The sequence below is a fragment of the Silene latifolia genome, chromosome 3, assembly GCF_048544455.1.
Source record: "Silene latifolia isolate original U9 population chromosome 3, ASM4854445v1, whole genome shotgun sequence".
NCBI lineage: Eukaryota > Viridiplantae > Streptophyta > Magnoliopsida > Caryophyllales > Caryophyllaceae > Silene > Silene latifolia.
Genome location: NC_133528.1, coordinates 144,407,056 through 144,551,234, shown reverse-complemented (window position 1 = coordinate 144,551,234; position 144,179 = coordinate 144,407,056). Strand labels below are relative to the sequence as shown.

At 39.6% G+C, this 144,179-nt stretch overlaps 5 protein-coding genes and 4 long non-coding RNA genes across 11 annotated transcripts in view; all 9 read right to left on the bottom strand.

The window, feature by feature from the left end:
- Nucleotides 1–56,555: 56,555 nt before the first annotated feature.
- Nucleotides 56,556–58,233, bottom strand: LOC141646398 (uncharacterized). Its single transcript, XM_074454299.1, has 2 exons — nt 58,119–58,233; nt 56,556–57,538 (listed from the first exon to the last, which is right to left on the bottom strand). Exons 1-2 carry the CDS (start codon nt 58,119–58,121, stop codon nt 56,870–56,872), a joined length of 672 nt encoding a protein of 223 aa, XP_074310400.1. The 5' UTR covers nt 58,122–58,233; the 3' UTR covers nt 56,556–56,869.
- Nucleotides 58,234–78,961: 20,728 nt separating this feature from the next.
- LOC141646397 (uncharacterized) lies at nt 78,962–82,323 on the bottom strand. 2 transcript variants are annotated; one of them, XM_074454298.1, is made up of 2 exons: nt 82,163–82,323; nt 78,962–80,057 (listed from the first exon to the last, which is right to left on the bottom strand). In XM_074454298.1, exon 2 carries the CDS (start codon nt 80,016–80,018, stop codon nt 79,215–79,217), a length of 804 nt encoding a protein of 267 aa, XP_074310399.1. In that variant the 5' UTR covers nt 80,019–80,057; nt 82,163–82,323; the 3' UTR covers nt 78,962–79,214. The 2 variants fall into 2 exon arrangements, with proteins under 2 accessions (XP_074310399.1, XP_074310398.1); XM_074454297.1 differs by lacking the exon at nt 82,163–82,323 and adding an exon at nt 81,167–81,487.
- A 10,037-nt stretch (nt 82,324–92,360) lies between these two features.
- LOC141646396 (uncharacterized) lies at nt 92,361–95,123 on the bottom strand. Its single transcript, XR_012545539.1, has 3 exons — nt 95,039–95,123; nt 93,800–93,885; nt 92,361–92,463 (listed from the first exon to the last, which is right to left on the bottom strand). It is a non-coding gene; the product is annotated as an uncharacterized LOC141646396 (long non-coding RNA).
- A 3,390-nt stretch (nt 95,124–98,513) lies between these two features.
- Nucleotides 98,514–101,301, bottom strand: LOC141646395 (uncharacterized). Its single transcript, XR_012545538.1, has 3 exons — nt 101,217–101,301; nt 99,955–100,040; nt 98,514–98,616 (listed from the first exon to the last, which is right to left on the bottom strand). It is a non-coding gene; the product is annotated as an uncharacterized LOC141646395 (long non-coding RNA).
- Nucleotides 101,302–120,749: 19,448 nt separating this feature from the next.
- LOC141646394 (uncharacterized) lies at nt 120,750–122,159 on the bottom strand. The gene is made up of 2 exons (XR_012545537.1): nt 122,076–122,159; nt 120,750–121,428 (listed from the first exon to the last, which is right to left on the bottom strand). It is a non-coding gene; the product is annotated as an uncharacterized LOC141646394 (long non-coding RNA).
- Nucleotides 122,160–130,718: 8,559 nt separating this feature from the next.
- Nucleotides 130,719–132,823, bottom strand: LOC141646393 (uncharacterized). The gene is made up of 2 exons (XM_074454296.1): nt 132,556–132,823; nt 130,719–132,041 (listed from the first exon to the last, which is right to left on the bottom strand). Exons 1-2 carry the CDS (start codon nt 132,733–132,735, stop codon nt 130,956–130,958), a joined length of 1,266 nt encoding a protein of 421 aa, XP_074310397.1. The 5' UTR covers nt 132,736–132,823; the 3' UTR covers nt 130,719–130,955.
- Nucleotides 132,824–133,706: 883 nt separating this feature from the next.
- On the bottom strand, nt 133,707–136,517 carry LOC141649871 (uncharacterized). The gene is made up of 2 exons (XM_074458543.1): nt 136,086–136,517; nt 133,707–135,764 (listed from the first exon to the last, which is right to left on the bottom strand). Exons 1-2 carry the CDS (start codon nt 136,515–136,517, stop codon nt 133,707–133,709), a joined length of 2,490 nt encoding a protein of 829 aa, XP_074314644.1.
- Nucleotides 136,518–137,906: 1,389 nt separating this feature from the next.
- LOC141649870 (uncharacterized) lies at nt 137,907–138,464 on the bottom strand. The gene has a single exon (XM_074458542.1). It carries the CDS (start codon nt 138,462–138,464, stop codon nt 137,907–137,909), a length of 558 nt encoding a protein of 185 aa, XP_074314643.1.
- Nucleotides 138,465–140,398: 1,934 nt separating this feature from the next.
- LOC141648274 (uncharacterized) overlaps nt 140,399–144,179 on the bottom strand; it is a 3,801-nt gene continuing 20 nt past the window's right edge. The window contains exons 1-3 of one of the 2 annotated variants that reach the window (XR_012545981.1): nt 144,055–144,179; nt 141,970–143,522; nt 140,399–140,783 (exon numbers count right to left, since the gene is read on the bottom strand). The exon at nt 144,055–144,179 is cut by the window's right edge and continues 20 nt beyond it. This is a non-coding gene — a long non-coding RNA (uncharacterized LOC141648274). The other variant, XR_012545980.1, reaches the window with a different exon arrangement.

Here is a 144,179-nt window from a genome sequence, read left to right as displayed (position 1 = left end):
TTCTTGTTGGATTTTGATTTTCGAAAATTGCGACGAAAGATCATCGATTAACGAGAGCCATTTGTCTTTGGAGGAGGTTGAGGCGGCGGGCATCGAGCCCCCGGAGTACCCCGAGACCCTCGAGTACACCGACGCTCTTTTGGAGGACGACGATCTCGAGCTGCGTGACTTTGACGTGGCGTGACGGACGCCGGCCTAGATGATCGGCGATCATCGATTCGGAGGGTGAGTTCTTATCTTACGCGATTTTAGTGTAAGAACACATTTGATTGAACTTGTTCGATTTCGAAAATTCTTTTGAAATGCAGGTCGCGCCATCTCGGTTTGTGGCACTCTGGAGGGTGGCCAACCGGCTACGAGCTACAGCCATCGAGGCACTCGTCGGCGGTCGAGGTCGTCAGGTATGAACCTCATTTGTTTTTCATTGATCTTTGGTTTTTTTCAGTTTTGTCTGAATTGATTGACATGAGCCAATTTCTTGTTGTCCACAGGCCGATCGTGAGCTGGAGCGAGAGTTGACCCAGTCTCGGGAGGAGACGGCTCGTTTGTCGAGGGAGCTCGAGTTTCGGGATGCCGAGATCGCCGCTCTTATGGCGAGGGTTGCCGAGTTGGAGGGCGCCCAGCAGTAGTCTGCTTGGTTTTGATTTTGAACATCTTTTTTGGATTTGTTTGGGGCGCAAGCCCCCGATTGTTTGGACTTGTTTGGGGCGAAGCCCCCAGTTGCACATTTGAACTTGCTTGGGGCGAAGCCCCCAGTTTGCTTGTATATTTGCTTCTTTGTATATACAATGGCCTGAGTGCCTTTTGTTGCTGGGTTGCGTTATCTGTACCTGCAGGTTAGCTTTTGAACAGGTTTGGTAGACAACGGTTTACACCGTCATGCTGCCGAAATTTACATAGACAAATCACGTACATTTTTATATACACGTAAGGCCTTTGATTAGTGCAAAATGAGACTCGAAGGGATGCGAAAATGCAAAAATTTTGTCGGAAATGACCGTACGGTAGGGAGGGTTACCCCCAAAAAAAAAGAAAAAAAGAAATCTATAAGTTAGAAATTAGAATTAAGAAAATATTAAGAAAATGAAATGACTAAAAAAAGAATTAGAATAAAAAAACAAATATGAAAGTGTGAGAAAAAATGGCGGAAAATGTCGATATCGCCTCGAAATGCGCGCTTGCGGATCAAGGAAACCTGAAGCATGGTAAATTACTCGGATTTACCAAAATAAAATCCCGTAGGAATAGGAAATTATTCGCTTATAGAATTAGGAAAGATCTAAACGCGGAAATCACGAGAGATAAGGTCTTGGGAAGAGGCGCGGCATGAGTCGCGTCTCTTTGAAGAGGCGCAAGAGTGCCGCGCTTTCCCAAGCAGGTCGGTTCTGACGGATTTTTGGAAACAACAAATAGTATAAATAGAAGCGTCGACGAAGCTTTAAATCATATAATTCTTCCGTCTCCTCTTCGTCGATTTACACATAAAAATTCCCAATAAATTTTCAAGAGAAAATTATCATCATGAATACCCTAGAGATTCGCTTGAAGGAATGGACTAATGAGTTTTCGAATATTGAGAAACATGACATGGGTGCTTATAACCTTGGATCTTTGCTGAGTTTGAAACTCATTAAGGTTGTAAAACCGTTCTTGGACGCTTGCCTTGATTATTGGGACCCGAATTACCATGTTTTTGCGTTCCCAGGAGGTGACATTTGTCCTTTTCCGGAGGAGATTGCTGCTATTGGCGGGTGGGACCCTGAATATTTACCTGCCATCCCTTCTACTGCTCAGGGGTATAAGGGCAAGTTTAGAGATTTGCTTGGACTTACTAGACTTGAGGTAGATCGCCTTGTTACTCCAAAGGGCGTGAGGATGCTAGACTTTATAGATCGTTTTATCAACAGGGCCGACCCTACTGTCTCTTATGTTGCTAGGAGGAGAGCATTTGGCTTCTGTTTGCTTCATGTTTATGTCTTTCAGGGACATGTTGACGAAGATTTGAGAGGTGATCCTCGTCTATTGGGTCTTATTGAGCAAATGGAGCTGCGCAGGAGCCCAGCTTGTCTATGTTTGGGGGAGATCATCTTGGGCTTGGATAATAGGAAATCCAACCGCGATCTTCCATTTTTGGGGAGTCCCGTTATCCTACAGGTAAAAGACACCCTTCTTTGTTTTTTCTCTTTTTTTTTTTTTTTTTTTTTTTTTTTTTTTTTTTTTTTTTTTTTTTTTTTTTTTTTTTTTGGTGTCTAATACCTGTTTTTTGGTAGGTTTGGCTCATGGAACGGCTCCGGTTGCTCGAGCCCCCAGTTCATGCACTTTCCTATCATGCCCGTATGATTTCGATGAGGACACGGCTGTACATGGTGGACTTCACCCGGGTCTGCGATTATTGGAAGAACAAGTCAAGAATGATGATGGCCCGCTGATCAGATGGGTCGTTCCGTGGTGGCACCTCAAGTCTGTCACTGGAGTGTCTTCTTTGGATCCTACTAGGTCCGTCCGCATTCCTGGATTGGAGTTTATGGTGTGCATCTTTCCTGAGAGATTGATGAGGCAAGTCGGGTTGAAGCAGATGATCCCTAGGCTTGACACCGTTCCATGTTGCTATGGCGCTTACTACAGAGAGCCGAAGAGAGTGGGCTATGAAGTGGGCCCAAAGAAACATGTGGTTCTTGAACTTCTCCTCCAATGCCTTGTGGGTGTCGGACTCTTATCTGATGTGGAGGAAGGCTTCAACTTCGGAAGAGCGCGAAAGACTGAGGAAGCGCGAGCCTGTTGACTACAAGGTGCGCGAGGGAGAAAAAGAGAAAGAGAAGCATCTGACTGAAGGAGAAGAAGAAGCCGGGTTCCAAGTCATTCATCCTTCGAAGAAATCGAAGACTACTCCTGTCGCAGAGGTGGTGTTTGGCAAGAATGGAAAAGTCAGGCCTCGAGAAAGACCGTTGGTGATTAGGTCTGAAGTGGTGCAAGAGCGCCCGGCTCGAGGTCGTGACAAGAAATATGACAAGAACGACAAGGGCAAAGGAAAGATGGAAGAATAGCCCAAGTCTTATTTATTATTTGATTATTATTACTATTGTTGTAATAAAAGGGAGGGATTTTTAGAATCCTAGCCTATTCTATTTTTTATATTATGTAACGTATTATTATTATTAGAAATTGAATGAAATAAAAGAGGTTAAGTGGTTACGAAACCGTTGTGATTTTCCTTAATTATTCTTGTCGAATTTCAAATGCAATGCAAATGTCCTTCTATTTACATTTTAAATATAATGGTGGGTTGAATCCTGTGAAGGATTGCCTACGTATTCACTTTAAGAAAGCGAAATCAAACCCTTGCGCGTAGTTCAAGTAAATGTAAAAGAATAATTGTTCGAAGCAAGAGCTTGTTAATGAACATGGAAAATAGGCATGAGCCTTTGCTTACTCGGGAGGTGCGAATTTAGTTTGTTTGATGATATGAGGATGACAAGTTTGCCAAGATGCACGAGCATAGTGACATTCAAATGGGCCAGGGGCCGTTTATTTAGTGCCACAGGAGCGACACGTTGTGGACAGCGGGCCGCCCACGGGGGCGCTTGGTTGAGAAACGAGGGATAAGCGTTTGCATTTTGTATGGAGTCGCCACCAATTTTTATGGGAAATTGGAACCGTTCGAATACCTCATGTCATGTCAAGACACAAAGTAGTGACATGAACACTAAGCAATCGTTACCCTTAGCATTCTATGTCTAGAATGACTCTCGTGGATGCCAATGAACACGGGTGCTCACGGAGATCTGGAGTAAGGGGTGAGGGTACGTATTAGGAAGCTCTTTTGATCGAACACCTAATCCCGCCCGCCTCGATAGCGGCCTCTACTAATGATTAGGGAGTTTATTTGTACTTGATATACTGTCGGCTATATGCATGCAATGCAACATCCATAAATTAATCCTAACATGTGAGAATTAGACTAAGTCGGTGAGACAATTAATTTAGCATCCAATTAATGTCGAAGTCGGATTTAATGCTCATTTACATGTGAAAGCATACAAGTGATAGAAGAAATACAATAAAAGAAAATTACAATAATGGGAATTACATTAATTACAATGGAACAGGCGATTTATGTCGAAAATACCTCTAAAACGGATTATTTGATAAAACGAATAAAAGAAATAAAGGAAATAAAAGAAAATAAAAGAAATTAATTAACGAATTGAAATTAACGATATTACGAACATTAGTCGAATTAATACGTAAACTAACTAAACTACGTCAAGGCAGAAAGGAGTTCAGAGACAGAAATCACCCTGGAACAGGCGCAGCAGACACTGCGCCCTTTGGAAGAGGCGCAGCAGGTGCTGCGTCTGTTCCAAGGGGGAGTTCTGGCTGTGAAGCCGGAACTGCAAACCGTTAATGTTAATTGGTGATTTTAATGGATGATTAAATTATTTGCTCGGATGAAAGTGATTAATGGATTAATTACATGCGATTAAAGTCATAAAAACAGTAAAACATGAATGAGACGGAAATAAACAGATTAATTATGTGAAGGGACGATGTTAATGAATGATTAATTAGTGACATCGGTGAATGGAACAAACTAAACAATTAATTAGACTAAACATGACGAATGATGACGAACATGGATGCAAATATATCAATGACGAACCTCAGAAACCCAATATGAACAGATTGAACTTCTAAAATCCGGGTTAGAATATTAATGACGAAAACCCGTAAATATTGATTATTTAGGATTTAAGTTGGATCAATGATGAATTAAACATGTTAATGATGAATGAATTATATACATATGAAATTATATACATGTGAATTATTAATGTTGACAATTATACGAACGAATTAAAGAACAAACAAAAGAAAACAAAACAAAAGACGAATTACAGAGGACGAGGAAGAAGAAAAGAAGCAGGAACTGCGGCAGCCTCACAAAGAGGCGCAGCAGGTGCTGCGCTCCTTTGAAGAGGCGCAGCAGTTGCTGCGTCTTTTCTCGACGTCTGTCTACTGGAAATCCGCAAGAAAGGTTTTGAAGACGGTTTTAGAAATCGGTTTTAAGGAGGTACTTTCGACGTGAATCTTACAATGATGATTACGATAAAATAAAATATAATAAATAAAATAAGGATTATTACACCCTCAGACTTACATGTTGACGGAACGAGATGAACTAAGAAAATCGATTAGTGATTGCTCGACGCGAATGCAAGGAAAGAATGCCCTCTAAAGAGGAAAACGATTTAACAAATTGATTAATTAGATTGATTGAGTGTAGTGGTCAAATTGGTCGGTCATGCAACGGAGAGGCTGGTACCCGGAAGGATCCGAGCTTACGTGGTCGAAGGTTCAAGCACGTAGGCGCCAATTAGTAAGAACGAAGTCTAGAATGCAAAGGGAGAAGAGAAGGGCGGACACTCGCGTGAGAAATATGAGGAACGAAAGCTCCTATTTATACTAATCACGCGGAGGTTTAGGGTTTCGGAGACTCTTTGGAAGTGAATCTCGGAAAGATAAAAAAAAGATACGTAAATCATGCAAGGAAGGGCCTGGGAAGAGGCGCAGCAGCCACTGCGTCTCTTGGAAGAGGCGCAAAGACACTGCTTGCGTCTTCCCCCGGAGGTTTCCTCCTGTTTAAGAAAGATTTCCGTGTTTAAGTTATGGTAGGACGGATTTGATTCGATTATCTTTTGAATATTGCGGGATATTATTTGCCAAAAGATAAAATTTGGGAAATATGGAATAGAATTATCCGGAACATTCCAGAACATTCTGACTCGGGATTTAACAATTATCAGAAAATGGAGACGGTTTTTGACCCGGACTCCGAATGCACTCTAATTACTGTCAAAACGACCGTATCAGGACGTAGATGACAATTAAGAGGTTGATATTAATATTTGAGCAATCACTTGACGATAATCTTACGAATTGTCACAAATCGTTCCGCGAATCAAACATGCGGCCCAATCATCACCGGGTGGTTTGCGAGAGGTGCGAAAACGAGGTGTCTCTGAGCCCCCACTTTGACTGAGGCTTGGACAAGGCGAAAGTCAAAGTATAGCCATCAGGTCAATCGAAGATTACAACCTGACGACTATGGCGACGCGAGGCGGCTCAAGGGGTCTGAGCCAAGGACCTATCGTCGGGAACATTTTAGAGTCTGTCGACTATCGGGGAGGGTCGTTTAAAGTCCATTAGACTACGTAAGGAAGCTCGCCAGCCATAAGAAGAGATCATACCTGAGACACCCCTGGGTGAAGCGGGACTGAAGACGCTTCGAAAAACAAAAAAAATTCATTGGTCTGAAGATAACTTGGTGTCTGAAGGCATTAGGGGGTCACAGGGAACTTTGGTCGAACTCTGCGGGGAAAAAAAAAAAAAATAGCAGCAGGACGTCGGTAGAAACTGCTGGGGAAGTCTGCCTGCGTCGGTCTCAAGCGAACTTTGGCGAAATTTATTTGCTTGCGTTGGTCTCAAACAAACTCTTGTTGGGGAATATACTGATGATTTTGGGGGGAATCTGCTTGTCTCTGTCCTCAAGCAAACTCTCGTTGGGTGATTATTTTGACGACTAGGAGCATCTTGATCGTCATGGGAGAAACTTCAAGTGAGCAGTACTGCAAAATACCACTGCGCTGGATAAAATAAATTGAGCAATACTGCGAAATACTGCTGCGCGGGGTAGAATGGGTTTGGACAATACTGCAAAATACTGTCGCGCTGGGATAAACATGGGCCGGAACGAAAGAAAAATCGCCGAAACGGACCAAAATGACAAAATAGCATCGAGGAAGAGGCGCACCAAAGATGGGCCCACAAATAACGAACTCATAACGAACTTTTGAAAATTCGTATGGAGGGAACAAAAAGAAGAGGCGCAGCAAGAGCTGCGTCTCTTGGAAGAGGCGCAGCACCTGCTGCGTCTGTTCCCCAATTTGGCAATTCTGCGTAAAAACGCGAAATCAGAAAGGTTTATGTTCATTATTTTCGAAACATATTTTCTTCAATTTCTCTCTCAAATCTTCACCATTTCCGCCAAGGTTGGATTCAAAAGCTTGCTTGAAATATGACTAATCGAGGTATGCGTTTTAATCTTGCTTTAATCATCCATTTTTGTCGAATTTTGAGCATGATAATTAGGGTTTTCGACCCTTTTGATCGAAAATTTGGGGCTTTTCCCCAAATGGATTTGTCTTGCCAAATTGATGCTAGGAATGGATAATAGGTAATGTTAGGAACATAACCATGTATTTGCTTTGAATTTTCATCGAGTTTTGAGCCCTTGAGCGAATTTTGAGACGGTTTCACAGCTAAACCGCTAATTGCTTCGAAAATGGCCTTAGGATTGCCCATTTGTGATGAAATTTGATATTTGGGACCCTTGGGTGATGGGTAAACTTCCTGTCATCTTGGAATCTTGGTTTGTGACGACTTTTGCAGGACACTCTTCTAGGGCATAACCGCCATTGTAGCGAAATGCTGCCGAATTTTCGACTTGAACCCGGAACTAGGCTTTGACTCGGACTTGACTTGACCCAGTTTGTCACATCAGTGATTGGGTTGGCGAGAACATGGCCAAGGATGGCCAGAAATGGGGAATTCTCGGGCCTTGGAGGCTCGAAAATTTCTTAATAGAGGCTTGTCGTCCCGTGACGCGGCCCTGAATTCACTTTAATCTTTGCGGTGATGATGCTTCTACTTACGGGAGGACCCCCATGGATATAGACGCTGCTGCTGTTGAGGAGGCTTTGGAGCGGGCCTTCACCGCCGCGATGATGTCAGCTGCTGCGGACGAGGTTCCCGAGGAGGAGGTGCGACGAGGAGGAGATTCCGAGACGGGCCCACCTCGGACGAGGGGGTCGTCAGCTGAGGGGAGCTCCCGCGTGGGCTGAGACCTGGGAGAGTAGGCACCTTGTGTGGGCTGCAGAGGGTCACTTGTCCTACAGGACGGTGAAGAGTTTGGTAAATAGGAATTCCCTAACTCATTACCTACCCCTTTCTTCTTTTGCTTAATCTACTTTCAAATTTACTCAAAACTAAAGATAGCTTTATTTTGAATCATAATAGGAGGCTGGGAACATCCGGTCGTTCTCGGGGTACACGACGGCGATGGAGCACTACGAGCGGCTGTCGGCAGAGGAGAGAGCCATGATCGAACGTGGAGCGTTCGGTCCTCTGGTTCAGGTCTGGAGGGATATCGTGAAGAGGAAGTTGCGGGCCAACCTTAGCCTGGTTCGTGCTTTCTTGGATCGATTTTGGGATACGACTTCCACGTTTCACCTGCCTTTTGGTGAGGTGGGAGTCACCTTGGAGGATTACGGCATGATTTCTGGTCTGCCGTGCGGGACTGAGGAGATGGTGTGGCCGGAGGCCGGCATGAGGGCGGATTCGGCCGAGGCGAGGAGGTTGATCGGCTGGAACTTGTCGCCGAAGGCTGTTGCGGTGCCGGGCTTGGTACCCAGTACCTATGTTCGAGATTACTTTGCGGGAAGACCCGGCATCGGTGGTGATTGATGGGAGGGAGACTCCTCCTCCTCCTTGTCAAATGGTGAAAGCAGGGCTCGTCTTTGGCTTTGGTGGTTCTTGTCTTCGATTTACCTCGGAGACAAGGGTGAGAGGTCAAGCTGTCGGCAAGCTTCTCCCCTTTCTTTCTGACTTGAGTTCCCTAGGGCGTTGGGACTGGGTCACTGCTGGTTTTGCGGTCCTCATCCGCTTTATGAGGGCCATGGTTCGTCCGGAGTTGATGGAGAAGGGGACTTCTCCTGGCGCCGTCGGACCTGGGCTACTGTTGGAGGTATGAACCTTCTTTAGACCAAAGTAAATTCTTTTCCTTCATTGAATCACAAAAGATCATTATGGATATTTATGCTTTGCAGGCGTGGGTGTACTCTTACTTTCCGGGCCTCGCGCCCAAGAGGACGGAGCCGCTGGAGAGGGCCTACCCCGTGGTGAGGGACTGGGTCATGTGCCGGACGAAGAGCAAACGCTCTTCTCACAATGTCTACCGGCGAGATGTGACGGCTCTTCAGCCGAGCAGCGTGAGTATCCTATTTGCATTTATTCTTCGCATACTTTGTTTTGAATTGATCATAGGAATGACTTTTGCCTTCATATTATCGTAGTGGGTGCCCTGACCTTGGGCGGAGTATGCTGGAGCGCCTCCTTTTGTCGCTGAGGTCCTTCGACCTAGGAGCTCGAGTCGGCTGTTGTTGTGGACGTCGATGGGTCCTGTGTGGTATCTGGGCGAGCGGTTAGCTCGTCAGTGCTTTCGGGGCGCGTTGACGGTTCCCGTCGATCCTCCTAGGACGATGTTTAGGGAGCCTTCTGAGGCTGAGAGGGAGGCAGACTTGGCTGGTGCCAGTGGCGACGACCTTCTTCTCCCTGACGAGGATTACTCGGCGTTCCTTTACGGGAGGTTGGGGTATTGGCCGGTAGTGGTGAGTATCTTTTGGATTTTGATTTTCGAAAATTGCGACGAAAGATCATCGATTAACGAGAGCCATTTGTCTTTGTAGGAGGTTGAGGTGGCGGGCATCGAGCCCCCGGAGTACCCCGAGACCCTCGAGTACACTGACGCTACTGGGAGGACGACGATCTCTGAGCTGCGTGACTTTGACGTGGCTGTGACGGACGGCCCTAGATGACCGGCGACAGATCGATTCGGAGGGTGAGTTTTTATCTTACGCGATTTTCGTGTAAGAACACATTTGATTGAACTTGTTCGATTCTGAAAAATTCTTTTGAAATGCGGTCGCGCCATCTCGGTTTGTGGCACTCGGAGGGTGGCCAACCGGCTCGAGCTACTGACCATCGAGGCACTCGTCGGCGGCCGAGGTCGTCAGGTATGAACCTCATTTGTTTTTCATTGATCCTTGGTTTTTCGATTTTATGCGAATTGATTGACATGAGCCAATTTCTTGTTGTCCACGGCCGATCGTGAGTGGAGCGAGAGTTGACCCGATCTCGGGAGAGACGGCTCGTTTGTCGAGGGAGCTCGAGTTTCGGGATGCCGAGATCGCCGCTCTTATGGCGAGGGTTGCCGAGTTGGAGGGCGCCCAGCAGTAGTCTGCTTGGTTTTGATTTTGAACATCTTTTTTTTTTTTGGATTTGTTTGGGGCGCAAGCCCCCAGTTTACATTTGGACTTGTTTGGGGCGAAGCCCCCAGTTTGCTTGTATATTTGCTTCTTTGTATATACAATGGCCTGAGTGCCTTTTGTTGCTGGGTCGCGTTATCTGTACCTGCAGGTTAGCTTTTGAACAGGTTTGGTAGACAACGGTTTACACCGTATGCTGCCGAAATTTACGTAGACAAATCACGTAAAACATACATTTTTATATACACGTAAGGCTTTTGATTAGTGCAAAATGAGACTCGAAGGGATGCGAAAATGCAAAAATTTTGTCGGAAATGACCGTACGGTAGGGAGGGTTACCCCCAAAAAAAAGAAAAAAAAAAGAAATCTATAAGTTAGAAATTAGAATTAAAAATTAAGAAAATGAAATGACTAAAAAAAGAATTAGAATAAAAAAACAAATATAAAAGTGTGAGAAAAAATGGCGGAAAATGTCGATATCGCCTCGAAATGCGCGCTTGCGGATCAAGGAAACCTGAAGCATGGTAAATTACTCGGATTTACCAAAATAAAATCCCGTAGGAATAGGAAATTATTCGCTTATAGAATTAGGAAAGATCTAAACGCGAAATCACGAGAGATAAGGTCAGGGAAGAGGCGCGAGTCATGAGCTGCGTCCCTTTGAAGAGGCGCGGCAGGTGCCGCGCCTGTTCCCAAGCAGGTCGGTTCTGACGGATTTTTGGAAACAGCAAATAGTATAAATAGAAGCGTCGACGAAGCTTTAAATCATATAATTCTTCCGTCTCCTCTTCGTCGATTTACACATAAAAATTCCCAATAAATTTTCAAGAGAAAATTATCATCATGAATACCCTTGAGATTCGCTTGAAGGAATGGACTAATGAGTTTTCGAATATTGAGAAACATGACATGGGTGCTTATAACCTTGGATCTTTGCTGAGTTTGAAACTCATTAAGGTTGTAAAACCGTTCTTGGACGCTTGCCTTGATTATTGGGACCCGAATTACCATGTTTTTGCGTTCCCGGAGGTGACATTTGTCCTTTTCCTGGAGGAGATTGTCTATTGGCGGGTGGGACCCGGAATATTTACCTGCCATCCCTTCTACTGCTCAGGGGTATAAGGGCAAGTTTAGAGATTTGCTTGGACTTACTAGACTTGAGGTAGATCGCCTTGTTACTCCAAAGGGCGTGAGGATGCTAGACTTTATAGATCGTTTTATCAACAGGGCCGACCCTACTGTCTCTTATGTTGCTAGGAGGAGAGCATTTGGCTTCTGTTTGCTTCATGTTTATGTCTTTCAGGGACATGTTGACGAAGATTTGAGAGGTGATCCTCGTCTATTGGGTCTTGTTGAGCAAATGGAGCTGCGCAGGAGCCCAGCTTGTCTATGTTTGGGGGAGATCATCTTGGGCTTGGATAATAGGAAATCCAACCGCGATCTTCCATTTTTGGGGAGTCCCGTTATCCTACAGGTAAAAGACACCCTTCTTTGTTTTTCTTCTTTTTGTTTTTTTTTTTTTTTTTTTTTTTTTTTTTTTTTTTTTTTTTTTTTTTTTGTGTCTAATACCTGTTTTTGGTAGGTTTGGCTCATGGAGCGCTCCGGTTGCTCGAGCCCCCGTTCATGCACTTTCCTATCATGCCCGTATGATTTCGATGAGGACACGGCTGTACATGGTGGACTTCACCCGGTCTGCGATTATTGGAAGAACAAGTGAAGAATGAATGATGGGCCCGCCGATCGGATGGGTCGTTCCGTGGTGGCACCTCAAGTCTCCTTTGGAGTGTCTTCTTTGGATCCTACTAGGTCCGTCCGCATTCTGGATTGGAGTTTATGGTGTGCATCTTTCCGAGAGATTGATGAGGCAAGTCGGGTTGAAGCGGATGATCCCTAGGCTTGACACCGTTCCATGATTGCTATGGCGCTTACTACAGAGAGCCGAAGAGAGTGGGCTATGAAGTGGGCCCAAAGAAACATGTGGTTCTTGAACTTCTCCTCCAATGCCTTGTGGGTGTCGGACTCTTATCTGATGTGGAGGAAGACTTCAACTTCGGAAGAGCGCGAAAGACTGAGGAAGCGCGAGCCTGTTGACTACAAGGTGCGCGAGGGAGAGAAAGAGAAAGAGAAGCATCTGACTGAAGGAGAAGAGGAAGCCGGGTTCCAAGTCATTCATCCTTCGAAGAAATCGAAGACTACTCCTGTCGCAGAGGTGGTGTTTGGCAAGAATGGAAAAGTCAGGCCTCGAGAAAGACCGTTGGTGATTAGGTCTGAAGTGGTGCAAGAGCGCCCGGCTCGAGGTCGTGACAAGAAGTATGACAAGAACGACAAGGGCAAAGGAAAGATGGAAGAATAGCCCAAGTCTTATTTATTATTTGATTATTATTATTATTGTTGTAATAAAAGGGAGGGATTTTTAGAATCCTAGCCTATTCTATTTTTTATATTATGTAACGTATTATTATTATTTAGAAATTGAATGAAATAAAAGAGGTTAAGTGGTTACGAAACCGTTGTGATTTTCCTTAATTATTCTTGTCGAATTTCAAATGCAATGCAAATGTCCTTCTATTTACATTTTAAATATAATGGTGGGTTGAATCCTGTGAAGGATTGCCTACGTATTCACTTTAAGAAAGCGAAATCAAACCCTTGCGCGTAGTTCAAGTAAATGTAAAAGAATAATTGTTCGAAGCAAGAGCTTGTTAATGAACATGGAAAATAGGCATGAGCCTTTGCTTACTCGGGAGGTGCGAATTTAGTTTGTTTGATGATATGAGGATGACAAGTTTGCCAAGATGCACGAGCATAGTGACATTCAAATGGGCCAGGGGCCGTTTATTTAGTGCCACAGGAGCGACACGTAGGTTTACGCGAGGCGCGTTTTTGTCCCTATTCTAGGCATAGTATCGTTTCAGCTGGTCGAGATTTGTGGGGTTTGAGAACTCATTCCCATCTAGGTCTGTGATTCTAACCGCACCCCCAGGGAGTATGGATTTGACTAGGTATGGTCCGGCCCGATTAGGTTTGAATTTTCCCCTTGGGTCGACCGGTAAAAGAGCTCTGACCGATTTGAGGACTAAATCTCCTTCTTTGATGTTTCTTGGCCTAACCCTTTTGTTGAAAGCTCGTTTGATACGTGCTTGATATGTTTGGACATTATGTAAGGCACGAAGCCTACGTTCATCCAAGAGGATGAGTTCTTCGTATCTATCCCTCTTCCAATCGGCCTCTGGGATTTGACTCTCTAGTAGGATGCGCAGGGATGGTATTTCTAGCTCGACTGGTTGTATGGCTTCCATGCCGTAAGTCAAATAGAAAGGAGTAGCCCCAGTGGGCGTCCTGACGGATGTTCGATATCCCCACAAAGCGAAGGGTATTTTGCTTGGCCAATCTCTATAGTTGTCAGTCATTTTCTTGAGGATTGTGACGACATTTTTGTTAGCTGCTTCTACCGCGCCGTTAGTCTGTGGTCTATAGGGCGAAGAGTGGTGATGCTTGATCTTGTATTTGGCTAGCAATTGTTCGGTTTCGGCCTGGAAGTGGGACCCATTATCACTGATTATCTCATGTGGGCAACCATATCGACAGATGATGTTATTTTGGATGAATTTGGCTACATTTTTGGCTGTAAGAGCGGTGTAGGAAGCCGCTTCTACCCACTTGGTGAAGTAGTCAATTGCTACTAGAATGAAACAGTGACCTCCTGTTCCTGCTGGGGTTATTTTCCCAATTATGTCAATTCCCCATGCGGAGAATGGCCAAGGAGATGTCATCGTATAGAGTAACGAAGGAGGGACATGTTGTACATTCCCGAAGATTTGGCAATTGTGGCAATGTCTCACATATTTGATGCAATCGGATTCCATTGTGGTCCAATAGTACCCTAGACGCGTGATTTTCTTTGCCATCATAGGTCCACTCATGTGAGGACCGCATTCTCCGTCGTGGACTTCTTCCATCACCTTTCGTGCCTGTGAATGATCAAGGCAACGTAGGATTACACCAAGAGGTGTTCTTTTGTATAATTCTCCTTGCATGAGAACGTATTGTGAAGACAATAGGCGTATAGCTCGTTGTCCCCTCTTATCCATGTCCGGTGGATAGGTACCATTAAGCTTGAAGTTCAAGATTGCTTGGAACCAGGGCTCCTGTGCGATTTCTTCTTCATTGGTAATTTGATGGACATAAGCCGGCTCCGACCGTCGTTCGATACACAAAGGCATTTCCATCATGTAATCCGGCATGTTTATCAAAGATGCAAGTTTCGCAAGAGCGTCTGCAAATTGATTTTCCTCTCGAGGTAGGTGTAAGTAGGTTACGTGATCAAAGAATTGAGCGACTTGGTCTATCCTAGCCTGATAGGGTGCTAGGCTTTCACTTCGGATTTTCCAGGATCCAGTGACTTGGTTGATGATTAGCGACGAATCTCCATGCACTCGGAGGTTTTTGATGCCTAAGCTTGCTGCCGCTTGTAGTCCAATTAGACAAGCCTCATACTCTGCGGCGGCGTTGTTTGTCACCTCGAAGTCGAGTTTGACAAAGAATCGGTGTATGCTCACCTTCAGGAGAAATGAGCAACACTCCTATTCCAAATCCTCTTAGGTTGGATGCTCCATCAAAGTATAGGTCCCAGGAGTCTACATTTGTTTGAAGTATATCCTCGTCGGGAAACGACCAAGTATCTATGGTTTGTGCGTCGTCGATGGGATTTTCTGCGAAAAATTCGGCGACGGCGCGACCCTTTATTACTTTCAGTGGTACATATTTGAGGTCAAATTCCGAGAGCATCATGGTCCATCTTGCCAGGCGTCCGTTGAGGACGGGTTTCTCGAAGAGGTATTTGACTGGATCCATTTTGGAAAATATCTTAACGGAGTAGCTAAGCATGTAGTGACGTAGCTTCTTTGTTGCCCACACAAGAGCGAGGCATGTCTTTTCGAGTTGTGAGTATTTGCACTCGTACCCTAAGAACTTCTTACTTAGATAGTAAATAGCTCTTTCTTCACTTCCTACGGTTTGAGCTAGCATAGCGCCCATGGCGGTTTCAGTTACTGTGAGATACAAACCAAGAGGTTGATCTTGTTGTGGTGGCATGAGCACTGGCGGTTTAGCCAATATCTCCTTGATTCGGTCGAATGCTTTTTGACAATCATCATCCCACATGGTGTGGTCTGTTTTCTTGAGTTTCTTGAAGATAGGCTCGCAAATCATTGTAAGTTTCGATATGAATCGACTTATGTATTGAACTTTTCCCAGGAATCCTCTGACTTCTTTTTCTTTTGAGGTTGTGGCATTTCAATCAGAGCTTTGATTTTGGAAGGATCTATCTCTATACCTCGTTGGCTAACGACGTATCCTAGGAGTTTACCAGATGTTACCCCAAATGTGCATTTCTGAGGGTTTAGTCTCATGTTGTACTTCCGTAGCCTTGCGAAGAACTTGCGAAGGTTCGCAATATGTCCCTCTCGCTCCTTGGACTTGACGATCATATCATCTACGTATACCTCAACTTCTTTGTGCATCATGTCGTGTAAGAGCGTAGTTGCGGTGCGTTGGTATGTAGCTCCGGCGTTGATCAATCCGAACGGCATTACTGTGTAGCAATAGGTTCCCCATTGGGTGACGAACGCGGTCTTATGCATATCTTCCATGGCCATCTTGATTTGGTTATAACCCGCATACCCATCCATGAAGGATAGTAATGCGTGGTCCAGTGATATTGTCCACCAATATGTCGATGTGAGGCAGAGGGAAGTCATCTTTTGGACTTGCTTTGTTCAAATCCCTAAAGTCAACACAAACTCGGATTCTCCCATCCTTTTTGGGTACGGGTACTATGTTAGCTACCCAGTCAGAATACTCGGAAACTTTGATAAACCCGGCTTTGAATTGCTTATCCACTTCTTCCTTAATCTTTAGAGCCCATTCTGTTCTCATTCGTCGGAGCTTCTGTTTCACAGGCTTGAAACCTGGCTTAATCGGAATCCTATGTTCGGCAATATCCCTGTCGATCCCTGGCATGTCTTTGTAGGACCAAGCGAAGACGTCTTTGAATTCATTCAGGAGGTTTATGAGGTCGGCCCGTTCGGTAGAGCTCAAGGTAGTCCCTATCCTAAGTTCTTTGGGTTCTAGTTCAGTTCCTACATTGATGGGTTCGGTATCTTCAATTACTGGTCCCCCTTCCCTTTCCTGTAGTATTTCTTTGGCTACGTAGGGGGGTATTTCGGTCAAGTCTGGGTCTTGGTCATCCTCAGTATCATCATAAACAGAATTGCACTCAAGATAACGCAAAGAGTAAGCAGAACCTGATTTATTCATATTAAAATTTGAGTAAAGTTGAAACAAAGAAGCCAACTGATCCATGGTCAGTGGTGGTAAAGGAATAGTAATTGGGGCATTTCCCGAACTACCGTGACTACTCGACGCTAGGCTAGGAGAAACGAAGGGAGTGGGGGTGACAACGGGAGTAGACTCTCTAATGACTTCTCTAGACTCCGACTCTGACTCCGTCTCCGACTCGAACTCGTCGTCTTCTGGTTCTCCTTTGAACATCTCTCCTTCTCCAGTAGTGAGTTTGAAGAGTCTTCCCTGATTGTTGGTCCATTTGATGGATTTCCTCCACCCTTTCTGCTGTTTTGTGTCAAATTCTGTGATCAACGCGGTGGGGTTGAAGCGATCGTCCTGAAGTATCATAGTAATGATCTCATCCTGCGCGGTCCTAATGAATCGGTCCTCTCCAAACAATAGGCTAACGGCTTGTTCGTCAAAGCAAGGTGCTTGACGGGTTTTGACGGTAGGAACCGTTTCGGGAGGGATGAAGTAGCAATCGTGAAAGATCTCGATTCCGGCTAACTTCCTCTCAAGGTAATGCCAAGGTTCGGGAAACCCATGAAAGAGTTCTGAACTTCCTTCTTGAACGAAGTATCCATTTAAGGTGGGGAGATATGGCCTCATTTGGACTCCTACATACTTGCGATTTTGGACTTGAGCGAGCATTTCGAGAACTTCTTCTATTGTGGGTTTGTACCCTAGTCCAAGTGGTATTCTCGATGAGTTGCCTTTCTTGTATGGCGCGAAGGTGTTCTTCCGAATCGGGTTCAAAGGCATTCCAGGGAAGTATCCCTGATTTTTGAGTATGTGGTTGACCACCAAGTTAGAGTAAGGATTATAGTATAAAGGTGCCAACTCACTTTCTATGACATTTACACTTTGGAAGCCCCCAAGTTCATATATGGGATCCGTAAGGACTTGATTGTTTGATTGCTTCTCAATTATTGCCTTGATGGGCGACGAAGTGATCGTCACAACTTTGCCATTGAGTGGGATCTTGATCTTTTGGTGAAGGGTGGACGTTACTGCTTTGGAAGCATGAATCCAAGGCCTTCCCAGAAGTATGTTGAATGAAGCTTCGATGTCCACTATTTGGAAGTTGACTTTTCGCTCGATTGGTCCTGTGGCTATGGTTAGGCTAGTAAGTCCAACCACTTTTCGTCGTGTACCGTCGTATGCACGTACACCTTGATTGGTGGGAGTCCAATCCGACTCTTTCATGCCCAATTTGTACGCCGTTTTGAGGGGTATGACGTTGACCGCGGAGCCATCATCTACCAAGGTCATTGGCACATTCTTCTTTAGACAAACGACGGTGATGTATAAAGCGAGGTTGTGACTAGCGCCAAAAGGTGGCAAGTCTTCATCTGAGAATGTAATAGGATTACTTAACCTCGGTGATTCTTGGAAGACCAAGTTGACTACATCTTCGGGAGTAGAGTTATGCGCTACATTCAGTTTGGCCAACGCTTGCAGTAAAGCTTGGCGATGCGGGAATGAGCTTGCCACTAGTTGCCAGACTGAAAGATCAGCCTTGGTTTTCTGTAATTGCTTGAGCAAATGATCAGTGGGGTCGTCTTCGTTGTCATTTGGCGTGATGACATTGGTTGGACCGCTTTGAGTGGTGCCTTGGTATGGACGACCCGAGCGAGTTAGGTGGTCCACATCTTGGTCTTCGCCATTTTGGACTATTTCTTTGACTAAGGAGTTTTCAATGAGATACTCGTCCTCGTCGTCATCGGCCCAAACCCCATTGATTGCAGCTAGTTCCTTCATCCTCATGATGTCACTTTCTAGTTGTATGATTTGATTGACTAGCTTGTCGACCACGGCGACTACTTCTTGCATGGTGGCGTTTTGAGAGAAGGTTAATGGTGTGCGTTCTTTAGGCGTTGCCCTAGGATCACGTAAGTTTGTTACCATATTCTCTAGTTCCCACACTTGTCTATCTACACTCCTTGCCCATGCGATGAAGTCGGAAATGGTAGGGGAGATGGTAGAGTAGAGTCTTTCTTTCTCAATTGCATGAATTTCATTTCCGGTGGGAGAAATGAGATGTGAGCAATCTAAGGTAGATTCGTCACTTGTAATCACTAGAACTCCAAGAGGATTCTGAGTGTTGTTGGGTTTACCTCCTGGTCGAATTGGAAGTCGACCGTCTTCAATCATATCCTGAAGCACGTGTTTCAACTTGTAGCATTTTTCTGTATCGTGCCCCTTGCCCCTATGGTATTCACAGTAGGAATTTTCGTCCCAGAATTTGGACTTCCTCTCAGGTTCGGGAGTAGGCCCAATGGGCTGGAGTTTACCTTGCTTCATTAGTCTTTTTAGAGCGTTGGAGTATGTATCTCCAAGGTTTGTGAACTTCCTTGGTGGGCTAGTTTTCTTGGATGGCTCGAGAAGGTTAACTTCGTCGGTCTTGCTAGTAGAGCCGTATGAACGACTTGTGGACCCTTGGTATCCTCGACCCACCGTTTTGGACAAGAGTCCTTTACGGATGTCGTCTTCAATTCGTGTCCCTAGTACAGTTAAGTCTTTGAAGGTTTTGATGTTTTGATATCTCAAATGGTTGGCATATATGGGATTGAGATTGTCCACGAACTTTTCCACAAGGGTGGCCTCATCCGGCGTTCAACTAGTTGGGTACTAGTCTTCCTCCACCTACTTAGGAAGTCGGTGAATCCTTCTTTGTCATTTTGGGTAAGAACCTCTAGAGTACGCATGTTGACTTGGATCTCGGCATTATCCGCGTATTGTTTCGAGAACTCGATGGCGGCGTCCTCCCAAGTAGCGACCTTTTTGTGATCTAAAGTGTAGAACCATTGTTTTGGGATGGTGTCGAGAGATGAAGGAAAGATCCTTAAGAACATCTCAGGTTTGATGCCTTTGATAGACATGTAGTCCTTGAATGCGCGGATGTGGTTCAAAGGATTCTCTTGTCCTTTAAACTTAGGGATATCCGTCATGCTAAAGTTAGTGGGCAATTTGGAATTGACGGCTTCATACTTACGATTGTTCTCCCTGTAAATGTCATTCCCCTTAAGGTACATCAATTGCTCCTCTAGGTATTGGAGCCTTTTCTCACCAAAGCGGTCGTCCCTTGGAAGGGGTTCTCATCTTTAGACTCATCATCGGAAAATTGTAGTACTTCTTTTTCAGGAGAAGGTAACTTTCCCTCTACATCAAAGATGCGGCCTTCAATAAGTTCGAGGCGGTCATAGGTTTGTTCTTGAGTGATTTGCATTTGGGCTATCGGGGCTAGGATTCGATCACTATTTTCTTGAAGTTGCTGGAGGTTCGTTTCATCACTTGACCCAGGCATCTTGGAAACTGGATAAGAGATCGACGACGAATCAAAACACGATCGACCATTCTACCACACTTGCTAAAAGAGGAAAAGTTTTGACTCGTGAAGTGGGTGTGTGCCACTTGTGTTGAGTGAGTTTTGAAGAAAGGCAAGGTCTTTGAAAATGTGTGTCTTAGCCAACTGTAGTGTAGTTGTAGGAGTGGACTCGAGGTGAAGTTTGAAATGGGCTTTGTGGCCCGAATTTTGACGCGACAAACGGACAGAGTTTTGACCGGATTTTGTGCTAATTAAAGGCCTAATTTTCGAAATTCTTGATTGAAAGTGGGTTTTGATTTTTTTTGAAAAATTCGTTATGATTTGTTTTGAAACGGTGATCACATAAGGTTTACACATTTATACAAGCATTATAACGGGATGCTGAGTGCATTTAGAAGGGTTTTGGTTTAAAGGGTGGGTTGCCATACCGAACCATCAAACCCGAAGTCTGTGGAGAGGCTCGTGCCAAACAGGAGTAAGGCCGATTCCTAGTCCATTTCCTCAAGTAGTGAAGGCCCTTGATACAAACAAGAGTAAGCATCATGGTATGGATGACGTCAATCGCTATCCATCCTTAGGCCCAAATAAGAATTAGGACCGTTTAGACGGGACGATTGGTCGAATGGGTTGGGTTGGGCCTAGGAAGGCCGAATTAAACGGTCTAGGAAGACCGAGTTATGAAAACCGACAATTGTCTTGTACAAACTTATTCCCTAACCTTGTTCAAGTTTCACCCTAGCTACACGTAAGTGTATGTCCCCAGCGGAGTCGCCAAACTGTGGACAGCGGGCCGCCCACGGGGGCGCTTGGTTGAGAAACGAGGGACAAGCGTTTGCATTTTGTATGGAGTCACCACCAATTTTTATGGGAAATTGGAACCGTTCGAATACCTCATGTCATGTCAAGACACAAAGTAGTGACATGAACACTAAGCAATCGTTACCCTTAGCATTCTATGTCTAGAATGACTCTCGTGGATGCCAATGAACACGGGTGCTCACGGAGATCTGGAGTAAGGGGTGAGGGTACGTATTAGGAAGCTCTTTTGATCGAACACCTAATCCCGCCCGCCTCGATAGCGGCCTCTACTAATGATTAGGGAGTTTATTTGTACTTGATATACTGTCGGCTATATGCATGCAATGCAACATCCATAAATTAATCCTAACATGTGAGAATTAGACTAAGTCGGTGAGACAATTAATTTAGCATCCAATTAATGTCGAAGTCGGATTTAATGCTCATTTACATGTGAAAGCATACAAGTGATAGAAGAAATACAATAAAAGAAAATTACAATAATGGGAAATACATTAATTACAATGGAACAGGCAATTTATGTCGAAAATACCTCTAAAACGGATTATTTGATAAAACGAATAAAAGAAATAAAGGAAATAAAAGAAATTAATTAACGAATTGAAATTAACGATATTACGAACATTAGTCGAATTAATACGTAAACTAACTAAACTACGTCAAGGCAGAAAGGAGTTCAGAGACAGAAATCACCCTGGAACAGGCGCAGCAGACACTGCGCCCTTTGGAAGAGGCGCAGCAGGTGCTGCGTCTGTTCCAAGGGTGAGTTCTGGCTGTGAAGCCGGAACTGCAAACCGTTAATGTTAATTGGTGATTTTAATGGATGATTAAATTATTTGCTCGGATGAAAGTGATTAATGGATTAATTACATGCGATTAAAGTCATAAAAACAGTAAAACATGAATGAGACGGAAATAAACAGATTAATTATGTGAAGGGACGATGTTAATGAATGATTAATTAGTGACATCGGTGAATGGAACAAACTAAACAATTAATTAGACTAAACATGACGAATGATGACGAACATGGATGCAAATATATCAATGACGAACCTCAGAAACCCAATATGAACAGATTGAACTTCTAAAATCCGGGTTAGAATATTAATGACGAAAACCCGTAAATATTGATTATTTAGGATTTAAGTTGGATCAATGATGAATTAAACATGTTAATGATGAATGAATTATATACATATGAAATTATATACATGTGAATTATTAATGTCGACAATTATACGAACGAATTAAAGAACAAACAAAAGAAAACAAAACAAAAGGCGAATTACAGAGGACGAGGAAGAAGAAAAGAAGCAGGAACTGCGGCAGCCTCACAAAGAGGCGCAGCAGGTGCTGCGCTCCTTTGAAGAGGCGCAGCAGTTGCTGCGTCTTTTCTCGACGTCTGTCTACTGGAAATCCGCAAGAAAGGTTTTGAAGACGGTTTTAGAAATCGGTTTTAAGGAGGTACTTTCGACGTGAATCTTACAATGATGATTACGATAAAATAAAATATAATAAATAAAATAAGGATTATTACACCCTCAGACTTACATGTTGACGGAACGAGATGAACTAAGAAAATCGATTAGTGATTGCTCGACGCGAATGCAAGGAAAGAATGCCCTCTAAAGAGGAAAACGATTTAACAAATTGATTAATTAGATTGATTGAGTGTAGTGGTCAAATTGGTCGGTCATGCAACAGAGAGGCTGGTACCCGGAAGGATCCGAGCTTACGTGGTCGAAGGTTCAAGCACGTAGGCGCCAATTAGTAAGAACGAAGTCTAGAATGCAAAGGGAGAAGAGAAGGGCGGACACTCGCGTGAGAAATATGAGGAACGAAAGCTCCTATTTATACTAATCACGCGGAGGTTTAGGGTTTCGGAGACTCTTTGGAAGTGAATCTCGGAAAGATAAAAAAAAGATACGTAAATCATGCAAGGAAGGGCCTGGGAAGAGGCGCAGCAGCCACTGCGTCTCTTGGAAGAGGCGCAGCACCTGCTGCGTCTGTTCCCAGGAGGTTTCCTCCTGTTTAAGAAAGATTTCCGTGTTTAAGTTATGGTAGGACGGATTTGATTCGATTATCTTTTGAATATTGCGGGATATTATTTGCCAAAAGATAAAATTTGGGAAATATGGAATAGAATTATCCGGAACATTCCAGAACATTCTGACTCGGGATTTAACAATTATCAGAAAATGGAGACGGTTTTTGACCCGGACTCCGAATGCACTCTAATTACTGTCAAAACGACCGTATCAGGACGTAGATGACAATTAAGAGGTTGATATTAATATTTGAGCAATCACTTGACGATAATCTTACGAATTGTCACAAATCGTTCCGCGAATCAAACATGCGGCCCAATCATCACCGGGTGGTTTGCGAGAGGTGCAGAAACGAGGTGTCTACACACGTAGGTTTACGCGAGGCGCGTTTTTGTCCCTATTCTAGGCATAGTATCGTTTCAGCTGGTCGAGATTTGTGGGGTTTGAGAACTCATTCCCATCTAGGTCTGTGATTCTAACCGCACCCCCTGGGAGTATTGATTTGACTAGATATGGTCCGGCCCAGTTAGGTTTGAATTTTCCCCTTGGGTCGACCGGTAAAAGAGCTCTGACCGATTTGAGGACTAAATCTCCTTCTTTGATGTTTCTTGGCCTAACCCTTTTGTTGAAAGCTCGTTTGATACGTGCTTGATATGTTTGGACATTATGTAAGGCACGAAGCCTACGTTCATCCAAGAGGATGAGTTCTTCGTATCTATCCCTCTTCCAATCGGCCTCTGGGATTTGACTCTCTAGTAGGATGCGCAGGGATGGTATTTCTAGCTCGACTGGTTGTATGGCTTCCATGCCGTAAGTCAAATAGAAAGGAGTAGCCCCGATGGGCGTCCCCGACGGATGTTCGATATCCCCACAAAGCGAAGGGTATCTTGCTTGGCCAATCTCTATAGTTGTCGATCATTTTCTTGAGGATTGTGACGACGTTCTTGTTAGTTGCTTCTACCGCGCCGTTAGTCTGTGGTCTATAGGGCGAAGAGTGGTGATGCTTGATCTTGTATTTGGCTAGCAATTGTTCGGTTTCGGCCTGGAAGTGGGACCCATTATCACTGATTATCTCATGTGGGCAACCATATCGACAGATGATGTTATTTTGGATGAATTTGGCTACATTTTTGGCTGTAAGAGCGGTGTAGGAAGCCGCTTCTACCCACTTGGTGAAGTAGTCAATTGCTACTAGAATGAAACAGTGACCTCCTGTTCCTGCTGGGGTTATTTTCCCAATTATGTCAATTCCCCATGCGGAGAATGGCCAAGGAGATGTCATCGTATAGAGTAACGAAGGAGGGACATGTTGTACATTCCCGAAGATTTGGCAATTGTGGCAATGTCTCACATATTTGATGCAATCGGATTCCATTGTGGTCCAATAGTACCCTAGACGCGTGATTTTCTTTGCCATCATAGGTCCACTCATGTGAGGACCGCATTCTCCGTCGTGGACTTCTTCCATCACCTTTCGTGCCTGTGAATGATCAAGGCAACGTAGGATTACACCAAGAGGTGTTCTTTTGTATAATTCTCCTTGCATGAGAACGTATTGTGAAGACAATAGGCGTATAGCTCGTTGTCCCCTCTTATCCATGTCCGGTGGATAGGTACCATTAAGCTTGAAGTTCAAGATTGCTTGGAACCAGGGCTCCTGTGCGATTTCTTCTTCATTGGTAATTTGATGGACATAAGCCGGCTCCGACCGTCGTTCGATACACAAAGGCATTTCCATCATGTAATCCGGCATGTTTATCAAAGATGCAAGTTTCGCAAGAGCGTCTGCAAATTGATTTTCCTCTCGAGGTAGGTGTAAGTAGGTTACGTGATCAAAGAATTGAGCGACTTGGTCTATCCTAGCCTGATAGGGTGCTAGGCTTTCACTTCGGATTTTCCAGGATCCAGTGACTTGGTTGATGATTAGCGACGAATCTCCATGCACTCGGAGGTTTTTGATGCCTAAGCTTGCTGCCGCTTGTAGTCCAATTAGACAAGCCTCATACTCTGCGGCGTTGTTTGTCACCTCGAAGTCGAGTTTGACAGCAATCGGTGTATGCTCACCTTCAGGAGAAATGAGCAACACTCCTATTCCAAATCCTCTTAGGTTGGATGCTCCATCAAAGTATAGGTCCCAGGAGTCTACATTTGTTTGAAGTATATCCTCGTCGGGAAACGACCAAGTATCTATGGTTTGTGCGTCGTCGATGGGATTTTCTGCGAAAAATTCGGCGACGGCGCGACCCTTTATTACTTTCAGTGGTACATATTTGAGGTCAAATTCCGAGAGCATCATGGTCCATCTTGCCAGGCGTCCGTTGAGGACGGGTTTCTCGAAGAGGTATTTGACTGGATCCATTTTGGAAAATATCTTAACGGAGTAGCTAAGCATGTAGTGACGTAGCTTCTTTGTTGCCCACACAAGAGCGAGGCATGTCTTTTCGAGTTGTGAGTATTTGCACTCGTACCCTAAGAACTTCTTACTTAGATAGTAAATAGCTCTTTCTTCACTTCCTACGGTTTGAGCTAGCATTGCGCCCATGGCGGTTTCGGTTACCGTGAGATACAAACCAAGAGGTTGATCTTGTTGTGGTGGCATGAGCACTGGCGGTTTAGCCAATATCTCCTTGATTCGGTCGAATGCTTTTTGACAATCATCATCCCACATGGTGTGGTCTGTTTTCTTGAGTTTCTTGAAGATAGGCTCGCAAATCATTGTAAGTTTCGATATGAATCGACTTATGTATTGAACTTTTCCCAGGAATCCTCTGACTTCTTTTTCTGTTTGAGGTTGTGGCATTTCAATCAGAGTTTTGATTTTGGAAGGATCTATCTCTATACCTCGTTGGCTAACGACGTATCCTAGGAGTTTACCAGATGTTACCCCAAATGTGCATTTCTGAGGGTTTAGTCTCATGTTGTACTTCCGTAGCCTTGCGAAGAACTTGCGAAGGTTCGCAATATGTCCCTCTCGCTCCTTGGACTTGACGATCATATCATCTACGTATACCTCAACTTCTTTGTGCATCATGTCGTGTAAGAGCGTAGTTGCGGTGCGTTGGTATGTAGCTCCGGCGTTGATCAATCCGAACGGCATTACTGTGTAGCAATAGGTTCCCCATTGGGTGACGAACGCGGTCTTATGCATATCTTCCATGGCCATCTTGATTTGGTTATAACCCGCATACCCATCCATGAAGGATAGTAATGCGTGGTCTGCAGTATTGTCCACCAATATGTCGATGTGAGGCAGAGGGAAGTCATCTTTTGGACTTGCTTTGTTCAAATCCCTAAAGTCAACACAAACTCGGATTCTCCCATCCTTTTTGGGTACGGGTACTATGTTAGCTACCCGATCGAAATACTCGGAAACTTTGATAAACCCGGCTTTGAATTGCTTATCCACTTCTTCCTTAATCTTTAGAGCCCATTCTGTTCTCATTCGTCGAGCTTCGTTTCACGGGCTTGAAACCTGGCTTAATCGGAATCCTATGTTCGGCAATATCCCTGTCGATCCCTGGCATGTCTTTGTAGGACCAAGCGAAGACGTCTTTGAATTCATTCAGGAGGTTTATGAGGTCGGCCCGTTCGGTAGAGCTCAAGGTAGTCCCTATCCTAAGTTCTTTGGGTTCTAGTTCAGTTCCTACATTGATGGGTTCGGTATCTTCAATTACTGGTCCCCCTTCCCTTTCCTGTAGTATTTCTTTGGCTACGTAGGGGGGTATTTCGGTCAAGTCTGGGTCTTGGTCATCCTCAGTATCATCATAAACAGAATTGCACTCAAGATAACGCAAAGAGTAAGCAGAACCTGATTTATTCATATTAAAATTTGAGTAAAGTTGAAACAAAGAAGCCAACTGATCCATGGTCAGTGGTGGTAAAGGAATAGTAATTGGGGCATTTCCCGAACTACCGTGACTACTCGACGCTAGGCTAGGAGAAACGAAGGGAGTGGGGGTGACAACGGGAGTAGACTCTCTAATGACTTCTCTAGACTCCGACTCTGACTCCGTCTCCGACTCGAACTCGTCGTCTTCTGGTTCTCCTTTGAACATCTCTCCTTCTCCAGTAGTGAGTTTGAAGAGTCTTCCCTGATTGTTGGTCCATTTGATGGATTTCCTCCACCCTTTCTGCTGTTTTGTGTCAAATTCTGTGATCAACGCGGTGGGGTTGAAGCGATCGTCCTGAAGTATCATAGTAATGATCTCATCCTGCGCGGTCCTAATGAATCGGTCCTCTCCAAACAATAGGCTAACGGCTTGTTCGTCAAAGCAAGGTGCTTGACGGGTTTTGACGGTAGGAACCGTTTCGGGAGGGATGAAGTAGCAATCGTGAAAGATCTCGATTCCGGCTAACTTCCTCTCAAGGTAATGCCAAGGTTCGGGAAACCCATGAAAGAGTTCTGAACTTCCTTCTTGAACGAAGTATCCATTTAAGGTGGGGAGATATGGCCTCATTTGGACTCCTACATACTTGCGATTTTGGACTTGAGCGAGCATTTCGAGAACTTCTTCAGCTGTGGGTTTGTACCCTAGTCCAAGTGGTATTCTCGATGAGTTGCCTTTCTTGTATGGCGCGAAGGTGTTCTTCCGAATCGGGTTCAAAGGCATTCCAGGGAAGTATCCCTGATTTTTGAGTATGTGGTTGACCACCAAGTTAGAGTAAGGATTATAGTATAAAGGTGCCAACTCACTTTCTATGACATTTACACTTTGGAAGCCCCCAAGTTCATATATGGGATCCGTAAGGACTTGATTGTTTGATTGCTTCTCAATTATTGCCTTGATGGGCGACGAAGTGATCGTCACAACTTTGCCATTGAGTGGGATCTTGATCTTTTGGTGAAGGGTGGACGTTCTCGCTTTGGAAGCATGAATCCAAGGCCTTCCCAGAAGTATGTTGAATGAAGCTTCGATGTCCACTATTTGGAAGTTGACTTTTCGCTCGATTGGTCCTGTGGCTATGGTTAGGCTAGTAAGTCCAACCACTTTTCGTCGTGTACCGTCGTATGCACGTACACCTTGATTGGTGGGAGTCCAATCCGACTCTTTCATGCCCAATTTGTACGCCGTTTTGAGGGGTATGACGTTGACCGCGGAGCCATCATCTACCAAGGTCATTGGCACATTCTTCTTTAGACAAACGACGGTGATGTATAAAGCGAGGTTGTGACTAGCGCCAAAAGGTGGCAAGTCTTCATCTGAGAATGTAATAGGATTACTTAACCTCGGTGATTCTTGGAAGACCAAGTTGACTACATCTTCGGGAGTAGAGTTATGTGCTACATTCAGTTTGGCCAACGCTTGCAGTAAAGCTTGGCGATGCGGGAATGAGCTTGCCACTAGTTGCCAGACTGAAAGATCAGCCTTGGTTTTCTGTAATTGCTTGAGCAAATGATCAGTGGGGTCGTCTTCGTTGTCATTTGGCGTGATGACATTGGTTGGACCGCTTTGAGTGGTGCCTTGGTATGGACGACCCGAGCGAGTTAGGTGGTCCACATCTTGGTCTTCGCCATTTTGGACTATTTCTTTGACTAAGGAGTTTTCAATGAGATACTCGTCCTCGTCGTCATCGGCCCAAACCCCATTGATTGCAGCTAGTTCCTTCATCCTCATGATGTCACTTTCTAGTTGTATGATTTGATTGACTAGCTTGTCGACCACGGCGACTACTTCTTGCATGGTGGCGTTTTGAGAGAAGGTTAATGGTGTGCGTTCTTTAGGCGTTGCCCTAGGATCACGTAAGTTTGTTACCATATTCTCTAGTTCCCACACTTGTCTATCTACACTCCTTGCCCATGCGATGAAGTCGGAAATGGTAGGGGAGATGGTAGAGTAGAGTCTTTCTTTCTCAATTGCATGAATTTCATTTCCGGTGGGAGAAATGAGATGTGAGCAATCTAAGGTAGATTCGTCACTTGTAATCACTAGAACTCCAAGAGGATTCTGAGTGTTGTTGGGTTTACCTCCTGGTCGAATTGGAAGTCGACCGTCTTCAATCATATCCTGAAGCACGTGTTTCAACTTGTAGCATTTTTCTGTATCGTGCCCCTTGCCCCTATGGTATTCACAGTAGGAATTTTCGTCCCAGAATTTGGACTTCCTCTCAGGTTCGGGAGTAGGCCCAATGGGCTGGAGTTTACCTTGCTTCATTAGTCTTTTTAGAGCGTTGGAGTATGTATCTCCAAGGTTTGTGAACTTCCTTGGTGGGCTAGTTTTCTTGGATGGCTCGAGAAGGTTAACTTCGTCGGTCTTGCTAGTAGAGCCGTATGAACGACTTGTGGACCCTTGGTATCCTCGACCCACCGTTTTGGACAAGAGTCCTTTACGGATGTCGTCTTCAATTCGTGTCCCTAGTACAGTTAAGTCTTTGAAGGTTTTGATGTTTTGATATCTCAAATGGTTGGCATATATGGGATTGAGATTGTCCACGAACTTTTCCACAAGAGTGGCCTCATCCGGGCGTTCAACTAGTTGGGTACTAGTCTTCCTCCACCTACTTAGGAAGTCGGTGAATCCTTCTTTGTCATTTTGGGTAAGAACCTCTAGAGTACGCATGTTGACTTGGATCTCGGCATTATCCGCGTATTGTTTCGAGAACTCGATGGCGGCGTCCTCCCAAGTAGCGACCTTTTTGTGATCTAAAGTGTAGAACCATTGTTTTGGGATGGTGTCGAGAGATGAAGGAAAGATCCTTAAGAACATCTCAGGTTTGATGCCTTTGATAGACATGTAGTCCTTGAATGCGCGGATGTGGTTCAAAGGATTCTCTTGTCCTTTAAACTTAGGGATATCCGTCATGCTAAAGTTAGTGGGCAATTTGGAATTGACGGCTTCATACTTACGATTGTTCTCCCTGTAAATGTCATTCCCCTTAAGGTACATCAATTGCTCCTCTAGGTATTGGAGCCTTTTCTCAGCTGCGGTCGTCCCTTGGAAGGGGTTCTCATCTTTAGACTCATCATCGGAAAATTGTAGTACTTCTTTTTCAGGAGAAGGTAACTTTCCCTCTACATCAAAGATGCGGCCTTCAATAAGTTCGAGGCGGTCATAGGTTTGTTCTTGAGTGATTTGCATTTGGGCTATCGGGGCTAGGATTCGATCACTATTTTCTTGAAGTTGCTGGAGGTTCGTTTCATCACTTGACCCAGGCATCTTGGAAACTGGATAAGAGATCGACGACGAATCAAAACACGATCGACCATTCTACCACACTTGCTAAAAGAGGAAAAGTTTTGACTCGTGAAGTGGGTGTGTGCCACTTGTGTTGAGTGAGTTTTGAAGAAAGGCAAGGTCTTTGAAAATGTGTGTCTTAGCCAACTGTAGTGTAGTTGTAGGAGTGGACTCGAGGTGAAGTTTGAAATGGGCTTTGTGGCCCGAATTTTGACGCGACAAACGGACAGAGTTTTGACCGGATTTTGTGCTAATTAAAGGCCTAATTTTCGAAATTCTTGATTGAAAGTGGGTTTTGATTTTTTTTGAAAAATTCGTTATGATTTGTTTTGAAACGGTGATCACATAAGGTTTACACATTTATACAAGCATTATAACGGGATGCTGAGTGCATTTAGAAGGGTTTTGGTTTAAAGGGTGGGTTGCCATACCGAACCATCAAACCCGAAGTCTGTGGAGAGGCTCGTGCCAAACAGGAGTAAGGCCGATTCCTAGTCCATTTCCTCAAGTAGTGAAGGCCCTTGATACAAACAAGAGTAAGCATCATGGTATGGATGACGTCAATCGCTATCCATCCTTAGGCCCAAATAAGAATTAGGACCGTTTAGACGGGACGATTGGTCGAATGGGTTGGGTTGGGCCTAGGAAGGCCGAATTAAACGGTCTAGGAAGACCGAGTTATGAAAACCGACAATTGTCTTGTACAAACTTATTCCCTAACCTTGTTCAAGTTTCACCCTAGCTACACGTAAGTGTATGTCCCAATGAGTCGCCAAATCGTGGACAGCGGGCCGCCCAGGGGGCGCTTGGTTGAGAAACGAGGGACAAGCGTTTGCATTTTGTATGGAGTCGCCACCAATTTTTATGGGAAATTGGAACCGTTCGAATACCTCATGTCATGTCAAGACACAAAGTAGTGACATGAACACTAAGCAATCGTTACCCTTAGCATTCTATGTCTAGAATGACTCTCGTGGATGCCAATGAACACGGGTGCTCACGGAGATCCGGAGTAAGGGGTGAGGGTACGTATTAGGAAGCTCTTTTGATCGAACACCTAATCCCGCCCGCCTCGATAGCGGCCTCTACTAATGATTAGGGAGTTTATTTGTACTTGATATACTGTCGGCTATATGCATGCAATGCAACATCCATAAATTAATCCTAACATGTGAGAATTAGACTAAGTCGGTGAGACAATTAATTTAGCATCCAATTAATGTCGAAGTCGGATTTAATGCTCATTTACATGTGAAAGCATACAAGTGATAGAAGAAATACAATAAAAGAAAATTACAATAATGGGAAATACATTAATTACAATGGAACAGGCAATTTATGTCGAAAATACCTCTAAAACGGATTATTTGATAAAACGAATAAAAGAAATAAAGGAAATAAAAGAAATTAATTAACGAATTGAAATTAACGATATTACGAACATTAGTCGAATTAATACGTAAACTAACTAAACTACGTCAAGGCAGAAAGGAGTTCGAGAGACAAAATCACCCTGAACAGCGCGTGAGACATCGCCCTTTGGAAGAGGCGCGGCCAGTCTTTGCGTCTGTTCCAAGGGTGAGTTCTCGGCTGTGGCGAATCGCAAAACCGTTAATGTTAATTGGTGATTTTAATGGATGATTAAATTATTTGCTCGGATGAAAGTGATTAATGGATTAATTACATGCGATTAAAGTCATAAAAACATAAAACATGAATGAGACGGAATAATAAGCATTAATTATGTGAAGGGACGATGTTAATGAATGATTAATTAGTGACATCGGTGAATGGAACAAACTAAACAATTAATTAGACTAAACATGACGAATGATGACGAACATGGATGCAAATATATCAATGACGAACCTCAGAAACCCAATATGAACAGATTGAACTTCTAAAATCCGGGTTAGAATATTAATGACGAAAACCCGTAAATATTGATTATTTAGGATTTAAGTTGGATCAATGATGAATTAAACATGTTAATGATGAATGAATTATATACATATGAAATTATATACATGTGAATTATTAATGTCGACAATTATACGAACGAATTAAAGAACAAACAAAAGAAAACAAAACAAAAGACGAATTACAGAGGACGAGGAAGAAGAAAAGAAGCGAGAATCTGGCGGCCTCACAAAGAGGCGCAGCAGTGCTGCGCTCCTTGAAGAGGCGCAGCGATTCTTTGCGTCTTTTCTCGACGTCTGTCTACTGGAAATCCGCAAGAAAGGTTTTGAAGACGGTTTTAGAAATCGGTTTTAAGGAGGTACTTTCGACGTGAATCTTACAATGATGATTACGATAAAATAAAATATAATAAATAAAATAAGGATTATTACACCCTCAGACTTACATGTTGACGGAACGAGATGAACTAAGAAAATCGATTAGTGATTGCTCGACGCGAATGCAAGGAAAGAATGCCCTCTAAAGAGGAAAACGATTTAACAAATTGATTAATTAGATTGATTGAGTGTAGTGGTCAAATTGGTCGGTCATGCAACAGAGAGGCTGGTACCCGGAAGGATCCGAGCTTACGTGGTCGAAGGTTCAAGCACGTAGGCGCCAATTAGTAAGAACGAAGTCTAGAATGCAAAGGGAGAAGAGAAGGGCGGACACTCGCGTGAGAAATATGAGGAACGAAAGCTCCTATTTATACTAATCACGCGGAGGTTTAGGGTTTCGGAGACTCTTTGGAAGTGAATCTCGGAAAGATAAAAAAAAGATACGTAAATCATGCAAGGAAGGGCCTGGGAAGAGGCGCAGCAGCCACTGCGTCTCTTGGAAGAGGCGCAGACACTGCTTGCGTCTTCCCGGAGGTTTCCTCCTCTGTTTAAGAAAGATTTCCGTGTTTAAGTTATGGTAGGACGGATTTGATTCGATTATCTTTTGAATATTGCGGGATATTATTTGCCAAAAGATAAAATTTGGGAAATATGGAATAGAATTATCCGGAACATTCCAGAACATTCTGACTCGGGATTTAACAATTATCAGAAAATGGAGACGGTTTTTGACCGGACTCAAATGCACTCTAATTCTTGTCAAAAAACGACCGTATCAGGACGTAGATGACAATTAAGAGGTTGATATTAATATTTGAGCAATCACTTGACGATAATCTTACGAATTGTCACAAATCGTTCCGCGAATCAAACATGCGGCCCAATCATCACCGGGTGGTTTGCGAGAGGTGCAGAAACGAGGTGTCTACACACGTAGGTTTACGCGAGGCGCGTTTTTGTCCCTATTCTAGGCATAGTATCGTTTCAGCTGGTCGAGATTTGTGGGGTTTGAGAACTCATTCCCATCTAGGTCTGTGATTCTAACCGCACCCCCTGGGAGTATTGATTTGACTAGATATGGTCCGGCCCAGTTAGGTTTGAATTTTCCCCTTGGGTCGACCGGTAAAAGAGCTCTGACCGATTTGAGGACTAAATCTCCTTCTTTGATGTTTCTTGGCCTAACCCTTTTGTTGAAAGCTCGTTTGATACGTGCTTGATATGTTTGGACATTATGTAAGGCACGAAGCCTACGTTCATCCAAGAGGATGAGTTCTTCGTATCTATCCCTCTTCCAATCGGCCTCTGGGATTTGACTCTCTAGCAGGATGCGCAGGGATGGTATTTCTAGCTCGACTGGTTGTACGGCTTCCATGCCGTAAGTCAAATAGAAAGGAGTAGCCCCAGTGGGCGTCCTGACGGATGTTCGATATCCCCACAAAGCGAAGGGTATTTTGCTTGGCCAATCTCTATAGTTGTCAGTCATTTTCTTGAGGATTGTGACGACATTTTTGTTAGCCGCTTCTACCGCGCCGTTAGTCTGTGGTCTATAGGGCGAAGAGTGGTGATGCTTGATCTTGTATTTGGCTAGCAATTGTTCGGTTTCGGCCTGGAAGTGGGACCCATTATCACCGATGATCTCATGTGGGCAACCATATCGACGATGAGGTTATTTTGGATGAATTTGGCTACATTTTTCTTTGTAAGAGCGGTGTAGGAAGCCGCTTCTACCCACTTGGTGAAGTAGTCAATTGCTACTAGAATGAAACAGTGACCTCCTGTTCCTGCTGGGGTTATTTTCCCAATTATGTCAATTCCCCATGCGGAGAATGGCCAAGGAGATGTCATCGTATAGAGTAACGAAGGAGGGACATGTTGTACATTCCCGAAGATTTGGCAATTGTGGCAATGTCTCACATATTTGATGCAATCGGATTCCATTGTGGTCCAATAGTACCCTAGACGTGTGATTTTCTTTGCCATCATAGGTCCACTCATGTGAGGACCGCATTCTCCGTCGTGGACTTCTTCCATCACCTTTCGTGCCTGTGAATGATCAAGGCAACGTAGGATTACACCAAGAGGTGTTCTTTTGTATAATTCTCCTTGCATGAGAACGTATTGTGAAGACAATAGGCGTATAGCTCGTTGTCCCCTCTTATCCATATCTGGTGGATAGGTACCATTAAGCTTGAAGTTCAAGATTGCTTGGAACCAGGGCTCCTGTGCGATTTCTTCTTCATTGGTAATTTGATGGACATAAGCCGGCTCCGACCGTCGTTCGATACACAAAGGCATTTCCATCATGTAATCCGGCATGTTTATCAAAGATGCAAGTTTCGCAAGAGCGTCTGCAAATTGATTTTCCTCTCGAGGTAGGTGTAAGTAGGTTACGTGATCAAAGAATTGAGCGACTTGGTCTATCCTAGCCTGATAGGGTGCTAGGCTTTCACTTCGGATTTTCCAGGATCCCGTGACTTGGTTGATGATTAGCGACGAATCTCCATGCACTCGGAGGTTTTTGATGCCTAAGCTTACTGCCGCTTGTAGTCCAATTAGACAAGCCTCATACTCTGCGGCGTTGTTTGTCACCTCGAGTCGAGTTTGACAAAGAATCGGTGTATGCTCACCTTCAGGAGAAATGAGCAACACTCCTATTCCAAATCCTCTTAGGTTGGATGCTCCATCAAAGTATAGGTCCCAGGAGTCTACATTTGTTTGAAGTATATCCTCGTCGGGAAACGACCAAGTATCTATGGTTTGTGCGTCGTCGATGGGATTTTCTGCGAAAAATTCGGCGACGGCGCGACCCTTTATTACTTTCAGTGGTACATATTTGAGGTCAAATTCCGAGAGCATCATGGTCCATCTTGCCAGGCGTCCGTTGAGGACGGGTTTCTCGAAGAGGTATTTGACTGGATCCATTTTGGAAAATATCTTAACGGAGTAGCTAAGCATGTAGTGACGTAGCTTCTTTGTTGCCCACACAAGAGCGAGGCATGTCTTTTCGAGTTGTGAGTATTTGCACTCGTACTCTAAGAACTTCTTACTTAGATAGTAAATAGCTCTTTCTTCACTTCCTACGGTTTGAGCTAGCATTGCGCCCATGGCGGTTTCGGTTACCGTGAGATACAAACCAAGAGGTTGATCTTGTTGTGGTGGCATGAGCACTGGTGGTTTAGCCAATATCTCCTTGATTCGGTCGAATGCCTTTTGACAGTCATCATCCCACATGGTGTGGTCTGTTTTCTTGAGTTTCTTGAAGATAGGCTCGCAAATTATTGTAAGTTTCGATATGAATCGACTTATGTATTGAACTTTTCCCAGGAATCCTCTGACTTCTTTTTCTGTTTGAGGTTGTGGCATTTCAATCAGAGCTTTGATTTTGGAAGGATCTATCTCTATACCTCGTTGGCTAACGACGTATCCTAGGAGTTTACCGGATGTTACCCCAAATGTGCATTTACGAGGGTTGAGTCTCATGTTGTACTTCCGTAGCCTTGCGAAGAACTTGCGAAGGTTCGCAATATGTCCCTCTCGCTCCTTGGACTTGACGATCATATCATCTACGTATACCTCAACTTCTTTGTGCATCATGTCGTGTAAGAGCGTAGTTGCGGTGCGTTGGTATGTAGCTCCGGCGTTGATCAATCCGAACGGCATTACTGTGTAGCAATAGGTTCCCCATTGGGTGACGAACGCGGTCTTATGCATATCTTCCATTGCCATCTTGATTTGGTTATAACCCGCATACCCATCCATGAAGGATAGTAATGCGTGGTCTGCAGTATTGTCCACCAATATGTCGATGTGAGGCAGAGGGAAGTCATCTTTTGGACTTGCTTTGTTCAAATCCCTAAAGTCAACACAAACTCGGATTCTCCCATCCTTTTTGGGTACGGGTACTATGTTAGCTACCCAGTCAGAATACTCGGAAACTTTGATAAACCCGGCTTTGAATTGCTTATCCACTTCTTCCTTAATCTTTAGAGCCCATTCTTTCTCATTCGTCGAGCTTCGTTTCACGGCTTGAAACCTGGCTTAATCGGAATTCTATGTTCGGCAATATCCCTGTCGATCCCTGGCATGTCTTTGTAGGACCAAGCGAAGACGTCTTTGAATTCATTCAGGAGGTCTATGAGGTCGGCCCGTTCGGTAGATCTCAAGGTAGTCCCTATCCTAAGTTCTTTGGGTTCTAGTTCAGTTCCTACATTGATGGGTTCGGTATCTTCAATTACTGGTCCCCCTTCCCTTTCCTGTAATATTTCTTTGGCTACGTAGGGAGGTATTTCGGTCAAGCCTGGGTCTTGGTCATCCTCAGTATCATCATAAACAGAATTGCACTCAAGATAACGCAAAGAGTAAGCAGAACCTGATTTATTCATATTAAAATTTGAGTAAAGTTGAAACAAAGAAGCCAACTGATCCATGGTCAGTGGTGGTAAAGGAACGGTAATTGGGGCATTTCCCGGACTACCGTGACTACTCGACGCTAGGCTAGGAGAAACGAAGGGAGTGGGGATGACAACGACAGTAGACTCTCTAATGACTTCTCTAGACTCCGACTCTGACTCCGACTCCGACTCGAACTCGTCGTCTTCTGGTTCTCCTTTGAACATCTCTCCTTCTCCAGTAGTGAGCTTGAAGAGTCTTCCCTGATTGTTGGTCCATTTGATGGATTTCCTCCACCCTTTCTGCTGTTTTGTGTCAAATTCTGTGATCAACGCGGTGGGGTTGAAGCGATCGTCCTGAAGTATCATAGTAATGATCTCATCCTGCGCGGCCCTAATGAATCGGTCCTCTCCAAACAATAGGCTAACGGCTTGTTTGTCAAAGCAAGGTGCTTGACGGGTTTTGACGGTAGGAACCGTTTCGGGAGGCATGAAGTAGCAATCGTGAAAGATCTCGATTCCGGCTAACTTCCTCTCAAGGTAATGCCAAGGTTCGGGAAACCCATGAAAGAGTTCTGAACTTCCTTCTTGAACGAAGTATCCATTTAAGGTGGGGAGATATGGCCTCATTTGGACTCCTACATACTTGCGATTTTGGACTTGGGCAAGCATTTCGAGAACTTCTTCTATTGTGGGTTTGTACCCTAGTCCAAGTGGTATTCTCGATGAGTTGCCTTTCTTGTATGGCGCGAAGGTGTTCTTCCGAATCGGGTTCAAAGGCATTCCAGGGAAGTATCCCTGATTTTTGAGTATGTGGTTGACCACCAAGTTAGAGTAGGGATTATAGTATAAAGGTGCCAACTCACTTTCTATGACATTTACACTTTGGAAGCCCCCAAGTTCATATATGGGATCCGTAAGGACTTGATTGTTTGATTGCTTCTCAATTATTGCCTTGATGGGCGACGAAGTGATCGTCACAACTTTGCCATTGAGTGGGATCTTGATCTTTTGGTGAAGGGTGGACGTTCTCGCTTTGGAAGCATGAATCCAAGGCCTTCCCAGAAGTATGTTGAATGAAGCTTCGATGTCCACTATTTGGAAGTTGACTTTTCGCTCGATTGGTCCTGTGGCTATGGTTAGGCTAGTAAGTCCAACCACTTTTCGTCGTGTACCGTCGTATGCACGTACACCTTGATTGGTGGGAGTCCAATCCGACTCTTTCATGCCTAATTTGTATGCCGTTTTGAGGGGTATGACGCTGACCGCGGAGCCATCATCTACCAAGGTCATTGGCACATTCTTCTTTAGACAAACGACGGTGATGTATAAAGCGAGGTTGTGACTAGCGCCAAAAGGTGGCAAGTCTTCATCTGAGAAAGTAATAGGATTATTTAACCTCGGTGATTCTTGGAAGACCAAGTTGACTACATCTTCGGGAGTAGAGTTATGCGCTACATTCAGTTTGGCCAACGCTTGCAGTAAAGCTTGGCGATGCGGGAATGAGCTTGCCACTAGTTGCCAGACTGAAAGATCAGCCTTGGTTTTCTGTAATTGCTTGAGCAAATGATCAGTGGGGTCATCTTCGTTGTCATTTGGCGTGATGACATTGGTTGGACCGTTTTGAGTGGTGCTTTGGTATGGACGACCCGAGCGAGTTAGGTGATCCACATCTTGGTCTTCGCCATTTTGGACTATTTCTTTGACTAAGGAGTTTTCAATGAGATACTCGTCCTCGTCGTCATCGGCCCAAACCCCATTGATTGCAGCTAGTTCCTTCATCCTCATGATGTTACTTTCTAGTTGTATGATTTGATTGACTAGCTTGTCGACCACGGCGACTACTTCTTGCATGGTGGCGCTTTGAGAGAAGGTTAATGGTGCGCGTTCTTTAGGCGTTGCATTGGGATCGCGTAAGGTCGTTACCATATTCTCTAGTTCCCACACTTGTCTATCTACACTCCTTGCCCATGCGATGAAGTCGGAAATGGTAGGGGAGATGGTAGAGTAGAGTCTTTCTTTCTCAATTGCATGAATTTCATTTCCGGTGGGAGAAATGAGATGTGAGCAATCTAAGGTAGATTCGTCACTTGTAATCACTAGAACTCCAAGAGGATTCTGAGTGTTGTTGGGTTTACCTCCTGGTGGAATTGGAAGTCGACCGTCTTCAATCATATCCTGAAGCACGTGTTTCAACTTGTAGCATTTTTCTGTATCGTGCCCCTTGCCCCTATGGTATTCACAGTAGGAGTTTTCGTCCCAGAATTTGGACTTCCTCTCAGGTTCGGGAGTAGGCCCAATGGGTTGGAGTTTACCTTGCTTCATTAGTCTTTTTAGAGCGTTGGAGTATGCATCTCCAAGGTTTGTGAACTTCCTTGGTGGGCTAGTTTTCTTGGATGGCTCGAGAAGGTTAACTTCGTCGGTCTTGCTAGTAGAGCCGTATGAACGACTTGTGGACCCTTGGTATCCTCGACCCACCGTTTTGGACAAGAGTCCTTTACGGATGTCGTCTTCAATTCGTGTCCCCAGTACAGTTAAGTCTTTGAAGGTTTTGATGTTTTGATATCTCAAATGCTTGGCATATATGGGCTTGAGATTGTCCACGAACTTTTCCACAAGAGTGGCCTCATCCGGGCGTTCAACTAGTTGGGTACTAGTCTTCCTCCACCTACTTAGGAAGTCGGTGAATCCTTCTTTGTCATTTTGGGTAAGAACCTCTGCATGTTGACTTGGATCTCGGCATTATCCGCGTATTGTTTCGAGAACTCGATGGCGGCGTCCTCCCAAGTAGCGACCTTTTTGTGATCTAAAGTGTAGAACCATTGCTTTGGGATGGTGTCGAGAGATGAAGGAAAGATCCTTAAGAACATCTCAGGTTTGATGCCTTTGATAGACATGTAGTCCTTGAATGCGCGGATGTGGTTCAAAGGATTCTCTTGTCCTTTAAACTTAGGGATATCCGTCATGCTAAAGTTAGTGGGCAATTTGGAATTGACGGCTTCATACTTACGATTGTTCTCCCTGTAAATGTCATTCCCCTTAAGGTACATCAATTGCTCCTCTAGGTATTGGAGCCTTTTCTCAGCTGCGGTCGTCCCTTGGAAGGGGTTCTCATCTTTAGACTCATCATCGGAAAATTGTAGTACTTCTTTTTCAGGAGAAGGTAACTTTCCCTCTACATCAAAGATGCGGCCTTCAATAAGTTCGAGGCGGTCATAGGTTTGTTCTTGAGTGATTTGCATTTGGGCTATCGCGGCTAGGATTCGATCACTATTTTCTTGAAGTTGCTGGAGGTTCGTTTCATCACTTGACCCAGGCATCTTGGAAACTGGATAAGAGATCGACGACGAATCAAAACACGATCGACCATTCTATCACACTTGCTAAAAGAGGAAAAGTTTTGACTCGTGAAGTGGGTGTGTGCCACTTGTGTTGAGTGAGTTTTGAAGAAAGACAAGGTCTTTGAAAATGTGTGTCCTAGCCAACTGTAGTGTAGTTGTAGGAGTGGACTCGAGGTGAAGTTTGAAATGGGCGTTGTGGCCCGAATTTTGACGCGACAAACGGACAGAGTTTTGACCGGATTTTGTGCTAATTAAAGGCCTAATTTTCGAAATTCTTGATTGAAAGTGGGTTTTGATTTTTGAAAATTCGTCATGATTTGTTTTGAAATGGTGATCACGTAAGGTTTACACATTTATACAAGCATTATAACGGGATGCTGAGTGCATTTAGAAGGGTTTTGGTTTAAAGGGTGGGTTGCCATACCGAACCATCAAACCCGAAGTCTGTGGAGAGGCTCGTGCCAAACAGGAGTAAGGCCGATTCCTAGTCCATTTCCTCAAGTAGTGAAGGCCCTTGATACAAACAAGAGTAAGCATCATGGTATGGATGACGTCAATCGCTATCCATCCTTAGGCCCAAATAAGAATTAGGACCGTTTAGACGGGACGATTGGTCGAATGGGTTGGGTTGGGCCTAGGAAGGCCGAATTAAACGGTCTAGGAAGACCGAGTTATGAAAACCGACAATTGTCTTGTACAAACTTATTCCCTAACCTTGTTCAAGTTTCACCCTAGCTACACGTAAGTGTATGTCCCAGTGAGTCGCCAAACTGTGGACAGCGGGCCGCCCACGGGGGCGCTTGGTTGAGAAACGAGGGACAAGCGTTTGCATTTTGTATGGAGTCGCCACCAATTTTTATGGGAAATTGGAACCGTTCGAATACCTCATGTCATGTCAAGACACAAAGTAGTGACATGAACACTAAGCAATCGTTACCCTTAGCATTCTATGTCTAGAATGACTCTCGTGGATGTCAATGAACACGGGTGCTCACGGAGATCTGGAGTAAGGGGTGAGGGTACGTATTAGGAAGCTCTTTTGATCGAACACCTAATCCCGCCCGCCTCGATAGCGGCCTCTACTAATGATTAGGGAGTTTATTCGTACTTGATATATCGTCGGCTATATGCATGCAACGCAACATCCATAGATTAATCCTAACATGTGAGAATTAACTAAGTCGGTGAACAATTAGTTTATCATGCAATTTGGTCGAAGTAGGATTTAATGCTCATTTACATGTGAAAACATACAAACAATGAAAGAAATAATTATAAATTGCAATAATGAAAATTACATTAATTACAATGGAATAGGCGATTTACGTCGAAAATACCTTTAAAACGGATTATTTGAGAAAAAGGGAATAAAAGAAATAAAAGAAATAAAAGAAATAAATTAACGAATTGAAATTAGCGATATTACGAATATTAGTTGATTAATACGTAAACTAACTAAACTACGTCAAGGCAGAAAGGAGTTCAGGGACAGAAATCACCCTGGAACAGGCGCAGCAGGCACTGCGCCCTTTGGAAGAGGCGCGGCGATTCTTTGCGTCTGTTCCAAGGGTGAGTTCTGGCTGTGAAGCCGAATCGCAAAACCGTTAATGTTAATTGGTGATTTTAATGGTTGATTAAATTATTTGCTCGGATGAAAGTGATTAATGGATTAATTACATGCGATTAAAGTCATAAAAACAAGAAAACATGGATGAGACTAAATAAACAGATTAATTATGTGAAGGGACGATGTTAATGAATGATTAATTAAACTAACTAACTAAACGAATTATTAACTAAACATGATGAATGATGACGAACATGGATGCAAATATATCAATGACGAACCTCAGAAACCCAATATGAACAGATTGAACTTCTAAAACTCGAATTGAATTTAATGACGAAAACCCGTAAATATTGATTATTTAGGATTTAAGTTGGATCAATGATGAATTAAACATGTTAATGATGAATGAATTATATACATATGAAATTATATACATGTGAATTATTAATGTCGACAATTATACGAACGAATTAAAGAACAAACAAAAGAAAACAAAACAAAAGATGAATTACAGAGGACGAGGAAGAAGAAAAGAAGTAGGAACTGCGGCAGCCTCACAAAGAGGCGCAGCAGGTGCTGCGCTCCTTTGAAGAGGCGCAGCAGTTGCTGCGTCTTTTCTCGACGTCTGTCTACTGGAAATCCGCAAAAACAGGGTTTTAAAGACGGTTTTAGAAATCGGTTTTAATGAGGTACTTTCGACGTGAATCTTACAATGATGATTACGATAAAATAAAATACAATAAATAAATAAGGATTATTACACCCTCAGACTTACATGTTGACGGAACGAGATGAACTAAGAAAATCGATTAGTGATTGCTCGACGCGAATGCAAGGAAAGAATGCCCTCTAAAGAGGAAAACGATTTAACAAATTGATTAATTAGATTGATTGAGTGTAGTGGTCAAATTGGTCGGTCATGCAACGGAGAGGTGGTACCGGAAGGATCCGAGCTTACGTGGTCGAAGGTTCAAGCACGTAGGCGCCAATTAGTAAGAACGAAGTCTAGAATGCAAAGGGAGAAGAGAAGGGCGGACACTCGCGTGAGAAATATGAGGAACGAAAGCTCCTATTTATACTAATCACGCGGAGGAATTATGGTTTCGGAGACTCTTTGGAAGTGAATCTCGGAAAGATATAAAAAAGATACGTAAATCATGCAAAGAAGGGCACTGGAAGAGGCGCGCGACCACGTCTCTTGGAAGAGGCGCAAAGACTGCTTCGTCTGTTCCCAGGAGGTTTCCTCCTGTTTAAGAAAGATTTCCGTGTTTAAGTTATGGTAGGACGGATTTGATTCGATTATCTTTTGAATATTGCGGGATATTATTTGCCAAAAGATAAAATTTGGGAAATATGGAATAGAATTATCCGGAACATTCCAGAACATTCTGACTCGGGATTTAACAGCTTATCAGAAAATGGAGACGGTTTTTGACCCGGACTCCGAATGCACTCTAATTACTGTCAAAACGACCGTATCAGGACGTAGATGACAATTAAGAGGTTGATATTAATATTTGAGCAATCACTTGACGATAATCTTACGAATTGTCACAAATCGTTCCGCGAATCAAACATGCGGCCCAATCATCACCGGGTGGTTTGCGAGAGGTGCAGAAACGAGGTGTCTACAATGATCAACTAAACAATTCATGTTTTTTTATTCATTTCTCTTATAAAGACAAATTCTTTATTCTTAGATATCGTTTTAAGCGATTATAAATTTGTATTCTTTTTTTCCATTTTTGAGTTGGAATGTAAAATAATGGTAACAATATTATAGTTGTATCAGGATTTGCCTCTTTTTTTATGTTATTAAATAGAAAATATATGGTTTCTAAAGTATTTCATTTTTTTGGTAAACAATATCACACGTTTGTTTTAACAATATCACACTATTAGTTTAACAATATCACAGGATGTGATAAACAATACCACACTATTGGTTTAACAATATCAAAAGATGTGGTAAACAATATCACACTACTGCCTTAACAATATCACAAGATGTGGTAAACAATATCATAAAAAACAATATCACCCTTATTATCTTTCAAAAAAAAATATCAAATGATATGGTAAACAATATCAAGTTATTGTACTAATAATATCACACTATGCTATTAACAATATCATATATCTATCTTTATTTGCTACTTTCCCAACAGTTATAAGAAACAATATATATCTTCATAAGTATCACGTCATATTGTTCTAGAAGCATTACCGAACAATATCAAACTTCACGCACAACAATATCACACTTTAGCCAAAACTATATCACATTCACAAGGAATCTTTTTGCTATTGAGAAACAATATCACAACATATAAGATAAAATATCATTGCTTATTCTAAACAATATCACAAAATTACAACAGTAATATTAATTTATAACGACTACAGCAGATTACTATCCTTCCAAAATTACATCAATCAGTGCATATTCAATTAAAGTTCTGTCAACACAGTCTGAGTACACAGATTAGTTCCTTTCTCTTTCTCTTCCTCTTCCTTTACCAATTTCTTTTTATTATCCATTTTGGCATCTTTTTCCAGCACAATCTTCAGCTTCTTGCTTGACGTTTGTTCAACCTCATCTTGTTTTAAATACCAGTACAACCGTTTCATACAACCATTTCATGACCATGTCTTAATTTAATGCAGCCACCTGACTATCTACTCAACTTTACGGAACTCAATTACATCAAACCATTAGAACGACACCAATGAAGAATATCATGAGACTTCATATCCCCTGGGAAAGTAACACTGATTCTTAGCTTCATTTATAACTTGGTTTTATCAATTAGCTTCTCTGGATGCATCATGAGACTTCATATCCCCTTCAAAGTGGATCTGCCATTCCCAGTAAGCAAACATGTGAGAGATATACAAGGATCCAATGTAAAGCTCGTCAAGAGCAATGAACCATACTGTGCTGTGGCGTCTACTTCCACTTCATCGATGATCCATCTCAAAGAAAGAAAATGTGGCCAACACATTTACTCCGCAGGATTCTTCACCTTTAAGCCGCTTAAACAACCTGGTTTACGCAACCAATAATCTAGTGGGACAAAGTCCAACCTATTGTACCAATAGAAGAAAGTAGATTAATCAAAACTCGAATCCACCAATGAATTAAGAGCACTCACAGAAAATATGAGCAAGGCCACAACTGAAATTAGACAAATCCGATCTAATTTTTTTCAATACCTGATGAAAACAATGGAATCAGAAGAACCAACAACAATATCTTAAAATTTATGTTGTGCTTGCTGCTCAACAAGATGAAATGGTGATGGTCAAACAAAATACCGCAACTCAATAAACAAGCAGAATGTAAATCAGAAACATATGATGACAACTCAACATCAAATCTATACCAAAACCAAACATACACCAAACTTGGAGACTCATTTGGCAGGTAAATTAAGCCTTAAGCCCAAAGCTTCTTAGGCCAATTTGGACCAAGTCATATCTCTGTCCAATAGGCCGCTCAAAGCTAAACAACTTTCACGATCTGACAAAAAATAACACAAAAAAATACAATGTAAACAAACAAGTAGTAATTGATTTCTGACAATCAAAGTAACAGGGATGTAATAAAACAATATCACACAGTCTGCTAAACAATATCACATAGTCTGCTAAACAATATCACACTAGATACTTTAGCAGCAAATACGTGATATTTATAAGATGTCAAACAATTTAGAACCTAAATCGGCGAAATGTATACAACTACTAGCTAACAGTAAAGAGTAACAATGTAAAACAGATGTAAATCAATCTGAAACAAATTTAAAAAGATTTAAAACAAGATACTACACATGTAAATTAGGTTTACATGACAACAAAACTCGAACAAAGTGAAATAATTTAAAATCGCAATCAAATAACAAGACTATGAATCAATCTCATCAAAATTATAAATCGAGAACAAAAAAATCATAACAATAGGTGAGTTGAACATAGATCAGGAAAAATTACTGAATATATAACAAATTCGTAACTTATTCGAATTAAATTAACCTAGATATATGAGAAAGAAGACCAATAAATCATATGAAATCCTCACAAATTAAACCTAATTTAGGAAAAAGAGATACAAAGCATTGAAATCACGATGAGTAGCTACAAAATCATAACAAACGCAGTAAGATGATTAGTAATTGCAAATATATGTAGCGAAACAACAATCACATGAAAATAAAACTGAAATTAAAAACTAAAGATAAAGTAGATGTACCTGACATCGCGATTTCGATTGAAAGACTATGATCGTTGATAACAAATAGTAGAATGACAAATGATTGAGCTGAGATTGAATTCGAAACAAAAAAATCACGAAAACAGGAAAATTAGGGATTGCGTCGAAGCAGATAGAAGGCAGAGAGAGAAAGGATTTGGGTGAGAATGAATGAATTAGGTTTGTTTAGATGGAATAAGGAGTATATATGTGCGCCCGCAAAATTACCATATTACCCTTACTTATCCGCACTAAATCATGGACGTTGGATCTCTTAGATCTGATAGCTAGTATTAATCCTCAATCCTCAAATATTTGAGTCATACTCACATGATCCCATTCCTATATATACATATATATATATATATATATATATATATATATATATATATATATATATATATATATATATATATATATATATATATATATATATATATATAGAGGCCGGATCCGGTGAGGCACCTCATTATGGCGAGGCGGCCGGACTCACCAAATTGTCAACACAAAACTAAAAAAGACGCCAACAAGACAACACAATGATTGAAAGCAAATGCATAGGAATCTTACTCATTGTAAAGCCGCTGAACATATTTTCGAAAGCAGAGGAGAGACCTACATAGCTTCCATATGTTTTCAGATCGATTTTCCGGAGGTAAGGAAACTATTATTTTAAATTATTATATAACACGATGCCATCTCTATTCTCCGCTGTACACCTCTTTATTTAAATTTAAATTATTATTTTAAAAAAGGAAACTCGACAAAATAAATAAAAAATAAAAACTCCTACGTAATTCCGATCAAGCATAACAACTGATCCTACGGCGTCGTTCCGGACACTGATAGTTACTGGCGTACTTACTGGCGTTACTGCAGTTTTTAAGTCGTTAGTCAGTCCAATTCCTGATTCAAGTTAATCGAATCTCATTCACGTTGTCCCTTTTGACTCTGATAATCGGCATTATCCTGCTATTTTGTTTTCAAAATCATACGAGATTAGATTCAAATAATGCAAAATCTAACCCGAGTTGTTGGTGAAGCTTATTTGCAGGTTTACGGTGATGGAGAAACCGGAATGCAAGTCCTGAATTCCTGCAGATGAATGCATATATATGGCAGCAGCTCAATTTGTGCTTCATTTATGAGTTGATTTTTAATTTTGTACGGATTGCTGTTTTCCGATTCGAAAGTGGATGTATTAGGCTGACAGACAAATTCAATTTGTTGATTTATGCCTTTTGCCAAGCAAATGAAAGTCTGTAACAGGTTAAAATTATTAAATTGGCTGTACAAGACTTAAACTGAGGCAATTCAAGGATATCTCCCAAGCTTCAGCTATATCTTCAAGCATCAGTCAGTACGAGTCTATGTTACTTTGACTCGGCTGAAGTGTCAGATACCACGGTAACATGTCAATTTTTTGGTCTAAAATGAAGTGGCGAACTAATATGTCGGAAAAACACAAATTTGTGTATTGGTCGTAAACAATTTATCTGGATGGGACTAAAATTATTTTAATGTGCCAAAAATTTAGACGAAAAATGGCATTCTCAATTTCTCTCCTCTTTCCTTCTCTTTCTCAATCAGGAATTGAGTGGATTTTGTTGTTTGGTGAATCTCAGACCTTGTTTTGTGAATCTCAGACCTTGTTCAGTGAATCTGAGAGCTTGTTTTGTGAAACTTGGTCATCATAAGTGGTTAAAATCACCTTTTTTGCTCTTTTCCTTATTTGGTGAATCTCAGACCTTATTTTGTGAATCTCATACCTTATTCAGTGAATCTTAGGGCTTGTTTTGTGAAACTTGATCATCATAAGTGGTTAAAATCACCTATTTTGCTCTTTTCTTTATTAGGTGAATCTCAAACTTTGTTTTGTGAATCTCGAGACCTTGTTCATGAATCTTAGAGCTTGTTTTGTGAAACTTGGTCATAATAAGTGGTTAAAATCACCTTTTTTGCCTTTTTCCTTATTTGGTGAATCTCAGACCTTATTTTGTGAATCTCATACCTTATTCAGTGAATCTTAGGGCTTGTTTATTAGGTGAATCTCAGACTTTGTTTTGTGAATCTCAGACCTTGTTCAATGAATCTTAGAACTTGTTTTGTGAAACTTGGTCATCATAAGTGGTTAAAATCACTTTTTTGCTCTTTTCCTTGTTTGGTGAATCTCAAACCTTATTTTGTGAATCTCATACCTTATTCAATGAATCTTAAAGCTTGTTTTGTGAAACTTGATCATCATAAGTGGTTTAAATAACCTATTTTGCTCTTTTCTTTATTAAGTGAATCTCGGACTTTGTTTTGTGAATCTCGGACCTTGTTCAAAGAATCTTAGAGCTTGTTTTGTGAAACTTGGTCATCGTAAGTGGTTAAAATCACGTTTCTTGCTCTTTTCCTTATTTAGTGAATCTCAAACCTTATTTTGTGAATTTCATACCTTATTCAGTGAATCTTAAGGCTTGTTTTGTGAAACTTGATCATCATAAGTGGTTAAAATCACCTATTTTGCTCTTTTCTTTATTAGGTGAATCTCAAACTTTGTTTTGTGAATCTCGAGACCTTGTTCGATGAATCTTAGAGCTTGTTTTGTGAAACTTGGTCATCATAAATGGTTAAAATCCTATATTTATATTTGTTCATCTATATGAGACTCGAACTCACATCTTGCGCTATAGCACAATGCTCTACCTTTTGAGCTAATAGATGATATTAGTCAAAAAAATTATTTAGATGATATTTATATTTGTTTAACCTGCAGAGAAAATCACCATGAGTTAATCAGGGTGGCATAGCACCAAGACAAACAAACAACCAAAGCATGCATCCAGAACCGAGGTAAGAACTCCGATTTTCACAAGACGGTATACGGAAAAAATAAACTAAAATTACCGGACTCGAACAAATGCAGGACTCGAACAAATGAAGTTTATAGCAATGCAGTTTATAGCAATGCACAAGTTATACTCACTCGTCCTATCTCTTTTCTTTGTTGCTGTCACCATTCATGGAGTTACAGGAGGAACAATGCTAACTCGTTAGTGAGACTGTTCTAAGGCTTAGTGCAATTGCAGATACCCAAGTAGAATTACCGATTAATATAAGCGAGCCTTCAAGGCTATTCAGATTTCGGGTGATATGGTCGAGTGCGCTGAACAGGGCTTAAAATTAAATTAACAGTAGAATTACTAACAGTCAAAATAGCAAAATAACTTATTTACACAAGTTACAACTAACAACAGAAGATGCTATCTCATCATCTTCAACTCCATTTCAAGTTTCAACTCTACCTAAAACCCACGGTTACACAGAAATCTATTCCTTATACCAGTTACCGCAATATTGTCGTGATACACAAACTACCAGTACCTAATTCTAATGATACACAAGCTGAACAAACTGGAAAGCAGCCAAGTCACATCTCAATCAGTCAATCATAAAAGATAGCAAAAGTTGCAGAGAAGAGGTAACGATAGCATACAGTTTAGAAACAAGAGAATGAGATAGACTGAAAACGATAAGTCATCCAAGGATACTATGCAAAAGGAACTAGAGAAAACAAGCTCGAATCGAAAACACACAAAGTCAAATAAATCAGTGAGCAAAATAGAAATAAAATCATAAAAATAAAATCAACAACTTAAATGCAACAAATCTAAACAATGTTCGATCCGTAATAAAGCAACAAAGGCATGCAAAGTTAAAATAAGTTGACACCGAAAATCAAATCAAAATCAGTAAAAATGACGAGATTTGCGAAATTAAAGCGAAGGAAGAAGAGAATCACTGCGAATCGAGCGAAAAACAATGAAAAATTAACAAGAAATCGAAAAATAATGCGCTATAACAACACGATTGTTAGAGAGATAATCGATCTTCCATGGAATTTTCTCGGCTTCGAGAAATCGAGTTCAATTGATTATAGGACACAACTAGTGAAAAATACGTTTGGCATCTCACAAACGGCGAATTGGTTAATGCAGGGAATTTAGGATAGATAGCTCGGAGCATTGCCATTGAATGGGGAGCTTCTAAATTTGGTCCCCAGAAACGAAATGGTAGCCAGAGGAGCATAGTGTTATAAAATACAACCTACTGGTTGAGTCGTCATCATTGAAGCCATATAAAAGAAGAACAAACAAGCAAGGGATACTATTGATTAGGCTACATAGGAATAGAAGCAGCAAAAAAGAAGGGTCAATAAGCTAAACAAACTTAAAGAGAGTCTTAAGACTCTTTATCATTGTTGTTTCCAATCTAAGAAGTAAGAACCCTATCCTTTAACCCATCAATAAAGTTTCTAACTTGTTGCCACTCTGGAACCGCATTGAGCTCATCCTTAAGCGTATCAAATAACTAGGAGCACATGTAGCGCATCATAATCCTCCCCAAAAAAACTTGGTACAGAGCGAAATTCATTCGATTCCGATTGAATAACAACCATTATAAGACTATCAAAATCTGAATTAAGATTAGCACATTCCGCCTCGATAAATCAAAATCACTCTCCGTAATCAGAAACTCACACTTACTAATAGACGCAAAATTCGAATCAACACCAAAATACGACATTTCCTAATTAAAATCAACACAAATTACTACATTCTTCGAGTACTACTTAACATCATAGATCCTCTACACATTAAGTTTGAAATTAACAACACAATCGTAATCGCATCTACTACAACACAAAATATCAAACAAAATTCACAAATTACAGAAAATAAAACCCTAGATTTAGCACAAAATCCAAAAATTATGAAAAAAACAGCAAAAATGCAAAAAAATTAAACCTGAACAGCACTATGAAAGATTCCACCAAAACCAATACCATCTTTGAAGAGCTTATTAATGTTGGAAATAGCGTTGTTCATCTTTTCGGATCCACTGTTCGTCACATCATAGATATGTAGTACAACATCCGTCATCTCTTTTCCCCAAATTCTAGGGTTTATATTTTGCGGAATATCACAAAAAGCCTAAATCATGAATTTTTTTTGTTTGTTTTCCGACACTTATTCTCTCTCTATGAATGTCGATTTCGGAGAAGAGAGGAGAAAAGTGACGGAGGAGAAGACGAGATGAAGAGAGAGAAAGTGAAGAGTGTGGAGTCAGTGGAGTAACTGAAGAAGTATGACGTGAATGGTGTTTGTTAGATTTGGTTTTGTACGAGACACGTGGAATTATCTAGTGCGTTATTAGTTTTTAGATCCAATGGTTTAGAAGGTGTCCAAATACCTCACCCTAAGAAGGGTGCCTCACATGATTCAATCTCTCTATATATATATATACATAAATATATATATATATATATATATATATATATATATATATATATATATATATATATATATATATATATATATATATATATATATATATATATAAAAAAAGAGAGTTTTTTCGAGCGATCTGAGAGCGTCCACATCATCAAAAATTAATTTGGGAAAGTATAATAAATAATAATTTTTGATGTAAAAAATAAAGTGGAGAATCTTTTAATTATTATAATATATATATTTCCTAAATTATATTCAAGTAATATTTCCAATTTTTATATCAAACTTTTACATTTCATTTTGGCAAAAAAGTATCGTTAAAAAAATTATTAAAATAATATAATTAGATTCATGGTAAAAAAATGTTATCAATAGAGTATAAATTTCATATTATTTACACATATTAAAACTTCTTAGTATGTAAAATTATGTAATTTTTAGTATGTTTTGTCCCACATTGGAAAATAACGTAGGTGTGGTGAATATACTACATATAAATAGTAGAATTGTCCCACATCGAAATATTAGTATAAGGTGATGTGATCCTATGATTATAAATAGGAGGCATATTTGGAACTTATGTATCCACCCAATATTTTTTGAGTCTCATAAATATTATTTTAAAGAGCTCTTAAGATTTTCTATCATTATCTACGATATGATATAAAAAATAAAGTGAAAATCGTTGGGAACTACCCGGGAAAGAGTTAAGAACATGAACAAGAAAATAAAAAAATACAAAACTAAAGATTTTACTAATGGTAGTCTCCTGACACAGTACAAAACTAAAGATTTTACTAATGGTTGTCTTCTGAATACAGTAGTAGAGCGTTAATGAGTCGTTATATGTACGATTTAGAGATTCATATCTAATGATCGAGACTAAGAGGTGTTACCTTCAAAGAAAAATAATATGTATACAATAGTGATTTTTTTTAAGAAGAGACATGTACTTCTTGGTATGTTATATCTTTCACATTGAAAAATAATGTAGGCATGATGAACATACTACGACTAAATAATTAAATTATGTATCTCAGATCGAAAGAATAGTATATGGTATGGTGATTCTATAAATATAAATAGGGGGCATCCTTGAAACTTAGGTATTACCCAAAAATTTTGATATAAAAAATATGTACTTTTTAGTATGTTATATGTCCCACATTGAAAAATAATATAGGTATGGTGAAAATAATATAGGTATGGTGAATAGTATATGGTATGGTGAATATATTATGTATAAATAATATATTATGTATAAATATGTACATTTTCTATATTATATTAAAGTGATGTTTATAATTTTGATATAAAAACTTTATATTTCATTTGACAAAAAGTATCGTATGAAAATTATATAATTAGATTGTGACCAAAAAATGCTATCATTAGAGTGTAGGTTGTATTGTATTTTCTCATTATTAAATCGGGTTGATGTCAAAATAGTTGCGAAAAAAATGGTGTGCTTACTATGTTATTTGTCCTACATTGAAAAGTAATGTAAGTGTGGTGAATATACTATGTATAAATATTAGAATTGTCCCACATCGAAAGATTACCATAAGGCAGGGTGATCTTATGATTATAAATAGAAGTCATAACCCAAATTCTTTTGATTCTCTTAAGTATTGTCAGAGAGAGCTCATAAAAGAGTTTGTATTACTGTCTCTACAATAATGATTTCTAACCTAAGTTAATCTTTGGGAAATCTTTTAGTTATTATAATATATACTCTGTATTTCTTATTTTATATTCAAGTGATGTTTCTAATTTTTATATAAAAACTTTTAGATTTCATTTGGCAAAATAATGTCGGTAAAAAAATTATGAAAATAATATTATTAGATACATGGTAAGAAATGCTATCATTAGAGTATATATAGTTTCATATAATTTGCACATATTAAAGATGGTGTATTTCATAGTATGTTATATGTCCCACATTGAAACATAATATATGTGTGACAAATATACTACATATAAAAATAGAATTTTCCCACATCGAAATATAGCATAAGGTGGGTGATTCTATGATTATAAATAGGAGGCATCCTTAGAATTTAGGCATCAACACAAAATCTTTTGAGTCTCTTAAGTATTGTCTTGGAAAGCTCTTAAAAGTTTATATCATTATATTTTCTACCTATAGATTTTATATGTCCCACATTGAAAAATAATGTAGGTGTGGTAAATATACTACGTTTAAATAGTATAATTAGAATTGTGTTTAAAAAAATTCTATCATTAGAGTATAAGTTCATTTCATTTGCACATATTTTAATTATGATAAAAAAAATAGAAAACAAATTAAAATTAGGGGTGCCATGTAATAGGAGTAATGGCGTTATGACGGAAGTTGTCAAATGGTATTCCGGGAAAGAAAAAGGTGAACATAGGGGTACCATTTGTAGAAACTTAAAATTCGGAGTACCATGTGTAAAAAAATGGAACTTCAAGGTTACCATGAGAAATTTCCAATATTACAATGATATAGTTAATTAAATTTTTATTTAAAAGAGAGAGATATCCGTACCAATAAAACAATAAAGGGGGTATTATTTTTTAGTTGTTATTTTATTGTCACGCCATCAAACTTAACGTCCATTTAACAGCCTTTACATTAGGAGTTACCATGGGCAAAAAATGGAACTTCAAGGGTACCATAGGCAGATTCTTAAAAGTAGGGATTAAATGGAAAATCTGACAAAATTAAGGGGTACCACGGGAAATTTCCGTATCTCAATTATGATAAAAAAAAACTGAAGAAAAACAACGTACAAATATTAATGGAGAGTACTTGATCATATTATTAAATTTAAATATAACTATTAGATATAATGAGTAGCAATTGTCCGTATTCGGTATTCGGGATCTGGTTGGATGTCGAACAAAGTGCAAAAAAGATGGTGTAATTCTGAGTATGTTATTTGTCCCACATTGAAAAACAATGCAGGTTTGATGAATATATACTACGTATAAATAGTAGAATTGTCTCACATCGAAAGATTAGTATAAGGGGGGGGGGTGATTATATGATTATAAATAAGAGTTAACCCACGTATATATTAATTTTTTTTTTTTAAAGAGATATTTTAAATAAGGGTTATTCTACGTGGTAACCCTGTGTTTGTTTGAATTCTAGCTGGTAACTCTTCGTTTTTCAACCACCCACATGGTAACCCTGAACTTATTAAAAAAGATTCTCCGTGACCCTCATCTTTTATTCGGTTAAAAAACTTCGTTAGTTTGAATGTTTATTGGGACTTGGGCTTGTCTTTTACACTTCAAATGCTTAAATGGACAAGTAACTATGGTATTCTCAACTCAATTAAATAAATAAATCCCGAGTTTTCCAAACAAATAATTATATTATAGGTGTGATAAGAGTATAATTCATAATCTTTTATTATCATTGTTATTATTATCATCATTTTTATTGTTTAACAAAGATTACTAAAGTAGTAAATATATCGAAACACGTCTTACTTTTGTTTTTGTTATAAATTATATTGAATTATAATTGTTAATATTGATATTATGTTATTATTATTTTTATAACAAAAACAAAGATAAGATGTGTTTCGGTATATTTACTACTTTAATATTATTTGTTAAGCAATAAAAATGATGATAATAATAATAATAATGATAATAAAAAGATTATGAATTATACTTTTAAGTCTTACTACACCTAGAATATAATTATTTGTTAGGAAAATTTGGAGTTTATTTATTTAATTGAGTTGAGAAGACCATAGTTACTCGGCTATTTATGCATTTGAAGTCTAAAAAACAAACATAAACATGCAAACTAACGAAGTTTTTTAAAGCGTTAAAAGTTGAGGGTTACGGAGAACGTTTTTTGATAAGTTCAGGGTTACCATATGGGTGGTTGAAAAATGAAGGGTTACCAGCTAGAATTCAAAAAAACACGGGGTTACCGCGTAGAATAACCCAATTTTTATTCTCATATGACGAATATGATGGTGGATTTTGGGAGGAGGATTGTGGTGGTTAACCGTGGAGCCCTTGGGTGGTAGAAAGGTGAGTAGAGTTGTAATGGAGGTCGATAAACATATGAGAAATAAAAAAAATAAGAGGCATTTTTGTCATAAAAATGCAAAAATATGGGCTAGGAGCAATATTTTGGGTGTAATTTTTAAACTTTTTCTAAAAGAGGGTAAGTTTTAAAAAGTGTATTTTTTTTTTTTTTTTTGGAAAGGACGTACATTAAATTAATAACAGGCGAACGAATTCGGTTACAACAGGGGGGGGGGGTCGGGGGAAAGTGGCGTGAATGTCAAAACAATGTCTGAAATACAAAGTTCGGATAGAAAATAGGGAACGTAGTCCCACTCAAAACAACCCATGGAGGGGCTAGTATCTAAAAGAGAAAAACGGGCGATAGAGTCTGCAACACGGTTGGCCGTTCTCCTCTCAAAACCCAGCTTCAACCGGGGTGAATCCTGCAAAAGTGCCCTACACTCAAGGATAATGTTAGCAAAGGGGCCACAAGGGACATCATTCCGCAAAATAGAGGAAACGGCGTCCAAACAATCAGAAGCAATCAAAACATCAAGCCCAAAACCACTAGACCGTCTAATCCCATCACGAATGGCAAGGAGCTCGCAAAGAAGTGGGTTGGGGGAAAACAGGCGGGAAGACAAACCCAAGACCCACGTACCAGTCTAATCTCTAGTGACACACCCTAAGCTAGCAAAGGAGGAGGAGAGAGATAAGGCCGCGTCGACATTGGTTTTGAGCCAGTCACGAGGCGGGAGGGCCCAGCTAACAGGATAACAAAAGGCATCAGGTGAGGTGACAGACAAAAGGGCAGCAAGGGAGCGGTCATGAGCAGAGGTCCAGGCTGAGGCCTGAGAAAAGACGGAGTCACAGAAGGTGCTCAGGGGCAAGGGGGTGAGCGGAGAAAAGGTAAGATCACAACGTCTAAGCCAGATGCGCTAGATAAAAAAGGAGAAGAGGGTGTTCCAGTGGGGGCGGATAGAAGTACAATTGTCAAAGATCCAGCGCTTAAGGTCAGTGGTGGTGAAGTCAAAGTTAGAGTAAAGGCGGGCCCAGACACTAGAGGCAAAGCTACAATTGCGAAGGGCATGAAGAGAGGACTCAGGAAGGGAGGGATTGAGGCAGATGGTGCAGGACTGGCAAGGGAGGATATTCCTAGAGAAAAGGGAGGCTTTATGAGAAATCTTGTCCCACCAGACCAGCCAAAGGAAAACTTTGATACGGGGAGAAGAAGGGAGATTCCAAAGCCACTTCATGTCTGTGGCAAAGGAGGGAAGAGAGTGGGCGGGGACCGAGAGGGAGTGGTAGGCTTCACTAATGGAGAACTTACCTTTAGGGGCAAGGGAGGTGGTGAGGATGTCAGATCGAGGGGAAGAGGGGATAGGGATAGCAGAGATAAGGAGAGTGATATTGTCCGGAAGGACAAAGTCCAGGGAGTCAAGGGACCACTCTCCATCAGAGATAATAGAACTCACATTGGCCACAGACGAGGGGAGAGAAATCGGACCCGAAATGGCGCTCCTCAGGGTGCCCAGGCCAAGCCAATTATCATCCCAAAGGCGGATGGAAGATCCATTCCCAATGGACCAGGAGAGGTGGTTTTTGAGGGTGGCCCACCCGACTCCAAAAAATGTATTTTAAAATGGAGTTATTGATAATTTACACTAAGGATACTTGGTTAAACAATCAATGATCCTACAAAAACACTTCCCGTACAACATTTGGCTTGGCTTGATAATTAAAAACAAATCACTGAATTCCGTCATTCACATTTCACATAAATAATCTTATTATCTTAATCAACATAGTAAAATTTGGCAACTAAATCCTGATCAAAACGAAATGCATCTACTCCAACTAACTATAACCTTAGTAAACTAAGCTCTGACCATGGATACTTAGAAATTTCCGACTACTTGGTCGAAATCGACATAGACAGTATCGTCTTCACTTCCAAACATAGTATTATTCTCATACTCATCTGTGTTTCCATCAACTAGTTTGTCGGCCTCTATCTCTACCGCCTTCTTCAATTGCTCTTCCAAGCTCGCTATCCGTTCCATCAGCTTCTCCAATTTCTCGTCTGCTTTCAACACCTTCTCTTCCAACGCTTGATTCTTCTCCCTTTCTACCTCGAGTTTCTCCTTCTCCTCCAATATCTTCAACTTACAGGTAATCTCTCGTTCCATATACGCTTTTTTCTGCGACTCAAGATTCACACACTTCTCTTCAAGGCATGATACATTCTTCCTTAACCCGTCGAGAATTTTTATAAGCTCAATTCTGCTCTCAACCGCAAATTTCCTATCCTTTTCAACTTTTTCCAACTTCGCTACTAATTCTTTGTTTTCTTTTTGTACGCGATCAAGATCATGCATAGGAGGAGCGTCTTCCATTCTCCTAGAAGAATTAATTATAAGCTCCTTTGTAAGTTTTGATGGCTCTTCTTCTTCCTTTATTTTCTGAAGAAGTTTTAATAATCCTTCATTCTGTGTTTCTTCTTTAAATTTCGTATTGAATTGCCTTGCTAGAAACAATTCTCTAATATGATTAATCTCCTTGATATCCTGTAATATGATACAGTAGTATGTAAATTAATTATCAATAAATTATAAATCCCCTAGGGTTACCGGATTCGCTCAAAAATCCGACGACTATTTATATGCCTTATTACGAGATATTTGGCTTGAAAAAAAGAAAATCACCGCTTTTTGAACTCATAACTTAAAAATTAATGTTGAGTCCAAATTTTTATTTTTCATGAAAATCATTTCTATATAATAAACAAACCGTATGGAATCAACCCGAACAAAAGAAGTAATAATGATCAAAACCGAGGAATATGATTCCTGTCTTTTAAACGTACTCATATAAAATTGACAGGGTAAAATCGATCGGGTATAATATAGAGTACTCCGTATAAATCTATAAATCCCTCCATCACAATCATTTATTTACCTTTGATTAAAATATTTTTTAAAAAGATTAAAACAGGTAAATAAATGAACGAGACGGAGAAAGGAGGAAGTAGCAGTATAAAATTCCTATTAAACTTCAACCATCAACAATAATATACTTCTGATTCAACCATCAACATGCGCATAGATAACATTATACTGTAAAATACAGGACAAAAAAAAGACTTACCATATAAATATATAATAATAAAACTGTAGGAGATTAAATGTTTAAGTTCACATAATATTAATCAAGATGTTGAGAGGAAGAAAGAAGAAATAAGGAATTTAGGAGGCGGTGGAATAGTGCAATGCTATGGAAGTTGAGTGGGTTATATAATTGTAAGATTACGCGGACCAAAAATGGTCTCTTACTAAATTATTAATAGATCATTTTATTGAACCTTTTTATATTTTTTCATACTTTTTTTTTATTATTAATTGTCGTTCAAAATGTCTATTTCAATTCATCTGTACATATTTTCATTCAATTGTACATATGTTATCATATATTGTAACCATTTTGATTAGTACCCCATTTTAGTATGTAGTATATACGTATGGACGTACCCATTTTATTTCTTTTGTACCACTTTTCTGACAAGTTTTCAATTAGTCTCCCAATAAGTTTATTGAGAGACCGTCTCTTAAAAGATCTAATAAATTGAAATGGGTATTGGGTTATTTTAATATTATCTGCTGGCCTATTTTTCATTAAGACGGTTGATGTGGGGTTTGTCGCACTTTCCTAATCAAACAAATTATCTCAACTAATGTTGTGACACCCCATACTCCAAGTGCCTTACCAGGACCACTCAGATATAGAAACGTCACCATCTCGGTTTCTCGAGGCAGTGATAATCAAATGACAATAACGAAACATAATTTAAATAGCCAAACTGTTTAAAGTGATTACATAATCAAAACCCAAAACTGTTAAAGGTACAATACATGTTCTCAAAAACCAAATGTCTCAACAACTAAAATGTGACAGCGGAAGACTCTAATCAGCTCGTGGTGACACATCCCAACTAGCCCAAATGCCTCTAGTTAAACCTGCTCAACAACTGCTCACCATCCCCGAATGAATCACCGCAATTTTTAAAACAATTAAACGGGGTCAGTACTAATTACACAATACAAATCACAATACAACAAATATCAAACAACTCAATTGTCACATCAAACCCCAGTCTCCATGATCAATCTCCACATAACTGACTACACACTAAAGTGTGTAGCCCTGCCAGAGTACCCATCGCAACAGATACTCCACACCGCCAGTGGGGGACCGCAGCCGTACCCACCAAATCCCCGCTCATCTCCATCGAGCGATAAACCCAAGTCCATTAATGTGCACATCCTTCTGTGGCGGGTTCCACAGAAGGTGAATCATGGGCGTGAAGCTACTCCCGCAAGTGACTCCACTCAGTCAGGGACACGCCCCGAAGAACACAGACAGATAAACAATACTCACAACACCAAAATCAACAACCGTCGGAATCAATCAACAATATACAATCACAACCGTCTGAATCAATCAACAATCACTAACTACAGCACAATCACCACACATAACATGTAACTAATACTGAGTTGGGAAAACCCTACCTGGAATGCAACACACACTGCAAACGATCTAGCAGATGTCTCAAAATATTTCTTCTACGAATCCTCCTCCTATTCACATAATCATATAATCACTACTAACACAACAAATCATAAAAACCCCCAATTCCCAAAATTAGGGTTTAAACAAAGTCAACCAAATACTATAAAATTGGTATGTAGATCTTACCCTTGACGCAAGGATCACTATGATGCAACGAACAATGAAATTCGACCTCTCTAGCTTCGGGATTTGTCAATAATGAGAATGGGGAACAACGTAGTTTGCAATCTCTTTTTGAGTGCATTAGGTTTATAAAAGTGTTTATGAAAGTTAACGGAGTATTATATATACTAATTCGCATTATTAACAAAACCCGTCAAAATATTACCCGTTAACCGACTTACTCGATCGAGTACCTAACATACTCGATCGAGTGCCACTTACTCGATCGAGTACCAAGGCTACTCGATCGAGTACCCTACAGGCAGAACACTATTTCGTAAAATAAAACATGCTTACTCGACAGAGTAAGCCCCACTCGATAGAGTATCCAGAGACTCATAAAACCGTAGTATTACAGTCTTCCTTCCTTAAAAAGAACTTCGTTCCCGAAGTTCAAACCACAACAAAATAAAACATACTACCACACTCCCGACACAACAACCAAAACCCAAAACTCAACATAAAAACTCTGACACATACTACCAACCAAACTCAACCTGACTCAAACCACTACTAACTATACCAAAAACAACATAAAAAGATGCAAAAACCCTTTCTGCCTCGAGTTTCTCCTCGTCCTCCAATATCTTCTTTTCAAGGCATGATACCTTCTTCGTTTCCTCATCGAGAATTGTCATTAACTCAATTCGGTTCTCAACCATAATTTTCTTATCGATTTCAACTTCTTCCAACTTCGCAACTAATTCTTTGTTTGTTTTCTGTTCACGATCGAGATCATGCATTAGAACTTCTTGCTTTCTCCTAGGATCCATAAGCTTTTTATTTTCCTTCATTTTCAGATGAAATTTCCATATTTCTTCATCTAATACGTTCCGTAATGTCATCGTTTTCTCCGTTTCTTCTTTAAACATAGTATCACCATAGGCCTGTCTCTTCGATTTCTCTAGCAAATATTGTCTCTCCATATTCTTGGTTCGTATAATATGATTATTCTCCTTGATATCCTGTAAGATGATAACATATTAACATATAAATTAATTATGAATAAATCACCTAGGGTTAGGGGATTTCCTTGGGTACCCTATGAATCGTGAATTGTTAAAAGCGAATTCTGTCTGGCCGCTTACTGAAAATACATATAACACATAGTATTATATAAGGCGTATGTATTCTTTTGTGACGAGTAGTCTAATCAAACATAAAGAATCGGTCATTTGTTAATCTTTAAAATTCTTTGAAAGGAGTATAATATTTTTTGCAAGGAGTATCAAAGGTAAACAAAATATTGAGACAGAAGGTAGTGTAGTATATGAATGCACATACCGGATTAAAAATAGATAATCGTCGATGATAGAACCGCGACAAGATTATTTTGAGTACAATAAAAAAAACACAAATATATGAATCTCCTATATATAAAAGATGAGTTTTTTAAACTCTTTTGATTGGTTGCTTGAATCTCCTATTTATAAAAGATGAGTTTTTTAAACTCTTTTGATTGGTTGCTTGAATTTAGGATTTATGACCCACCACTTTTTTTATGAACATTTTTTTTTTGCTGTATGTTTGATGTTCTTGATAATTATATAGTGTATTACTATTATTCTTCAATTTTTTGCATTTTACTTCCCTCCCATTCTCTTTGTTTTTCCATATATAGCAGGGTAACAAGATTATGAAGTTACGAATTACTTTAAGAGCGACATATGGACATAAATCTTCTGTCCTTTGTTTACCGATGGTTTTAGCACATGAATGATAAGCATAAGTGATAAGAAACCTAGCTTGAATGCTACCCCTAGGTTGTAAGGACGTCTGCCTCCAGGTTCTGGGTTCTGGCCCCTGGCTGGGGACCTGCATGGTTTCAGATATTTTCAGGTGCCTGACTCTCAGGGTCGCTGCAAGCTTGGACGATCAGGTCCCCTCCTGGTCCCCTCGCGGGGACCTGGGTACCAGGCCTACTCTTGTCCCTTTTACTGGAAATTCTGCTAGTGTGTCATGTACAACTCGGATTCCTATTTCCCTTTTAGGTTCCTGATGTTTTCATCCACCTAGGTCTGGGGTGCAGGACTAAAGTCAAGTGCAAAGTCTGCCATGGTTGTGACTTAACGGTCATTCGAGGTTCGAACTTCAGGGTGTGAGCACTTAGGCGTATGGTTCAGTTGGTCATTCATCCTAATATCTCTAGTTTTCTCATATAGGGTTTCAAGAGGTAGTTAGTTATCACATGAATATGATGAGACTAAAAATAAGAAAGCAATTTACATAAAGCTATAACAAGTATAAGAAACAGTTTCTCAAGTGATGTGTACCTGGTCTCTGCAGGATGCAGAGACTTATTGAGATAATATTCTGGGTGTCAGTATGACGCTAACTGAAGCCTTGGTTACCGACAGGTATGAGGACCAGGTGTTGGGACCAGGCGTGGTGAATCAGATACAGGGACTGGGTGTGGGATCCAGGTACTGCAACCAGAGCTCTTCTGGTTCCAGGCTGAACGATAGTGGTGGTACCAGGGTTCCCCTGGTTCTGGTTCGGACAGCAGAGGTAGTACTAGGGTTCCCCTGTCTCTGCTCCCTTTGGATGATGGCTCCTGTAAATGGGCTATGCAGAAGTCTGGCTCACTCTGGGTCCTGCCTTCCATCTGGTCTGCTGCTAGATTCTGGCCACCTGGGTTGCTGCGACAACTAATCCTGGTTGCTGTTTTGGTGTATGCTAACTGCTTCTTGCTTCGTGTTTCCTGCCTCCTCAGGTTTAGCCTCTGCTTCCTAGATTTCCGTTTCAGGTTTCTCCTGCTTCCTGGATTTCCGTTTCAGGTTCCTCCTGCTTCCTTTAAAACTTGGAAGCTAAGAGGAGACAGCTGGTCGAGACTTCTTTTTTCTACTAGATCTCAGCGTGTTGGAGACCTTGTTCTGGGTGCTGATGAGGTCAGCTCCCCGAAAATGCTGCTGGTTGGGTTAGCCACCCGAAAATGCTGAGGGTCAGGTCAGCTGCCGAAAAATGCTGCTGGAGAGGTCATCTCCCCTAAAGTGATGCTGAGGCTGCTGATGTTCCTGAGCCAGAGCAAGTTCCTGCAAGAGAAGGTCAAACACAGCAAGGTAGAAAAGCTGGTGTAGCTGCTGCCGAGGAGAGAATCATGTTAGGAGGACCTCTCGTCTATCATGTTTGTACTTTTGTTTATGAGTGTCTGGCGACTTGGCCTTTTGTATTTTGCTTTGTTTCGAATTTTTTCCAGAGATGTTGACTGGGTATGAAACTCGCTTTAGAAGCTCCATATGAGATGTTACCCTGTGAGGGTGACCATTGGAATAAGCATCCAAGCTCCTGGCGGATTGCGTGTTGATTGATGTTATTGTGAAGCGATTCCTATATTGTAATTGTTTCTTTGCAAGCCTTGATAGTTCCTGCAGGACGCTCATTCTGGTTTGCCACTTGCTAGATTTGATCTGCCTCCTATCATGTAATCGTAGGACAAAGCGAGACATGCCATGTTAGTTTCATTAAATTCAAACAATTGACGATGAAGATTACCTGTGTACTCTGAACCTTTAGCACCGTTCGTTCCGGGTTCAGCTTACCCATGTTGACTGTAACACCCCCTCATACCAAGGTACCTTACCAAGGACTACCCTAGCATGAAAGGCTGTTACCATCTCGGTTTCCCGAGGTTAGTATATCAAAGTTACAATTTCCAAACAACATTTATCAAAGTATATAAGTTAAAGATTACATTATCTCAGACCAACTCAAAATAAACGTACAAGGTCTTAATACAAATGAAATCCAAGACATCTAAACTCATAACAACGGAAGCTAGACTTGACGTGGTGACTCCTCATGACTTTCCCATAGCTAAACATCTGCATTACCTGTCACAATCTGCTCACCATCCCCGAATGGATCACCGCAGGTTTTACAAAACAACAACACGGGGTCAGTACTACTCAATCAATATAAGACAACAACAATACAACCAAACATCATCGATCTCACACAAGAACCGACTACACACCGAAGTGTGTAGCCCCGCCAGATTACCCATCACAACAGGTAATCCTCGCCGCCGATGGGTGACCGCACCCATCCCCACCTAGTCCAGCTCATCAACGAGCGACTAACAATCCCCGTCCCTTAATGTGCACATCCCCTCCCGTGGCGGGTTCCACGGAGGGCGAACTAGGGTGTGAAGCCACTCCCGCAAGTGACTCCACCACAATCACAATTACATGACATCACAGCCATCTCAATCCGCTCATACCAACATCGTCACAACAATCCCCATACTCCGATGATCGCCAGATAACAACAATTACAATAAGCACAATCTCAAATCAATTGACAAGAACCGAGTAGGAAACCCTACCTTAGCAATCAACAAAGTGGGAAAGGACTTGAACACTCGTAAAGGCTCCTCTACGAAGTCTTCACCTATAACATAATCTTACCACACAATTACACATTGCACAATCCCCATATTTCCCCAATTCCGTAAACACACAAAAGAACCCCAACGAATACAAACAACATAGAATAACACTTACCAACAGTAGGATGAGGAAATGTACGTAAGGACTCCGAAGGTTTCGCAATCAACAAAGCAAAGGGGTGATTAAGGAGTAATTAGGGAGAGATTAGGGTTACGTAAGAATGATGAAGTAGAAATGATATTTTGAAAACTGACGCGGATATAAAATAAATCTTAAACGCTCCCTAATCAAACTGTCGAAATAACACTTCGCCAAACCGGACACTCGGTCGAGTAAGTGTATACTCGGCCGAGTGTCCCATACTCGGTCGAGTGTTCACTTTACTCGGCCGAGTGTTCCTCAGCGAAACCAAAACAATACACAACCTCAAAGACTACTCGGCCGAGTAGGTTCTACTCGGTCGAGTAGTCACCAAGGAAAATCCGTAGTGTTACAATCTTCCCCCCTTAAAAAGAACTTCGTCCCGAAGTTCACACTCTACTATAAAATAAAGCACAACACTACGCCACAAGGCTACACCAACCACATATAACAACACCAAGGAACTATACAAGTCACCACAAAAATCATTATCCCGAGTCAAAGCAAAACAACAAACAAAACGAAACACGACCGCAAAGTTCCAACCCAACCTATAAAACATGGACACTTAACACCAACTCCACAAACTACTCTTCCTTCCACAACATGGCTCACGATATCATCTCAACTATAGCATAGGCTCTCATTACTGACTCCATAACATTACTTCCATAACACTCAATAGCACTCAATCCACAAAAGAAGATCAATCATCAAAACGGAATGTTACATTCTATCATCCTTAAAACGAACTTCGTCCTCGAAGTTTACTCAAACACATAAACATCATCTTCCAACTGTCAAAACTATTAGACTCATAATCATTATCATTCAACCGTCAACACTGTTGAAATATTCTCTCATTGCTAAACATCGAACTACAACAAGCACGGTCATGACCTTTAATAAAATCAACACAAATATCCGTCCTTTATACTACACCAACACTCTACTTCCAATTATACTACCATATGCACAACCATCAAAATCTCTTTTATCGCATCCTACTCCTCTTAAGATAAATGTTACGTCCTCGTAACTCACTAATACTAGATCCTTAGTTATACCTCTCATTATCTTCATCACCACCACATGTCAAAGATAACCACTTATAATCTGAACAGTCGCCATGCATATATCTTAGGCTCTCTTACTTAAACAACTCTCATCCTTCAATTCACTCGTCACACCCCCCTAACCTATACCTCAAAATCCTTAACTTAACCCAAAACTTCAACTCTTCCACATTACCGCAACATGACATATATCTTTATATAAACTATATAAAACTCATATCACCAAAAGCATAATTCACACTCCACACTTGTTACGTACACTCACACTAGATCCTCAAGTTCTTTTCTTTCATTACCGCAAAACTCATACATAACTGAACATGACACTAATTCCCAATATCCTGCACTCACTATCTCAACAAAAGATTATGAACCACTTGTCGCTTTCAGATCATTACAACACATATTCCACGAATCACTTGCCATGACTATGACTACCGATGCCTCATCTTAAAACAAGATAAAAATTACTGTAACAACTTCTCACCTATTCCACCACAACCGGTGACAACATCGCAACATTGCCACCAACAGCCGCACCACAGTGCGAAAATACCCGCATCACAACAGTAAGTACCGTGCCCGGATCACCACCCGAGGCACCACAACCACACCGATAGACATCACAACATACACAATGCCATAAACACTGACTCAATATAACATCTTGGACAACAAACTTACTCAAAACTGCTTTACCAGATCACAACACCATACACAATACGGAATAAATAGACAAGAATCTCATGCATACCATCCATACTTTTCATGGAATAAACATATATCATGAATACACATGCAAGTATAACCAGTCTTGTCAGACCACCCAAACTATCACTCTTTTGATCATCATTCCATTAAGTTACCGTATCCAACATATATTACAAACATTCATATAACAACTTTATGACTATCACACCATACCGCATCTCGTGAGGTCACAACCTCACACAAACATTTACATACTCCTAAGACCCATAATCACATCCAAATAGCCAATCCTGATTACGTAAGTTACCACTTGACAATGAATACCTCTTATCCGGACTTAACTCAGGTGCCCTTCATAACATATCTTCTTTTACACACAATTATCACCACCCGGCGAACGTAGCCATATCATCTGTACCCAACTACTAACGAATACCTCATATATCCATACCTTAAAATCCCTCATAACCAAACATTAATCACCTTCACAAAATCAACCTCATTAGAACAACTAACTTCCCCAAAATAACATCATCCTCAACCACTAGTGACAATACTATGACACCAACATTTTTCATGTGACTACTCTCTTACTATCACTTCTTAATATAACAATCCTTTTCCTCCCTTTGGTTCTCATCCCAAACGACAAACATCAAATATATCAACAAAAATCACCTCAACACTATTTCCAATTTCATCCGTAATCGTATCGTCACCCGACTCACCACCAAAATCTCATATCGCGCAAATTCTTTGCCCAACTTTTGCTTTCTTTAATTCCTCGAAACTCATGATTATCATGTTGTCCTGGAACTTCTATATAATCGTAACTCAAATCCTCATGATAGTATCATACATCTCGACGATTCCTTACTTTTATATCACATAACCTCGGTGAACATGTTCCTAGTTTTACTCCCCTTATTCTTTTCTTTTACCCTCGACAAACTCCCTTAATGATTCAACTCTTCATTATTTCTGTCTAACTCTTAAGTGCTCCTAAGTTACCTTCACATTGCTCCAAACTCAATCCCCATTATTTTATGTCGATATCATCTCACTCTTTCTTACCATGGGTCTTCTCTCATTATACTATAACTCCCAATTGTCACTAATCTATCCATAAAATCAACGTTTAAAGTTCAAACAATTGCATCTCCCTTTTTACATCACTAGGAAACCAAAATTCATCTCATAACGTTAGCTGCCCAAAGAATTACTCACTAGGCTCACATCGTGAAAATTCCAAATTCCCAAACTTGGTCACCATCTACAAATCCACGTCGCGACATAACTCTATCTAAGTTCACTATATAACCCTCTTCTCCATCCCTCTAAAGCAACCTTTCATTACATATATCCTTAAGCAACACAATGCTAACCGTCTCCCTCTATAAGTCCTTACACATCCCGAAATGTCACTATTCGTATCTCTCATCTCAATCTTTCATTCTCATGCTTCTTTGCACTTACATCACCCTTGCCCATATACACTTACTTTTATACTACTCAATACACGACTATTTCACTCATCATATCTCACAAAACATGCTCTTTACCTCGATTAGCTCATCATTCTTCCCTTTTTTTTTTTTTTTTTTTTTTTTTTTTCACTATCTCTTTCACTATCTCTCACAACCACATTAACACATGTCTTCCGTATCCAACACTTATCTCTCATAACCCGGCATTCTCCCTGTCATACCTTCCGGTAACTTACGTATCAAGACCGTATCTCATATAAAAGAATGCGTTAAGACTCAAAACATACATGTGTATATACCCTATGACTCAAAACAATGAAAAACATAGCCACCGGCTCAAAACAAAAGTAAAAACATAGCCACCGACTCAAAGTGGCCGCCCAACGAGGTACTCGGTCGAGTACATAACATACTAGGTTAAGTACAAGGTACTCGGTCGAGTAACTATATTACTCGGTCGAGTTTTCGACTCCAGAAGCAACTCAATTGCCGCAGAAGGATTACTCGGTCGAGTATTGGGAATACTCGGCCGAGTAGACCTTACTCGGTCGAGTATAAGACTACTCGGCCGAGTTCACGACTCCGGACGCTAAACAAGTATTATCACGAAAGATTACTCGGCCGAATATGGAATACTCGGTCGAGTATAAAAGACACTCGGCCGAGTAGGGACTACTCGGTCGAGTATAGGCGCAGTTCTCAGCACCGTCCAGTTTTCGTAAAACAGTCATATCTCACTCGTTACTTGGTCAATCTGGGCGTGTGACCTATCGTTAGAATCGTAAGAGGACAAGCTATCACCTCAACTTAGAATCACAGCAATATCTTTTCTAGAACTCGACTTATGACAGTTTTAAGACAACCCTTCCAAAATCGGTTTGTATACAAATCAAAATTTCTTTTCAAAACAACTTTAACATGCATAAAACAAACAATAACGACCCAATGCTTCTAAAAACCAGTACATAGTTGAACATTTATCATATTCACATTAAAATTAAACACCACATTTACATATACAGACGCATGACCTTAATCACATGCTTCTACCAATAATCAAGCATTAAAATCATCATATTCATATGCACATGTACCACTACCATACTTCATGCTCAACATTGTATTAAACAGGTAACATGATCACATTCTTCATGCTCAATATCAACCAGATACAATTTCACAATTCACTTTTCATCTTTTACCATGTTCCAACACTTAACATGCCAACATATTCCATGCTCAAAGTTTCAACATCAACAAATCGTCGATACATCTTTCAACTACTACCATATTCCACTTCTTTCCTCATTTAATCCAACCATGCACAAGATTCAAACTACAGATATCAAACACACATAACTCAAACATACAACATCTTCCCCCCCCCCCCATGTGACCGGCTTGAGATCGTAAGGGCCTTAGTGCGACTCCGGGACGTCTCCCAAGTCTTTGCGGTAGCTCCAAACAACTCTCCCCGGGTTCATTTTATTTAGACTTCCTAAGTTCATTGGGTTCATTTGTTTTAGGTGCCGGAATCGTCGGCTCCGATACCACTTTGTAACACCCCCTCATACCAAGGTACCTTACCAAGGACTACCCTAGCATGAAAGGCTGTTACCATCTCGGTTTCCCGAGGTTAGTATATCAAAGTTACAATTTCCAAACAACATTTATCAAAGTATATAAGTTAAAGATTACATTATCTCAGACCAACTCAAAATAAACGTACAAGGTCTTAATACAAATGAAATCCAAGACATCTAAACTCATAACAACGGAAGCTAGACTTGACGTGGTGACTCCCCATGACTGTCCCATAGCTAAACATCTGCATTACCTGTCACAATCTGCTCACCATCCCCGAATGGATCACTGCAGGTTTTACAAAACAACAACACGGGGTCGACTACTCTCAATCAATATAAGACAACAACAATACAACCAAACCGATCATCGATCTCACACAGTAACCGACTACACACCGAAGTGTGTAGCCCTGCCAGATTACCCATCACAACAGGTAATCCTCGCCGCCAGTGGGTGACCGCAGCCCATCCCCACCTAGTCCAGCTCATCAACGAGCGACTAACAATCCCTGTCCCTTAATGTGCACATCCCCTCCCGTGGCGGGTTCCACGGAGGGCGAACTAGGGTGTGAAGCCACTCCCGCAAGTGACTCCACCACAATCACAATTACATGACATCACAGCCATCTCAATCCGCTCATACCAACATCGTCACAACAATCCCCATACTCCGATGATCGCAGAGATAACAACAATTACAACAAGCACAATCTCAAATCAATTGACAAGAACCGAGTAGGGAAACCCTACCTTAGCAATCAACAGTGGGAAAGGACTTGAACACTCAGAAAGGCTCCTCTACGAAGTCTTCACCTATAACATAATCATACCACACAATTACACATTGCACAATCCCCATATTTCCCCAATTCCGTAAACACACAGTAACCCCAACGAATACAAACAACATAGAATAACACTTACCAACAGTAGGATGAGGAAATGTACGTAAGGACTCCGAAGGTTTCGCAATCAACAAAGCAAAGGGGTGATTAAGGAGTAATTAGGGAGAGATTAGGGTTACGTAAGAATGATGAAGTAGAAATGATATTTTGAAAACTGACGCGGATATAAAATAAATCTTAAACGCTCCCTAATCAAACCGTCGAAATAACACTTCGCCAAACCGGACACTCGGTCGAGTAAGTGTATACTCGGTCGAGTGTCCCATACTCGGTCGAGTGTTCACTTTACTCGGCCGAGTGTTCCTCGGCAGAACCAAAACAATACACAACCTCAGCACTACTCGGCCGAGTAGGTTCTACTCGGTCGAGTAGTCACCAAGGAAAATCCGTAGTGTTACATTGACTGAGTTTATTGTATCCACTAGAATTTTTCTAAAGGTGTAGTTTCTATGTATGATGTAATGATAAGAGTACCATGACGGTGTTTCTGAGTCTTAGGCGATCTCCTTTTGTTTATGTGGCATGCCTTTTTCACCTTTGAGTATTTTAGGTTGTAGAGTTTTGATCCACCTGTTATCACGTTAATTGTTCTAGAACAGATAGGAGTGCAAAGGGTAGAACCTGACTTGTGGAGCTTATTTTACTGGATCTGCCCCCACATGATAACAGGTGGTGGCTCCTCCAGGCTTTATGATCCTGCAAGAGGGTTAGAGACAGGCGAAATAGTACCAAATATATTACCACCTAACGACACTCCTGCAGATGTCTGACCCCAGGGTCGCTGGCTAGTGGAGCTATAGTGACACTGGTTCATTGTGTCATTCTGGTTCCTGCTGGCTGAAAGTTCCTGCAATATGGAGGAATTTAGCTCCAAAAGAACTACTAGATACGGTGTTACCTGATGTTGTCTCCATTCTGATCAGCATGGGAGAGCAGCAGGATGCTAGGCATCCTGGGTATAGCCTGGCGTCTCTGCTTACTGCAAGCTCCAGACTGTCTCTCTGCAACTTGCTTCTGAATTTCCATCTGTAGCAACAGCACGACGTCTAAGGATCTCTGGTCCAGAGATTCTAGAGGTCCTGATCTGCCCCCAGCCTGGTACCTTTGAGTCTGTACCCCTGTACTGAACATTCCTGCTGGTCCATCTTCTGCTGGTACACTTATTGCTGGTACGCTGCTGGTGGTTTCTGGAGCACTGACCATTCCTGCTCTGATAGCTAGAGGTTAGAGGGACTCTGGCGTCCAGATCTGCTATAGGACTCTAGAAGAACTGCGGGAGCGATTGTCTTTGCCAAAGACGGGATGAATGCAGGACCCGAGTTCTTTGGAGGACCCTAGGAAACTTCATGGACCAGATCTGTTGGAGGATTCTGGGAAATAACAGGGACCAGATCTTCGGCTTCGGGGAGCAGATCTACGGCTCCGAAGAGCAAATCTATCACTTTGGATTCCGAAGAATTCCGGAACCGTTCTTTGTCGGACTCGAGGCTTACAAGGAACTTTGTGGACCAGATCTGCTGCCGGACTCTGGGACCAGATCTGCTGTAGGTCTCTAGTGGGACTTCAGGGAATAGATCTGATGCAGAACTTCGAGGACCAGATCTGCTGCCAGACTCTGGGGCCAGATCTGCTGCCAGATCCACGACTGTTAGGAACTCTAGAGGTAGATCCACTACTGGCTTCTGGGGAGGGTCCCAGGAATCAGGTCTGCTACTGGCTTCCGGCGGAGGATCTCAGGAAGCAGATCTGCTGCTGGCTTCCGGGAGGGTCACGGGAGCGGATCTACCGCTGCGACTTCGGAGGAACTCGGAAGGCGATCTCTGGCGGCTTCGGCGGAGGATTCCAGGAAGCAGATCTACGGCTGACTTCTGGTGGAACTCTGGAAGCAGGTCTGCTGCTGGCTTCTGGCGGAGGATCCTAGGAAGCAGATCTGCTGCTGGCTTTCGGGGAGGGTCACAGGAAGCAGATCTTCTGCTGACTTCTGACGGAGGATCCTAGGAAGCAGATCTGCTGCTGGCTTCCGGGGAGGGTCACAAGAAGCAGATCTGCAGCTGGCTTCTGGATGACTTCATGGATAGTGATGAGATCTTGCTCGCTAGGAGGCATGGCACCAGAGACTGAATTGATGACAATTTGGCTATAGAGATCGATCACCATGCCCCACGGTGGGCGCCAAACTGTTTTGGTAAATTTCTACCAATTTAGGGTTAAAGTGACCGCTCTTTTTAGCCTCGTATTGGGGGGTTAAATTATATGTGATTTGTGACGAAATATGTATGTAATTAAGACGGAGTAGCGACATGAACAAAGTAAAGGACAAAATAAGGAAATAATGACACAAGAGATTTTGGTGACGCGGAAAACCCAATGTGGTAAACAACCGCGGGGGGAGTCGGAATCCCGCCAATAGTCCACTATGTAATAATAGGGGTACAAGTACAATATGTGACGGACGAATTCTTCTCCGTTGGCGAACTTGCATCTGTCCGTATAATTGATTACCAATTATACGAGGTATGTGGGAGGTATATGTTTGATGGTATATTTGGTACGTATGTGTGTTGGTAATTGAGGGAACAAGGTGATAATGATGAGGTCATTATCACACAATGATCATTAAGGTTTCCCTGGTGGAATTGCTTTTAGGTATAGTACGTGGTATCGCTTGGCTAGGGAGCTTACGCGGTCTTGTGTATGTCAATATGTATCCCTTCTCTTCTTTGTCTTCCTTATATTTATAGTGAATAAACCCTAGTGGGTTTATTAGGGTTCCCTCACTTAATTATCTTGTTCTTCAAGGTAGAGTTTGGTAACAACTTGGACTTTCCTTATTCAGAATATGGCAATAATTAGGATTTCCTTGTCTTATCCGGGATCTTACTAATATCTTAGTCCAAACCGAACTCTTCTTCACCTGTTGTCCTTCTCCGAATTATCCTGCTTCTAGGCCTGCCTCCCTGGCTCGGTCCATGGGCCTGACTCCCCATGTATGTCATGGGTCCATTGCTCATTAATTACCCACTTATCTCGTGCCACTTAGCCTAGGCAAAATACGGTAATTTTGGCCCTAACAATAGTCTTAAAAATGGTATTTTGACCGCATCTTTTTGAAGATGTATATATACTTACTTATGGTCAAAATTAGTAAACTCTTACACGATAATAAATATTTATCATTTTTAATAACCGAACCCGTGCAATTTTGCACGGGGTTAAAACTAGTGCTGAAAAAAAGAGGAGCTCTTAAATATACAAGAATTTAATTTTATGTTTACGTCTTACTCATTTGATTTTTTCTGTTTTGATTCTTTTGTTACGAACAATCTTTGAATTTATTTTACGTGAGTCTCCTATCTAGTTGTTGTGACTTGTGAGATTCCCAAATGAACGGGAAGTTATCTAACTGCTACCCACAAAGGGTGTCGGTTGCAGCACAATTTAAATGGGAAGTTTTTACTCTTGTATAAAAATAAGAAGTTCATTAAGAGAAAAATAATTACGGATCGGATGTAACCTCATATTTTCTATTTTTTAAGTTTATAAGTATTTTTTTAGCATTTAAAATTTCACAAAAACTTTGGAGAGACGGTCTCTCAATAGCGTTATTGAAAGACCTCTTACATGATGGGGTGAGGGAACCATTGAATTTCTTTTTTTTCCCTATTATGTCTCTCACTAAATTAGTGAGAGACGGTCTCTCATGAGACCTATTGAATTTTACGAAAAATTCACGTGGTACCCCTAAACTGTCATTTTGTATGTGGTACCCAACTTTTTAAGTTTGTATACATGATAACCTTGAGGTTTGATTTTCAAGCACGACATGCTCTTTTTATCGTTTTTCGAATATTTAATGAGCATAAAACCAGAAATCGAAATTGGCCAATTTTTTTTTAAATTGATTACCTCTTCGAGATTTATAACTTGTTACAACAAAAAATGGTCATTCGAAAATTTAAGATCGAAATTATGGTCGATTTTAGGATTTCGTGAGAAAAATCTTATCTTTATTAATTCAGAAGACAATACTCAATTCAGGACGTGCCACGTCATTAATACAACCTTTTATTTTTATTTTTATTTTGGAAATTCATTTTATGGTGGGACCCGTTAGTGTGAAAAATATTTATTTCTTCAGAATTCCGCCAATACAAATATGTGACAAATTCCGTCTTAAAACAAATACTATGAAATAATTTTATACATTCCGAATAAATGAAATTAATGACATATAAGCGGTATGAATTACAAATCGGAATAAATGAAACTAATTACAAATTATAGAATTTACATAATTTTACAAAAAAAATTTGAATAGCAATAAAATTACATACTTACGAGAAGGATTTATATTTAATTACGGGATTGAATTACATATAATGCGAATAAGTTACATGCATAATTTTTTAAAACTAGACAGTACGATTTATTTTAAAAAAAAAATCATGACGGAGTATTTACTTACAGTTAAAAACTCGGCAACTTAACTACTAGCAGCGCACACCGAAAATGGTAGGTGATAATGATAGGCTACCGAGTAAATTTACTCTTCAACAAACGTCGAGAATGTTCATTTCCAGTTAGATCACTGATCTACATTAAACATATAAGATCACTGAAATAGAACTATTAGATAATTACAATAAAAATGTAAAAATATATAAAAAAAAACATTCATACCGTCCTAAATACATACCCGTGCAATTTTGCACGGGTTTAAAACTAGTTCCTTAGAAAATGTCAGTCGACAATTTTTTTTCTCAAATCGTAGATTATGACAAGAAAATGTATGTAGAACAAAAAATTGGCCGTTTCTGAATTGCATGAGCTATACTGAATTGAAGTTTGTTAGAGCGACAAAAAGGACATGTTGCGCATAAAACTCATATATGTAGGGTAATATGTACACAAACTTAAAATATTAGCTACGATATGCAAAGTGACAAAGCTTAGGGGGGTACCACATGAATTTTACATAAAATTTATAAGTTTTATAATAATTTTTTGATGGCAAAACTCAAGATTAATTGAGTTTATAAGTATAGTTTTCGACCAATGTTGTATTTTTTTGCTTAATATTTAAATAAACGAGCTCAAAAACTTTATACTAAAAACTCATTTTTTTTTTAAATAAAACTTTAAAAAATTATCATATAATTCAGAGAGTACAAAATCAGATGATGTATATCTGTTTTGTATCCAAGTATCACATGTTTAATATTTCGGGATGTTTTTTTTGCTTAATATTTAAATAAACGAACTCAAAAACTTTATACTAAAAACTCATTTTTTTTAAATAAAACTTAAAAAAATTATCATATAACTCAGAGAGTACAAAATCAGATGATGTATATCTGTTTTGTATCCAAGTATCACATGTTTAATACTTCGGGATGTTTGGTAAATAGCATATTGGTAAAATTTCAGCATATTTAGGGCTTTAAGCATATTTGACTCAACAATCTACTAAATTATGTGTTTAGTAAATGACATATATTGAATCTACTGTTTTCCAATATGCTACTCCCACCAACATATTCACTTTAGTAGATTGTAAAAAATGAATCTGGCTATAATTTATACATGTATACAACAATCTATTAACCTAAACCCGCTATACCAAACACTTATACTAAATCTACTAATTGTAATATACTAGTCAAACATGTCAATCAAATCTGTTATTCGTAATCTCTTTGACCAAATTGTTTCTACTAATTATAATGATCTGCTGAGTACCAAACAAGGTCGAATCTAAGATATCAATTATTAAGTAGGTTATTCCTGGCGTAAATCCAAGCCGTGACTAGGGCATTGGTAGATCGCCAGGTTTTGAAGTCATCCGCAGTCTCGGATGGTTTGACAATAGACCCGTCGATATAACCCATCTTATCTTTAGAGAGAAGGGCGAAACGGAAAGCACGAGACCCTTCGTCATAATTGTTACCATTGAATATGATATGTGAGATCTTGGTTCCCGGATTCTCGACTTGAACAATCGAGACCACGGAAGAGGTGTTTGATGAAGATTGTTGTGTAGAATTTGTCATGATTGGAAGAGAACGAATAAGATTGAAGAAAGGGATGAAAAAAAATTATAAAAGTTTCCTTACATGAATAGATATACACATATATATAGCTACAAAAAGTCAACTAATATGTACAAGATATTCCAAATAAGGGAAAGATATAATGTTAGCATTATACACAAAGAGCCGTTGGAGGAGGGATATGGTGCGTGAGATACGTTGATCATATTAGAATTAGTTATCTATCCTTTAACATGTAATATTTTATTTACGAGTTCTCCTTTATGAACTATATAGTAATAGTGTACGTACATTTGATATTTTGTGATATATAAGTATCTTTTATAAGAACTGTAGCAGAACAAGAAACAAGCTTTTTGTTTCGCTAACATGGATCGTTTGGCTGGTCTGGCACGTTTTGTAATTATTAAGATGGTCTGGCACCTTTTGTAAGCCTGGTTAAATCGATAAATCGTTTTTTTTAGACAAACGTTGATAAATCGTTTGGCTAAGTTTACTTGTGTAGTTATGTTCCATGATAGGATAGGATGAATGATTATTTAAATTGTCTGGAGTATAAGCAAAAGTCTCGCTGGATATGTTTGTTATTTTTGTTTAAAAGAACGAATATTAACAATAGTTTAGTGTTGACAGAAGATTTCAGATGCTTTTTGTTGGATTCTCTTAATTGATGATGACATGCCCATTTAACACGTGCTTTCTTAGTTTCCCATTTTAGGATTAATCGATCAATTTGTAAGTCTTAATCAAGAATCTTCGATCGTTTACTACCCAAGATTTAGAGTCGTTTATGTCAACTAATGTAAAGGTGAAAGAGTAGAATACTTGCAATGGTAACAGTCAAGCCTACCGTTACTCTCGCTGGTAACAGTATGCTTGACTGCATGTCACTTTTGGTCCGTCACACTTGAAGCAAGTCTTTCAATTTCGATATTTCGTTTTTAATCAAAATATCTTTTTATGCATCAACTTTAAAAGAAGTTTTAAACTTGAAATATAAAAGGGTAATGTTTGGAAAATGATATGCTAATTTCCACTTCAAAAGTTTTTCTCAAATGTGCTAAAACTTATCTTTGGCTTTTGTAAAGCAAAGTTTGCTTTTATCCCATTTCTTTTCAAGATTTGTTTTGTTGTGAATGTCTTTCTTATTTGTTTCTGAAAAAGACAAAGCATCTTAAGGAAAATTACAAATCCTCTTTTCCTCTTTTCTCTTCTTAGAAGATAGCTCTTTTTGTGCAAACGTGGGAAGGTCAAAGTCTTTGTTTCATATCAAAAGCTTTGACTCACAAACCCTAGCTTGCTTCCTCTTGTGTGCTTCCTCTATAAAAGGAACACTTCCCTTCATTTTGAAAGCAAGATTTTTACCTGAGAAATCAAAGTGTTTTGCAAAATCAGTTTTAAGAACTCAAAGTTTTTTCTTTGCAAAAATCTTCTAAGTCTTAAAGAGTCACAGTCATTACCACTGTTGCTTCATAGTATTGTACTTAGATCTGGCAAAAACAACCCGACCCGAAAAGGCTGACCCGAGACCCGAATTATATCACCCGACTGTGACTCGAAAACCCGAATTGACCAGACCCGACCCGAACTTTCTTGACCCGAACTAGCCTGACCCGATTCGAAACCACCAAATCCGAAAATGACCCGACAAAATATAACTCAAATTGAACCGAAAAGACTTGAAATGGCAATTTCTCTATTATTCATTGACCCGAAAATGACCCGGTCCGAAATAACTCGACCCGCTTGACCCGACCAACAAACCCGAAATGACCCGTCCCGACCTGAGTTAACCCGAAATCAATGAGAAACCCAAACTGACCCGACCCGAATTTACCTGACCCGAACCCGACCCGTTGACCCGTTTTGTCAGGTCTAATTGTACTCTCTCATCTAGAATCGTTTGTACCAATAAGTTGTCCTTCTCAATTCTTTTAAATAATCAGTTTGAGAAAACTTGGTCTTGTAAACATTCTAGTTAGAGTGTCGAGTTCCTAGACGGAGTAGGTTGTTGGTCCTTTTATTGTAAGTGTCTTAAGTAGTCGGAGTAGATCACTTAACTTATTAATAAAAGAAGATTGGACGTATGCCCTTAGAGTGTTGGCCGAACCAATTCAAAATCATTGTGTTGATCTCTCCTCGCTTTTAATTCCGCTGCAATTTATTTAATTGTTTTTCATTTACGGTTTTGCTCGCAACAGCTCTGAATACTGTTACTTCTGGTCTCTAGCTCTCACTAACTGCCGCTCCCAAACTTTCTCCTTAGGCTTTCGTGATAAACATTTAATCATTCAATTTAATTAATGTATTCATTTGCTCTTCATATTGTTAATCAACTTACTTTAAAACAATAAAGACTAAGTTGAAATTTTTAAAATAGTACCTAATTCACCCCTCCTCCTCTTAGGTAGTTAGATTCCTAAACTCTTCACTTTTCGTGAGAATATAAGCAAAAGGATACCTAAGAAAGTGGTGTTGAAAAGCCGATCTGGTAAGCTTTGGGCAGCGGCAGTGGGCGAAGAAGAAGATGGTTTGTACATACAAGAAGGGTGGTCCAGGTTTGTGACAGACAATAAACTAGAAGCAGGGGACTTTGTGGTGTTCAAATACAATGGACACCATGTATTCGACGTCACCATTTTGGGGTAAGCGGATGTGAAAAGGAACAAGGTGGTCGTAGTGTAAGTGAAAAGATGGCAGATGAGAAGGTAGAGGCCAGTACGAGTATTAGTCGAAAGCAGTGAAAACAAAAGCAGGAATTATGGGAAGAAGTCGCGTGGAATGCGCTTTGTTTGAGAAGCTTGGAGGCACTGTGACAAACTGTATTCCTTTGCTGAAACAAAAAGGAAGTAACGGAACATAATCGACATAGACATAGACAGTATCGTAAACTAAGCTGTGACCATGCTCACATAACCATCTTAACTTAATCAACATAGTAGGTTCTGGTTTCATGAGAGACCGTCTCCCACTAAATTAGTGGGAGACATAACAGAAAAAAAAAAGAAATTTAATAACTTCCTCACCCCATCATGTGAGAGGTTATTGAGAGAACGTCTCTCTTATGTTTTTGTGAAACTTAACAAACTAAGCTGTGACCATGGATACCTAGAAATTTCTGACTACTTGGTCGAAATCGACATAGACAGTATCGTCTTCACTTCCAAACATAGTATTATTCTCATACTCATCTGTGTTTCCATCAACTAGTTTGTCGACCTCTATCTCTACCGCCTTCTTCAATTGCTCTTCCAAGCTCGCTATCCGTTCCATCAGCTCCTCCCTCTCAACCTTCAACTTCTCCAATTTCTCGTCCGCTTTCAACACCTTCTCTTCCAAAGCTTGATTCTGCGACTCAAGATTCACACACTTCACTGCAAGGCATGATACCTTTTTCCTTAACCCGTCGAGAATTTTTATAAGCTCAATTCCGTTCTGAACCGCAAATTTCCTATCCTCTTCAGCTTTTTCCAACTTCGCAACTAATTCTTTGTTTTCTTTTTGTACGCGATCAAGACACAATACCTTCTTCGTTTCCTCGTCAAGAATTTTTATAAGCTCAATTCTGCTCTGAACCGCAAATTTCCTATCCTTTTCAGCTTTTTCCAACTTCGCTACTAATTCTTTGTTTTCTTTTTGTACGCGATCAAGATCATGCATAGGAGGAGCGTCTTCCATTCTCCTAGAAGACTTAATTAAAAGCTCCTTTGTAAGTTTTGATCGCTCTTCTTCTTCCTTTATTTTCTCAAGAAGTTCAAGTCTTGATTGCTGTTCTTCTTCCTTTATTTTCTCAAGAAGTTTGAATACTCCTTCAGTTTCGTTTCGCGTTTTCTCTGTTTCTTCTTTAAATTTCGTATACGCAGAGGCTCGAAACTTCTTGGATTGCTCTACTAGGAACAATTCTCTATTCATTTTTCTGGTTCGAATAAGATGATTAATCTCCTTGATATCCTGTAAGATGATACCATGTAAATTAATTATCAATAAATCCCCTAGGGTTACCGGATTCGCTCAATAATACAACGATATTTATATGTAAATTAATTATTAATAATCCCCTAGGGTTGAAAAAGGAAAAAAATAATGAGACGAAGAGAGATATTTGGCTCAACTTTGAGCTCAACGACTATTTCGAGACGTTTGGCTCTAAGAAAAAAAAAATCACCGCTTTTTGAACTCATAATTAAAAAAAAGTAATTATGAGTCCAAATTTCTATTAGGGGTTTTTCATAAAAATAATTTCTAGGTGTTGTATAATACGGAATACACTTTACATATAACAAACAAACGTATAGTATGGAATCAAACCGAACAAAATAAGTGGAGTAATAATGATCAAAACCAAGGTAAAATCGATCGGGTATAATATATACTCCGTATAAATTTATAAATCCCTCCATCCCAATCATTTATTTAACTTTGATTAAAATCTTATCTTTATTAATACAAAAGCATTTCAAGCAAATCTGTGCAGCCACGTCACCACATCCAATTATTTTTTTTTTACCAAAAAAAAATCATTGTGGATCCCACTCGAATTAATTTCTGGAAAATTACCATATGGAATTAAGTTTTACTATGACCCACGTTTTATATGACAATTAATTACAAAATATTGTTCACTATACAATTATTCATTCCAAACTTTATCAATCCCAAAATTAATAGGCATAAATAATGACATATATGCATAAATATATAAATCCAAATTCAAACAATTATAAATATATACATAATAAAAGCAGATGTTCTTCAGCAATTTGATTAAATCTAATTTGCTTCCAATAAAACAAAAACACAAATTATTGGGGGAAAAAAAGTAATTTGCTCATAAATTTATAATAGCCAATTATTATTTTAAAATAAAAAAAATTACTGAAATCAACACACTAGAAGAAAAATAGAAATAAATCACTAAAAATTGAATATAAGAAACTCACAAAAAAGTGAAAAAATGCTTAAAAAATAGACATTGATCAAAAATAAAAGTATTTGTTTGGAATAAAATTTATGAAAAGCTATCATCAACATCAATAAAAATAAATAAAATATCATCAAACCTCAAAATAATCAGATGGGGTACTTAAAATTTTCTCCTATAACCCGTAAAATTGTTCCAATAAGGATGAATTGAAATTGATTGTTTGAGTTGAAGTTAGATTGGACTAAGGTTGAACCTAGGATGGACAGAAAGAGTCGGTTGTGGCAGATTAATAGAGGCGGCAGAGAGATAGAACGGAATTGAAGAAAGAAAGACTGAGATACTTATTTGTTTATATGGTTGTATCACTGTGATGTTGATTATAGAGGCGGCAGTGAGTGAAACGGAAATAGTAAATAAAGTAGGGTTTTAGTTTACTTATATGGCTGCTCATCAACCTTAATGAACAACTAACGGTATATAACGCAAATTTGTTGTTTGGGCCAGGTGACCTGAACCAACTCATACGGAGTATTTAATTGTATGGTATAGCCATATAGCATCACACTTGATACTACCATATCCTATGATAATTATTTGTTTCACAAATTCTCATTTGTGACGGGTACATTCGTCGCAAGTTCGTGACGGATTAAATACTACTCATGTGAGTAGATAAGACAAAAGCATAGTTTTATTTTTGATGAAACAAAATGAAAACCTAAGATTGGACGTCCATAGTCCATGCTAAACTGAACATATTTGTAGCTGGTAATGTATTCGGATGTGTTAATAAATATTACTCAAAAATATCATATGATTTCTCCCTTTTGAAATACTCCATCTTTTTCTAAAAACGAAAAAATGGTTTATTTTAAAGTTTTACTAAAAAATACAATAGCTTAATAATGTTTAGAAGTGATCCCGCGCAATTTGCGCGGGGTTAAAACTAGTGTTCTTTATAAAGAATAAAACAGGTAAATAAATGAACGGGACGGAGTAAGTAACCGTATAAAAATTCCTATCAAACTTCAACCATAAACAATACTCCAATATACTTTTGATTCAACCACCAACATGCATAGAAAGCGGTGATAACATTATACTGTAAAATACAGGAGAAAACAAGACTTACCGTATAAATATATAATAATAAAACTGTAGGAGATTAAATGTTCAAGTGCACGTAATATTAATCGAGATGTTGAGAGGAAGAAAGAAGAAATAAGGAATTTAGGAGGCGGTGGAATAGTGCAATGATATAGGGTATGGAACTTGAGTGGGTTATATAATTGTATGATTATGTGAAGAAACCCAAAAGTTCCACATGTGAGGGTTGTCCCACATTGATAAAAGAGGAGAAGAATTACTATTTTATAAGGTAAGGGGCTACTCCCTCTATTGCCAATTAGTTTTAGAGTGGAACCCTCTTGGGCCTACGTTGTGGACTCTTTCTCCTCCGTTTGGATGCGGCCCAGGCCCGTAGTTGAATTTAACATGGTATCAGAGCCCATGGCTAAAGACCTGGGTTTCATGGGCCAAAGTTTGCAGTCGGACGAGCAAAAATTGCTCAGTTGAATTTGTCCGGTCTGAGTTAATACTGGGCCATGTTTGCAGCTGGACGAGCAAGGTTGCTCAGTTGAAAATTGTCCAGTCTGTGTGTGAAGAAACACAAAAGTTCCACATGTGAGGGTTGTCCCACATTGATAAAAGAGGAGAAGAATTACCATTTTATAAGGCAAGGGGCTACTCCCTCTATTGCCAATTGGTGTTAGAGTGGAACTCTCTTGGGCCTACGTTGTGGACTCTTTCTCCTCCGTTTGGGTGCGGCCCAGGGCCGTAGTTGAATTTAACAGATTACGCGGAGGAAAAACGGTCTCTTACTCGGTAGGGCTTGTTCACTCAGTGATCCGGACCAAAGATCATATCGGACTAGACCATTTGATCCGGACCAGACCGGACCGAATTTTGTTTGGTCCGATTCACGGTCCACCTATTTACTCTACTTTGGTCTTCGGTCCGGTCCTGGACCAACCCGAATGGACCGCGGACCGGACCATGGACCGAAGTTATGTAATAAAAGAATTTTTAAATTTGTAATATTATTGATTTTATTTTCTACTTTGTTTACACGTATTATAAGATGTGTAATTATGTAGTTAAATCTCATAAGAAAATAATGTTGTTTATTTTGATCATTACGAACTTCTCGAGTTCTAGTTTTATATGGTATACCATGTCAATGACAATAATATTTGGTCCACTCTGGTCCATTTGGTCCGGTCCACGTATTTTTGTGGTCAAGACCGGACCGGACCAATATTAATATGGCCCGTCCTCGGTCCACCTCTTAACCCTTATTTGGTCTCCGGTCCAGAGAGTTTGGTCCGGTCCGGTCCGGTCCCGGACCAATGAACACCCTTATTACTCAGTATTAATAGATCATTTTATTGTACCGTTTTATACTCCCTCCTATTCATTTTAACTCTCCCCTTTCAAAAGGGCACGCAAATTAAGGGGAGAGTTATTTTATTGTAAAGTATTGTGGTGGTGTAAGGTAATTGGAGAGAGAGAAGGTATTATTGTGGGGTAAGATGATTAAAATAAGTATTGTTGTGGGGTAAAGTGATTAAAATAGGATAAAGTATGAGTATTGTGGGGTATTGTTGTGGGGTAAGATGATTAAAATAAGTATAAAACTTTACTAAATAAGGAAATGGGGAGAGTTATATGAATAGATGAAAAAGGAAAGGGGGAGAGTTAAAATGAATAGGAGGGAGTATATTTTTTCATACTTTTTTTTATTATAGTAGGTCTCATGAGAGACCGTCTCCCACTAATTTAGTGGGAGACATAATAGAGAAAAAATAAATTCAGTGGGTCCCTCACCCCATCATACATGTGAGAGGTCTCTCAATAACAATATTGAGGGATACCGTCTCTCCGGAGTTTTCAAAATATCTATTTCAATTCATCTGGTACATGTTTTCATTCAATCGAACATATGTTATCATATATTGTAACCATTTTGATTAGTACCCCAATTTATAGTATTTATAGTATGTATATATGTATGGACGTACCCATTTTATTTCATTCGTACAACTTTTCTGACAAGTTTTCAATTAGTCTCCCAATGAGTTTATTGAAAGACCGTCTCTCAAGAGATCTAATGAATTGAAATGGATTTTGAGTTATTTTAATATATTTGTTGGCCTATTTTTCATTAAGACGGGTGATGTGGGATTTGGCGTACTCTCCTAATCAAACAAATTATCTCAACTACCAAAGGGAAATCAAGAAATGAGTATTAGAAATGGCAATAGATGGGGTTGGGTGGGGTTTTGCGAGATCCAAACCCGATCCACTTGCTTATTGGATCACTTATCCATACCCAAATCCGATCTATATCCAAAAATTTAAAACCCATAACCGATCCATTATACATTTTTCAAATATATATGTAATACTACGGTTTTATGAGTCTGTGGGTACTCTATCGAGTGGGGCTTACTCTGTCGAGTAAGTATGTTTGGTATTCGAAACAGTAGTCTGCCTGTAGGGTACTCGACCGAGTAGCCTTGGCACTCGATTGAGTAAGTGGCACTCGATCGAGTACGTGACTTACTCGATCGAGTAAGTCGGGTTACGGGTGTTATTTGACGGGTTTTGTTAATAAGGCGGATTAATATATAATAAGTTTCGTCATCTTCTTTAAACACTTTTACAAAACCTAATTCACTGTTAAGAGAGATTTCAAGTTACGTTGCCTTGTTCTTCCGCATTATTAGCAAATCCCAGAGCTAGAGGTGTCGTTTCCCTTGTTCTTTATACCATTGTGATCCTTGCGTCAAGGGTAAGTTCTACATATCATTTTTTAGCAATTGGGTAATGTTGGTTAAACCCTAATTGGGAATTGGGGGTTTTATGATTGTATTGTTGTGGTAGTAATTGTATGAATGTGTGTATAGGAGGAGGGTTCGTAGAAGAGAGGTTTTGAGACAGATGCTAGATCGTCTGATTCTATGATTGCATTCCAGGTAGGGTTTCCCTACTCGGTATTAATTACAGGATGTGTGTGGTGGTTGTATTGTTATTGTTGATTTATCATACTGCTGGTGATTGTGACGGTTGTTGATTAATATCGTTGATTGTTGTTGTTGTATCTGTCTGTGATCTTCGGGGTGCGTCCTTGGTTGAGTTGAGTCACTTGCGGGAGTGGCTTCACGCCCTTGATTCGCCTTCTGTGGAACCCGCCACAGAAGGGATGTGCACATTAATGAACATGGGTTTATCGCTCGATGGAGATGAGCGGGGCTTAGGTGGGAACGGCTGCGGTCCCCCACTGGCGGTGTGGAGTATCTGTTGCGATGGGTACTCTGGCAGGACTACACACTTTAGTGTGTAGTCAGTTATGTGGAGATTGATTATGGAGTTTGGGGTTTGATGTGACGATTGAGCTGTTTGGCATTTGTCTTGTTGTGATTTGTATTGTGTAATTAGTACTGACCCCGTTGTTTGTTTTGTAAAACTGTGGTGATCCATTCGGGGATGGTGAGCAGTTGTTGAGCAGGTTTGATATGATGCATTTGGGCTAGCTGGGATGAGTCATCACTGGGCATTAGAAGAGTCTTCCGCTGTGTCAGACGATGTTTTAGTTGTTCAGTTTTGGTAGTAGACACTTTTGGTTTTGGATGTATTGGATTTATCAGTTTTGGCTTTGAGCATGTAATCACATAAATTATATTTACTTTTAAAGTACGTTTATTTATTGTCTTTTGATTATCATTGCCTCGGGTAACCGAGATGGTGACGTTCCTATACCTGAGTGGTCCTGGTAAGGCACTTGGAGTATGGGGGTGTCACAAAGTGGTATCAGAGCGACGATCCTGAGTGGTCCTGTAACCAATGAATCTAATGAACATAGGGAGTCAAATTAAAATGAACCCGGGGTAGAAGTTGTAGGAGCTAATGCAAAGGCTTGGGAGACGTCCTAAAGTCGCGAACTCGCCTTGCAATTTTGAACCGGTCACATGGGGTACGTGTCGGGATCGTATGTGTTGTCTTCTGGTTTGTGTATCTATATAGTAGCATGTGGTGTGAATTGATGGATGTATGAATGTGGAGGATTGGAGGAATGGAATAGAATTTGAAAGATATGTGATTTATATGTTGGCATGGATGAAGGCATGTTGTTTGTTTATAATGTGGCATATTAGTGATATGAAGTAAATTGTTATGTTGAGTATATAAAGAGCTGGGTTTATGCATATGAATTGTTGTTGTTATGTTAATAATATAAAGGTTGTATGTATAGTTGGAAAGAGAGATAAGCATACGGGTAGTAATACGAGTCTGCATGACTCGATCGAGTAGGGTGCACTCGATCGAGTAGGTGAGAGGCTCGATCGAGTGGCCTCAACTCGGTCGAGTAGGTAGTTTAGTGTTTTTTGGGCAGAAACGTGTTTTTGGGCACTCGATCGAGTATGTAGAGGCACTCGATCGAGTGGGGTCAGCTCGATCGAGTGGCTTGTCAGCTCGATCGAGTGTGTTTTTGAGCAGAGGTCTGATCAGGTTCTGGAGTCGAGGCACTCGATTGAGTAGGTTTGGCACTCGATCGAGTGGCCTCAACTCGATCGAGTCGGTTTTGGTGCTCGATCGAGTGGGTTTTGTACGGGTTGTATTCGTGTTTTGGGTTATAGTATGAGTGTTTATGTCTACCTTTTCTTATATAGTTACAAGATGCCGCTAAAGAAAACCGCCTTGTATGCTAGAGCTGAGAGCATGAACATTTATGACATAGTAAATATGTTGGAGCACCAAGATGCTCTTACGGAAGCGTTGAAGAGAGTGGAAAAGGATAAGGAGGTTGATCACTCCAAGATCAGCATCCATATAGCGAGGTTCAATCCGAAAGAGTATAAGGGAACTAGGGAGCCAATTCTTCTGGATAATATCCTGGAGTTGGTGCACTGCCCGGATGAGTTGAAAGTGGAACAAGCTGCGTTCTACTTGAGGGAAGCGACAAGTGAGTGGTGGGATAAGGTCAAGGTGAGTTCTAGGGAGATGTATATGAAGTAGGGACTACCTGCAATACCTTGGGATGATTTCAGGAGAGCCATGAGACGTGAGTTTGTGCCGGAACATGTGAGGAGTAAGCTGAGGGAGGAGTTCGATGAGTTTAAGATGGCATCTGATATGACGATGGCTGAGTACTACCGTAAGTTTAATGAGAAGTCCAGATACGCTGAGGATATGGGGCTGAGTGAGGAGAATCTAGCTTTGAGGTTTTAGAAGGGGTTGACCCCCAAGATTATGGAGAAGCTACCGGTGGGAGTCCTTACAGATGTTAAGGAAGTCTATGAGAGAGCTGGAAGGGCCGAGAGGTTGGTGGAGATGACCAGGGAGAGGGGTGCTGAGAAGGGGAAGGCTGAGAGCGAGGGTGGTGGTCAATCCAACTATAAGAAGGGTAACCACACTCAGGCGAGAGCATATTCATCTGGCTCGAGGTTTAGTGCTGGGGCTTCATATAGGCGTGGCCGTGGGAGTGGTAGCAGTAGCTGGGGAATGACCTGTTTTAACTGTGGCGGTGTGGGCCACAAGATACATGAGTGCACCAGTGCGGTGAGTGGGGGTTTCTAGAGGCCGTTACAGGGGAGCTTTTCACAGGGTCCTGCACAAAGTTATGCGAGTAACAGACCGGATGGGTCATGGAACAACAGGGGAGGTCAGAACAAAAACGGTGGGGGTAACCGCAATGGCGGTAATTCTTATCAGAAACCAGCTACGAACACCAACAACAACCAGGGGTCGGGTGCTAAGCCGACTACCTCGGCTAATCTTGTACGGGAGGTGGGCGGAAGACCGGTGGCAAGGCAAGTCATATGATGGAGAAGAAAGCAGCTGAGGACGACGCTCATCTTATCACTGGTACATTTCTTGTTAATGGTGTTTATACCTTTGTTTTGTTTGATTCGGGAGCGTCACAGTCGTTTGTATCTTCGAGTCATGTTAAAAGGTTGGGTTTGAGTGAGTTTGAGTCTGTAAGAGAGGAAGTTTTTATACCTTCGGGTGAGTCTGTATCTTGTGGGAGGTTGTATAGAGGTGTATCCATGATAGTTGGGCAAGTTGATCTACCTGTAGACTTGCTAGAGTTTCTTTTAGACGGCTTTGAGATGATAGTCGGGATGGATTGGTTGGGAAAGTACGAAGCTAAGATAGATTGTCATCAAAAGAAAGTTTCTCTGAGAGGTCCTAAGGGGATTAGTGTGTCTTATCGTGGGTTTGTTATCAAACCCAAAGTTAAGTTGATTGCAGCTGTGACCTTGAAGTCCTATCTGAGGAAGGGGTGCCCGTTGATCTTGTGCCATGTGAGGGATCACAGAGTGGAGAGTCCGACAGTTGAGCAGATACCAGTTGTGGGAGAGTTTCCAGATGTCTTTCCAGAGGAGATTCCGGGGTTGCCACCAAAGAGGGAGATAGATTTCAGTGTTAAGCTGAAACCGGGGACGGGGCCAATCTCTACGGCACCGTACCGGATGGGTCCTAAGGAGTTGGAGGAGCTAAGGAAGCAGTTAGATGATCTGATTGAGAGGGGATACATTAGACCTAGTGTATCACCGTGGGGAGCACCAGTTCTGTTTGTGAAAAAGAAAGATGGGAGCCTGAGGTTGTGCATAGATTACAGGGAGCTGAACAGAGTGACGGTGAAGAACAAGTATCCTTTGCCAAGGATAGATGATTTGTTTGATCAGTTGAGTGGTGCAGCGGTCTTTTCTAAGATTAATTTGAGGTCGGGGTACCATCAGGTGAAGATTAGAGAGGAGGACATACCAAAGACAGCTTTCACGTCGAGGTATGGCCATTATGAGTATGTGGTGATGCCCTTTAGGTTATCTAATGCACCAGCTGTGTTTATGGATTTGATGAACCGAGTCTTCAGTCTGTTCTTGGACAAGTTTGTGGTGGTTTTCATAGATGACATCTTAGTCTTTTCTAAGACTAAGGAGGAGCATGAGGAGCATCTGAGGATTGTGTTGCAGACCTTGAGGGAGCATGAGTTGTACGCAAAGTTGTTCAAGTGTGAGTTCTGGTTGGAGGAAGTTGCTTTTCTGGGGCATGTGATTTCAAAAAAAGGGGTAGCTGTGGATCCTGCAAAGATTGAGGCAGTTACCAAGTGGGAAGCACCAAAGAATGCAGCTGAGATCAGGAGTTTCTTGGGTTTAGCAGGGTATTATCGACGGTTCGTGAAAGATTTCTCCAAGATTGCTAGACCTATGACAGCTTTGATGAGGAAAGAGAACAGGTTTCGTTGGGATGAAAGTTGTGAGACGGCGTTCCAAACATTAAAGGAGCGTTTGACCACAATTACAATCTTAGCATTGCCTGAAGGGAGTCAGAACTTTGAAGTGTATACAGATGCCTCAAAGAATGGGTTGGGTTGTGTGTTGATGCAGAATGGGAAAGTGATTGCCTATGCTTCTAGGCAATTGAAGCCTTATGAGGAGAATTATCCTACACATGATCTGGAGTTGGGTGCAGTTGTGTTTGCTCTTAAGATTTGGAGACATTACCTATATGGGGCGACCTTTAAGGTATTTTCAGATCACAAGAGTCTCAAGTATATCTTCACTCAAAAGGAGTTGAACATGAGACAGAGGAGGTGGATGGAGTTGATTGGCGATTATGACATGGATATTATCTACCATGAAGGGAAAGCCAATGTGGTTGCAGATGCTTTGAGCATGTAGAGTGTGCATTCTTTGTGCACAGCTATATCTTTGATGAGATTGAGAGATGAGGTGGGGAAGTTCGGGATACATATGATCCAGAAAGGGGATGCTATGGGAGATTTGACAGTGCAGCCTGATCTTTATGATGATATTCGCGGTAAGCAGGTGTTGGATCCCAAGATTGTGGAGTGGAGAGCTGGAGTAGAGAAAGGGACAGTGTCTAGATTCTATATTCATACAGATGGTAGTCTGAGGTTTAATGGGAGGTGGTATGTCCCTAGTGATGAGGAGCTGAAAAAGATGATCATGACAGAGGCTCATTGCACACCATACTCGGTACATCCAGGTGGTGACAGGCTATACAAGGATTTGAAGAAGACTTTCTGGTGGCCTGGGATGAAGAAAGAAACAGCTGAGTTTGTGGCTCGTTGTTTGACATGTCAGAGAGTAAAAGGGGAGCAGCGACGACCACAAGGTAAGATTCAGTCTCTTGAGGTACTTGAGTGGAAGTGGGAGTCCATTTCTATGGATTTTATCGTGGGTTTACCGAAGAGTCAACAGGGTAACAACATGATATGGGTTATAGTGGATCGATTGACTAAGTCAGCTCATTTTGTGCCAATAAAAGATACATGGACTAAGGCACAATTAGCTATGTCTTATCGGAAGAATGTGGTGAGATTGCATGGGGTGCCTAAAGATATAGTGTCTGACAGGGATTTGAGATTTATCCTACGGCTTTGGAAAGAGTTGTAGGAGTCTTTGGGAACTACCTTGAAGATGAGTACAACATTTTATCTTGCGACAGATGGTCAGACAGAGAGGACAATCAAGACTCTAGAGGATATGTTGCGAGCTTGTGTTATGGATTTTGGTGGTAGTTGGGAACAGAGGTTAGATTTGATCGAGTTTTCTTACAACAACAGCTATCACACCAGTATTAGCATGGCGCCATTTGAGGCTTTCTATGGGAGGAGATGTAGGAGTCCGATTTGTTGGGACGATAGTGATGAGGCAGTGGTTTTGGGACCAGAGATGGTACATGAGATGGTAGAGCAGATTAAGCTGATCAGACAGAGGATGAGAGCGGCCCAGGACCGACAAAAGAGTTATGCTGATCTACATCGACGGGATATAGAGTTTCAGGTTGGGGACAAGGTTCTTTTAAAAGTGTCTCATATGCGTGGGGTCATGAGATTTGGTAAGAAAGGGAAGTTGAGTCAGAAGTTCATAGGATCGTATGAGATCTTAGACCGTGTTGGAGAGGTTGCTTATCGGTTGGCTTTACCGTCTGCTTTGGATAGGGTACATAATATGTTTCATGTGTCTCAGCTGCGGAAGTATGTTAGTGATCCGTCACATGTGTTAGAGGTAGAGAACATAGAGCTGGATGAGTCCTTGTCTTATCTTGAGGTGCCTAAACAGATTCTTGACCGGAAGGTTAGGAAAACTAGACATGGTGAGACAGTGTTGCTTAAGGTTCTTTGGTCTAATCATGAGGTTGAGGAGGCTACATGGGAGGCGGAAGAGGCCATGAGAGAGCGCTACCCGTCTCTTTTTGATCAGGTATGTATGGTTACGGGGACGTAACCTTGTTTCTTTTAGGGGGGTAGGAGATGGTCGCGAAGAGTTTTTACATGTTTTTATGTTGATTTTGATATAGTTAGTAGTTGTTTGAGTCGGGGTGAGTTTGGTTGGTAAGTATGTTTTGGAGTTTTATGTTGAGTTTTGTTTTTGTTGTTGTGTCGGGGGAGTGTTAGTGTGTTTTGTTTTGTTGTGGTTTGAACTTCGGGGACGAAGTTCTTTTTAAGGAGGGGAGACTGTAATACTACGGTTTTATGAGTCTTTGGGTACTCTATCGAGTGGGGCTTACTCTGTCGAGTAAGTATGTTTGGTATTCGAAACAGTAGTCTTCCTGTAGGGTACTCGATCGAGTAGCCTTGGCACTCGATCGAGTAAGTGGCACTCGATCGAGTACGTGACTTACTCGATCGAGTAAGTCGGGTTACGGGTGTTATTTGACGGATTTTGTTAATAAGGCGGATTAATATATAATAAGTTTCGTCATCTTCTTTAAACACTTTTACAAAACCTAATTCACTGTTAAGAGAGATTTCAAGTTACGTTGCCTTGTTCTTCCGCATTATTAGCAAATCCCGGAGCTAGAGGTGTCGGTTTCCCTTGTTCTTTATACCATTGTGATCCTTGCGTCAAGGGTAAGTTCTACATATCATTTTTATAGCAATTGGGTAATGTTGGTTAAACCCTAATTTGGTAATTGGAGGTTTTATGATTGTATTGTTGTGGTAGTAATTGTATGAATGTGTGTATAGGATGTGACACCCTCATTTATTGCGGAAAAGTAAACACATAATTCTAGATAAAAACTGCATGGATATGTTTGTAATAGGTTCATTTGGGTAAAAACCTGTAATTTTTAAAACCGAAAACGAAACCTGTTATAAAAATATCCAAACGGGAAGGTGTCAAACATGCAAGGTCTTAAATAAATCTCATGAATGAAACATCGCTAAAGTCGCGAAACAAAGTTATACAACCCAAATATGAAAAAGGGAGACATATGTCCCTAAAAAGTATATGACATGAAAAGTGTTTAAGGGTCACAATATAATAAGGCCAATCTAGGTCCCAAGGTTACTTTGCTCGCTAGCTCGTCCATGTACCCCATATATGCATCACCTACCTGTCAATCGCATTTTATACAAATGCGAAAGCCACGATCGGGGGGAGTAACTCCGAGTTCTCCCAGCCACGAAATGTCATAATTAATATAACATGTAAACATAAGAATATGAATACGAATAACACATAGCATTAGCATATAGATGCTAGACAATCGTGCTTATCATGTGAACAACAATATAACAACACATAGTCCTAGCATGTGAATACTAGACCGACTCATACTACACTATCATGTGAATCACATAACATCCAGGAATCCAAACTCTATCAATCATAGCCGGCTTGCATCTCACCTTTTATGATTCATAGAATCATCAAACAAGAAAGGACAATATATCTAGAGACAGGCATAAGTTCCTAGTACAGTCAATAGTCACTCTGTAACTCGAGTCTATACCACGAGGTAAGGTAAACACCCTTGTCCTAAACCTGCGCAGACCTAGCGCATGCGGAAAATACCGCATCCAAGACCCATGATCACACACATGATTACCCCTAAGGAGTCCACCAAAGGGTTGGCTAGTACTTAAGATGACCACATACTTCTACGAGTACGTCAGGAGGTCATGCCCTAACTTGGATATAAACCCACCAAGCTAAGACACAAAGGCTATTGAGCTGTGAACATACACTCGTCAAAGACTATAATGGCCTATCTATGACGAAGGCCGAAATACTCACCTAGGACCTAGTCCCAGCTTGAATACTTTAGCCCACACCACACAAGACAAGTAGGACACCCAATTAACCATAAGAGGGGCAAAAAGTCCAAACTTGCACACACAAATGATCATACACACCCTAGCATATGAAAGGCTACGCAAAAGCATATTCAGCTGATAATCCAACAATATCTCCAATATCAATAATAATCCAAATTCCAGCTAACCGTTAATCTCATAATTCATGAGAACAAGCTAAAATGGCAACAAGACAAGAAGACTCAAGTATAAGGCAACCAATTCATCCAACAACCAACATGTGAAATGATAATCACAAATATTAAGGCATCAACGTAAAACATCCAATAACAACCAATCTCACCTCAAAGACAAACCCTCGACCCGAGTCCCGCGATGGGTCATCGGTCAAATCGAGGCTGACCGGTTTAAACCTAGTTTGACCAAACTCGTTCGGTCAATCTGGCCCAGCTCAGAGTCTTGGCCTACTTTGGCCCAAATCACAATATTTATCACAATATTATTCTCATGCTATTTCCAATTTCTATCATGTAAAAAACGAAAGTAACACATTATCAATCACCTAACCACTTAACAAACAACAAACACAACATCAATGTGACATTAAATCGTCGAGTAACTCGGAATAGTTACCTTAAGCTAGCAAAGAGACAAGTAATAACTTGAGAAAGCTTCTAAAACCCAAAATTACTCTTCATCTTCAACCACATATGAGTCACCTAAAATAATTATGTGAAAGGACGATATTAACGAATTATCGTTATATAAAATATGAGACGGAAATTAATTTAATTATATTTTAAATAAACCAAACTAGCGTCAAAACAATTTATAGACATGACTCACGAGCTATTACGGCAACCTCAACTCGACCTCACAACAAACCCCACGCGGCCTCAACCCGTAACTAGATAGGCCACTGCCTAGGCCACGGCCAGGCCACTGCCAAGCTGTTGCTAGGCCACTGCCAAGCTGTTGCTAGGCCACTGCCAAGCTGCTGCTAGGCTACGACAGGCCACGGCCACCCCAACAAGCCACAACGAATAACCATGAGACGGAAACAAGAGCATATTTGAGACGGTCATTTAGATAATTAAATGGTGGGATTTTATAAGCATAAACCAAAAAAGGGAAGTATTTAAATGAACTAATTTAACGAATTGCGTTTTATAAAAACACGAGACGGAAATTCAAATATTTAAAATAACCCGAAACCGTAAAAAAAATCCCTTCAACCCACGACTCAAAGCAGAGGACTTGGGCAGTCCGTATCACGACTCAAACCACAGCCTTACACGGCCTCACACCCAACCCCATACGCAGCCAAGGATCAGCCATAGACTGACCCCGCTGCCACTCGTCTCACGGCTGCCAAACAACCAATGAACAACCCAAAGGAAAGAGGCGTAGGAACCGTGTTACATACACCACCGAGGTCACCTGCAACAGGCCACCAAAACGGACCCAACCAGGCCGTGAGTAGCCTTGACACCACCACTGCTTGACTACCCACCACCACGACTTAAAACCAGTCCAAAACAGAACCCAAACGATGCATAAATCCGAACCCAAGTCGACCCATTTCAAACACCAAATTAAGACGGAGGTTACCATACACAAGAGACGAGTAAAGAACCAAACTTTAACAGAAAAGGACATACAAAACGACCCATAAGACGTAAATTTCGACCTTTGTCGAGTAACCTATCACCGTTACCTTTAACTCCTTTAATGGGTACGATTTCGACTCAAAAATTGCACCGGGATGTCAAGCTCGCACCTAGCCACGAAGACGAAAGAAATTAGCGCAAGGTTCTAGCTTTAAGAAAGATGACAGCCGCGGTTTTCGAAGAAAGCAGGGACCTTTCTTACCTAGAAATGAGGAGGAAGAAGAGAGGAAGCCAATGGTATAAAAATGGTGAAGTTTGGTTGAGAAATGGGGTTGGGATCTTGGTTTGAATGCTCGGAAATGGTGACGGTACGGAGGAGCTCTGTTGCTGTTGCTTTCGCTGTTGTTGTTGTTTGTTTTCGCGCAGGAAGAAGAAGATAGGATGAGGAATAAAAGGAGGTGGGTCACGGCTAATTAACCACACCCACATATTAATATTGATGATAACAAATATATATATAATAATATATAATAATACATATAATAATAATATATAAGTATATAATAAAGAGATATTTTACAAGTAGAGTGTAGGATGTTAGGTGGGTGTGACGTGTTGTCGAATTCTGATTGGTCCGGATTAAAGCATGTATAAAGTGAAATGTGACGGTCTATAGCTAGACCGAAATTGAGACGGAAATTATCATTATTATTGTCATTATTATTATCCGACCAAAAATACGTATACATATATTATTATATAAATTATGTCCCAAAAATATAATTTATATAATACGTACTTTAAAATATTCTTTTCATTAAAATCGTGCTTGAAATGAATTGATTAAATTAAATAATTTAAAAATATAAAATAAGGTAATTGAACGGCTATATAAATTTTAAATGTCAAAAATGGGAAATTCGCGGGTGTTACAATCACCCCATCTTTTAAAAAGTTTCGTCCTCGAAACTTGAAAATAGAAATGAAATGTCATATAAAAATAAAACTGGGATCTTGAAATCGGTAACCAAAACATTAAAAGGTTACTTATCGTAAGAGTCAAAATCCCTTCAAAAGTTTCAAACAAAATTTTTCGACAGGACCAGATTCTCATCAAAGGAACGGAAGTCTTCTCGTTACGTATTCAAGAACATCACATTCCAAATCAAAGATAAGGTCAAAAGGCAAATCATTTTTATAAATCAAAATCAAAATACCTTCAAAAACATTAATGAAGAGTTTCCAAAAATATAAGTCTCATTCATGGAACGGAAATGCTCTTGTCGTGCACACAAGAACGCTAACTTTCCAAGTCAGAGACAAATTTGAAACAAATACTATTCGCCGACAAGCGTAGAACAAGTTATCAAACGTCTCCAATAACTAGTTCTAACATCCGATCAACGTTAAAATCAAAATAAGAGAAAGGTAATCTACTCAAATTTTCTTTTGCAAAAAGCCAAAATAGAAATAAAGGTTTCACTTTTAAACCCAAATGGGGGTCAAATCCCTGAAAATGTAACATTAAACTTTGACAAAGAAGTCATAAATAGATCAAAGTTAACAGAAATTGGACAAAACTTAACGAAATCTCTGGTTTAGTAATTAAAATTACGATAAATGAGTTTATATTCAGGGAATGAATAAGGAACTAAATCAAATTTTCATTTTCAAGTCTTTAAAAATAGGTTAGGTTTGCAGAAGTGACATAAACTTTTAAGAATGAATCGAAACTGGTAGCTTGAAAGTTTAGAAGTTGTACAAAAAGGAAAGTAACTTAGATAGCATAAAAACAAAGTATGTTAAGAGAGCTAAAACTTAAGCCACAAGAGAGCTATAATGAATTTCATAGGGTAAAAATTGAAGTCAAAATTACAAGGATGTCAAAGATAGAGTTTCACAAGATACGAGTGTCAAACTTAAAGGAGGAGCAAGATGAAGCGAGGAAATGAGGTATGAACGGTAACGCTTATGATCAAGGAGAAAGGGAAATTAGGCAACAAGGAAATGCCAGATACTCAAATCTCAAACAACAATGTCATCACTCCACTAAGGAAACAAAGGGTAATAACCAGGTCTGGAAATGATAGGAAATTTAAAAAGGGATATATGAACATGTCAAAATGTGAGACTAAAAGAGTCGAATCATAAAGATAACTAGTTAACAACCAGTAAGAGATATTAGAATTAGGGGGGGTATTCAAGACAAGGAAATAACGAGTAAACTTTTATACTTAAGAATCAAATCCAACCAAGATATGAACGAAAGGGAGGAAAACGATTAATGGTACGAAAGAGGATTTTAAGGCTTAATCCATACGTTTCCTAAAACTTAAGGTTCTCTCTAACAAGGTCACGCCTATTAGGGTATTGTACCTTCATAACAAAACGACCAAATCCCAAAACAAGGGTCAAGGTAAAATAAACGCTCGCTTAAGGGGTGATAAATCGGTTAGATACTTCTTCCACCTATCTTATCACATATTAGGATTTCCCTAAAGCAAATCTACCACTCAAGTATAAAAGCATCTCTTTATCTCAAGCACTCGACACAACCTTAATGTTTTAAAAACCAAAGAATGAATTGACAAAGACTTCTCAACAAAGTTCTCAAGGAACAACTAACATCAAATCACATCACCAATCTATACGGGATTGTTAACATCTAAAAATGGGTTTTCTTCCAAATTCATATTCTAAACTTATCTCATGTTTACTCCTAAGGTGACGACGCTCAACCTACTAAGCTTTCAAATCCCAAACATAAACAACAAAGCCAAGTTCTATAACTTTAATCACATAGGCAACTCATTCCTAACACAAAGAATCCACCAATCAATTATACTCACTTTATCAAGGATCTAGGTATAAGAACCATCAAGTATGTCTCATCACACTACCTAAGCCTTTCCAACATCAAATCCTCTCAAAACCCGGATTAAGGGTCAAACACAAACAATCTTCTCAAAGGTCATAATTTCCAACCAAGGTCAACATTTCTCAAAAGAAATAGTACTATCAAAAGGCGTTAAGGAAAGATAAGCAAGGAACAAAGGACAAGTTAGGAAATACAAGAGTGACTCACAAGGAGAAAGAAAAGAGGATTTAGAAGAAGGAATAAGCATTAAGAAGTAAAGAACAGGGCAAGGTACACAAAGAATGAGAAACATCTTTGAGGAAGTAGAAGCATTCTTCAAAGTTGAACAAATCTTCAATTTCTGGCAATAGGCACCATGTCTTGATCTTCACGTTGGTAAGTTCACGGTTATTGATCCAAGGGCACACCAATTATAAAATGACAATCAGCAAACATGTTAGAACCTAACAAATAGCAAATACACTACAGACTACAACATAAGGTCCTAAGTCTACCCATCCTACCCATCTCTCAAGTTTATTATTTTAAGGTCAAGTTATTTTTATCGGGGGTGCACAAACGTGCGTCGGGAGCAAATATGCTCTGATACCAACTGTGACACCCTCATTTATTGCGGAAAAGTAAACACATAATTCTAGATAAAAACTGCATGGATATGTTTGTAATAGGTTCATTTGGGTAAAAACCTGTAATTTTTAAAACCGAAAACGAAACCTGTTATAAAAATATCCAAACGGGAAGGTGTCAAACATGCAAGGTCTTAAATAAATCTCATGAATGAAACATCGCTAAAGTCGCGAAACAAAGTTATACAACCCAAATATGAAAAAGGGAGACATATGTCCCTAAAAAGTATATGACATGAAAAGTGTTTAAGGGTCACAATATAATAAGGCCAATCTAGGTCCCAAGGTTACTTTGCTCGCTAGCTCGTCCATGTACCCCATATATGCATCACCTACCTGTCAATCGCATTTTATACAAATGCGAAAGCCACAGTCAGTGGGGAGTAACTCCGAGTTCTCCCAGCCACGAAATGTCATAATTAATATAACATGTAAACATAAGAATATGAATACGAATAACACATAGCCTTAGCATATAGATGCTAGACAATCGTGCTTATCATGTGAACAACAATATAACAACACATAGTCCTAGCATGTGAATACTAGACCGACTCATACTACACTATCATGTGAATCACATAACATCCAGGAATCCAAACTCTATCAACCATAGCCGGCTTGCATCTCACCTTCAATGATTCATAGAATCATCAAACAAGAAAAGACAATATATCTAGAGACAAGCATAAGTTCCTAGTACAGTCAATAGTCACTCTGTAACTCGAGTCTATACCACGAGGTAAGGTAAACACCCTTGTCCTAAACCTGCGCAGACCTAGCGACATGCGGAAAATACCGCATCCAAGACCCATGATCACACACATGAGTACCCCTAAGGAGTCCACCAAAGGGTTGGCTAGTACTTAAGCTGACCACATACTTCTACGAGTACGTCAGGAGGTCATGCCCTAACTTGGATATAAACCCACCAAGCTAAGACACAAAGGCTATTAAGCTGTGAACATACACTCGTCAAAGACTATAATGACCTATCTATGACGAAGGCCGAAATACTCACCTAGGACCTAGTCCCAGCTTGAATACTTTAGCCCACACCACACAAGACAAGTAGGACACCCAATTAACCATAAGAGGGGCAAAGAGTCCAAACTTGCACACACAAATGATCATACACACCCTAGCATATGAAAGGCTACGCAAAAGCATATTCAGCTAATAATCCAACAATATCTCCAATATCAATAATAATCCAAATTCCAGCTAACCGTTAATCTCATAATTCATGAGAACAAGCTAAAATGGCAACAAGACAAGAAGACTCAAGTATAAGGCAACCAATTCATCCAATAACCAACATGTGAAATGATAATCACAAATATTAAGGCATCAACGTAAAACATCCAATAACAACCAATCTCACCTCAAAGACAAACCCTCGACCCGAGTCCCGCGACGGGTCATCGGTCAAATCGAGGCTGACCGGTTTAAACCTAGTTTGACCAAACTCGTTCGGTCAATCTGGCCCAGCTCAGAGTCTTGGCCTACTTTGGCCCAAATCACAAAATTTATCACAATATTATTCTCATGCTATTTCCAATTTCTATCATGTGAAAAACGAAAGTAACACATTATCAATCACCTAACCACTTAACAAACAACAAACACAACATCAATGTGACATTAAATCGTCGAGTAACTCGGAATAGTTACCTTAAGCTAGCAAAGAGACAAGTAATAACTTGAGAAAGCTTCTAAAACCCAAAATTACTCTTCATCTTCAACCACATATGAGTCACCTAAAATAATTATGTGAAAGGACGATATTAACGAATTATCGTTATATAAAATATGAGACGGAAATTAATTTAATTATATTTTAAATAAACCAAACTAGCGTCAAAACAATTTATAGACATGACTCACGAGCTATTACGGCAACCTCAACTCGACCTCACAACAAACCACACGCGGCCTCAACCCGTAACTAGATAGGCCACTGCCTAGGCCACGGCCAGGCCACTGCCAAGCTGTTGCTAGGCCACTGCCAAGCTGTTGCTAGGCCACTGCCAAGCTGTTGCTAGGCCACTGCCAAGCTGCTGCTAGGCTACGACAGGCCACGGCCACCCCAACAAGCCACAACGAATAACCATGAGACGGAAACAAGAGCATATTTGAGACGGTCATTTAGATAATTAAATGGTGGGATTTTATAAGCATAAGCCAAAAAAGGGAAGTATTTAAATGAACTAATTTAACGAATTGCGTTTTATAAAAACACGAGACGGAAATTCAAATATTTAAAATAACCCGAAACCGTCAAAAAAAAACCCTTCAACCCACGACTCAAAGCAGAGGACTTGGGCAGTCCGTATCACGACTCAAACCACATCCTTACACGGCCTCACACCCAACCCCATACGCAGCCAAGGATCAGCCATAGACTGACCCCACTGCCACTCGTCTCACGGCTGCCAAACAACCAATGAACAACCCAAAGGAAAGAGGCGTAGGAACCGTGTTACATACACCACCGAGGTCACCTGCAACAGGCCACCAAAACGGACCCAACCAGGCCGTGAGTAGCCTTGACACCACCACTGCTTGACTACCCACCACCACGACTCAAAACCAGTCCAAAACAGAACCCAAACGATGCATAAATCCGAACCCAAGTCGACCCATTTCAAACACCAAATTAAGACGGAGGTTACCATACACAAGAGACGAGTAAAGAACCAAACTTTAACAGAAAAGGACATACAAAACGACCCATAAGACGTAAATTTCGACCTTTGTCGAGTAACCTATCACCGTTACCTTTAACTCCTTTAATGGGTACGATTTCGACTCAAAAATTGCACCGGGATGTCAAGCTCGCACCTAGCCACGAAGACGAAAGAAATTAGCGCAAGGTTCGAGCTTTAAGAAAGATGACAGCCGCGGTTTTCGAAGAAAGCAGGGACCTTTCTTACCTAGAAATGAGGAGGAAGAAGAGAGGAAGCCAATGGTATAAAAATGGTGAAGTTTGGTTGAGAAATGGGGTTGGGATCTTGGTTTGAATGCTCGGAAATGGTGACGGTACGGAGGAGCTCTGTTGCTGTTGCTTTCGCTGTTGTTGTTTGTTTTCGGGCAGGAAGAAGAAGATACGATGAGGAATAAAAGGAGGTGGGTCACGGCTAATTAACCACACCCACATATTAATATTGATGATAATAAATATATATATAATAATATATAATAATACATATAATAATAATAATATATAAGTATATAATAAAGAGATATTTTACAAGTAGAGTGTAGGATGTTAGGTGGGTGTGACGTGTTGTCGAATTCTGATTGGTCCGGATTAAAGCATGTATAAAGTGAAATGTGACGGTCTATAGCTAGACGGAAATTGAGACGGAAATTATCATTATTATTGTCATTATTATTATCCGACCAAAAATACGTATACATATATTATTATATAAATTATGTCCCAAAAATATAATTTATATAATACGTACTTTAAAATATTCTTTTCATTAAAATCGTGCTTGAAATGAATTGATTAAATTAAATAATTTAAAAATATAAAATAAGGTAATTGAACGGCTATATAAATTTTAAATGTCAAAAATGGGAAATTCGCGGGTGTTACATAGGAGGAGGGTTCGTAGAAGAGAGGTTTTGAGACAGCTGGTAGATCGTCTGATTCTGTGATTGCATTCCAGGTAGGGTTTCCCTACTCGGTATTAATTACATGATGTGTGTGGTGGTTGTATTGTTATTGTTGATTTATCATACTGCTGGTGATTGTGACGGTTGTTGATTAATATCGTTGATTGTTGTGGTTGTATCTGTCTGTGATCTTCAGGGTGCGTCCCTCCCTGGCTGAGTGGAGTCACTTGCGGGAGTGGTTTCACGCCCTTGATTCGCCTTATGTGGAACCCGCCACAGAAGGGATGTGCACATTAATGAACATGGGTTTATCGCTCGATGGAGATGAACGGGGCTTAGGTGGGAACGGCTGCGGTCCCCCACTGGCGGTGTGGAGTATCTGTTGCGATGGGTACTCTGGCAGGACTACACACTTTAGTGTGTAGTCAGTTATGTGGAGATTGATTATGGAGTTTGGGGTTTGATGTGACGATTGAGCTGTTTGGCATTTGTCTTGTTGTGATTTGTATTGTGTAATTAGTACTGACCCCGTTGTTTGTTTTGTAAAACTGTGGTGATCCATTCGGGGATGGTAAGCAGTTGTTGAGCAGGTTTGATATGATGCATTTGGGCTAGCTGGGATGAGTCATCACTTGGCATTAGAAGAGTCTTCCGCTGTGTCAGACGATGTTTTAGTTGTTCAGTTTTGGTAGTAGACACTTTTGGTTTTGAATGTATTGGATTTATCAGTTTTGGCTTTGAGCATGTAATCACATAAATTATATTTACTTTTAAAGTACGTTTCTTTATTGTCTTTTTGTAACACCCCCATACTCCAAGTGCCTTACCAGGACCACTCAGGTATAAGGATGCCACCATCTCGGTTACCCGAGGCATGATAATCATAAGACAATGAAGAAACATACTTTATTAAATAAGTTTAAGTGATTACATTATAAAACCAAAACTAACAAAAGGAATTACAAGGTTCTCATACGGTCTCAGACTAAAACTATCAAAGCTACTAGACTTCGTCGACACGGCGAAGACTTCTAACTGCCACGTGATGACTCATCCCGGCTATCCCATACGCGTCATATCACACACTGCTCAATAATCGCTCACCACCCCGAATGGATCACCACGTTTTAAAACATTTAAACGGGTCGATACTAATCACACAATTCAATACATATATCAACAATAAGATAAACAGACAATGAACTCACACACACACACACACACACACACACACCACCAACTCCCATCGTCTCAATACGACCGTCCACTTTGGACCGCCACCGCGATGGGGGACCGCAGCCGTTCCCACCTAAGCCCCGCTCATCGTACGAGCGATAACCCTGTCCCATTAATGTGCACATCCCCTTTCGTGGCGGGTTCCACGAAGGGCGAAACTAGGGCGTGAGATCACTCCCGCAAGTGACCCCACTCAGCCGAGAACGCATCTCGAGAACCATCACAAACACAACCACAATCACAATCACAATTACAATTACAATCATCATATCAATCAACTAACTACAAAGACATCACCAATATCCCATTATGGGACTAATACTTGAGTAGGAAATCCTACCCGGATAGCACAACACGCAGACGATATCTACAAAACTGTCTCAAAACGCCTCTTCTATGAACTCTCCTCCTACCATACAACACATAGATACTACTATTCAATTACTATTCATAAAAACCCCCAATTCCTAAATTGGGGTTTCACTAATCTTAACAAAACATTATATAAATTACATTAAAAGCTTACCCTCGACGCAAGGACTCCAACGACACAAACTACGATGCAAACCGACCGTCTGAACTCCGGGAATTGTCAAGAACGCGATTAGGAAGAAGAACTAGTTGCTTTCTCTCTTAAACAGGTTTTAGGTTTTGTAAAAAGTGATTTAGAACAAAGACGAATTGGTTTAAATACCTTAATCGCATAATTAACAAAACCCGAAAAACTCCCCGTAAAACCGGACACTCGATCGAGTACCCAAGGTACTCGATCGAGTACCCCCTACTCGATCGAGTACCCCGACTACTCGATCGAGTACCCAACAGTCGAAACTATTTTATTTCGCAACTTGCCCTTACTCGACAGAGTAAGGGCTACTCGATAGAGTACCCCAAGACTTATAAATACGGAGTATTACAGTCTTCCCTCCTTAAAAGGAACTTCGTCCCCGAAGTTCAACCCATACATAAAAACAACCATACTGACTCGACCAAGACACAACAACTTAGCTAAGGACTCGAGAACTCGACCGAACATAGAACATGAACTCTTAACCCCCATTCTACCAACTATGTTTACTTCCACAACATGACTCACTATATCGTATCTTCCACATATATATCTCTCACGACACCAACTCCACACATAATCAACTACCATCCTCTAATGTTGCTAGCTCCATAATATCATCAACTATCAACATCAACTATCAAACCCAATTCCAAGACACTCATAGACCTCAAACGGAATGTTACATTCCACCACCCTTAAAAGGAACTTCGTCCTCGAAGTTTACTCACACTCATAACATCATCCTCCAACTGTCAACATTATATAAAATATTCCCACACTCTGAAGCATCACACTACTACGAGCACGGCCATGGCCTTTTATAAGTATTGTCCACAAAACAAATCCCTCCTTTACGCTACGCTAACACTCTACTTCCAATTATATTACCGCATGCACCACCATGAAACTCTCTTTTATTGCATCCTACTCCTCTTAAGACAAATGTTACGTCCTCGTAACTCGCTAATACTAAACCCTTAGCTATATTATCTCATTATCCTCATCACCACCCTATGTCAAAGATAACTGCCTATAACTTCATTTCCATAATCACTCCTATTTCTCAAGGCTCTCTTACTTCAACAGTTCTCATACTTCAAATCAATCTGCACACCCCTAACCTATACCATAAGGCTCGTAGCAAAATCACCATACTAACTCTCCATTATCACTGCAAACCAGCATACCTCGCTATGTAAAGCACTTATCTTCCAGAAGCATAACTCACGATCCGCACTCGTTACGTACACGCACACTAGATCCTCAAGTTCTTTCTTTCATTACCGCAAAATTCATACACAACTTAACATGACACTAATTTCCCCAACACCCCACACTCACTGTCTCAACAAAAGATTATGAACTACCTGCCGCTTTCAGCTCATTACAACACATGATCCACGAATCATTTCCCATTACCATGTCTACCGATGTCTCATCTGAAAACAAGATCAACATTACCGTAACAACCTCTCACAACCGCGTCCCATCAACAGATTATCACTATCCCATGACAACAACGAAACATATACAACTCTATTTCACATCATACTCTACCTCATTCCCAACTTAACCTAGTAACGAAAACATAAATAAGCAAGACAACTGTCTATCAGCACAAACTGAAACTCGTAGAGAGCAACATCAAACAAAACAACAATCCATGTATAACTGGTATGTACTTTCGAAACTCGAATCATAATCACCCCGCCTACTCCACCACAACCGGTGACGGCATCACAACGCCGCCACCAACAGCCACACCGTAGTGCGAAAATACCCGCATCACAACACTAAATATCGAGCCCGGATCACCACCCGAGGCACCACAACCACATCGATAGACATCACAACTACATACGATTCCATAAATACTGCCTCGGAAATAACCTTTCGGACAAGGAAACTTACTCCAATCCACTTTACTCTATCACAACGCAACATATTATATGAGATAACAGATAAGCATCTCATGAACATCATCTCTACCATTTCACGGAATACACGTGTGTTATTAATACACATAAAATTATAACTAGCCATGTCAAATTAATCAAATTATTACCTTTTTGGATATCATTCAATTAAACTACCGTGTCCAACATATATATATTACAGAACATTCATAAAATAGCTTTATAATTATCACACCATACCACTTCTTGTGAGGTCCGAACCTCACACAAACATTTACACATATCATAGACCCGTAATCACAACCAACTAGTCAATCCCGACCACGTAAGTTACCACCCAACAAAGGTTACCTCTTTCCCGAGCTTAACTCGCATGCCCCTCATCACATTTTTCCATTCGCATCACCAAAGACCTTCGCCATACATAACCATACCACTAACACTCATTATGAGAAACCACCTCCTAAGACTATGTCTTATACTTCCTGACAACCATACTTTTATCAATTCAGTCTTTACAAAATCAGCCTCTTTAGAATTGCCACTTTTCTAATATACACTTTTCCTTAACCACTAGTCAAAGACCATAACACTACCACTGTTCGGACATCAAACCTCTTCACTCATCTCTAAATATCATGATTTCTTTTCTATCTTTGGTTAACATCCCAAACAACGAACATCGAATCCATGAACAAAATTATCTCAACATTCTTCCCAATATTTTCCTTAATTGAATCATCATCCATTTCTCCACCAAAATCTCATATCATGCAGATATTCTTCTAACTTCTTACTTTCCTTAATTCCTCGAAACTCATTATCAATCATGTTGTCCTGAAACTCCTATATAACCTTCAGCTAACATCTTCGTGATACTATCACACATTTCGATGATTCCTTACCTTTACATCACATAACTCCGGTGAACATTTTCCTCAGCTTACTTTTATCCTTCTTTTCTCTTTACACTCAATAATACCAATTTAATAGCTCAACTCCTTATTACTTCTATCTAACCCTTTTGTGCACCAATTACCTTCTCATCGCTCCAAAACTCAAATCCCATTATTTTATATCGATATCATCTCCCTCTTTCTTACCACAAATATTCTCTTATTATGTCATCAATCACCCTTGCCACTAATACATCCATAGAATCAACGTTCTTGTTCAACAATTGCATCTCCTTCTTACATCTCTAGAAATCAAAATTCCTTTCATACCGCCAATTACCCAAGGAACTCACACAGTAGTTTCATCTTTTAATAAACCTCCCAAACTCACTCACTGTCTATAAATACACCTCGCGACATGTCTCCACAAAGTTCACTATATATTACTCTTCTGAACCCCTTTAAACGAACTTTCACTACCTAAATCCATAACCCACACGACTCCTAACCATTTCCCTCCTTAACTCTTTACACATCTCAAGCTGCCACTATCCACATTCTTACTTTCAATCTTTTCATTCTCACGTTCATTATACTCACATCATCCCTTGTCTATATTCACTTATTTCTACATTACCCAACACACAATCATATCACTCATCCCGTCTCGCAAAACGTGCGCCTTGCCTCAATAAACTATACCAATCTTCCTTTTCTTTTTCCACCATCTATCATAATCACATATAACTCATGTCCTCCCCACCGAACTCATACTCATCATAGTGCCACTCTTTACATCATAAGATTGGGTAACTTACGCTTCAGGACCAACACATACGTAAAACAATGCATAAAGAAGTAATACAACACCTTTGAATTAAACGTAATATGCAACGAATGTCAAAAGACAAACATATGACCCGAAATACGCATATGACCTGCACAGACCCCACTCGATCGAGTACCAGAACCTACTCGATCGAGTTGAGGCTACTCGATCGAGTGCCCAACATGCTCGATCGAGTGCCCCACTCCGAACCCAAATAGACCTTCGATCTCGACTTACTCGATCGAGTAGCCCGGCTACTCGATCGAGTGACCCCATACTCGATCGAGTGCCCGAGGTACTCGATCGAGTGCCCGTAAACACGATTACGGTCAAAATAACGACAAGTACCCACTCGATCGAATCAAACCCACTCGATCGAGTCATGCAGACTTCGTGAATACTACCCGCATGTTATCTCACATACCCTAACGTACTATGCATTCATTATTATTTCAACATTATGATTACAACTACGCATTCAAATCTGCGCGACTCCTCATACAATTAACAAAATAATCTACTTCGTGTTATCAAGTGCCACGTTATAAACAACCATCATGCTTTTCATCCAATTCGTTATATAAAACACATATCATTGAACCTCTATTCTTCATGTTACTACTTACCAGAAGTCAAACATTACCATCTATCATGCTCATATAACATTCAACTTTCAATCATGTATTACCCGCATGTTTTAAATTTTCATAACTTTTCATAACACAAACCACACCCATACACTACAAATCCTATTTCCATGTTGCTAATACAACAACATTACAAATCCACTTCATCACACATCATCATATACGAACTACATTCTTTTTCTACCATATCATTCATCATTCTCATATACTTTTTCAACGATTCCAACCAACATGTCAACCAACTATCATGCAACATACTTTCAACAAACCATATACAACACAATTAACATACACGTCACACATATACCCACGGACTCCACGTTCCCATACCATGTGACTGGCTTAAGTATCATGGGGCCAAGATTTTGAAGTGAGGGCGCCTACTCACCCAAAACCTAGCATCAGCCGGGGCTCCCATTACACATACACCAGGTTCATTTTATTAGACTCCCTATGTTCATTATGTTCATTTGTTAAAGGTTCCAAGATCGTCGCTCTGATACCATTTGTAACACCCCCATACTCCAAGTGCCTTACCAGGACCACTCAGGTATAAGGATGCCACCATCTCGGTTACCCGAGGCATGATAATCATAAGACAATGAAGAAACATACTTTATTAAATAAGTTTAAGTGATTACATTATAAAACCAAAACTAACAAAAGGAATTACAAGGTTCTCATACGGTCTACAGCTAAAACTATCAAAGCTACTAGACTTCGTCGGACACAGCGGAAGACTTCTAACTGCCACGTGATGACTCATCCCAGCTATCCCATACGCGTCATATCACACCTGCTCAATAACTGCTCACCACCCCCGAATGGATCACCACAGTTTTTAAAACATTTAAACGGGGTCAGTACTAATCACACAATTCAATACATATATCAACAATAAGATAAACAGACAAATGGAATCACACACACACACACACACACACACACACACCACCAACTCCCATCGTCTCAATCGATCCCACCGGACCCGCCACGCCATGGGGGACCGCAGCCGTTCCCACCTAAGCCCCGCTCATCATACGAGCGATAACCCCGTCCCATTAATGTGCACATCCCCTTTCGTGGCGGGTTCCACGAAGGGCGAAACTAGGGCGTGAGATCACTCCCGCAAGTGACCCCACTCGGTAGAGAACGCATCTCGAGAACCATCACAAACACAACCACAATCACAATCACAATTACAATTACAATCATCATATCAATCAACTAACTACAAAGACATCACCAATATCCCATTATGGGACTAATACGAGTAGGAAATCCTACCGGATAGCACAACACGCAGACGATATCTACAAATTTGTCTCAAAACGCCTCTTCTATGAACTCTCCTCCTACCATACAACACATAGATACTACTATTCAATTACTATTCATAAAAACCCCCAATTCCTAAATTGGGGTTTCACTAATCTTAACAAAACATTATATAAATTACATTAAAAGCTTACCCTCGACGCAAGGACTCCAACGACACAAACTACGATGCAAACCGACCGTCTGAACTCCGGGAATTGTCAAGAACGCGATTAGGAAGAAGAACTAGTTGCTTTCTCTCTTAAACAGGTTTTAGGTTTTGTAAAAAGTGATTTAGAACAAAGACGAATTGGTTTAAATACCTTAATCGCGTAATTAACAAAACCCGAGAAAACTCCCCCGTAAAACCGGACACTCGATCGAGTACCCAAGGTACTCGATCGAGTACCCCCCTACTCGATCGAGTACCCCAGCTACTCGATCGAGTACCCAACAGGTCAGAAACTATTTTATTTCGCAACTTGCCCTTACTCGACAGAGTAAGGGCTACTCGATAGAGTACCCCAAGACTTATAAATACGGAGTATTACACTTTTGATTATCATTGCCTCGGGTAACCGAGATGGTGACGTTCCTATACCTGAGTGGTCCTGGTAAGGCACTTGGAGTATGGGGTGTCACAATATACCCGATCCACCATAAAATCAAAAACCCGATCCGAAACTTATTTTGTGCATATAAAACATTCTTTTAGTATGACAAAGTTGAAATTTCAAGCATAATAAAGCCTAAATTTTCAATAATATTTGAGGGGATCGGGTTTGTGTATGAATAGATCGGGTTTGGATTTAGTTAGGGTTTCCTAATGGTGGGTTTGGATATGGATTTTCAAAAAGTGGATCGGGTTTGAGTTTATAAAAGTTGGGTTTGGATCGAACTTTTTTCTTCGGTTCGGTTAAGTTTTGGTTTGGTTTGTGCCATAATTGTCATACCTAACGAGTACTAGTTCGTCTCAAATTACAAGTTAGCTATGCAAATCAAAGGTTGGTTGATACTAAACTAAGTAACTAAATCAATAACCAACTAAATCTACTAAACTAAGTGAACAAGTAATGGAATGACGGTCTAAATAACAACAGAGAAAGACCTAGAACTTGATTACACCACCGACAAGTTTCAAATTCATACGTCTCATTGACTAGTTTTCAGACAATCGGTTTAAGAGGAAAACGCCTCAAGGTATCTCCCTCCTCCCTCCTGGGTTCGTGGTCAAGACAAGTATTCCCGATTATCTCCCTCCCGGGTTCGCAATTGGTATCTTAGGTCACAACTAGAACCCACTCCATGGTGTAACACTGTAATACTCCGTATTTATAAGTCTTGGGGTACTCTATCGAGTAGCCCTTACTCTGTCGAGTAAGGGCAAGTTGCGAAATAAAATAGTTTCTGACCTGTTGGGTACTCGATCGAGTAGCTGGGGTACTCGATCGAGTAGGGGGGTACTCGATCGAGTACCTTGGGTACTCGATCGAGTGTCCGGTTTTACGGGGGAGTTTTCTCGGGTTTTGTTAATTACGCGATTAAGGTATTTAAACCAATTCGTCTTTGTTCTAAATCACTTTTTACAAAACCTAAAACCTGTTTAAGAGAGAAAGCAACTTGTCTTCTTCCTAATCGCGTTCTTGACAATTCCCGGAGTTCAGACGGTCGGTTTGCATCGTAGTTTGTGTCGTTGGATTCCTTGCGTCGAGGGTAAGCTTTTAATGTAATTTATATAATGTTTTGTTAAGATTAGTGAAACCCCAATTTAGGAATTGGGGGTTTTTATGAATAGTAATTGAATAGTAGTATCTATGTGTTGTATGGTAGGAGGAGAGTTCATAGAAGAGGCGTTTTGAGACAAATTGTAGAGATATCGTCTGCGTGTTGTGCTATCCGGTAGGATTTCCTACTCAGTATTAGTCCCATAATGGGATATTGGTGATGTGCTGTAGTTAGTGATTGATATGATGATTGTAATTGTAATTGTGTTTGTGATTGTGGTTGTGTTTGTTGATGGTTCTCGAGATGCGTTCTCGGCTGAGTGGGGTCACTTGGGGAGTGATCTCACGCCCTAGTTTCGCCCTTCGTGGAACCCGCCACGAAAGGGGATGTGCACATTAATGGGACGGGGTTATCGCTCGTACGATGAGCGGGGCTTAGGTGGGAACGGCTGCGGTCCCCCATCGGGCGGTCCGGTCCAAAGGACGGTCGATATTGAGACGATGGGAGTTGGTGGTGTGTGTGTGTGTGTGTGTGTGATTCAGTATTGTCTTTTATCTTATTGTTGATATATGTATTGAATTGTGTGATTAGTATCGACCCGTTTAAATGTTTTAAAAACTGTGGTGATCCATTCGGGGTGGTGAGCGATTATTGAGCAGTGTGATATGACGCGTATGGGATAGCCGGGATGAGTCATCACGTGGCGGTTAGAAGTCTTCCATTGTGTTAGACGAAGTCTAGTAGCTTTGATAGTTTTAGCCGTAGACCGTGTGAGAACCTTGTAATTCCTTTTATTAGTTTTGGTTTGAACATGTAATCACTTAATCTATAATTACTTTAAAAGTACGTTTCTTTATTGTCTTATGATATTCGGTACCTCGGGCAACCGAGATGGTAGTATCCTTATACCCGAGTGGTCCTGGTAAGGCACTTGGAGTATGGGGGTGTTACAAATGGTATCGAGCGACGATCTTGGAACTGTAACAAATGAACATAATGAACATAGGGAGTCTAATAAAATGAACCTGGTGTATGTGTAATGGGAGCCCCACCTGATGCTAGGTTTTGGGTGAGTAGGCGCCCTCACTTCAAAATCTTGGCCCCATGATACTTAAGCCAGTCACATGGTATGGGAACGTGGAGTCCGTGGGTATATGTGTGACGTGTATGTTAATTGTGTTGTATATGGTTTGTTGAAAGTATGTTGCATGATAGTTGGTTGACATGTTGGTTGGAATCGTTGAAAAAGTATATGAGAATGATGAATGATATGGTAGAAAAACAATGTAGTTCGTATATGATGATGTGTGATGAAGTGGATTTGTAATGTTGTTGTATTAGCAACATGGAAATAGGATTTGTAGTGTATGGGTGTGGTTTGTGTTATGAAAAGTTATGAAAATTTAAAACATGCGAGTAATACATGATTGAAAGTTGAATGTTATATGAGCATGATAGGTGGTAATGTTTGACTTTTGGTAAGTAGTAACATGAAGAATAGAGGTTCAATGATATGTGTTTTGTATAACGAATTGGATGAAAAGCATGATGGTTGTTTATAACGTGGCACTTAATAACACGAAGTAGATTATTTTGTTGATTGTATGAGGAGTCGCGCTGATTTGAATGCGTAGTTGTAATCATAATGTTGAAATAATAATGAATGCATAGTACGTTAGGGTATGTGAGATAACATGCGGGTAGTATTCACGAAGTCTGCATGACTCGATCGAGTGGGTTTGATTCGATCGAGTGGGTACTTGTCGTTATTTTGACCAGAATCGTGTTTTGGGCACTCGATCGAGTACCTCGGGCACTCGATCGAGTATGGGGTCACTCGATCGAGTAGCCGCTACTCGGTCGAGTAAGTCGAGATCGAAGGTCTATTTGGGTTCTGAGTCGGGGCACTCGATCGAGCATGTTGGGCACTCGATCGAGTAGCCTCAACTCGATCGAGTAGGTTCTCGTACTCGATCGAGTGGGGTCCGTATGGTCATATGCGTATTTCGGGTCGTATGTTTGTCTTTTGACATTCGTTGCATATTACGTTTAATTCAAAGGTGTTGTATTACTTCTTTATGCATTGTTTTACGTATGTGTTGGTCCTGACGCGTAAGTTACCCAATCTTATGTTGTAAAGAGTGGCACTATGATGAGTATGAGTTCGGTGGGGAGGACATGAATTATGAGTGATTATGATAGATGGTGGAAAAAGAAAAGGAAGATTGGTATAGTTTATTGAGGCAAGGCGCACGTTTTGCGAGACGGGATGAGTGATATGATTGTGTGTTGAGTAATGTAGAAATAAGTGAATATAGACAAGGGATGATGTGAGTATAATGAACGTGAGAATGAAAAGATTGAAAGTAAGAATGTGGATAGTGGCAGCTTGAGATGTGTAAAGAGTTAAGGAGGGAAATGGTTAGGAGTCGTGTGGGTTATGGATTTAGGTAGTGAAAGTTCGTTTAAAGGGGTTGAGAAGAGTAATATATAGTGAACTTTGTGGAGACATGTCGCGAGGTGTATTTATAGACAGTGAGTGAGTTTGGGAGGTTTATTAAAAGATGAAACTACTGTGTGAGTTCCTTGGGTAATTGGCGGTATGAAAGGAATTTTGATTTCTAGAGATGTAAGAAGGAGATGCAATTGTTGAACAAGAACGTTGATTCTATGGATGTATTAGTGGCAAGGGTGATTGATGACACAATAAGAGAATATTTGTGGTAAGAAAGAGGGAAATGATATCGATATAAAATAATGGGATTTGAGTCTTGGAGCGATGAGAAGGTAATTGGTGCACAAAAGGGTTAGATAGAAGTAATAAGGAGTTGAGCTATTAAATTGGTATTATTGAGTGTAAAGAGAAAAGAAGGATAAAAGTAAGCTGAGGAAAATGTTCACCGGAGTTATGTGATGTAAAGGTAAGGAATCATCGAAATGTGTGATAGTATCACAAAGATGTTAGTCAAGGTTATATAGGAGTTTCAAGACAACATGATTGATAATGAGTTTCGAGGAATTAAGGAAAGTAAGAAGTTAGAAGAATATCTGCATGATATGAGATTTTGGTGGAGAAATGGATGATGATTCAATTAAGGAAAATATTGGGAAGAATGTTGAGATAATTTTTTTGTTCATGGATTCGATGTTCGTTGTTTGGGATGTTAACCAAAGATAGAAAAGAAATCATGATATTTAGAGATGAGTGAAGAGGTTTGATGTCCTGGACAAAGTGGTAGTGTTATGGTCTTTGACTAGTGGTTAAGGAAAAGTGTATATTAGAAAAGTGGCAATTCTAAAGAGGCTGATTTTGTAAAGACTGAATTGATAAAAGTATGGTTGTCAGGAAGTATAAGACATAGTCTTAGGAGGTGGTTTCTCATAATGAGTGTTAGCTCTATGGTTATGTATGGCGAAAGGTCTTTGGTGATGCGAATGGAAGAATGTGATGAGGGGCATGCGAGTTAAGCTCGGACAAAGGGTAACCTTTGTTGAGTGGTAACTTACGTGGTCAGGATTGACTAGTTGGTTGTGATTACGGGTCTATGATATGTGTAAATGTTTGTGTGAGGTTCTGACCTCACAAGAAGTGGTACGGTGTGATAATTATAAAGCTATTTTATGAATGTTCTGTAATATATATATGTTGGACACGGTAGTTTAATTGAATGATATCCAAAAAGGTAATAATTTGATTAATTTGACATGGCTAGTTATAATTTTATGTGTATTAATAACACACGTGTATTCCGTGAAATGGTAGAGATGATGTTCATGAGATGCTTATCTGTTATTTCATATAATATGTTGCGTTGTGATAGAGTAAAGTGGATTGGAGTAAGTTTCCTTGTCCGAAAGGTTATTTCCGAGGCGATATTTATGGAATCGTATGTAGTTGTGATGTCTATCGATGTGGTTGTGGTGCCTCGGGTGGTGATCCGGGCTCGATATTTAGTGTTGTGATGCGGGTATTTTCGCACTACGGTGTGGCTGTTGGTGGCGGCGTTGTGATGCCGTCACCGGTTGTGGTGGAGTAGGCGGGGTGATTATGATTCGAGTTTCGAAAGTACATACCAGTTATACATGGATTGTTGTTTTGTTTGATGTTGCTCTCTACGAGTTTCAGTTTGTGCTGATAGACAGTTGTCTTGCTTATTTATGTTTTCGTTACTAGGTTAAGTTGGGAATGAGGTAGAGTATGATGTGAAATAGAGTTGTATATGTTTCGTTGTTGTCATGGGATAGTGATAATCTGTTGATGGGACGCGGTTGTGAGAGGTTGTTACGGTAATGTTGATCTTGTTTTCAGATGAGACATCGGTAGACATGGTAATGGGAAATGATTCGTGGATCATGTGTTGTAATGAGCTGAAAGCGGCAGGTAGTTCATAATCTTTTGTTGAGACAGTGAGTGTGGGGTGTTGGGGAAATTAGTGTCATGTTAAGTTGTGTATGAATTTTGCGGTAATGAAAGAAAGAACTTGAGGATCTAGTGTGCGTGTACGTAACGAGTGCGGATCGTGAGTTATGCTTCTGGAAGATAAGTGCTTTACATAGCGAGGTATGCTGGTTTGCAGTGATAATGGAGAGTTAGTATGGTGATTTGCTACGAGTTTATGGTATAGGTTAGGTGCTATGCCGAATGAGCTGAGGAATGAGAAATGTTTATGTATGGGAGCCTTGGATATAAGAATGGTGAGTGTTTGGTTTATAGACGGTTATCTTTGACATGTGGTGGTACAGAGGGTAATGAGATATAGATATGGTTTGGTATTAGTGAGTTACGAGGACGTAACATTTGTCTTAAGAGGAGTAGGATGCGATAAAACAGATTTTGATGGTTGTACATATGGTAATATATTCGGAAGTTGAGTCTTGATGTAGAATAAAAGATCGATTCGTGTTGTGGGTGATTTTATTAAAGGTCATGACCGTGCTTGTAGTAGCGTGATGTTTAGGAGTGTGAGAATATTTTGCTAGTATTGACAGTTGGATGATGAGGTTACGAGTGTGAGTAAACTTCGAGGACGAAGTTCCTTTTAAGGGTGGTAGAATGTAACATCCCGTTTGATGTCTATGAGTGTCTTGGTATTGGATTTGATAGTTGATGATATTATGGAGCTAGCAGCATTAGAGGATGGTAGTTGGTTATGTATGGAGTTGGTGTCGTGAAAGATATATATGTGGTAGATACGATATAGTGAGTCATGTTGTGGAAGTAAACATAGCTGGTAGAATGGGGGTTAAGAGTTCATGTTCTATGTTCGGTCGAGTTCTCGAGTCCTTAGCTAAGTTGTTGTGTCTTGGTCGAGTCGGTATGGTTGTTTTTATGTATGGGTTGAACTTCGGGGACGAAGTTCCTTTTAAGGAGGGAAGACTGTAATACTCCGTATTTATAAGTCTTGGGGTACTCTATCGAGTAGCCCTTACTCTGTCGAGTAAGGGCAAGTTGCGAAATAAAATAGTTTCTGACCTGTTGGGTACTCGATCGAGTAGCTGGGGTACTCGATCGAGTAGGGGGTACTCGATCGAGTACCTTGGGTACTCGATCGAGTGTCCGGTTTTACGGGGAGTTTTCTCGGGTTTTGTTAATTACGCGATTAAGGTATTTAAACCAATTCGTCTTTGTTCTAAATCACTTTTTACAAAACCTAAAACCTGTTTAAGAGAGAAAGCAACTTGTCTTCTTCCTAATCGCGTTCTTGACAATTCCCGGAGTTCAGACGGTCGGTTTGCATCGTAGTTTGTGTCGTTGGATTCCTTGCGTCGAGGGTAAGCTTTTAATGTAATTTATATAATGTTTTGTTAAGATTAGTGAAACCCCAATTTAGGAATTGGGGGTTTTTATGAATAGTAATTGAATAGTAGTATCTATGTGTTGTATGGTAGGAGGAGAGTTCATAGAAGAGGCGTTTTGAGACAAAGTAGATATCGTCTGCGTGTTGTGCTATCCAGGTAGGATTTCCTACTCAGTATTAGTCCCATAATGGGATATTGGTGATGTGCTGTAGTTAGTGATTGATATGATGATTGTAATTGTAATTGTGTTTGTGATTGTGGTTGTGTTTGTTGATGGTTCTCGAGATGCGTTCTCGGCTGAGTGGGGTCACTTGCGGGAGTGATCTCACGCCCTAGTTTCGCCCTTCGTGGAACCCGCCACGAAAGGGGATGTGCACATTAATGGGACAGGGTTATCGCTCGTACGATGAGCGGGGCTTAGGTGGGAACGGCTGCGGTCCCCCAGCGTGGTGGTCCAAAGTGGACGATCGGATTGAGACGATGGGAGTTGGTGGTGTGTGTGTGTGTGTGTGTGTGTGATTCAGGTTGTCTGTTTATCTTATTGTTGATATATGTATTGAATTGTGTGATTAGTACTGACCCCGTTTAAATGTTTTAAAAACTGTGGTGATCCATTCGGGGGTGGTGAGCAGTTATTGAGCAGGTGTGATATGACGCGTATGGGATAGCTGGGATGAGTCATCACGTGGCAGTTAGAAGTCTTCCGCTGTGTTAGACGAAGTCTAGTAGCTTTGATAGTTTTAGCCGTAGACCGTATGAGAACCTTGTAATTCCTTTTATTAGTTTTGGTTTGAACATGTAATCACTTAATCTATAATTACTTTAAAAGTACGTTTCTTTATTGTCTTATGATATTCAGTACCTCGGGCAACCGAGATGGTAGTATCCTTATACCTGAGTGGTCCTGGTAAGGCACTTGGAGTATGGGGGTGTTACAAACACCCCCTTCTTACCCGGCCAAGATAATCGCGAGATGCATGTCATCATCTCGGTTTCCCGAGTCAGTGAATCGGAACTAAAATTAAGCAACACTTTGTATAAATAACATATTTAGTTAATTACATAATGAATAATGAACAACAAGTGTGAATTATACAATCTACAACTCAACTAAAGTCTATGTCATCTACCAACTATGCAACTCGACTACAAGTGTCTGTAGCTTGGCCTTCGCTAGATACCAAAACCAAACCTGCACTCAAACGGCTCCAACATGATCGAAAATATCATATAAATCAACACAAGCCACCCCAATTAAAGTAGGTGACAATTACACACAACCAACACACGTCAGTTTCAATAAATAAAATACTCAAGACACGACACATGAATATGATTGTGCAATGCAGCAATGAAGTACACAAGTCACAACTCACCATCCACCACAATTCCATAACCACCTCACCGGTATCGGGAACACGTCCGGGGTACCAACAAACCGGTGATAGCATCGGTACACCGCCACCAAATAGCCGGATCGCAGCCCGAAAATAGGTACTCAAAACACGTCCGTGGTACCGACTCCGAGAGCTAACCGGACACTACCAGGCATCGTGACAAAACACGAGCCCCTCCGTACTCAAATCATAAACGTGCACGTCCCTCTTGAAGTGGGAAGCTCCAAGAGGCGACCCAAGCGTAGGACGGTCTCACGACCCGTCTTACATCTCCTCAACAACCAATTTATCACCACCACAACTCCACCAACAACCTCCAACATATACAACAAAGACATGTATGCAATATGTAATACAACATTCCAAATATGCGACTCCTCATGACACATAATCCCAATATATGTCATGAACAAGTATTTATAATAAACTTGACTCATTGAGTCACCATATTCCATTATCATGTCATAATGCGACTCCGACATCAACAAAAGACTCACATAATCCCCAATATCATTAAGATGCAATACTACCTCTACCATGGAAACAATGACAATGGACACACAAACAAGCATTCATATGACCAAAACCGAGTAGGAAAATCGTACCTTTTAGCATACTTCATAAGCTACTCGAAGAAAGCAAGGTCCTATCTCATAAAACCGCCTCGTCCTACATAAATTAGATAATAGCCATCACTATATATCCTGTATACTTATATAATACAAAATCCCTTATTAATACCCTTTAATTACCCATATTACTAATAATATATTCACTAGTTAATAACCCCCATAAAAACCCCCAAAAATTAGGGTTTGGTAAAAGAAAGAGGAAAGGTATATATTACTTGCAAGATGAAAGGAAGAAGGAGAATGGTGTAGAGTCTTCAATTCAAAGCTAAAGATCCAAGGAGAAGTGTTTAGGAGGCTTTTAGAGAGAAGGGAGAGGATTTGGAGGCTTACAGAGGAGCGAGGAAGGAAATGATTTAGGGTTAGGTGGGAAAAAAAAGTATCGACATAAGTTATATCGCCTACTAACACGGTGCACTCACAGACCACTCGCGAGTGCCACTCACTCGGTCGAGTACTGCTCGTACTCGGCTGCGTGCCATCCACTCGGTCCACTACACCCTCCACTCCACTGCACACTCACTCGGTCTATTATACTCACACTTGGTCTAGTATAGGTCATACTTGATCCACCGCACAACCATTACCTCACTCGCAAGTAGCATCTCATCAAGCTTAAGGTGCTCTAGCTCACTAATCCCAAAGTTCCTTTAGAAGTCTCGAAATATTCGGTATTACACATGGTATCCAAGCGATGGTCTAATTAGGTCCTTAGGTCTGCATCTATCTTCCCAATTATCCCCATCCCTTTTCCACGAGTAGGCATCTAATTGAAGGTCAAGGGCACCACACCTCAGTTCCCACTCCCGTGTTCAACCTAAGTCGGCGAAGCTAGCCAAGTGAAACAACAATACTCCCCAACCTAACTAATTTCCACCGGTGAACAAGGGTCAAGGATGAGGAAGGTCAAGTCACAAGAACAATATTTAACAATACACATTCCCTTAACCAATCCCTTTAAAGCCCCCATTACCATGCATCGTCTTGGTACATTGTGCCGTATCGCCATCTATTTACAATACCCTTCCGTCCCGATCATTTATTTTCTTTGGTTTTAGCAGGTAAAGACCAAGGAAAGTGAATAGAGTCAATTATTAAATCAAAAGTAGACCAAATTAAGTGTAGAGGATTCAATTACCTTCAAAAGCATTCCTAAAGTAGTAAGACAAACAATTAACCGAGACACGCTAAATAGAATATGCACATTATTTGGACTTATAGCAACAGCTTATATGAAACGGTTGTATTCATACTGTAGGGTTATTTCTCACTCCTTCACATACACCAGGTAAGAAAGACCACTCGTAAATATTTTTACATCTTTGTTTGAACCAATGATGCTTGGCTAAACAATCGTTCCCGATGTTGGGTTTAGTCGGGCTTGACTAAACACGTATTTGACTATTTTCTTGCGGGGCTTGAACGGGTAAACTGATATGAACCGATTAGAGGGGAGATGTTGTCTAGGCTGGTTTGTGTCGCGAGTTAGGGGCAAGGCGGTTTGAAGACTGTGTAGGCTAATCCACTTAAATGGCCACCTTCAACTCAACTCATTTAAACAAAGACACTTCTCGTACAACATTTAGCTTGGCTTGATCATTAAAAACAACGCACTGAATTCAGTCATTCACATTTCACAAATTGCGAGTTAGGGGGGAAAGCGGTTTAATTTGAAGACCACTCTAGGCCAACCCCCTACAATGGACAGCTCTAGTTCGTTTAAACGAGAACTCTTCCCCTACGAGATTCGGATTCATCATTGAAACGAAACACTGAATTTAAATCCTGTTCAAAACGAAACACTGAATTTAATTGCCCATCTTATTATGGGCAATTAAATCCTGTTCAAAACGAAATGCATCTCACATGAGACGGTCCACTTTTGTAAAAAAAGGTTATTCATTTATTGCTAATAAATAGGTTATCTTTTACACAATGGAACCGTCTCATACTCACTCACAGTATGAGACTACTGCTAACTTTAAACTTAGTAAACCTAGAAATTTCCTACTAGTTGGTCGAAATCGACATAGACAGTATCGTCTTCATTTCCGAACATAATATCCTCATACTCATTTGTGTTTCCATCAACCAATTTCTGAGTCTCGAGCTCCAACTTCTTAAATTGCTCTTCCATACTCGCTATCCGTTCCATCAGCTCGTCCCTCTCGACCTCCAACTTCTTCAATTTCTGTTCCGCTTTCAACATCTCCTCTTCAAACGCTCGATTCTTCTCCCTTTCTCGTTCCATATACGTTTTTTTCTGCGACTCAATACCCTTCTCAAGATTCATACACTTCTCTTCAAGGCGTGATACCTTTGCTACTAATTCTTTGTTTGTTTTTTTCTCGCGAACAAGATCATGCTTAGGAGCGTCATCCTTTAATTTCTGAATAAGTTTGCGTACTTCGTTAGTTTTGTTCAACATTTTCTCGCCGTATATTGTATTTCTCCTATCACCAAAGGCTTGGCTCATCAATTGCTCTTCCGACGATTCTCGATTCATATTTTTGGTTGGAATCATACCGTAGAACTTTACGGTCTTCTGGTTGCAATTACCTAAAACATAGATTACAATCGATATTAGTATATTACGATAGTTAATGATGAAACATAACTACCTTAGTAGATTATACAACCAGTTGTATGATTAAGTTTTTGAACTCACACACTTAAACATAAAAAAAAAAAAAACGCTTACAAACTCAGAAAAATTACACATAAGCTCAGATTAATGTATAGAGTTGTACAATGCTTATTATATAACTGGTTGTATAGTAATATTTGCGAGATATTTGGTTTGAAAAAAGAAAATACCGTTTTCAGAACTCATAACTAAACAAGTAATGATAATCCAAAATTTATAGAATCAAACCGGACTAAGGAAGTAATAATTAACGATTGAAACCGAGGAATACGATTCATGTCTTTTAAAGTACTTCTACAAATTTATTAATCACATATATTAAACAAACGTATAGAATCAAACCGGACAAAGGAAGTAATAACGAAGTAATAACGATCGAAACCGAGGAATACGATTCATGTCTTTTAATACTCCTACAAATTTATTAATCGGTTACAGTATAAAAATAATTATCAAACTTCAACCAGCAACAATATACTTCGTAATATACTTCTGATTCAACGATCAACATGCATAGATAACATTATATAAAAAACCTAAAGAAAAAAAATACACTTACGATATAATAATAAAATTGTAGGAGAAAGGGTAGATGAGAAACAGAAGAGAGGCAGAGAGGAGAAATTTGGGAGGCGGTGAAATACTGCAATTGATATTGATTGATATAGGGTATGGAAATTGAGTTTTTTTTTTTTTTTTTTCCGACAGTTGGTATGGAAACTGAGTTGGGTTATAATATCTACATAGTATAAAAGTTGGGTTTTTCTTTGGCTTCTGATTGGCTGATTGATTTGAGAGAATTGTGTGTATATGGGACCTCCCATGATTTATACAACATTTAATTTCTCTCTCCCCTCTCCTCTCATCTCCTCAATTTATATTTAGATTAATCTTAATCATATATTCATATTCATATGTTAAAAAACTTATGATAAAAAAAAATTAAACAAATTCAATCTTACACTAAAGATAAAATAAATGGAAAATTGTATAGAAAATTAATACAAACTGGATAGTTCCTTTTCTTCAGAAGCTTTTACTTTCATTTTTTCTAAAACAAATCTCCATTGAACATTATACGTAGTAGAAAATAATCAAGTTACTTCAACAAAAAAAAAATATCAATCAAGTTAATTTGTCTTTACTATATGATATTTATGATTGATCAGATTTTTGTCATTAATTAAATTATTAAAAAAATAATTAAAATATTTATTTTATTTTTCTAAATGATCAAATATTTAATAACCAGCAAAAAAAATAACGTTGCGTATATAAGCCATTCTTTATTTAAAATAAAAAATACTAGAAATATTTTAAAGGAAAAAAAATTAAAAAGAATGAAATTTTTGTTGAATAATTTAACTATGGTTCATGACACAAACACAATAATCATCAGAAAATAATTATGGAAAATAATTTAAATAGTAGTCCAAAAAAAAGTATATTTAAATTGAAAAAAAATACTAAAGTACCTCATTAATATAGAAAAAAAAACTAAATATAAAAAATGCTAAAAAGGAAAAAGTCTTAAAAACATATTTAAATTAAAAAAAAAGAATATTTTCTTGAAACACAAATACAAGGATGATTTAGTACTAACAAGAGCATCAGATCTACAATAAAGAGTATAATAAAAGTAGTAAAAATATACTAAAACAAGAAAAAAGATATATAATAATGATTAAAGTGTGAAAATATAGTTAAAAATGAAAATTTTAACATAAAATAATACACCGCCTCTTTTGAAATTAGCTTTTCAAAAATTATGGAGACCCAGATACAATTAGCAATAGATCTATACAAATTTCGAGGCACAACAACGCAAATATATGATTATTCGCATTGATCACGCTAGAATGGTGTTCTAATACAGTGAAATGGAAAATAGGTGCGATTGATTTGAAATGTTGGATGAGTAGTAACCGTCTTATGCTACTGTGGAGGCGGAGTGATTCGAGAGGGAGAAGGGATGTGGAATGTTGTGAAGTAGTGGAAAAATGTGTACAACTAGGCTAATTAAAGAACAAAGGCCGATTAACATCTATAAATATTATTAAAAGCCTCCTCTAAAATGGTTAATAAACGCCAAGCGGACAAATCCACGTAGGATTGAAAAAAGCCAGCTGGACTTCGTTTTAATTTAACTTTTTCACCAAGTTATTTACTGGCTTACTGCCATAAATTTCATTAGTTAAATTTCTTACTCTTTACTGCCAAACGGATCGCATTCCCACACTAAATTTCATACGGAGTACTCTTTATTGCTACAGTAACAAACGTTGAGAATTCAAGAGGTTTCTTAGTAAATACATTCATAATTGTAAATTGATATTTTTTGTTTTTTTAATTACGTTATTTTTTATTAAGATGATGATACATGTACAAATCATATTTGCATCCCTAAGATTTCAGCCATATATAACCGAATTGGGTTTAAAAGTGCACAGTTTGAATAACCATTCAGATTCAATCATCTACGACAACCTTCGTCGACCTAATGTTGTTTGTTCCTCTCTTATTCAATGCTCATTTCCCCTTTTTCGTAAATATAATGTAAGACGGTATATATCTAAATCGTTTTCTCCTACTAAAGTACCTATTTCTATCTTTCCTGTATTTATTTACCTTAATTTTATAATTTTATCTCTCTTTTACTCATGGTGAGTTTCCAGTGGCCTTTGAATAATAATGGATAGTTAATTAGTTTGGCTTTGAGTAACTTTGTAATATCATTGTTCCATTTAGATTCTTCTGAATTGACAAATAACAAAACTTGCAGGAGGAACACTAATAAGAGGTTGATGTGCAATGTTAACGAAACTTGTGGCAGGAAGACTTGGAGGCTGATGTTCAATGTTTTTTATGGTATGAAAACATTTAAACTTAAATCATATCAGTGAAAAGTTTCTCGTGTTGTTGTGGTTTTGATTTTATGTATTTGTTTCCTTTTTTCCAAGGCAAGGTGATTTTGTATGAAGTGCAGTGGCTAGCTAGCCATATCATGGAATGTGTAAGTGTGAAATTATAAGCTCTTGCTTTGTTTAACATCGTTTGGGATGTGATTTTGTGTAAAAGATTATCGAAATATTATGAATGCACTGCTTTTTGGTAATTGTTTATATAGGTTCAACTCTTTTTTTTAGGTTATAATAAAGAAAAGCTGATCGAAGTTCTGCAGCAAGTAAGCACTCATATCCAAATTGTTAAGCCAACATGCCAACACAATTAGTTAGGTTCTAATTCTTGATGTTTATAAATTTGAAGATGAATTAGTATCCAAACTTCAAAATATTCACATGAGTTCGTTTCAGTTTGGTACCACGGTGTTATTTCTTTATAGGAATTTTTTGGCAAATTGGTGTTTATTAGCAAAATTATTAGAAAATTGGGGTTCATTCAAAACTATTTTGCCCCAATGGTGTCCACGTCATCACTTTTATTTTTTTTCCAATTTTTAGGCAAAGTCGCTAAGTTTCTTAGCGGCTTTATCTCCTTGTCATTTTTCAGATAATAAATGCCATAAGCTTATGAAAAATAGAGAAATAGGGAAACCGCTAACTTTCTTAGCGGCTTTACCGAAGTCAAAAGAGAGAATATATTAAATAAAAAAACTTTCAATCTATAAAATACTATTAAAAGCCTAAACTAAAATGGCTCATAAAGTCCACGTCAACAAAGCCATTTGTGATTGTAAAATGCCACGTCTGATTAACGCAATGCCACATTTGATTTACAAATGACACGGTTGCCATGTGGACAATATCACTCCAAAAGACCATATATCATCATTCAATTCAAAGCCATCTAATCTACGTAATTATGTTCAATTTAAAGCTTTAATATCTAAGAAATGTATCATCTTCTTCTTACTTAAAACTGTTAAGTCACCATCATTTTACTAATTAATGTTATTATTGCCATTAATCACCCACCCCATCAATTCCTCTTGCATGTAACGCATATTTTTGTCCTTTTAAATCTATCTCTGATCAACCATTTTCACCCTAAGTGCTTCAATCTCCCACTCTACAACTGATCTCCTACTACCTCTTGCCCTATGTTCATATTTAGTTATTCAAATTAACATTTTATTGTATGTATATATTTAACGATATTTGAGAAGTATATACTCTTGCTCAATTATTGTAGACTTAATTTTAATTCTTTTTCCGTTTGTTTTTGCAGAGTTGGAGAAAAATCAATATATGCCAACGATGATCATTGGAGATACTGAATGTCGATAATTTTAGAAACACAACAACGATGCCTGAGTTATTTTCGAACGGTAGAAAATGGTACTCATTACTAATTATTCTCTTCAATCCCAATACTTCCTCACTTATGGCAAAAGACTTGGTTTTTTCTCTTTAACATCTAATAGGACATGGTCATATATATTGATTTTCGTTATTTACGTATTTCATGGGTATTTAATGTCTATTTAGTGAAAGGTTTGTTGTTTTTTGAGGTGGTTAAGTAAAAAGAGCATGATGGCACAGTGGTGTGGTGGAAATGTGGAATTCGTCGATCAAAACTTATTGGCCTATAATATTTATGTTATGCGGAATACTATCTATTTAGTGTTGTTTTTATAAGTAGCAAGTGTCATATTGTAAACAATGGTAGGATAGAATCGGTTTGTAAACTGTTTTCTAATTGTTGTAGACTTTAATTTTAGTTACTAACTAGCAAGTGTCATATTTTGTTATCCGTTCACTCTTTTTTAAACTTTATTTATTATTTGTCATTTTTATTGTACAACTTATTTCGTAAACGACAATTAAAGGACCCAATGTCTATAATATCTAATTGGTGAAGTGTTTTTAATAAGTCCGGATAGAATTAATACATTTAAGTGTTTGCGTATATCAAATATCGTACTCCCGCAATTTCACTTTTATGGTTCCACTTCTCATATTGGGAAAATTGAAGAAATGTGGGTAAGATCGCAACTCTATACCCCTTTAACCATGAAGAATGAGAGACAATATTATGTGGTAGTTAAAAGATTAGGCGTAATAATGATAGTCTACCCGTTTTTCACATAGCAAATATAAAAAGAGGAAAATTAAAATGGAATAAATTTTGGAAAAAAGAAGCACAATAAAATGAAATGGAGGCAGTACTTTAAAATCACCAAAAATAAGGGAGGACCTCAATCGTTATTCATCAAATATGAGTACAATATACATCTAGAATGATATAACCATTACAACAGTACAAGCTAATATAAATCAACCTTAACCATTTGTTTGGATACTAGAATAATATAGACATGTCAACTTTAGCCTACTCATTTGTTAGTATACCATAGTTGAAGAGAATGTGTAGGGAAAAAGATACTCTGTAGGTAATAAATGGTTTGATTTTTGAACAAGGAGGGGGGAATGGTTGGAATCATAGAATGACAAAAGGCATTAACTAAGAGAGTAATAAAAAAAGAACATTAGAAGTCACACATAATGTAAAATATTGAGATTGATTGCTTGAATCTGAGTGTAATTAATTTAATGTTTATAATTTTCAGAGACTAACTTGTAAAACAACGAACCAAGCAAATACATGTGAAAAGTAGCGATTAACAATTAATTGGAGAGATCAGCAATGAACTAATTCAGTTTAGTTATTCTTGTAACGGGTATATTCGTCACAAGTTTGTGACGGGTCAAATATCTCCCATAGAGGTAGATAAGACAAAAATAGAGTGTCTAGGGAGTTACAAATTATTGGTCTTTATCTATTCACTCGGGTTTTATTTGACCTGTCACAATTTTGTGACGGATACTATTCGTCACAAATGAGTATTTACGAATTTAAAAATAATTACTTTAATATATATTTGAGTTCTGATTATATTTGATAAGTCATTTTTTTTTAAACGGACATTTTTAAGCATGTCATTTTATCATAATGAAATAGCAAGTGCTTGTATATGGGCTCATTTGCGATCGCTTTGACTTATCGTGGGTAGTCCCATGAAACACCTTTACGATTAGATTGTTTTCTAAATGTACTGTTTACAAACACGCGTCCAGAGTGGTGACCTTAACTAAAATACTATACATTTTTTCACATGAGGTAAAAATATTTCAACATTAAACAGATATGATCCGTGCATTGCACGGGTCACAAAACTAGTTATAGGTAGTAAGGGGATAACATTAGGATGGATAATTTTTGAGATGGAGATAGTCAAAGAAAAGAAGCAAGATGAAAAGTCGGTTAGTAATTGTGAGAGGAAGAGGGCGGCTGCGGGGTATAGGTAATATGAAGTAGGGTAAAATTCTTAGAAAGAGTTGATTTATGTATTTATATATCATAAATTATAGTGTAAGACGGTCTCATACTGCACTTTTGTAAAAAAAGTTGTTCATTTATTGCTAAAACCGTCCTTTTTTCCTAAATTATATGTACATTAATGATGAAAACCGTATTATCTCATTAGAATGAAAAAAAGTTAATTAAATTATACGTATGTCGAATTTTCAATTATAGACTTACTTATATTATCAGGACATTCACATTTAATAACGCTCATTTATATGTTCCTGAGTCTTGTGTCCAATAATAGCGCATGTTATCATGACCCGTGCATTTTTTTGCTCGGGTTTAAAACTAGTGAGACTTTAAAATTGTGATTGGTCTATTTAGCATTAAAATAGATATCTTAAAATTGTGATGAAATAAATTATGATATAATAATAAAATTGTGATTGGTCTATTTAGTATTGGTCTATATACCATTAAAATTTATTTTCAATTAAATAATAAAATTGTGATTGGTCTATTTAGTATTGGTCTATTTAGCATTAAAATTTATTTTCAATTAAATAAAATTACTTTAAAGTTGTATAACAGTATAACACATAAATTTATCATTTGTATATTTTTCTATGACATATCTTAAAATTGTGATGAAATAAATTATAAGACAAATTCACTACTCCCGCTATTACTTAAATCGATTGGTTAGCTAATTGTTCATATATATTTTCTTTTGCTGTTAGTAGTGTTACTTTTACTACATTCATTATTACTACCGTTAGTTTCACTACTTGTATCGTAATTATTGATACGTAACTATTGTTACTTTCACTACTGCCGCATTAATATTGATAATTTCACCACTCCCGTTTTTAGTTATATTACTTTCACTACTCCCGTTCGCGGCCAATATTGTTAATTTGACTATTCAAATGAGTGAACTATCATATTATTTAATATATCCAATGTTACTACAATTCTTTTCACTAATAACAGAATTACACTTTTACTATTTAGGCATGCAATTTTAAGAGGAAAACGCCTCAAGTATCTCCCAGAGCTTGATTACATCACCGATACAAGTTTCATTCACACTCATAAGTCTCCTTGACTACCTGTCAAACAATCGGTTTAAGAGGAAAACGCCTCAAGGTATCTCCCACCTCCCTCTCGGGTTCGTGGTCAATACAAGTATTTCTGATAACCTCCCTCCCGGGTTCACAATCGGTATCCTAGGTCACAACTAGAATCCACTCTTATGGTATCCTAGTGATGGTCTAATTAATCCCTTAGGTTAAAATCTATCTTCCCAATTATCCCCCTCCCTTTCCTAATAAGGGCAGGCTTCTAATTGAAGGTTAAGGGCACCCCGCCTCAGTTCCCACTTCTCTGTTCAACTAAGTCGGCGATAATAGTAATATTTATAATAGTTGGGCCTCAACCATCACCTTAAGGTTTTGGTTGAGATGGTTCATCTATCATGGTATCAGAGCCAGTGTGACCGAAGGTCACGGGTTCAAATCCTGGCAACCTTAAAAACTCCTCAAAAACTCGAAGTGGAAACCTAGCACACGATACGGGGGAGCCGCCGGTGCACAACTAACCACTCTTCAAGCCCAACGGGCATTTGAGCGAGGGAGCGTAATAGTAATATTTATAATAGTTGGACCTCAACCATCACCTTAAGGTTTTGGTTGGGATGGTTCATCTATCAGGCGAAGCTACCCTCCTTTTCTGCGTACTTCTTCAAATGTCTTCGGTTTCTCCGATTTCTCTAGCAACGATTGTCTGTCCATATTTTTGGTTCGAACAACACGATTGTTCTCCTTGATAACTTGTAAGATGATAACATATAAATTAATTATCGATAAATCACCTAAGATTACATGATTCGCTAGAGTACCCTATGAATCCCCAATCGTTAAGAGCAAATTGAATCCTGCCGCTTACTAAAAATACACATAACACGAATTAAAATACACTGTCTTACGAGATATTTGGTAGAAAACTAAAAATCGTATAAGAAATCTACTAACGGTTTTCTAGTAGCGATCGATCGGAGTATTATATAAATCTACTAACGGTATAAGAATTCTAATCAAACTCCGACATAACAATAATACAATCTCTCATTCAACTTTTATTCTTTTTCGATGAGTATTTTAATCAAACATAAATAATTACGAGTAGTTGAATGGATGGAGTACTTTGTACGATAAACGATATAGTTAAGATGCTACTCCGACATGAATGCACATACCTAATTAACAATGCGATCGTAGATTAGGCAACAAATACATACGATAGTCGTCATGATAGAACCGCAACACGGTTATTGTTGAGTGCAATAAACGAGAACTCGAAAGTAACCACCAAAAACTCCAATGAATGTTGAAAAATAAAAATAAAAACTCTTAAAAATAGAAGAATTTATTTAAGTTTATCTTTAAGTTAGGTTTTTTTTTTTTGTTCTTTTGTTATAAAAATCTTTGAATTTATTTTATGCGAGTCTCTTGGTTGTTGACTTGCTCATAGTTAAATTAACAGTAAGTGGATTATACATCTGATGTAGTACATCAGATGGTTTCCAAAAAAAAGATTATGCATCGAATGTATTACATTATACTCCCCTAGTAATTGTTTTTACGTGTATTTTTTATGAGTATTTAAAATTTGTATGCTATATAATCATTTTTGGGAAATTCTATGGTGAACCCTTGAATTTTTGTGTTTTCCATGTTGATGAAAAATACATATGAGAGCAGAAACGAGCTCAAAAACTTTATATAAAAACTCATATTCTTTAAAATAAAACTCGACTAAAGTCTCTTCTCGGATTTCATGATTTAGCTTGATCATTAAAAAACAAACACTAAACTCCACCATTCACATTACACAATTTATAGAATAAGATCGTTTTAGAGACATTCTTTCCAAAAGATTGTTAGTATATATCTTACACTGTAATACGTTCGTAACAATAATTATTGGTAATAATGAAAAAACTAAAATAATAAGTCCTAATCAAAACGAGCTGCATACTTTCTCTGTCCCGATAAATATTTTACATACACTTTATTTTATTTTGGGAGGGGGAAATAAAATAAGTATAAACTATTGACTGGAACAGAGCGATGAGTAGTAAACTAAGCTAACCATGTGTCTATGACACTTAGAAATTTTCTACTTCTTCAAAACCGTCAGAATCGACATAGACAATATCATCTTCACTTTCAAGCATAACATCCTCAAACCCATATGTATTTTCATCAACGGGTATATCAGTTTCAAGCTTATTTTCCACGCCGTGGGCCTCTATCCCTTCCGCCTTCTCCAACCGCTTACACTCGATTAAATCACTTAACATCTTGCACTTATCCCTTTCCTTCTCGAATACCTTCATTATACTCCCAAAACCGTCTTTCCTATTCTCGATTAGGTCAATTAAGCTTAACATCTTCTTGTTTACCTCCTCAAAACCCTTCTCAAGATCCACACACTTCTTTTCAAGACGCGATACCTTCTTCTTTTCCTCGTCGAGAATTTTCATAAGCTCAATTCTACTCTCAACCGCGATTTTCTTATCCTTTTCAACTTTTTCCAACTTCGCTACTAATTCTTTGTTTACTTTTTGTACATGATCAAGACACCATACCTTCTTCCTTTCCTCGTCGAGAATTTTCATGAGCTTAATCTTGCTCTCAACCGCTATTTTCTTATCCTTTTCAGCTACTTCCAACTTCGCTACTAATTCTTTATTTGCTTTTTCTACATTATCAAAACACGATACCTTCTTCGCTGCGTCCATGAACTTAATTTTGCTCTCAACCGCGATTCTCTTACCCTTTCCAACTTCTTCCAACTTCCCTACTAATTCTCTGTTCGCCTTTTGTAAAATTAATTCTTTGTTTGCTTTTAGTACATGATTGAGAACAGACATCGCTACTGAATCTTTGTTTTCTTTGTGTACACGAGCGAGTTCACGCATACAAACTTCTTCCACAATCTCCTCTGTAATTCTTGATCCCTTTTGTTCTTCCTTCATTTTGTCAGCAAGTTTGCGTAGCTCTTGAATAAATTCGTATGTATTATTTATTCTCTCTGTTTCTCCAAACGCTTGTCTCCTCCGTAGGCCGAACTCACTACCCCTTTGACCACCCTGAGGACCCTCTCTGACCACCGTGTTGACCATACCTAAGTCGCCGGCACTCCTATCCATAGTTTTGGTTCGAATTTGATTATTATTCTCCTTGATATGCTGTAAGATGATAATAATATAACTTAATATACACCATCTTACGAAATATTCCGCTTGAATCAAGAAAATCACGGCTTTCTAAACTCGTAAATAAAAGTAATGATAAGTCAAAATTTTGATTTTTCACAAAAAACGGGTTATAACCTGTTTTGGTAAAAATCTACGAGTTATTAATTTTAAGTTGAATAAAGAAAATCACAGCTTTCTAAACTCGTAACTAAAAGTAATGATAAGTCAAAATTTTGATTTCTCACAAAAACAGGTTATAACCTGTTTTGGTAAAAATCTACGAGTTATTAATTAATAACTCGGTAGATTTTTACCAAAACATAACCCTAGAAAACTAAATAGTTCATGGTGATCCAATTAATTACTTACGTCTTTAATTTATTCTTAGTTACGGGTATTTTAACCATACGTAAATAATTAGTTGAATATTCTCTGTGACGAGTACTTTAATCAAACGTAAATAATTAGTTGAATAGAAGCGATAAAGATGTATGAATGGACATACCGGGTGATTAACAATGAGATCGTAGATAAGGTAAACGATACATAAGATAATCGTCGATGATAGAACCGTGACGCGATTATGGTTGAGTAAAGGAAACCAGAGCTTGGAAGTAGCCACCAAAAACACCAACGCAAGAAAAAAAGAGACGCTCTTAAAAATACAAGGATTTAACTTCTTCATCTTCGTCTTTCTCGTTAGTTTTATTTTTTTTGTTGATTTTTGTTATTGACAAACGAACTTTGAATTTATATATTCTGCGACTCTCCTAGTTGTTATTAGATTCTTAAAAGCACGGGAAACAAAAGACTACCCCTAACCCTTTGTGTGCAATTCATAGACTATACAACCAGTTGTATATGTTATACAACTGGATGTATAATCTTATTTGTGCTTTGTGTGTAGGATTTTCATACCCATATGCCTCTAAGCTTTATTTTGCATCATACACCCAATAAGAAGTCGACACGTAATAACTTTTTTGTTTCCATTTAGTTGGGTAGAGTAAGGGTAGATTAGTCATTTTCAAAATATAGTTAGTTTTGTTTCACAAAAACTCCGGAGAGACCTCTCAGATGATGGGGTGTGAGACTCACTAAATTTCCTTTTTCCCTATTATACAGTCTCTCATAAGACCTACCGGTTTTGTTTACTTAGAGCATGATTGGTCTCGCTTCTTAAAAAGAGTTTTGGTTTTTCAAATTAATTTTCTAAAAATATTTTTCAAAAGTAAAGCACCAAATTGGTACAGAGTATTTCTTTTCTTTTTTAAGGGTAAAAATATGGATTTTTAACTTTTTGAGAATTTTTTTCTAACTTTTATGTGTTTGGCCAATCTCGTTTACTTCTTTTTAAGGAAGTTTTGATTTCTTATTTTTTGTTTTTTTTTTAACATTTCATTAATCTTATTTTTGGAATTCAGTTATCTTGGATCTAAATTGTATTTTATGATATTTATATAATCGTGTGATATTTATTTAGTTTTCATTTTTACTTCTCTTTTTTAAATAATAAATATTACCGTAGCTACTCCACTAAATAAGTACTCCCTCCTATGCAGTAAGCAAATCTTAATAAAAGTATTTTATTAATATTTGTTAAATATATTTATTTTAGAAAAATATTTTTTTTTTTACAGCCGTAAAGGAAAAGTTCTACAGTCTCATGGCCTGTTGAGTCAGGCCATGCGCTAAGATATTAAGATATCTTGGAATAAAAGTAAAAGATAAACAATGAAAAACGCTAGAAAGGCTCCGCATATCTTCTAAAAGAGCCACGATTAGATGATCAGCCTTATCCACCCCTGCAAGCTCATAGATAAGCTGTAAGCAATCAGTCGAGATCTGCAAATGAAGATGTCCCCCCAAAGATGCCCAAATGAGAACGTCTCGCACTCTCATCGCTTCCGCTTGCAGTGCTGATTCCGCTCGAGATCGCACCTGTCGACGTTTCAACTCCCGACCCGTCCAATCGTAAGCCACCCATCTGAACGCCTCCGCATAGTTCCGGTTCCAACTAGCTTCCACTTTAACGCGGATAATATCACATTGGTCCGGGTTACCTATCATCTGGAAAGGGAAGCCATCCTTAATCGCAGATTGCATAGTGTCTAGGACAACATCATCAACCCCTCTTGGATTAGTCCTGAGTCGAGCACCATCAACGTGATCAATGAGGATATTAGCTTTTTCTTTAATCAGGGTAAACAAAAACCCCGATATAACCTGCGAATTCAAGGTCATTCCATCAAACTTAACCCTGTTGCGTAAATTCCACATACCCCACATCACTGCCATGAACATTATCACCCGCTTCTTTCCTTCCTCCCCACCAGCTAGGTAGCTGACCCAGTCAATAATCCAATCAATGATGCTGAGTGACCCTGCATTTTCCACCCTAATACCTAAGTCCGATCCCGCCCAAATCCTACCTGCGATAGCACAATCTCGAAAGATGTGCTCAACTGTTTCCAATTGTCCTTGGTTTGTCCCGCACATTCCACAAGTGACACTCATGTCCAGATCTCGCTTCTTAAATTCCATTCCCACGGGAAGTGTGTTCGGTAAAATCCTCCAGATCAGGATTTTCCATATATTAGGGATTGGGAGATGCCATAGTTGTTTCCTGCAAAAAACCTTTCCCCGATCTCCCATCCTAGCTTTATCTTTCTGTGAACCATGCCTACACATGTACTCATCAAAGATCAGCCCGTAGCCACTCATAACTGTGTAAACCCCATCCCTTGTGTAAGGCCAAAAAACCTCATCCACCTCTCGCAAGTTGCGAAAAGGAATTGCCAAAATCTTTTCCGTATAATCCTCCTTGAAAAGTGTCCGGATATAGGGTTCATTCCATCCATCATTTGGCAGTAAAAGATGTCTCACTTGTAGATTAGCCAATTGGACATCATTGACACCTAACCAGCAGTCTCTTGGTTCGGGGCATACACCCCCAACCCACCGAGATAACCATACGTTTAGACTTGAGTTTCGCCCTGGCTTCCAACCAATGTGCTCCCTAATCAGATGGAACCCATGAAGGGTGCTGGGGACACCCCATGACGCACCAGTTCCCTTGTTGTGCACACTGCTGTGAGAAAAAGTGTTTGTGCCAAACAATTTGTGCCGAAAGATCTTGCTAAACAGGGAGGTGTCTCCCGAAACTAGCCTCCAACCATGCTTGGCCAACAGAGCTTGATTCAAACACGCCACATTCCGTATCCCAAGTCCTCTAGCGCATTTAGGAAAACTCGGGAAATTTTTACTACACCAGTGAATATTCTTCCCTAGTTTACATCCCGTCCACCAAAATTGTGCCAGAAGAGAATTAATCTTTTTTGACACACTTACCGGAATCTTGAAAACCGATAGAAAGTAATTTGAGAGGTTTGATAGGACTGATGAAATTAGAGTAAGTCTTCCCGCTGGTGATAATAAAATTTCATTCCATGACGAGATGCGTTTTGTAGTATGCTCCACTAAAGCATTAAAAATACCTTTTTTCGATTCCTGAAACTCTGCCGGAATTCCAAGGTACTTCCCAATTCCTTTGTTGGCCCTAATCCGAAAGACCTTCAAAATGTTCTGAGCCTTAGCTAAAGTAGTGTTCGGGCTGAAGATGATACCTGATTTTGTCGGGTTTATTTTTTGTCCTGAAGCCGTACAATATTCATTAATAAGGCACATGAGATTTTCAGCCGTTCTACCCTTATCCTTGAAAAAGAAAATCGAGTCATCAGCAAAAAACAGGTGTGTTATTGGTCTTACACCCCTGCATAGTTGAAAGCCATGAATCCGTCCCAAATCGTGGGCATCGTCAATATTCGCCGCAAGTACCTCCATGCATAGGATGAATAGATATGGTGACAGCGGGTCTCCTTGTCTTAATCCACACAACGGTCGAAATTGAGGTAATGGCTTTCCATTAAAAAGAATTTCATAACTTACTGTTGTAACACAATTCATAATGAGCCTTACCAACTTCTGAGGAAAGCCAAACTTTAGTAATACCGATTCCAGAAAATCTCATCTTACCCTATCATAAGCTTTACTCATATCCGCTTTAAAAGCACATCTTCCATGTTTACCCATTTGAAACCTCGAAATATTATGAATCGCTTCATGCGCCACTAAGATATTATCACTAATGCCTCTACCCGGCAGAAATGCATTTTGTGATTCACTTATCAAGGAACCCATAACCTTTGCCATCCGATTTGCAATACATTTGGTAACAACTCGCATTATCACATTACACAGGCTTATAGGACGATAATCCGAAACCCCTTCCGGCGTATCAGTTTTTAGAATAAGAGTAATAAAGGTTCTATTAGCCTCCCGTAAAACCCTACCAGACTTTAAAATGGATAGCACCGCCTTGGTAAACTCACCTTTAATCAGCGACCAACATTTTTGGTAGAAACAAGCTGGTATACCATCCGGACCCGGAGCTTTAAAAGCCCCCATTTGAAAAACAGCTCCCCGAACCTCTTTAGCTGTGAAAGGTCTACCTAATCTGTCTCCCGCATCCTGTGCTACCACCCGTTTGACATGCTTGAGGATATTAACAAAAAAGAACTAACAAAATATTATTTGAAGATATTATTTTTGCTTACTTGTAGAAAACATTTGCTTAATAAGTGGTACATTAATTTAGGTAAGGAACTAACTACGCGCTTAAAGCATGCACATTGAAGAGTATCTTCTCTTCCTCTTATTTCCTCTTTTCCCTCTACTTTTTTGACACCTCATTTTCCACTATCACCATCCTTCTTCTAACTTTTCTTCCATTTTTTCCCCACATCAAAGAGGATCATCTCTTCTTCCTCTTTTATATTTTAATTATTTTTATAATAGTTGATAAATTTATAAACATAAATTATAATCCACATGGTCTAACTTTATGGGAGAATGGCCACAAGGGCCTAGGATTAACTTCCTCTAAAAATAGAGGATGTCTTCCTCTTCCTCTTTCAAAGAGGTTGTCCAAATTGGTTCCACATTGAAGAGAGATAGTGCTAAGAGGATGTATCATCCTCTTCAATGTGGATGCTCTTATACTCTGTTTGGTAAAACTATCTGAAAAAGTAGGTGAAAACTAAAATGTTAACTGAAACCTGAAAAGGTAATTGATAAGGTAGCTAGAAATTAGGAACTGATAAGGTAGGTGATCATATAAAAAAAAATGTTTGACAAACTAACTGAAAAGGTAATTGATTTTAATGAAATGACGCAAAAGGATATGATAATTATTTAAAGTTATCATTCCCCTATCTCTCTAAAAAAATCTCTCTCTAAAACCTCTAAAAACCCTAACCCTAATCTTCAAGTTCATCAATTAGGGGCTACCGTCTACCAAATTTGGTGGAGGTAAGCCCCAATTTTTCTGTTTTTCTTACCAAATATCTATTAATTATATGCAAATAACTCTTGCCTCTCCTTTATTGGAGATTTGTCCTCACCTTTGTGTGAGTTTTGTCCTCATCTTCTGTGAGATTCATCCCTCTATTTGAGAGGTTCAAGAATTATGTGGAAGATCAATGGTCTTATATGTAGTCATATGGTGCTGCAATGGATATTGGATTATTGCCTATAATTTGTGAGATCGGACAAGATTCATCTCCTTCAAAACTTTATTATCAGATCTATGGATCCCCTCGCAGTTGGCTGTATGAAGAAACAACGGTATTTTAGAGGGTGGTGTGCAGAAGCGCTTTTATCTAATAACGATCTTAGTTTTAAGAAGGGTTTGTCTTGCTCGTGTTTTCCAAATTTGTATTCAGTTAATTTTAATTTTTGTTGCAATTCTTGTATGACATATTTTTTTTTTTTTTTGAGCGAAACCCTTACCGGTTATCATATATTACTCAAATCCAGGACCGCAATGTTAACAAAAAACAGAGGTAAATCATCTGTCCAAAAACGCCTACCTATGGACCACAGAATAGCGTGAACCACTTCGTGTGCCAACCTATTAGACAATCTACTAGTATATGTAAAAACAACAGACTCAAAAAACAAACTAATTCTAAAAATATCGTCGTATATCAGGCAAATATCACTCCGACCCTTTTTATTCTTCTGCAAATCAGTGACCACATTAAGACAGTCACTCTCAATAATAATATTCCGCAAACCCAGACGTCTTGCTTCTTTGAGACCAAGGTACACAGCTTCTGCTTCCGCCTTTGCCACATCCCGACCACCCTCCTCCTTAACTGCTACCGCCCACGCCACTCCCCCTTGCTCATCTCGGCAAACCGCCCCCATCCCCACTCCCAGACCCTCCTTAACGCCCACATCGACATCAATCTTCCATACACCTGCACCCGGCCTCACCCACCCGCCAAAAGACCGACCACACGTCCCCCTCTCCCTCGCTGCCCCCGCTTCATCCTCTTGACAACATTGCATCTCCCAGCTTATACCATTACTCTTCGGACTATAGCCTCACAACTCCACCCACGTCCATCAAAAACCATCTTATTCCGCTGCTCCCATATCACCCAACAAGTAGTCATAAACATCACACTTTCCTTCTCCCTCATATCACGGATTAACAGCTCCACCCACTCCCTAACATTCCCGCCACCAACCGTTCCTTGCACATCTAAGCCGACACCTTCCCATACATCATCATTCCACCCACAATCCCTCAAGACATGGACACAAGACTTAGCTTCAAAATGACACCGAGGACACGAGCCATCCACCCCTCTCAAACGTGTTGCTATATTAGCTTTGACCGGCAATGCATTGTTACACAGCTGCCACATAAAAGCTTTAATACGCGGTAAAACCGGGGCAGCCCATAACGCCTTCCACAACCAACCTCCCATCGAACTATCCGACTGCTCCCCCTCCCCGCCCTCATCTGCTGCTAACAAACGATACCCCTCCTTCACCGAGTACTCCCCATCCTTCGCCTTATCCCAACACCAGCTATCCTCCCTAGAATGCTCACTCAGACGGATACTCAAAATCCTTTCCACCTCAAAAGGCAGAAAAACCGCCTCCACCTTCTCCCGATCCCACCGTGACTCACCCACCACCATAAGCTCTGCTACTTTCATCTCAAGATCATTATCCCCTTGTGGCGAGACAACACATCTAGAAGAAGTATTGGGTATCCACGGATCCAACCAAACCCGCGTATCAACTCCATTACCCACTCTTTTCCTTAAGCCCAATCCCATAACACACTTTGCCTCACAAATACTCCTCCATGTATAGCTCGGATTGTTCCCTATTGGCGCATCCATAAACGTGCCATTCGGAAAGTACTTACCCTTCAAAACCCGCACCATCAAGCTCCCATCATCACAAATTAACCGTCATGCCTGCTTCGCTAACAGCGCCAAATTGAAATTTTCAAAATCACGGAAACCCATGTCCCCTCTCACCTTTGTATGACATATTATTATTATTAATGAAATTGATCTTTTACTCAAAAAAATATGATAATTATTTAATAGTATAAATTTAAGGGGTAAAAACGGAAAATCAAAACGAATCAGGTACCTGAAATCTCAAATGCTACTCTAGGTAACATTTCATTTCAGGTAGCTTATTTGGTTAAATAAGCTACTGTCAAACACTTACAACAAAAAACAAGGTATCTAAAATTTTGGTCAAATAAGCTACTTTGACCAAATCAGATACATGAAACGCTTTGCCAAATGGAGCCTTACTCTACTAAATTAAATGGAAAACAAATTAAAAATATAAATAATTTCCGAATTTGCCCGAGCATTAGGGATAAATGTGTAAATTTTTATCGATTAATTTTAAAAAAAAAAGTTCAATTTAAATTATACTTTCTATTATTTTTCAAAAATAAGTTATCTACTCCGTAATATTTACACAAAAAGTTCAACATTCTTTTGAAGTACGTTCATCATCATCATCGCTCGATTTACTCCGTATTATTTAGATTCTAGTAATGGCATTTGCTCTATTGTGAATTTCATAAAATCGCGATATTTGAGTGTACATCTAGTTTGGTGATAATTTCTTTTGGTAAAAATCAGTATGTTAAGAATGACAAAATCGTAGTTGCACGTTCTTCACCGAGGGGCTACGGCCATGAAAGAAAGCAAGGAGTTGGTGAAAATGGGAACGGAGTTTTCTCACAAAGTATAAAGGAAAGGGTCCGTTTTTCTTAAAACCATTGTTTTTGGTCTGAAATAAGACGGGTAACATGTCATCATTTTACAATAAAATGTTGTTATTTTCTGATAACATGTTACCATTATTGTTCACATCATTTTCAGGGTAAAAAATGACACCTCTAGTCATTTTCATTGTTGTTATTTTCTGATAACATCTATTCAACACATTCGTTACAATTCATTAAAACGCTCCTCACAAATGAATAAAAACGTAAAAAAATTACATGAATCCTTGGCCATTTTCATGAATTACTCAACTTGGGATACATGAGAACCACCCGAAAATTTACACAGGTATGGCCCTTGCAAAATTATTTTTGTCACAAAAAAACTTCAGTAATTTGACCAAGGATTGAATGAGAATAAAAACGAGACTACTCCCGTTTCAGCGAAGAAACAAAGGAATAAGCAATCATCACTGAACTGGTAGAGACGTTCAATATCTTCTACCGTGAAGCCCAGATGATAGCACGGATGATAAATTTACAGGTGAAGGCGAGAGGAAACTAATAACGGTAATAACCAGGACCAAACCATCTGTTTCACCCGACACTGCAAAAACCTGACAAAACACACAATAAAATATGAGGATCCAACTAACCAATAGGCCGTATGATGAACAAATTCAGAAATGTGAAATAATCGAAAGAGGATTATGCCGTTGAAAAAAGATAAGCATAAGCTTAGCCAATTGTCAAACATCAGCAGGAAAATGCACAGTTAAGTTATTTGCTAAAATAGCAATCAAACCACAGCAAAATACGATAAAATACGATGCAGCATAGAGAAAGTAATTAACTTCAGTAGATCAAACAATCAATTAAACTAGAACACCCAATCTAAAAAAAATGATTAGCCATAACTACTTATAGTCTCTCATATCAGCATTAGAGAATGTCTCGATTCTCGAATCAGCATTAGAGAATGTCATAATACTCGCAAACACCAGAAGTATACAAATCAGGCTAATCAGCCCTCGGAAAACAAATAAGAACTCGAAGTACTAATCAATTTGGTAGTTGCTTTATTCAGTCATTTATATAATACAGAAGACAAAAAGTGTCCATTACTCTTCAAGCAGCCAGCCGTTCACACAAGTCGAATTTACCTTTGACACTTCAACAGAGTAGTGACTACATTCACTTAGAGTTGGTCAGCTCTAAGACATAAAGCTGAAAAATAAATCACAACTTTATTTTGTCAAAGGAGGGGTAAAGAGAGCCTACGCATCACGGCCTTTGTCTTCATCTCATAACACCAAGAGAACTCTCAACGGTGGTACAGAAAATTCTAGCATTGATTGTAAGCCAACCCTCATCATAGGCTCATTAAATTGACCGTATCCTTCATTTGCCTGTCTCTAATGCTCTCAAAGCAAGTGAAATGAACTAAGATATATACACGCTATGACCATCTAATATCAGTTTAGCAAAGAGCGGTTGCTAAATTCTTGCTAACAAAATTGTTAAAACATTAACCAAAACATTCACAAAAGATGCTGCATACAAGGAGAAAGGGGACATAATAGCAATGAACTTGAAGAGACTTTACTCAAAAAAACCTATGGATGTCAATAACAAAAGATACAAATACAAGACATCATCCTAAACAAGAAAGGATAGCAACCTAAATATTAATGGATTTGGTCAAATGAGGAAAAGGTATTGCAATAGTAGTTTAATCAAGCACAAAGGGAAGAGTGAAGGCGTGATTCACGCCAGACATACAAGAAAAGAAATTAATCAAACCTAAATATGGGAAAGAGTGAAGGCGTAGATAACTACACCGGTGGTCGTTGCCAGTGAATCACACAAGAAAGTGGTGACCGAAAATTGTAGTCAACAATTGGATACTTGATAAATTGAACACTCGTCCAAGCTTGAAGTTGTTGATCAGAGGGGTGATGAAGAAGCAGGTGCGCCAGCATGATCGAGTAGGAGTTAATTGGCAGGAAAGTGGAGTACAAAGGTATTTAAAAACAATCATACAGAAAGCAAGGAAACCGGATATTCTTACCATACTTTGATAGTTCTGTTCCAACTTGCTTCGGTTAATAGCCCTTGTCCTTGAAGCTTTTTGACATAATATGATCAGGTATCTATACCCAGCTTCATACACTATAATGATCAAAGTGCTATGTAAGCAAGGGTTGCTACTTGATAGGTGATGCAACCAAAATTTTGAAGGAGACAGCAGACAATGGATATTCTGCAAATAATCGCACCTACAATACAATTATTAAAGGATTTCTCAATGCTAATGATATCGTCATGGCTTTGGATCATCTTCAGAGTTCAGACTATGAGGAGCCAAGGATTTGCTCCGAGAAATTGAGAAGATGATCCAAAGCTATGACGATATCATTAGCATTGAGAAATCCTTTAATAATTGTATTGTAAGTGCGATCATTTGCAGAACATCCATTGTCCGCCGTCTCCTACAAAATTATGGTTGCTCACCTAACAACCCTTGCTTACATAGGACTTTGATCATTATCGTGTATGGTTTTACATTTGGCCGCAGCCGCTTGGAAGATAAGAAAACACCTCTACTGCTTCAACTACTCGCCCAGCTTCACAAAGGCCATTAATTATTGTAGATGTAAAAATATCAAGGGCCACTCCATTATCTTCCATCTCTTTACGTATGGAGATTGCTGCATCAATCTGTGCATTTCTTAAATGGCTGTCAAGCAATGCATTGTAAGTGACGGTGACCACATTAGGTGCCATACCTTCTCTTGCATATCCTTAAAAATCTGGACTGCAAGCTCGAGTCTCTTATGCTTGCATAAGGCATCTACAATAGTGTTATAGACTTATAGCTGCTAACATTTGGAGTGATATGTGTTCCTTTAACATGCATATCATGGAACATCTCCAACGCTTTTTCAACCTTTTTAGACTTGCAATATCCATTTATTAGGCAGTTGAAAGTCACAACATCAGGCATGACACCATCTTTGACAATAATATTTAGGAGCATTTCCATCCCCTCCATCTTTCCACGCAAACACTAACCATCCAACAAATTATTGTAAGCAATAATGTACACCTCTCTTAGTCATAGATTCAGAAAAGCCTTTGTTTCACAGACTTTTCCTTCTTTGGAGTACATGTCAACTAACATGTTCTTGGCTTTCATCTCTTTGAAAAGGCTAAGGGCTTGAGGTAACAATCAATCTTTACTAGACTACCAATAACGGTGCTATATATTACAACATTAGGTTTTTAAGGGGCTCAAGACTCCATATATCTAAGCATGTTGAGAGCACCCGCAATGTCGCCAACTTCGCATAGACCTTTAAACATAGAGCCATAGGTAACAAGGTCAGGTTGTATTCCAAAGTTGACCATTTTACGCAACAATTGAACAGCTTGGTTCAAGTTATCAGAAAGTATAAGGCCATTAAGTAAGGTAGTAATAAAGACAATATAAGGAGGATAGCCAGGCTTAGGACAGCCGCAGTAGCACTTGGATAGAATACCAATAGTATGGCGATCGAGACCGAGGCCGAGACCGTATAATTGAAGGGGATTAAAGAGAGTAACAACAGTAGAGGAAGGGGGATGGGGTTTAATCTTAGACATTGCGGAAAACAGCTGATTGAAGACGATAATCGAAGGACAGGGGCGAAAACAGTTCAATTGATGAAATATCGAAACGGGAATATCAATTGAAGAAAACCCTAATTGACATTGATCTCTAACAGAATCCAGAAACAATTGGGGATCTTCAACAACACAGATGGAATGAAATCGACATTGAAATTGAAATTGAAATTGAAATTGAATGAGAGAATGAGAAGAGCAGTGGCGAACAAGTTTACCTACCTCTCATGATTCGCACCATTATGGTCGATGCTGGAATAGATCTGTGAATAGAGGTAAGCTTGATTGTGAGGTATGAATGTCAAGACAAAACCGATGGTTGTTAATCAATTGTTATGTACTTCGTA

Bases quoted from the DNA above. Each gene is read 5' to 3' on its own strand.
- LOC141649871 (XM_074458543.1), bottom strand. From the start codon at position 136,517: ATGGGGGCTTTTAAAGCTCCGGGTCCGGATGGTATACCAGCTTGTTTC. The intron at 135,765-136,085 runs GTAAGATGAGAT...TTCTTTTTCAAG, and splicing joins TGAGTAAAGCTTATGATAGG to GATAAGGGTAGAACGGCTGA.
- LOC141646393 (XM_074454296.1), bottom strand. From the start codon at position 132,735: ATGAAGAAGTTAAATCCTTGTATTTTTAAGAGCGTCTCTTTTTTTCTT. The intron at 132,042-132,555 runs GTATGTCCATTC...ATCATCTTACAG, and splicing joins ATCTCATTGTTAATCACCCG to CATATCAAGGAGAATAATAA.
- LOC141646397 (XM_074454298.1), bottom strand. From the start codon at position 80,018: ATGAATAGAGAATTGTTCCTAGTAGAGCAATCCAAGAAGTTTCGAGCC.
- LOC141649870 (XM_074458542.1), bottom strand. From the start codon at position 138,464: ATGCAATGTTGTCAAGAGGATGAAGCGGGGGCAGCGAGGGAGAGGGGG.